Source organism: Dermacentor variabilis, chromosome 4, assembly GCF_050947875.1.
Source record: "Dermacentor variabilis isolate Ectoservices chromosome 4, ASM5094787v1, whole genome shotgun sequence".
In the NCBI taxonomy this organism is placed as follows: domain Eukaryota; kingdom Metazoa; phylum Arthropoda; class Arachnida; order Ixodida; family Ixodidae; genus Dermacentor; species Dermacentor variabilis.
In genome coordinates, this window is record NC_134571.1 from 170,331,077 (window position 1) to 170,464,872 (window position 133,796).

Consider the following 133,796-nt stretch of genomic DNA (forward strand, 5'->3'; position numbering starts at 1 on the left):
TCCAGACAAAGAAGCATCACTGACGCTTGCAAACAGGAACACTACCGGCCAGCAGCGACAGCGCCTCGTTACCCCGCACAAACTAACTTTGTGGACATGCGGCCTCACCATGGCCAGTCTCGTGTACGCATCGGTTGACTTCGGACACCTCTATGGATCCTGCTACGGCTGCGCATATCTTGCAGCTACTTGCGTGCATCCTCTTGGACCTTTACCTCTACAGCGCTGGAAGCGTACTACAATGCGTGGTTAAGAGTTATAGAGGACCGGCTGCGTGCATAAATACCCAAGTCGTACTGGTTCCCAAGAGACGAGCGCATTTTATCTTTATCATTGCCACCACGACCAACGTGGCATTAGCTGCGAATGCGGCGGCACCAGGGCAGCTCAGTGGCGCTCCGCCTTGGTTGTGGGCTCGTGCGCGGCCGACGGTTGCGCCGGCTGCGGGGTGACGCTTTGCGCCGACTTGCTTGACTCCTGGCTGGAGCGGCGGTGCTTATTGCGCTTGCGCTTGCTGGTCGACGTATCGCTCGCGTCCTTGCTGACGTCACCCTTCGCTGGTGACCGGTGACTTTTGGACGTAACTTCAGCTCTGCAAGACACACCCATTGCGGAGACGCTCAATTGGCAAGGAGGGGAGACAAAAAGCAAGGCGAGTCGAGGCAGGGAGGTCGACAATGACGAGCGCGCACAGCGGAATAGGCACACGAGGACTACTTAACCGATCACTCAGACAGTTGCACTTGATCTGCACATTTGTACGAATATTTCACGCCATCGACGGGTGTACATATTGGTATCAGGAAATGATACGGAGTCTTGTTTCAGGAAATCGAAGGCGGAAGATAGACGCGGAGAAAGAGACGTACCACTGGACATCTTTGTTCGCGTCTATTTTGGCGCCTTTCATTGTCAGAAATATGACACCTGCAGCGACTAGCTGAAACCAAGATTCTACGGAGTTTAGCTAGTTTAAAGTTGTCACCAGAAAGAGGCCTCATTAAAAATGTCGTCCTGAGAGTAAGGGCACAACAAGTGTTCCAAAGTTTCTTCGATCCACAAGCATCGCACGTTGGCTCCTAGGAGAAAGTGGAGACTGTATGCAAGAGCATGAATAACTCCACAAGAATAGTTATCGATTACAAGAGAAACACGAAAGCTCAGGTGCACACAAACTGAATACTCATGAAATGATGGCGCAAACACACAGGGATGAGAAAGAAAAACACGAACGAGCGCCGCTCATTTTTTTTTTTCTTTCTCGTCAACGTGTGGTCGCGCCATTCTTTCTTGATTATGGAATACCAACACGTCCAGCATTCAGTACTTCTAAGGCACACTGAAGCAAGTCGTACGTCAAAGACAACCAAGCTATACTCAAGTGAGGCGCAAAGGAAAGTTGTGCAAAAGAACCATACGAGATATTGGCGGAAATCAAAAGAAATGAGAACGGGCTCATACTTTTTCAACCGCTTCTCAACTCCGGTGCAACTCCTCAGTCACCCCAAGCTTTTCTTTCCATACTTCGACGTACTACTGCCCCATAGGTGAGGTGCTCGCGAACAGGGTTTAAAATGCCACAGATACAGGTCCTCGCTTCCCCGATGTTCCACTGTTCTAAGGTCGAGCCGTGTCCACTATATCGAGCGAACAAACTGTGTGTGGGCAGAAAGCTCACAATGAAGGGCAATACAAAACCTGCAAGGTAAGCAGGTTGTCTGCGGCAACTGTCGCGTCCGCGATCGCAGCAAACTACAGTCCATTACGTCGCCTACCAAGGGAGGGACCGCTTACTTAGTGCAATCACCGCGCTTAAAATGACACTTGAAGGGAAACACTAAATCAAGTTTAGTCCCGATAAGCTATTTCAAAACTATATTTTCGTTATTTCGCGGAAATATGTTGATCATTCGGAGAGAAAGTTAAGGTTGAAGTACCGCTCCATTTTTTTTTCGTGTGGATAACCCAGCGCCGATGTGTCAGTGTGACGTCACAGATATTAAAGTTTATTTTTTATATCTGGCCGTCATGGCTCAGTAAAGGCTCCCAAAACTTGCCAATTGTAGTTTTTGCCTCATTTATAATACAATGAACTCCACTTTTGGCGATAGCAAATTAAGCCCGAGAAGGAACCGCCCACCTGTGAAGTCACGGCGCGAGCTTGTGCGTAAACTTCAAGGCGGCGTCGCCACCAGCCTTTCATCCTCGCGCTTTTTTCGGCTTACTGATCCTTTATTCGTGGTGAGGTTAGAGTAACCTTTCGGTTACGAAGTGTCTAAGACTACGTCGGGCCTTCGCGCTACCTTCCCATTACAGTCGTTAGAAAACATGCAAAGCTCCTTCTCACACAGGCTGACTTTCCCGTCATAAAATATGCTATGTGAAATCCTGCGCACGCAAGCGGGACAATCTATGTGTCCTAGCACCTTTCGACAGCAATCAGTACTATAGTGCGGTGCAAGGTTAAAACGAGAAAAAGTCATAAAGAAGTGGCTCTAGGTGTTAAATACGGTAAAGCATAAAACGCTGGAGCAATGCACGTAAACTGCACAATAACCGGTCTCTCAAAACGCCAAATTACCAACAGTATTGCGGCAAAGGCCCAACCAATTTTGAGCCTGTGGCTAATAAACAAAACTCGCAGTTTCGTCCGAAAGGCGAAGCACTGATTGCGACAGCAAATTGGACAGCTATGCAAAGTAAGGTTGGTAGTTTTATAAGCTGCATAGATTGCTGTAAACATTCCCTTAATAATTGTGCACATTGTGACGCGTGCATAGGCAAAAACGAACATATCTCTCTCGATGACCACAGACACTCGCTGTCCGAATGCTGGCGTGACGAATAGCGCGGCAGCAGCGGCGTGCGCGTGCGAATTCACCTTCGTACTTCATCTCTCTTCACTGTCAACTAAACACGCGAGAACACAGTGTACACAAATCCATCGCCTATCTCGGATCGCCTAGTCTTCGAACGCACCACAGACCAACTCTAAGGTAGGGCGCGGGCGATCACGCCCAGCCCCCCCCCCCTTTCTAGCACGCGCACATCTCCCAGCTCCTACCCCCTCCTTGCACTCATGAGAAGACGGGGCGAACCCTCCCTGCTTCTTCCCTATAGCGCGCGCCAGAAGCCGCCGCCGCATCGAGCCACTAGCCTTCGCGGCTGACCTTTTCAAGCTTTCTCTCGCATCTACAGCAAAGCGTGTCGCCGCAATCTACCCGAAGTTGGAATTTATACGGATTACGGCGACGCCGAGGCCACCGACGGAAATTTGCCTTGAGCGTCCTTATTTTTGCTATGGCAACACAATTCTAAAAACGGTTCGGCAAGTTGCAGCGGTAGCGTCGCTGGCTCCCATGTTGTGAACCGGGGTTCGAGTCCCTGTGGCGCCTACTTTGTTGTTTCGTGAATATTAAATAAAGGTCCCTTATTTTGAGGAGTTTCTCTAGCATGGCGAAAGTCTTTTTGTCACTTAGATCTCTTATTTGCAAATGACAGCGATCAGCACGTCCTCACTGCCGCTCGTAAGCCGAACTATTGCACCGCCTGGTCACGCGTATTAGTGCGTTTACTGCTCCGTTTCTGCACCACGTTATGCTGGTGTTCTAACGCGACACCGTGAAGGAGCTCGTGTGGAAGAAAAGCCGGTGTCGTCGGCGTCAGCAGCGTTTGCCGTGAGCGATAAATGCCGGAAGGCACTTCTAAATAAAAAAAAACATCTTGCAAGATGGGCTGGTGGGAATCGAACCAAGGTCTCCGTACTGTTAGACGGACACGCTACCACTCAGCCACGAGTTCGGTCGTTGAAAGCGGTACAAAATCGCCTCTAGTGAATGCGGTGTTGCCTTGGAAACTTGCCGCAGAAAGTTATACTGTGGTGCATATCGGTAATTATGACCATGTAAATTACAGACGTCGCAGTATCACGAGTAGCGAAGTACGTGTCCGCTACATTTCTTCTGCGCTCTGCGCACACGCAGGGCCATGTTGCGGTAAACACAGAAGACCCCCTCCTCGCATCGTACGGCGCTGCCCCGACACGTGGCGCGCCACTCGCCCCATGATCGCGTGCGCCTTTATGGCGCGTCGCGGCCCGGCTCTCCGAGCCGATCGCGACGTTTGGCTCGCATATATCGTTTGAGTAGGCGGTGCAAACGGAGTGCGATAACGCTATCGCGTTCCACTCTTGAAGGCGAAGCTAGTTAGTTGGTTAGTTAAATGGGGTTTAATGGCGCAAAAGCAGCTAAGGCTATGCTAGGCCAAACACGAGGTGTTTTAAAATCCAGTTTATAAAGGAAAAAGCTGTGTTAGTAATCTATATTTTATGTAAAAATCCAGTGTCGTCTAGAAATTTACGGACGTCACATAATGGGACTAGCGGATCATCACCTAAAATTAAAGCAGGGTGTAGAGGTATGTGTAGTTGATATAATTTGTGCAAAAGTGTTCGTCTGTGTGTTTCAGTCTGCGTACATATGAGTAATATTTGCATAACTGTTAGTGGCTGTTGACATTTCTCGCATGTTGGTGTGTCTTCTTTCGTAAGTAAGTAATTGCGTGTGAGATGTGTGTGCCCAATGCGTAGTCGGCATAAAACTACTTCGATGAACCGCTCCTGATGATGGCATGACTTCCACTCGCCAACTATGGGTTTTGTGAGATGTAGCTTGTAGTCGGCACAACGGTCCCATTCGCGCTGCCATTTTACCGTGAAGGCTTTTCTAATTGCGCGGATGCTATCATTATATGGGAGTGTTGTGTTTGTAATTTATTTGTGCGCTGCCATCAATGCATATCTATCAGCTGCTTCGTTACCCGGTATGCCAACATGGCTTGGGACCCAGCAGAAACGAATTAACCTCCCGTATTCGTTAAAAGCCACCATGCTTAAAATGTCTCCAATCAGGGATTCACACTCAGATTTCAGATGTATAGCCTTCAGTGTGCTTAAAGAATCTGTGTATATGAATGCATTTTTATGTTTATCAGCGATAATCTAACAACAACCCATATAGCGATAACTTCGGCCGTGAAAACAGAGGCATGTTGTAGCAATCGAATACTTTTTTTCCCAATTTTCCGTTACGACCCCCACACCCACGAGTTCTTTCGTTTTAGAGCCATCAGTGTAATATTGCCTGTTATTTTGATATTTGTACTGAAGAGCACGGAATTCTTGTATAATGTGTTCGCGTGGGGTGTCTTTCTTCTTTAAATGTGTTAGGGCCAAACAATGAAATCTTCCTTACTGAGCCTTCATTGCGGTGAGGCTACCTTATGTCACTCTGAAAGCTTCCTTACTGAGGGGCCCTCGGTGAAGGCTTCCTTGGTGCTTCCTCAGCATAAGGTTGCTCCAAAGCTACCTTCATGCGTCCTTACGCCGCTCATTGCCCTGAACGAGCGCTTCACCTGACTGCTTAAAGGGGCACTAAAGCGAAACAACAAATCAGTTTATACTAATAAAGCGTTGTTTGAGAACACTGCAGGCAGTCATTTCCAAACAATAGTTTGATTATTAGATGAGAAAATGAAGGTCCAAGTATCAGTATTTGAATTTCGCGCCGAAACGCCAGCGCCGGTACGTCAACGTGACGTCAGGGATTCCAAAGTATGTTGTCGCATTTGGGCCGCGTTGGCTGAATAAAGGTTCCTGAAACTTGCCATGTTTAATATTTGGTTCCTTTAGAACACAATGTAGCCAATCTGTACCCCTATATAGTTAGTAGGCCCTAGAAGATGCCATCAAAATCGAAGACGTCACAACCCCCAGTTGCGGGAACTTAAGTAGGCGTCGCCACCCGTATTTCGTTCTTGCGCTTTCTCTGGCTTACCAAACGTCTTATCGTTGTAAGAGTGGTGTTTTTGGCGTTGTAGAACGGTAATTTACTGATGCAGAAGAAATCATTTTTCACTTTAGTGTCCCTTTAACCACGTGACGTTTGCTTGCGCATGCGCGCTGTCGCCCACCTGCGGAGAAGCGCGAGCACAGTACGTCTTACCAGGCATATTCGTTTCAGTCACGCGTGCGGCATGGAAGCGTTGCTAGGCGTTGCTAGGCGTTGCGCGACGCCGGCGTGCCAGCGTTGCTGGAGCACATCAAGTTTTGCACTGTAATGCGCTACTTTTTAAAGTTTAGTAAACAAAACTAGAAGAAAGCGTCCACGCTTCTCTATATTAGCTCTTCAATTTAAAGATTTTGCGACGATACAACATTTTTTATTGAATAATGGTGTTCGCGTAAAGCTCTTAAGAGATAATCTCGAACCCAGGCATGCGGCAACCACTCCTTACTTGAGGACAAGTGAAGGGAGCTTTCAGAGTACGCTTACTTACTCCATCGGTCCTTCGCTCTAAGGTGGCCGCACGTAAGGTTAGGAAGCGCTCGAAGGAAAGGAACGTCTCATTGTTTGGGCCTTAATGTCCAGTCACACAACGGTTCAAAGTCGTACCACGGGGGCAAACGCTTTGGCTTTCTGGCAACCCGGAGCACTTCGCGAGGAATGTCGTAATCCCGGACATACTCCTCATATCGCAGGACAAGCGGCTTAATCATGTTCGGTTTATTTGTATAGTGTAGGCGTGAGTTGCATTTTGTGAGGATGTTGTAGCTATGTGTTGCGGTGATGACTGAATCCTGAGTATGTAAGAGACTGTGAGTAATGCTCTGCGCTGCTGTAATGAGGGTCCATTACACTCAACGTATAAACTTTGAATAGGCGACGTTCTGAAGGCACCACTGGCCAGTCGCAGTCCAAGGTTATGTACTGGATCAAGTCGTTGGATGTAGGACTGTCTGGCTGAGCCGTAAACAATGGCGCCGTAGTCTAAAAGGCTACGCACAGGAGACCGGTAAATACGTAAAAGAAACGTTCGGTCGGAACCCCAGTGCTTATGAGATAACACTTTGAGGATATTCAACGCTTCATCTGCCTTAACCTTTAGTGATTTAATGTGGGCAAGGAAGTTCAGTTTTTTGTCAAAGATTACTCCCAAGAATTTATATTCTTGTTTTACCTGCAGCGCAAAATCATTCAATTTTAAATCCGGGTCTAAGTACAACCCTCGTTTTTGCGAAAATAGCACTGTAGAAGTTTCCTGAGTAGAGAAGCGGAAGCAATTTTTCTCAGCCCACCCCATTAGTTTATTTATTGTTATCTGGAGCTGCCTTTCACATGTTGGTAAGTTTGAGGCTCGGCACGCTATTTGCAGGTCATCGACGTATATGGAGTGCATAACAGAGGTGGGAATGACTTTGTTGATAGAGTTCAATTTTACAATAAAGAGTGTTGTGCTAAGTACGCAACCCTGTGGCACGCCGTTTTCCTGGAAAAACGTGCGCGAGAGCGCAGTGCCTAAACGGATTTGGAATGTTCTGTTGGACAAAAAATCTGCGATACAGTTTAGCATTTTGCCAAGGATTCCTAACGCGGCGAAGTCACGTAAGATTCCAAACCTCCACGTGGTGTCATAGGCTTTTTCTAAATTGAAGAACACTGCCAGGCAGTGCTGTTTGTGTACGCATGCCTCACGTATTTCGTGTTCAAGTCGGACGAGGTGGTCTGTCGTTGAACACCCTTTTTTATAGCCGCACTGAAGAGAATCAATGGAGTTCCGTATATGAAGCGTGAAAGTTAATCTGGCATTTACGATACCTTCATATGTTTTCGCCAAACAACTTGTCAGGGCAATGGGTCGAAAGCTGCTTGGGGATGTGGGGGATTTACCTGGTTTTAGAAAAGGCACAACTATTGCGTTTTTCTAACTTTTTGGCGTGCTTCCGGATTCAAATATTTTGTTAAAAAATTTAAGGAGAACATCTACGGATGCTGGGGACAGGTGTGCAAGCATGGAATAATGGATCCGGTCAGGACCTACTGCAGTTTTCTTGCCAGTACAGAGAACCCTGTTAAGCTCTTGTAACGTAAATGGAGCGTTTTATTCGTCCCTTGACATACAAGTGGTTGGTAGTTTCTCTTTTTCTGCCGACAGTTTGTATTTTAAGAACATGTTCCTATATTTAGCCGAGCTCGAGACGTTAAAGAAATGTTCCCCAAGTATATTCGCTTGTTCTTGTAGTGTTGTCTGAGTGCCTGAAGGTGTGAGTATGAGTATCGTGTACGGTGAGTAGTCCCCCTTAAACTTCTGACCTGGTCTCACATCCTTTTGGATGTGACGGTGTTATTAATTGTAGATACATAAATCTGCCAAGACAATTTTTCCGCCTGTCTCCAAATAAATCGGGCTTTCGCTTTGGCTTGTTTGAAATTGCGAAAAATGTTTTGAGTTGGGTATCTGCGTAAAATTCCCCAGGCCTTGGTCTGCTGCTTTTTTGCTACGGTGCATTCACGTGTCCACCAAGGATTCAGGTTTTTCCGAACCACGCCAGAAGATTGCGGAATGGCCTTTTAAGCTGCAGAAATTATGCAATTGGTAAACTTTTCATTAATTTCCTCAATGCTTAGGTCTGTTAAAATAAGTTCCTCCACCCTGGCACTTTCCGTAAAAACAGCCCAGACGGCCATTTGTAACTTCCAGTGGCGTGGTTTGTGGGATATAATGGGTAGTGTTGATGTAAGGTGGATTAAAGTAGGTAAATGATCACTGCCATATGGATTCTCCAGTAAGTCCCATTTAAAATCGCTGAAGATATCTGGAGAGCAAAATGCTAAATCAATACAGCTAAAATAACGTGAGCTCGGTGAAAAATGAGTTGGCTCACCTGAATTTAAAAGACAGATATTATTCAAAATAAGATCTTCGATAAGTTGTTCTCTTGGTCATTCTTATCGCTACCCCAAAGAGTGCAGTGAGCATTAAGATCTCCAACTATACAAAAGGCTCCGGCAGCTGGACAATTAAATCTTCCAAATCTCGAGTTGTGAAATGGGTATGGGGAGGGATGTATAACGAGCAGATGGTGACAGTCTTAAAAGTTAAAACGGTGACAGCTACTGCCTCAAACGCAGCATTTAGTGAAACGTTCCGTGTAGGGATGCCGCCTTGAACGACAATAGCGACACCTCCTGATAGACGACTGGAGGGCTCGCGGTCGTTTATGATTGTAAAGCCTTTAAGAAAATGTGTATGCTTTGGTCCTAGGTTCGTTTCTTGAAGGCAGAATGTCACTGGTGATAACTTATTTATAATGTCTTTGATGTCACCTAGATTGTGAATTAGGCCTCTGCAATTCCAATGAATGATGAAAGCCATGTTATTGGGATTGGAAAAAAAGTTACTTGTGTGTGTGAGCTTACGAGTTGTAGGTGACATGTATTTAAAAGCTGATTACTCTTATGGAAGGCGGTAACCCCCCCGTTCAGGTTACCTTTCCTTTCCTCAGCGAAGGTATAATATGCTTATCCTTCTGTAAGCGCTCCAAGGAACGCGGGTCTTTTGGCGTCAATGACGCAGGGGTTTTCGGATCGACCTCCATCGCCTTTTCCGAGGCGCTGGACAATCGACAGCCAGGCGCTGAGACCCGCGTCTCGGGCCGTGGAGTACGGTTCAACTTCGGGCCCTGCGGCACTCTGGTCTGCTGGGCCCTCTTTGTTGCTGATGGAGAAGCACTGGCTGCAGCCACCAAGGGGGCGGTTGGGGTTTCTACAGGGGTACCGGACGTGGACCCTGTAGATTCCTGAGGCCGGTGTGACGCTGCCCCCTGCCGCGTCACACTGGCATAGCTTTTTTGAGGTAAGTGCCCTAGCCTTTTCCTCGCTTCGTAGAATGAAATCTTTTCCTTTACTGTGATTGCAATTATTTCTTTTTCTCTTTTCCAGCAAGGGCAGCTCCTCGAGTAAGCAGGATGATCGCCCTTGCAATTGACACATTGTGCAGGAGCAATGCAGTTGTCAGATGGATGGTCGTTGGCACTACACTTCGCGCATGTTTCCTTTCCTCTGCATGATTGAGATGCATGCCCGAACCTCTGGCACTTGAAACACCGCCTTGGGTTGGGTATGTACGGTCTGACGTTGATTTTCAGATATCCTGCGTCCAGTGAACTAGGGACAGTGCTACTACCAAATGGCAAGATCACATGTTTAGTCGGGATGTGTTGGTCATTTCGTCGTAGTGTTATTCTCTGAACATTAATTACGTTTTGCTCCTGAAATCCTTCGAGTAGCTCTTCGTCGCTGAGGTTCAAGAAGTCTTCTTCAGATATAACTTCCCTGCTAGTGTTGAGTGAGCGGTGTGGAGAGATTGTTACTTTGATGTCACCGATATTGGTGAGTTCGGCGAGCTTTTCTAGTTGACTTTTCTTGGTCAGTTCAAGGAGGAGGTCTCCGCTAGCCATCCTTGAGGCCTTGTAACCCGATCCAATTGTGTTTGCTAGGCATTTCGATACTGTGAATGGTGACAGTTCTCTAACGGTGGTGTTGCCTTCACTGTGAAAAACATGGTATTTCGGAAATGTCTCTTCGCTTGGTTTTAAAAAGAACTGGAAAGTTGATTCGGTGCGACCTCTTTTCAGAGGCCGATCTGAAAGTCGCGGGAACGCTTCTGCCATTGGATGGTTTCAAAATTCGGCGGCAGTGGTAGCCACCCACCACGGAGCCCAACAAGGGGACGCTACAGATTCCAAGAAACCTGCAGACGCCAACTATACAGCGCCACTATAACCTATTGTATATACCCAGGGTTGAATATATCACACACGGTTAGCCCTTGCCGCCAGGAAATACGGAAGTAATATGAAGTGAAGAGAAGACAGGAAAGATGGGAAAGTGGGAGAGAAAGCAGAAGATTGGAGAAGAGGACAGGAAAAGGCGACTGGCGATTTCCTCCAGGTGGGTCAGTCTGGAGGTGCCGTCTATGTGAAGCAGAGGCCAAAGAGGTGTGTTGCCTCCGCCGGGGGGCCTTAAAGGTACAGACACCCAGAATCGGCTCAACCTCCAGGATCCCCCTTTCCCCAGACACGGTTAAGCCGCGCACGGCTACACGCGGGAGGATCCAAACCTCGTGTGCTCGGGTACGTGGTGTCGCGACACACCAAAGGCGTGCTTACGCATACGCCCCTGCGGGGAAGGCGAAGCTTAAGCATACTCCAATTTCTTTGAATGTGCTCTGTAGCGCACGTAATAACGGCGCAATAAGATAAGTTAATCGCGTGACCTGACGGTGAGTGTGACTGTCCGGCACTGGTGAGGACGCATTGCTTCCTGTCACCTTGTCTTGCAAGATGCAAGTGGCGAGAAAGGCTTTCGCCAGGTCAAGCTATACTGGAGTAAAAAGAAACGGAAGAAAAAGAATATTTGTGAATTGATATCCGACCAAGCTACCCAGCGCAGTTTACTGCAACGCTATAACAGAACAGCCAGCCGTGCGAGGAAAAAAAGAGAACCAGGAAGCTCGCCCCACTCACCTTCGCGCATATCGTTTTGGTGGAAATGCCATCGTATAAGCTGCAGTTACCGCTTCGCGGCCACTGCAGGTTATGCTACTGCTGTGTTGTGTTGCTACTGTGTTCTTCAACGTCACCACCACGTGACATTATGCAGCGGCGACAGAAACAGACGTCAGTATACACTATACGGCGTCGTGCTCAGGCCATAGGCAGGGCGCAGCGGTTCCTGCCCAAAGCGAGCCACGCACAGTTAGGACTCCTGAAGAGCAGCGCGAACAGGATGAACGACGAAAGGAACAACAACGTCAATGTGCACGACGGCTTCGCGCTCAGGCTCGGCAGCACCCAGTAATAGGCTCCGTCTAATTGGTCTATAGGATCAAGTGACACCACACAGCTTCGCTGGCCAACCACCTTCGCTACATGAATTGGAGCCCATTTTGTTTAAAACCGAATTATGTTACACCGTATTGAACACAGTCATTGCATGTTTCGGTATAAAAGCGAGCCCTCAGCCACGTTTGCACTGAGTACCATCGAAGCGAGCTAGTGAATCTATATTCTTCTGCACGACTGCGCAGAACCCCATCTATAGAGCAGAATAAGTAGACGAAACAGCATAAAAGTGTGTTGAAACCGACGCAGTCGAAATTACTTCGAAACGTACGAGTAACTATGACGCCTCTAACGATTTGCTTGAAGCACATGTTTACATAATATTGCGTCGGAGCACACCGGCCGAATGGAATGCGTTTCTCTCTCTCTGCGAAAGCGCACATCTCCGTTCTGGAATCAGATGCGGCCCTAAAAGAGTAAGCGAACAACTGGCGCCGGCACAAAAATTTACAATGCCGCCTTTTCTTTTTCTTTTGCGAATGTCTTTTCGAGGAGACTAGTTTGAATGTAATCGAGAAAATCTGGGGCCGAATTCACACAAACCTTTCATATTCTAAGTGATCTCTGCCCTTGGTTGGCGCCCTTCGCTAATGGTACGTCCAGCATCAGGATTGGCCGACTTTTTTTCTTGGGAACAATTCTAGCCCAAGAGGTCTTTGTGAACACGGGCCCTGTTTTACTCGCCCAGACCGCACGTGAAGCATGCAACGGCACTGCCGTTCAGTGCCGAATTTTTTGGCCAAGCGCACGCGAAGTATCGATGCGACGTCATTCGCCAAACTTGGAAACGGGCAACTCCTCCGCGCTGACTGGCGCAAAGTAGCTGTATACATAGTCTAAGAATTCGAATTTCGGTTCTTTTTTTACCCGTCATTGTTACGCAGTGGCTATTGCGGTGGGATTACTATGCCCGAGGGCGCGCGAACGAATACCGGCCGAGGCAGCCGCATTTCGATGGGGGGTGAAATGCAAAAGCCAGTATACGGTGCATTGGACGCACGTTAAAGAAACCCAGAGGGTCAAAATCAATTTGGAGTCTCTTAATACGGCGTGCCTCATAATCAAATCATGGTTTTGGCGTGTAAAATACCAGTGTTTATTTCAATTTCTTCGGACAAAAGAAAGGTGAACGGGAACTTTTCTGGAATGTAGCGCGTTTCTATGTATAATCTCAGTTAAGCGCAAGTGTGTAGGCACCCAAGCGTTTCCTCGCCAAGAAACGCAAACCGACTCAGTGGTACAGCAGCTTTCAGCTTGCGGATTCAGCTTTGCAATATCACGAACTGGACTGCAGTGGTGTTCCCCAGACCCACCCTGACGTACTTGTTTATTAATTTTGCTACATCGCTGATTATGTGATTTATGTCATTAGTACGAATTCGGATACTTTTGAAATCGGGAGATTTTATCTTTAGTTGTTGCGAATAGTGCCCCTGTGCAGCTGTGCCTTTCTTTCCGACGCAGCTCTGATGAGCAGCGGTTTATTTCGGACATTATGTCCAAGATAAACCGATGTACGCCATCAACAACGTGGAGAATTGAGCTGCAACGGTGTCCCTGTAGATATCTGCCGAACAAGGCAACGAGGCGAATTGAGTCCTTGTATACGTGAGCCATATACAAGAACAATATGTCCACTATTCCAGAGCGCTGGGTTGCGGAGGGGCGCCTAGACTGATCGAGATGTTTTCGAATCGTTCGGATATCTGCGCCGGCATCAAGGTTGGTCGTAGTCGATCGTTTGTGTGTCCATACGTCCCGTCAGTGAGCGCACACTTCGATCTTGATACACGGAACCCACTAAGTGCACTCAGCATTCATGGTTCATGTATGCGCAAAAAATTTCGGTGATTACGATACTCCCTTCATTTTGCGATATATTGGCTGGCGCAGGCAATCAGTCTCGTGTACGTTTCAAACGGAGCGAAGTGTGGCACCACTGCCTCACTAATCCGGAGATCGCGAGAGCCAGCTCGTGGTGCCAGCGCGTGGGTGGGATTCACAGCAGCCGCCGCAGACAGACGTTCGCTCATGCAGCGCTTGGTTTCCATACAGACGGCGCGCGCTACTCTGGCGCCATATCGCACATAGCCATCGTCGCCGCACAGGCCGTCTTGCGCGACACTACGCTTTTATGCTCACGCTTTCGTTCCACCAAGGACAACAGTGGCTCTTCATCGCTGGGAAGTCGTGCCTTCAGTGTCAGCGGCGACAACTTCCAAGGTAGCGTGACACCAAGCCTCCCTCGCAGCAGCTCGGCATCGTCCCTTGCAGGAGCAGTGGTCCTCATGCCACATACCGCGGATTGACCTCAGCATATGACGCCGCGGACGAGCGTAGCCCTCCTCGCCCCACACCCTGCCCCCCTCCGAAGTGCAGATGAGGCTGCCCACGAGGCTGAGGCTGCCTGGGCCATCGGCAACTTAGCGCATGCGCAGGCCGTACCCCTCCGGTCCTCCTCCGGTTTCCGCCTCACTCATGGTTCCGCGGCACACTCCTCCTGCGCTACCGCATTTCGTGCATCTCCCACTGCAGTCCGCGTTCGCTTTCATTATTCGCGGGGCTCGTTCGCTCGGCCACAAAGACGCTCGCCGCAGGAACAGGCGTCTAAGAGCTGCGCTCTAAAACAAATGAAAAAAACAAGACTCTTCGCCGGCTCACTTACGAGTGCTGCGATATGCGACTGGGAATCTTCTCTACAGGTGACAGCTTGTATTCCGAGGTGCTATGAGGCGTGATCCCTGCGGCGTCATGAGGTGTAGTCGACGCTGACACACTACCGCCCGGAATCGCAGACGTCTCCGCCGTGATCGGCGTGAGCGCAGGCTCGGGGGCAGCGGGCGGTGGGCCGACAGCGGAAGGCGCCTTCAATTCCGCGCCCTCCACCAAGGGCACCTTGTCGACCGCCTTGGCGTCGGGCTCAAAGCAGCCGAACACGTCCCAGTCGAGGGGCGCGCGTCCACCGGCGAAGAGCCACGAGGTGATGCCGGACACCGCCACCAGGGTGAGGAAGCTGATGACCATGGAGAAGGTGCGGAACGGGAAGCGCTGCACGCCCTCCTCGTAGTCGTAAAATGGGTACTTGATGAAGGGTGGTATCTTGAGAATGGACTCGCCGCCGCCCGCGCGCAGGAAGCAGCCGACCACGTAGGCGGCGAAGGAGCCGTACGTGTTCACGTGCTCCTTGAGGTAGACCACGCACACGAGCTGCGGGAAGAGGATCACGTAGACCAGGTCCGAGGAGAGGTACCACAGGCCGTAGATGGAGTCGGCCGTGAGCGCCATGAAGGTGGCCAGCGCGCCCACCAGCACAATGGACACGCGCATCACGCCGATCACCTCCTTCTCCGTGGCCTGCGAAGCACGGAATGCCAATTGAACGGACACTGTAACGACAAGAATTGCATCACGCTGGAAGGGAATATTGTGATTCCAAAGAACACGTATACGTATACTGCAGAATAAATCGAAAAAGAAGGAAAAACATAGCGCTCCCCTAGTCATATAACCTGTTGCTTCCCATCATGGGACAACACGTACGTTACTCACTTATCCTCAGTTCAACACGTTCAGAATCAAGCAATACCTATAATTTTTAGCGGTTTTATGTCTCAGACTCCTTCGTTACATTTTACGCATAACATTTTAACAATGCAGAATCTGGAAAAATATAGTGGAATTTTTATGTTTAAGTGCGCGTCCGGAAAGCTTCCATTTCCTTTGCTACATCCTAGTTATTTCGTCATGTTCCATCGACGCTTCTTGTTACGTAAAATAAGCACTTATTACTTACGCCCACGACTAATTACGACAAGCTCGCTGCAAATATTTAACGTGTTCAATGTGGAATTCAGTGCCGGGTGGTATAAAAGAGGGTTCTGTTGATTCATTTGAAAGGAATTTGCGTTTACATGGAATAAATACAGTTAACTTTTCATTATCCTTTTTATTTGCAACGTTCTTCTGTATGTTTAGACTTGTAGAATGAATATCGTATTTTTCATAAATAGGATTGTTCGCAACGTTGTAGATACTGAAAGCTGGTCTACAGTGAATGATGTTACAGCTGCTCTACATGTTCTGAATAGCCTGATGCTGTTCATTGTGTAGTTATCTTAGAGGGCAGCTCCTTGGCGCCCATTCCCGCGGCGAGCGTCGGCGTTGTCCCTCGGCGTAACCGAGTGAAAGGGACAGAGAAAAATGAAAGCGAACGCTGAGCGCAGCGTGAGAAGCAAAGCGTAGTGCCGCGTAAGGCTTGCGACGACCACTACACGATGGCGCCAGAGGAGTGGGCCCTCATCTGTTCACCGATGACATGCGGCGTTCGCGTCGCACGATACTATATATGGAAACAACGCGCTGCATGAGCGGAGGCCTGTCTGCGACGGCTGCTGTGAACTGCGCCCACGCGTCACCCACACGCTGCTTGTCGTGATCACCCGGCGAGCGACGCAGTCGCGTGACGCTTCACTCCATTTTCAACGTGCCGCACGAGACAGATTGTCCGCGCCAGCCAATATATCGCAAAATGAAAACGCATATAGAGCTGCTTTTGTATTTCGCATTAAGGATTATAGGTGAAGCAGGGATGAATGTTTTTCTTAGACGTAAGCATTACCAAGGGGTCTCGCAAATTACATCTTTTCACTATGGGACCTCTTTCTGTATTTATGTCTTCTTTGAAATGAGTATTTTGAACTTACGAAAATAATAAATAAAACAATACTCGTATTCTCGGTTATCACGCAAAGACGGTGGCACCACGACCGAGTCGCTGCGTCACGTCAGACGTCGCGGTCTCCTCGCTGATATGGCTTCTTTATCCGGAAATATCGGCCAAGGTCAATCCTTTATCTTATAATAAGGAGCGATAATTTCTTTGGAAAGAATTCTCTCATTTCAAACGGTACGTACCGATTCCTGTAAGAAGTAAGTATAGTCTCCGCCTCTGCATATCGTAATCCGCTGCGTCATTATTACGTGATTATTGTGCCAATGCCCATTCATCTGAAATGCACGTTCTCTGCTCCAACTTTTCAGATTGAGCGAACCGTCGTGGCACCTGCACGTGTGTGCACACTGTGTCTTCTGTGATGATTACCCACCGCAGGAAATCCACAGTGCCCTGTGACGTTCTGCACTACTGGCTACAGAACGAAGCTCCACGCTAGCGCACCCCAGTTAGCCAAGAAGAAAAATAAAACAAACAAACAAAGGGACCGGACGGAGCACGCACGTTCTGCCTGATGCCGAGTTTGTAGATATTCCAGGCGAACATGGAGGCCGCGCTGAGAATGGACGAGTCCGAAGACGACATCACCGCCGCGGAGACGGCGCCCAGCCCCATGGCGGAGACGAAGCCGGGCGTCAGGTACTGCAGGACCAGCGGCAACGTCAGCGACGTCGCCTCGCCCGTCAGTGGAACGGCCTTCGTGTAGCCCGCTTTCGTAAAGTCTGCACGCAAGGGCACAGAAAAGAGTTGGCGGTGCGAATACGCGTAGGTGAAAGCGAGCCATGCATGGGGCAAGAACCGATCAGGAACGGAAAATACCGTTCTCTGCGGCGTATGCATAACGTCTCGAATTCCATCTGAGCATGGCAGGTTCATGTAACGTCGCAAAGGACGAAGTTGAAACGGCCACCGCGATAACCTCGCACAATGGGGCCTGTCATTTCTCCCACGCGCGGTACGTGCCGTTCGTTGTGATCGTCACGCGTTTCCTGTCACGTAGGGCACCGAGCGACATATCCTTACAGGCTATGTCCATCGGTTATGAATGCCCTCTCCATGCAAGCTTTCCTTGACAGCTGAAGCGTATTTGATACTGCACCGGGCGGGCTGGTTGATGAGACCCAATTCTGTAGTGCAGTGCACTTGGGGTCTTTTCTGCTCCGTGATTCTGGCAATTACAAGTCGCTGGCATTGGCCGCGCACTCTGCTTTCCCCTGCGTAGCACTGCAGCACTCACTGGCTGCCTTGGCGACGGCGCCGATGACGACGGGTGGGATGGCCATGAACAGGCAGCCGAACGCCGCCATGTACGACAGCAGCTCGGCACCCTCGGCCGTGCGGCTCGAGAGAACCCGCTGGAAGTAGACCTGCGCGCGCAGCTCGTTGAGTGTGTTACAGAGCGACAGGTAGTAAGGAGAGAGGCGGCGGGCCGCTTTTAGCAGGGAAACTTGGTTTAGTCGGTGAATTGTCACGTTGCACAAGCAGCGCTAGAGCAGGCGAGGACTTCACTCGACCGTTCCTTAGACATGCAGGACATTGCCAGATATAACAGGTTTTCGTACCTGTCCATGTCTCTAGCACAGCTTCTATGTGTCACTGAGTCCCCTTCTATTACCGCAGTATTTTTCGAGCACGCACTGCAAAGATAGGCGACTTTCCCGAACGCTACAGAAAAGCCATTAGCCTCAGGTTCGCAGGTCCATGCACCATTGGAAAACGTGCGGCGAATAGTACACGCAGCAACAATATTTTCCGCTGAATGCGAGAGGGTATTTGTGTTCCTGTTGTCGCAGGAGAGTAGTACGTGCACTAGCCTGGAACCGGCGTAAAGGAGGTGGCTGCACGAGCGGTGATAAGTCGGTTCGGGACACAGGGTCCACCAACCTGCCAGGGCACGCCGCCCATCATGAGGAGGAGCATGGAGTCCCAGTAGTTGCCGAAGTCCTTCCACTCGACGCTACCCACAAAGTCGTTCCTCGGGTACGAGATCGGGCCCACTGCCTGGTGGAACATGGCGAAGGGCACCGACAGCCACTGAGCGACGAAGGGCAAGGACGCGCCAGCAGCCATGTGCCATGTGACCAATATAGAAAAGCACAATTACACTACTGAAGACTGTGGTGTTGAAGTTACATAAACAGGGAAAAAGGGCGTCGGGAAGGCTGGCCAATGTTCCAGTAAGTGGACTTATCTTTGTCAAAGGTGCCTTGTCAGCCCTCCGAGCATGACAAGGCTACCTTCGACTAGTATAGGTGCACCTATCGAAACGTTAACCAGCTCCCTCCTTAAATTTAGGCTTCTGAAGGCACGTTAGTCAGAAAACAATTCCAGAACGCCGTGCCTTAAGGCATGGTCTAGGACCTTATCGTGGACCTTACGAGGTCCTAGATTATACAGATGCCTCTTACTGTCGTCACACACAGTATCATTTATGGAGAATGTTTAGCAGGAAAGACAACCAAAGGACAACATACCAGGCCGAAGAAGATGGCAAGGAGCTGGATTACGTCCGTGTAGGCGACCGAGTAGAGGCCGCCCGTGAAAGTGTAGAAAAGGGCAATGCACGCCGACGCGATCACCGACTCTGTGCGCTCAAAGTCCATGATGACCTCTACGGTGGCGCCTGCGCAGTGAATAATTGGAAGGCGATTCAACCACCCAGTTGGAAGTCCATCAAAGACAATGTCTTCCTGAGCAAGTTTGGGGGTAACAATGGGCACAGTCACTGCGCACGGCGCTTACAGCTTCAGCGCTCAGTTGGGAGAGTAGGAAGTGAGTAGGAGTGCCTAATTTTTTTTACTGTACTTAGTTTTATTCTAGATACCCATGGAAACGCCCCAATTTAGACTACACTACTTTCGGCACTGGCCCGCGTTTTCAGATTGCACTGTCTTCGGGATCGGTCAGCGAAAAATGCTAGAAACCCAGAAACCAGACACAGAAAAGTGGGGGTGACTCGCTAAGGAAGGCACTGTCTTCAACATCGTGAACGAGTGTGTCCGAATAAACGATGATCTGTTTTGCTTTGTGTGGAACATGTCGCAATAGTAGGCAGAAGCGCCAATGGCATAAGTGGACGGTAACGACAACCGCCAGGAGAAACGATAGAAACAGATGCCTCGACCTTAAACCGTCACGCCTTTAAGAGGGCTCAATCAAACACATTGTTGGACTAGTTGTGTGTATGTGTATATATATATATATATATATATATATATATATATATATATATATATATATATATATATATATATATATATAAATATATATATATAAATATATATATATATATATATATATATAGTCATATCATCAGAAGCCGACAAACACTGAGACCGAGGGCAACCTTACTTGTGCTTAAAGATTTCCCCCATGTTTTCCTCTGTGTCTGTGTTTCTTGGCTTCTGATGATATGACTAATAAAAGTCGGGCCCCTCGGTTAACCCTCTTGTCTTTATTCTCGTTTACATATATATACATATATATATATATATATATATATATATATATATATATATATATATATATATATATATATATATATATATATATATATATATATACACACACCAGAATTTCGGCGCAGCAACAGACCAGGGATGACAGAACTTACACGCGCAAGACGCAATATACTTGCAATACATTTATTTCCGTAAGAAAAAAAAAGAATATAAACAATGTGTTTACCTTGGGCGCAGGCTGTGAACCCGCGCTATCAGCGACTCGAACTCTAAAACGAAGTTGCGACGCAATAACACGCGAGTCGGCAGAGGCGTATTTCATCCAAAAAAAAAAGGGGGGGGGGGGTGCACATGCATAAGTGAACATTCTATTGTGATCCGCAGTAACGAATATATTTTTTTCAGATTTCGCTTTTGGCTATGCTGATGAGCATCTGCTCTATATAGCCTGTTTTCTCCTGGAAATACATTAGTTGAAAGTGTGCGCATGATTCATGTTGTTTCTGTCATGTCTGGTTTTCGCTACGCCACAATTCTGCTAAAAAATTAACGCAGTGCTTGTGTTCCTGCCGGTATACCTGTGAGGAGCACTGTGTTCTGAGTTTTGTCGTCCTCTCAATATATATACACGGTATACGTTTGTGCGCAATTCGCACAGCATACGCTGGTGAGGGCAGACTTTTACACGTTACAGAAAAGGTAACTGATCACAAGTGCTTCATTCAAAAATGTAATTGATTACTGTGACCAATTAGTGCCCGACGAAAATAATTACGGAAATAATCAAAATAAATAAATTTTCTTACGTTACTTCCGTTTGAACTTATTATTCGTTGAGAATCAGCTGTGATCATGAATAATCGATCAAATGTGCACGCTGGGTCGGTGCTCTAACGTGCGGACATCTTGCGCGCAAGGCTGTCATTACTCAGCAGCTGGGTCCTCGGTGAAGTGTAGGCGTTTCATGGTTTCATAGTTGCTGGTCTTTCAAGGAGACGCCCCCGGTTGGACCAATGAGAAGCTGTACAAATGGTCCGTGGGCGATTTCGTGGCATTAACGTCCCAAGTGGTAGTCGCTATCGAGACATGCCAGCTCCGGTTCGGTTCGGCGGACAACGCCTGGTTGAGCCTTAACACGAGAAAGATGCTGAGCTCCCGGACTGGCCCGTCTTAGCATGCTTAACCGCGAGGCTGCTGCGCGGCACAATCTCGGGCGTTGTGTGCTGCAGTTGCCACCAAATTCAGGTTCCTAAAGCTGCGTCATGTGTTAGAGCTTATCTCGTCAGTAAGGTAACTATTTACATGTAATTGGTCATTGAAAATATTAACTGAATTACAGTGAGCGTTACCAAGTAAAAAATGCAATTCTTTAATTGCAATATTATCAACAAATGTAACAGATTCCGATTAATTAATTACACATTATTACTTAAGTGCGAGTCTTCTGGTGGCCCACGAGAGGTCTGAGCATCCAGACCCTTATATAGGTGCCGCGTATTGCAAATATGGGGGCAGTGGATTGCACTGCGCTTCAACAGGAAGCGGGGGCTCCTGTTTAAATAAATAGAAAAAGAAATCTGTTTTCTCGACAACCACTGCAATATTTGACGAACAGGTAGGTGTTCATGGAAACCTTTCAAAATTGTAGACATTTCCCTCATAAGAACGCGATTCACGCAAAAGCTACGGTGTTGAATGCAATATTCTAGGGGCTGTACAAAGCTCAAAGGACATTAAAACAATAAATCAGTTTAGACGGAAAGAACGTTTTTGAAGACATTGTTGCCGTTAATTTCGAAATAATAGGTTGATTATTACAAGAAAATAATGAAGGTCGAAGTTTTTGAATTTCGGGCCGAATTCCGAAAGGCGGTAGGTCACTGTGTCGACACGAAAGTGTTTCTTTCATATTCAGGCCACTTTTGCTCAGCAGAGGTTTCCGAAACTCGCCATGTTCAATCTCTGGCTCCATGAGAACACAATGTAAAATTAACTATGCCCTAGACAAGATAGAAGACAGTGTCAAAATCCATGACATCACAGTGAACTGTTGCGGGAACTTCAAGGAGGCGTCAGCACCCGTGTTTTGTTATTGCACTTTTTCTGGCTCACCAAGCGTCTTATCGTGGTACGAGTGGTGATTTTGGCATTTTAGAAGGGTGATTTACTGAAATACAGAAGAAATCATTTTTCTCTTCAGTGTTCCTTTGCAGACCAATTCTCACGAGGTCTGGCCATCATGAGCAGGCACGAGCGGTGCATACAATGCGCGATTACAATCGTGCCTGCAAAGTATTACACCGCTACGCCTCACGAAAACGGCTGAAATTTCGAACCAAAAGTCGTGCTCGCTTCTCCTCGCGGGTGCCGCGCTCCCAGTCGACGTCATTCGCACAAGTGAACCTACGTAGTTGGCACTGCTGTGACGTCACTCACAGTGACGCGTGACTTTGAAAATTAGTAAATGCAACAGCAAGTATTTATTTGTCATGTTGCTTCAATAGACGAATTAAAGTTTAAGCAAATAATAAAACACACGAACCGAATGTCTGCGTGTTTATCTTGTTTTTGTTTTACTTCGTACCTTAGAAAAAGAGATGCACTTCTGTTTCGTCTGCTTGTTGTTCCCACGTCGTGCAGTCGCACGCACAGGGAACGAAAGTATGCCGTTTTCTACACGTTCCAGCGCACGGTCATGCTCTGTGATCCGCGAGCGTCTGCCTCAGTGTTTATGTAGCACTCACTTATGATACCGCCAGTCAGGTGCCAGCGGTACAATGACGCGGTGTCTCGCGGCAAATATCCGTGAACCGGGCCAGCCTCTCCAAATGTGCACACACTGACGGATCCAGTTCACAGCAGCGGCCAGATGACAACGCAGGTGTATCGCGCACAGCTTGGAAGCTCTTGCACGGAGCGGAACGAAACAAGCGCAAACGCAACAGCTCGTGGGCACGGGCGAAGGACTGTAACCGGAAGCCCTCCGCGCAGCAAAAACACGAGAAAGAAAAAGAAGGCGGGGCTCAGTGACGAGTAGGTGACGCGGTCCTCCGTCTCCGGTACGGGAGAACGCGGGGAAGGAATTTTGCTTGCGGAGGATAGACGGGGAAGTGGAGAGAGCGTCCATTTTGACAGTGAAGCTCGCCTCCTGAAATCATGGGTTCGCGACACTTCAAATATTTCTATCGCTGCTAATAATGAACTAATTTGAAAAAAATATTGTGGTAGAACGCTCGTTAGAGGGAGCGTAGCAATTTTCAGTGTAGAAACAAAATTTACTATTGGCCATAAAGGGAGTACTGACCCAAAAAGCTTTGTATTCTACTTTTTTTTTCCTTTTTTTTAATTATCGTTTCACTCCATAACTGCGGTACGAAGTCTCGATTTCTCGACAGCAGCACAAATGATAAATTACACCACATTTTGCACGATCCGTTCCAAACGCGCCTAAAGCGCAGCGTAGGTGCGGACGTGGAAAAGGAGACTCATCAGAGGATTTCCTCTGCGGCGATCGCCTTTGCGTGACGTAGGGCACAACCAGCTAAGGATCTCACCAGATTTTCTTCAACCAGCCAATCAGTTCCCGCCTGACGGCGACACAGTCGACGACGAGGTACTATCGCCGAAAGTGATCATCGCTTCGAAAGCAGAAGTGGCGGGGTGAGGTTCTTGAAGGCCGTACAATGACCGCTTAGTCGAAAGCGGCAAAATTTGGAAACAAAGGTGGGGGGGGGGGGGGCGGGGAGGCACTATCTCCCCTCCTGCCCCGTCGTTTGCTGAATCGACTCAGCTTTTGGCAGCTTGGCCATACTGGCAGTAATATGTGGTGCAACGAGACAAGTTTCGGTGACGTGACAGGTAACCTTTACCCGTCCCAGGCCATGCTGCTTTTGGCGTCCGTTTTGAACTCGTCGCAGATAAAAAAATTATTTGTCGCACCCTCAGGGAACTGAGGTTTCCTAGTGCCATCACTGGATCGACGGCTATCCAAAGGAGCAATAAAGGCTCGAAAAACATTTTCAGCCAGCACACCTCCAAAGGGATCCTGAACCAAACCTCGGCCTTGGTGAGAAAACACAGTGCGTGGATAGCATACACTGGTCTAAACATCGCAGCCAAATTTCGCAGTCGTGCGCGGCGCGTGGAGCTCGCAAACGGACCGCGAAGTCACCTTTCTCTCAAATGTTCTCATGTGAACATAGGCCTGCTCTTTTCTGGACGCTTTCTTTCGTGATATAGTGCACTCCCATATGCGACTGCTATTGGCCCATAGCTGACATCATAGAGTTTCTCGCTATAACACCAGAGGGAAATCAGGCGCTACCGTCTACGGGAGGTTCCTAAGGGGCGCTGTGCCGTCATGAGAATGATGGTATATCTGTCTGCGAGGCTTGTGTTGGCTGGTATTGTAAGAGGCTTCATCTAAAATGTAGATATGGCTACACAAATAGCGCTTTCTTAAAGTAGGATCCTTATAAAATGTTTCCATTCACGCATATTACATCTTGCACTGAAGTTTACTCACCTACAATGTATAACCAAGCGAAGAAAAGCAAGAACAGACGACAAACTGTTCCAAAGCGAGCGCGAATCTTGTCTGTCCTCCAACTTTAGCGGCTCGCGGATACTTTTTACGTTTCATATAATTATACATGCAATAACAAGTTCTCATAATTAAACAAAACATGTTTTTGTGTAATAATAAGGCTAAAACAGCTTTTTACCTGCTGATTTAGTAGAAAATGCATCATTGTAACAGAGGGAACGGTGCTTGCCAGGCACGTCTTCGAGGTGTCCTGGCTCTCTGAGGACGATGCCAAGCCGAAGTCACAATATACCGGCATTCCCATCCATACCACAGAGCAGCAGTGCCAGATTTTCCGATAGGTAGTATAGTGAAAAACTCTATGGCTGACATCAATCAAGAAGAGTATTTGGATCAACGCACTTCTTCATACTGTTATCGTATATATTTATTGACGCACTTTAATAAACAGGCTGAAGTAAGTGAAAATCTGTTACTTTCGAATTTCTATAATAATTACGTACTTCCGGAAGAAGCCGACTACAGTCTGCTCACGATAGGCCGTGGCCGCCCGCATAGGAAATAAAGCTTTGGCCACCCTGCTTATATCGATGTCGTAGTCATCGGGTCTCGCTAATTTCGACTATTTTTGAACAACCATCTAGCCTCGAACTACGCGAAACTTAAGGTCAGACCAGAAGCATGCTTGACAGTGCGCGCTCATTCCTTGCTGCGCCTGGTTAGACGCCTTTGCAGACTTTACTGCGTATAGAACTATTGATAGCGCTTCACGATGCGCAAGTTGGATGTGGCAACTATCCATCGGTCAATCCGAACGCCGCTTTCCTTTTCTCACGCGAAGACCGCGCTGCAAGCCGGACAGTGACGTACTCGTGTCCCTGCGCCTACATGACGTCGCTCGCGGTGACACGTGACTTCGAGAATTATTCAAGGCAACATCTGTTACTTCTGTGATGTGGTGCTTGAATTGACGAACTGAAGTTTAGAGAAGTAATAAAATACGCTAACGGAATGTCTGCCTGTTTTTTTTTTTTGTTTTTTCTTTATTTCGCACCAAAGCACTACTTCCGCTTCGTCTGCTTGTTCCTACGGTCGTGCAGTCACGTGCGCAGGCACCGAAACTATGCCATTTTCGACCGTGTTCGAGCGCGTGATCAAGCTGTGCGATTCACTTGTTCTGCTTCACTATTCGTGTAGCACTGAATTATACCGCTAGTCATGTGGCCTCATGCATAGCGCGCAAAATCGTGCGCTGCGCGAAACGAGACAATCAGAACAGCTCACGCGCAACGCCGTCAGCGTTGCGCCGCGAAACAAAAAGAGAAAGTAAGAAAGAAAGAAAGAAAACAAGGCTAGCAGAAAAAAAATCAACCTTCGCTTTCGCCTTCATCCTCTTTAGCGTACGCTAAATTGACTCTTTTTTTCTTTATTCCAGGCCCTAAATCAAGACTTTGCTTCCTAGAGTCATTAGAATTTACCTTTCTTCTATCAAGTGGAACAAATCTCATTCAGATTGGCCCGGGCGTTGTCTCATAAAAGCATTTCTACATATTACATGTATCTGAACAAGTGGCTTCGGAGTCTGCCTCGATCGATCTGAAGTGCTTCGAACGTAGCTTCCGTTTGTTCCGTCCATTCGTTGTTAGTATATTTAGTGAGATTTATAGTGTGTTCCAATTATGACCAGCATCGGAGACAGTCTACGTAGGCAGCTAAGGTGACAGCCGAGAAAGCTTTGAGGCCATTTACTCAAACGAGTTTCTAGCCGTCTGGAAGACGCACGGAAGACGCTTCTGCGACGTGAGGTTACCTCGCGGCGACAAGAACAAGTTGAGAAAGGCACCCATTATTTCTGTATCTTAAGTATTTGCGCCTGCAAACCAATAAAAAACGCGATGTAGCTTACATTAAAGGGACACTAAAGGTTACTATGAACTCAAGTTACAGTGATAAAGCAATGCTGTAGAACGTCTAAGGCGTCAATATAATTGCGAACAGAGCTTTAGTAACCGAGAAATTGAGGTAAATGCACGACACGATTTGAGACCTTCCAACGACATTTCGGTAGTAGCCCGATGACGAAGGCGCTCCTCATCATAATTTATGTCACTAGTACTCAACTACTAGTATTAAAAAGATCATTTCATTAGGTTATATAGTCGGGAAAACATGCTACTTGTCTACTTCTGTTCAATTCTAAGAAAAAATAACATTTTGACGTTACCCTTCAGTAGTATGGGCGGTCGAAAGGTTTCGTTTTCGCTCGACTCGGCACGCTCGACTCTGCGCTGCGCGCGCTTTGGAGTTTCAGTTGTTTCGTTATCGCGTCGTGCCTCGCAGGTTCTGCTGGCTCGCGAAACTTGCATTTGTAACAAGAAGCGAGAACGCCACGTCCGTGTGATGTCGCGGGATGCGCGAACGGTCCGCGGAACTTGGCCAAGGGCAGTTGCAGCGGCGAATCCAACGTTGCTTATCACTGTGTGCCAACGAGTGAACCTCTCCGATCGAAGTGGTTAAGTGCCGTACCTCTGCCACAGCGCGTTGGCAATGAGCCGAAAAATCGCAAAGTGTGCTCGCTGCACTTTCGTCCAGAGAATTACGAGTTCAACGCCGACTTACTGAAGTCGTGTGGAGTGCCTTTCAAAGCAATGCTTTCCCGCGGCGCCTTTCCGTCGGTCTTGCCTGCATTCTCCGAAGCGCAAGAACAACTGCAGGTCGAAGACGGGGCGGTGAGGGCGGCATTTGGTTTTCACAAAGCAAAAGCTACAAATGTGCGAATATGCACAGCCATGACATGCAGTTGCCGTCGTAGTAGTACGCAACGACGCCGGCAGCGCGAGCCCTCCGCAGTAGGTCACGTTCATCATTGCTTAAATCGCTGAAGTCAAACCCAGCATCCCGGGCCAATGTGTCGTCGTCAGAGTCGTCCATTGCAACGAGCGTCAAAGTTGGCGTCATAAAATAAAGAACCAGCTTATCGTCGCGAGCTTTCCCGTCCGCTAGCCACCATAGTTCCGTTTTCGCACTGCTGTGGGCTCCGTCTTGGCTCTGTTTCTGGCCGTGCGTTTGCGTTGTGCGCAGAAAAGCCGTAGCGCCGTCTGCGGGCGCCGTTTTGTTACCGACGGAGCTACGTCACTATGAGAGCATGACGTCAGCACTCCTCGATCGGAGGGCGGGGGACTTGAACTACGCTAGAAGTACGCGGACGCTTCAGAACGCATTTTCACTTCAAATAAGTCTCTTCTTTGCATGAAACAAGCGTTTCAAGGTTTCCGGGATGGTATTTAAACAGTCCACGTTGACTTAATATTAACTTTTAATGCCCCTTTAAGGGCGTAGGATGTAGCGTGCCTACGTTTTCTTGTGCACGGACAACTTTCCTGTCGGCTTCCCAAGCGTCCAGCTCAGCCGCCATATTGTTTCGACAGGAAATTAGCCTGCCTCATTTTTGACTTCGATACTGTTTTCGCGAAGCTGTCTACTTTGACGTCTTCCCGAATAAAACCCCTGCATCTACGCACCACCGCCGCTTTTCTAAGTAGCGACAGCCTTTGTTGTGCGACGCCTTTTCCCCTCACACCAAATCCGGTTCCGGTATTTCCGGTTTCAAAATTTCCGGTTCCGGCGTTCCCGCTTCCTGGAGTTGCGCTGCGGGAATTTCCGCTTTGACTGCTGTTAGCGTTTTGCGCCGCGTTTTCCTCTCACACCAAATCCAGTATCGGCATTTCCGTTTTTAAAATTTCCGGTTCCGGCGTTTCCGGTTCCTTGAGTTGCGCTGCGGGAATTTTCGCTTTGACTGCTAGTTGACGATGGTGAGATGCCCGCGGCTGCTTAGCAGCGCTGTGGCAATCACCATAAGAAGAATGCAAAGGGGACAAGCTGTTGTATTTCGCTGAAGTAGTAGTTCGCGGTCGCTGTTTTCCAAATGCACGAAAAACGGCAGTGGTCTCCAAGCGCCCAGGCACTACATTCCACTGTACGTTGTCGCTCGTACCACAACCCGTCGCAGGTTGACGCGAAGCAGCGAACACGAGCAGATCGCTGGTTACAGTAGGCGGTGGTTCTTGGATGGAATCGCATTCACAGTTTCAACCGCAGCTCGTGCAATTGAAGCCTCTCAGCGGCTTGAAAGTAAACAACGCTAAAAAACAAAGTGTCACTTCCACTCGGAACAGGAAGCTGCAGCTACGTAAGTTCCGCTTGACGCCGGAAGCTAAGGGGGTGAGTGGGAGAGGAGCGTGGAGGAGGAGAGCAGGTTGGCGGCACTTAACCTGGTCCAGTGCTTTAAAACGTGCTTTAAATCCCAGTGCTTTAAAACGTGCTGCACTGCAGGCCTTAATTAAATCGTGTCACGGAACTCTTTTCAAACTGTAAAGCTAGCTTTTCTGCCTGGTTTGGCGGCAGCTTAAGATACGTACACAGTGAAGCTGTGTACGTAATTCAATTTTTGAACTCGTGACGCATTCACGGACAACTTTTAAGAGTTAAAATGAGTGGTAATCGTTATGTCGTCGAACATTACGGTGGCTTCAAGTTTCTAAAGAGCGCAGAAGCGAATTTTACAACGTGTACATTGAAACTGTTGTGTTCGTGGCGAACTCTACACACAATGTGATTTATAATATTCTGCTTGAAAAAGGCACTAGGAGCGGCTATTTAACGCTATTTTAGAGAGCAGCGGACTATACGCTCCGACATTTTTTAGGTTCGGGCACTCAACTTTTGGAGCCAAGTGACCGATCAAAGCCTTGTGACATCACTGTCACTGTGTTAGCAAAAATCATGAACTAGAGAAGCAGTTCGTCACAACACAACAGCTGCCTAACTAATTACAACGCCGCACAGCCACCCACCGCGTAGCAGACGGATGGATGGATGGATGGAAGGTAGGAGTGTCCCCTTTGAAACGGGGCGATGGCAGTTGCCACCATGCTCAGATTTTTATTTTGCCTTTTATTTTTATCTGTGTTGTATGTTATTGAATTTCTCGATTTTCTTTAAATACGTCTTCCTACCGTTTTAACCTTATGTCACTCTCTGCTTTTGAGCCACCAATCCTCCTATCGCCTTTTGCTAATTTCCACCGCATATTTATTTACATGACTATCATTATCTCTGAACCCTAGGGCCTCAGGAAGGGTGACTCTGGCCGCATCGACATCGGGATTGATACCATCACATTTTAGTATGAGGTGTTCCATTGTTTCTACATATTTACCACACACAGTACATGTGTCTTCTTCTTCGTTAAATTTCTTTTTATAGCTCCGCGTTCTAAGACATCCTGATCTAGCTTCAAAGAATAGGGCACTGCCTCTTGAGTTATCATAAAACGCTTCCTTCCTGATCTGCTGTTTCCAGTATCGATATAGTTCCACACTATGCTTCTTTTCCATTGAATTTATCCAATTTTTACCTTCCGCATTTTTAACCTGTCGTTTAATGCTCTGTCTTTCTTCGTCCTTGCGTCTAGCATACTTACTGGTTAGCTTCCTAGCTCTTTTCCGCCATTGTGAGTCAACGCTCTTTCTGTATAGGTATTTAAACACCTTAGCTGCCCACCTGTTATCGTCCAATTTCCACAGACGTTTTTCGTATAGGATTTTACTCTGAGCTTCCCGTGCTTCGAACGATGCCCAGCCCCTATCTCCCTGTACTGCTTCGTTTGTGGTTTTCCCATGGGCACCTAGTGCTAACCTTCCCACAGCTCTCTGATTTACTTCTAGTCTCGACTGAACCTCTGCCCTTAAACACAGGACCGCATTCCCGAAAGTAAGCCACGGCACCATTACTCCCTTCCAAATGCCTCTCAGTACCTCATACCTGTTGTGCCCCCCCAATGCCTTATGTTTCATTATCCCGGCATCTCTTCGCCCTTTTGCTAATGAGAGACTGTTCGTGCTTTTCCGTGTACATCTGCCCTTTGTTTATCCATACCCCGAGATATTTGTATTCGGCCACTCGGGGTATTTCATGGCCTTGTATTGTAAGCTCCTGATCAGTTGTATCGTTGAAAAACATCCCCACCAGACTTAGCTGCACTAAAACTGAAACCTAAACTGTCTCCTTCGTCCCCACAGTAATTAACCAGAGTTTGCAAATCTTCCTGGCTATCTGCTAACAGCACAATATCGTCCGCATACATTAAACCCGGTAGTCGTTGCTCAACAACCTTTTCGCCTAATCTGTACGACAGATTATACCCTAGATTGCTTCGTTGTAACCTTCTTTCCATGCTTATCATATAAAGCATGAACAGCAGCGGTGATAGAGGACAACCTTGCCTTAATCCTTTGTGAACCTCGACAGTTGTCGTACTCTTAATTCCTTCCCATGTTATTTCAACATTATTTTCTCGATATTGTTCCTGTAGAAAATCAATTACCTCATTACCGATACCTTCAGCTTTTAATATGTTCCACAGGAGTTCCCTGTTCACATTGTCGTATGCACCACTTATGTCCAGGAAGGCTAAATACAGAGGTCTATTTTCCGCCTTAGCTATTTCTATGCACTGGGTAAGCACGAACAGGCTATGATCTAAGCGCCTACCACTTCTGAACCCGTTCTGAAGTTCTCCGAGTATTCTATTACTTTCTACCCATGACTGCATTTTTAATTTCACCGCCTGCAGCGCCAGCCTATATATAACTGATGTTATCGTAATTGGTCGGAAGGATTTTATGTTCTTATCACCTTTCCCTTTATAAATCAAATTCATTTTACTCTGTTTCCAGCTGCGCGGAATTTGCTTATTTGTTATGACGGCCTCCAATGCTTTTATCAGCGTTTCCTTGCGAACAGGTTATAAAAGCGCCACCTACGGCCGTCGTTTAGACGAAAGTGGGCGCAAGCTGCTCCCATAGAAACCGGATATCTGTGCAGGTCGCGAGTTCCAGTAGGTCGTGATTGGAATACAGCCTAAATTTCCCATGCCAGTACCAAATATATTTCTCTTACAATGATGGCAAACCGAGCAAGTTGTAACTAGTCTACGCAAGCATCTACAAAGAGCGCCGTAACATCACCGACCGGCGCCATCTTACCGAGGGCGGCGAGGATGGCGGCCGACCAGAACACTTCGCCGCAAAGGGCCGGCAGGAAGAGCAAGCAGCCCATGCGGGCGCCGAAGTGCTGCTGGAAAGGGTCCAGCATTGTCTTGTAGCCGGCCTTCCTCATCTTGACTGCGAACAGGTATCCGCCTGCGCAGAGCATAAGGAGCACCTGAAACGTAACGCGCTTCTAGCGCCATGTTGGTGCTTGTTCTTGCATATGTGTTTCTCGGGAAAGCTGTCGTGTTCGAATTTTGAACCCTATAATATGTGCACCGATTCTGCGCAGTAAGCAAATCGAGGCTCTAGATTTCTTTCGCCGTAACTGATCTTTGAGGCATAAAAATCCATACATTAAATCATATTTACAATGTACTGTGTCACGGTAAATACTCAAGGAAGTGAGGAGCCACCACGTGACCTCCGCCAAGCTTCTTGTTCGAGTGCCACAAAAAGTTCAGGGCCGCGGTGACAGGCCTTTCCCTGCTTCTTTGTATCTCCTTGTTGAAGTCGGTAGTGTTGCATAGAAAAGTATTTTTTATTATTAAAATATGCGACAAGTGCACATCAGATCGTGCGCGTGCGTGTCAAGTGTTTCTTTATGTGTGTATATGCGCTCGAGATTATGTTGGCTGCGTCTGCCTCTGTACATATGCGATTTTGTGTGAATACCTACAGTAGTGAACAAAAAGATATTTTGCATTTGATATTTTACGAACAACGTACTTGTGTCAATATTCATGCGCCAAGCTTCAAACAGACGTGACGAGGAGGTCACCGATGGCACCCTACTGTAAACCGAACTACCCGATCAGTTCAACTCACCGATGAGCAGGCTGAGGGCGTATCCGAAGGGAGCCTGGCACCAGGCGAGCCCGCTGATGTAGATCACTTCGGCGGTACCATTGATATAACCGCCTCCAACCCAGGTCGCTGAAGAGACGAGAAAGGCTCAACTGTCATAACCCATTGTATGCCAACACTGCAGGTGTAGGCTCACATTATACCGCATACCACTTTAGAAGCTTATCACCCCGGCACCTCTTTCTCGCGATACGGAAACACGCCATTGAAATTTCAGTTCCACCCGAAGGGCGATGCATTGACAGCGATGCCAAGGGTTGTGCCTTAACGGCTCGGACACTACGCACCACGTGACGCGGGTGCTACGTGTTAGCAAGACGTAGCACGCACGACAACTGCTGCTGGGCAGAATGGAACACCACCCTAACGTTAGCCTGACTTTTACTGTCTGTTCTGCTCGGACCAGTGCATGCACACAGCAGCATGCTCCGCAGGAATGCTGTAGTGCACTTATATAGCTGCGCGTGCAGACAACGTTTATGCTGGCAGTGGAAGGCAAAACGATCTACCCTGGCTTGAACAGCTTGAACCACTTGAGCCGCTTGAACAGAGCATTGATGGTGCGTCCACTTTGACAAAAATGACAAAGTTGACGCACCATCAATGCTCAGCTCTCGAAACCCCTCTAACCCTCTCCCCGCAAGCTTCGAATGAGCCGACCATAGCGGGACAGCAGGTAGTGGCGCGACGGAAGGAATGCGCCTCGAGCGTCCATTTCTATCGCCAGTGAGCCACTTCAGCGGTGAATATAGGTTGCGCCCCGCGGAACGCGAGCCTAAATGAGCAAATCTTGTCGCTTCCCATATAAACTGTGTGCAACCAACTTAGACTGTCGCACTTGCGGGCGCTGTGGTCATCTAGATTGGCCAGCGCCTGTTCTGAGAAATTGCACTAGCCTATAAGAACCATTTACCTTGTGAATACGCGTCCTGGTAGTAGACAGTGATCACTACGTCTAAGCACAGTAACAATTTATCGGCTCGTTCCATCGAGTAGCATTCGCAGCACCGCCGTATCCGGCAGTGCCAGCCACAGTACAATACTTATCACCACATTCCAATGAGAGTCCTTGTTTATAGTATATATGAGTGGTTGAAGAACGGAAGACACTTTAATGGGATTTTGTGGCCAGCTCTGAAAACTAACACGCCAGCTGAGAGCACCAATTAAGGTTACCAGCAAAGCGCCAAGAGAAGGAAAGTCACTGCGCCTTAGCAATTAAGTTAACTATGCATATGCTGTGTCAGGTAAAGCATTTCTAAAAAAATTGTGAAGCAATTGCAGAAGTGCAAAGAGCTGTGGAAGTTATACTAATGCTCCCTGGAATCAGAGTGGCAGGTAAGTTGTTCCTCACACTTCTGGCCTTCAGTGTATACATGGAATTCTAACGGGAGTTCATCTGTCACTTCTTATGTAGATTTGACACAATATTTAATGTCATCAGGTTTAATTTCACGGTACCGGGCGCTCTGAAATTGCCCCTGTGAAGAACTGACCTCGCAGCCGTCTCATTGCGATTTGGAACATTATGGTATCGTATGTCTCTTCAACCATATCAAACAATCGCAATGTTGCTATAGACGACATGGTTCCTTTTACGCGAGGAAGAAACGGTAAGACGTATGAGCAAAACTACCATCGCTAATCCGAGCACCCAGGCCAGGACTGATTTCTTAACACCGTCGCCAGGTGTGCCATATCCCTTTTCCGTTCTTAACGTTAGGAGTGCAATATTATAATGGTCCGAAAAATAGGCCGTTTTAGTCGTGCGATTGGTCAGAATGGGGCTTTTGCTGACCAGACATGCGAGGGCAAGCGAACGGTTCATTCTCCGAACCGTAAGAAGATTGCGCCCCTGGGGTATGTGTCTGCCTAGTGGACATGTCATTTTTTTTCGCTGCTGAAGTGCTGATTGACTGGAGGTGCCTGTCTCCTGACGTATACGAGTGGCATACGAGCCAATCAGAATTTCAGCGCTCGCACAGGTCACGTCATCGAAGTTCTAGCACGGTTTCGCTATAGAGAAGCACTTTGTTGGGAAGTGTTTTCAGAAACACACACTTCTTGGCGCCACCTTAAAGTAGTACTTGCCGCGTACCTCCAACAATTATCGTAATTATAGACTTGGGGCTCCTGCGCGTGTGCCGCAGGCGCCAGCAGACGGAGACACTGAAATCGACGCACGATCAAAATTTACTGGGATCTCAGCGGCGCTTACCGGTCATAGTAAAGACGCCGATGAACAGCCCGATGTTTCGGCCGGCGAGCATGATGTTGGATTGTTCGCCCATGCTCATTGATAAAGTGCTTCGACGCGGTGCATCGTTCTTGCGGCCGGCCCAGATGCCCACCACCAGGATGATGAGGTAGAAGAATACGATGGCCACCAGGCCCGGTATGTTGATCGCCATCTCGCTTAGGTTTCACGTGGACGGACAGTCTCTCGGGGACAGGCAGGGGCACCGGCGGAGGAGCGGCTGAGTGCGTGACCTGCGAGCTCGACGGTCAAAAATAATTATGGCGGACGCTGCGCTCTGCTCCTCGCCGTCGTCTTCGTCCTCTAGCGTGCTTTAGCGCAGAGCTCGTGCCTCGTGTGACGCCTTGTTCTCTTTGTCCTTGAGTCAGTTTCAAGCGCAGCGCATTCCCAGGAGCCATGGAAAGCAAAAAAATAATTTTCTCGCTAAATTCTTAAAACGCTACGTTGCGGTACCTTTTTCTTTTGATATTATGAAACGTTTCCATCAGTGTTTCTTCTTTTTAGACTTGAGTAATTATACTTCTAAGCCTGCTCGATTCTTCGTCACTCCCAATACTGAGTGTAAGCATTATACGAGGCCGAAACGGGAAGTTTTTGCCCTTATTTTTTTAGCCATATTACGATTGTAAATGCGAAGTCAACATATATCCATTCCCAGCGGTGGACCTTTCTTTGGCCGGGCACGCCTTATCTGCCGGTAGTGCCGCGGCACGGCGCTGCTGTCAGTTGTTGAAGTGCGGAAATGCGGTTTTGTTTGAAATCAGGGGTACAATCAGGACTCCATGTGAACCAGAGGTCAGTGGGTCGCCTCGCATTGGGCGCTCACGCGAAGACTACAAATGAAGTTGTGCAGGGTGATATGGCCTGGACTACTTTTGAAGTGAGGGAAGCTCGCAGTAAGATTGAGTATGAAGAACGACGGAGGAATATGGAAGAAAGTAAATGGGCTGGGAGAGTATTGAGGTATCTGTACAGGAAAAACATTGGTTCACAGTGGAGGAAAAGAACTAGAAAACTTACCAGCAAATATGCCGCCTCTAGGGTGGGCAACACAGCAACAAAGAACGTCAAGCGGAAAGTCAGAGAGGCCGAAATAATCTCATGGGTGGCGGCAATGGAAAAGGAACCTGCCATGAGTAACTACTTAAGAGGAAAAAACAAAATCAGGAAAGAAACAATTTATGATAACTCTAAGGGAAGCTCATTGATTTTTGAAGCGAGATCGGGATGCCTTAGAACACGCCCCTATAAAGCGAGATATAAGAAGGAAGAAGAAGCGTGTGCTTGCTGCAGTAAAGCTAGTCTGTGTTTAGGTCTTCCTAAATTTGTTGCACATTCTATTCTTTATCTAGAATCCCGTGTCCCGCCCCTTTCGTGCAGGTTCCGGCTTTTGACGGTGCAGACGTTCTTAAGGATTTACGAATCACCACTGCGTCATCCCCAGATAATCTTTATTTCACAACCTGCGTTGTTTTTCGGTGTCATCTGGCTGCGGCTACATAATCCGCAAATTATATTCGTGCAAAAATTACTTGACTGTTTGGGCGTGCGCATATGCGATGTTCTTCCTATTACCGACAGAGCTGTTGCCACGGATATTCAATTTGATGACATCTTTCCTAATAATGCAAAATTACTTCCACACCGTATTCTAGACGGTATATTACAAGATCACCTGAAAAACCTTCAAACAAACGTTGTAATTGCTACAGATGCTTCACAATGTGAAGAAAAGTCAGGTGTAGGAATATTTTCCCCGATTCTCGATTGGACATTTTCTCTTCGGCTGCCAGATTTCATACCGATTTTTTTAGCCGAATTCATGGCCGTGGTGCTGGCATTACGCAAATTAGGACCATCAATTACGTCAGCCGTGATAGTCACTGATTCTTTATCATTGTGCTCATCCCTTACTGCTTCTAGTGATTCTCGCGTAATGAGGACATTTCAATCATTGGTACCTGGTTACTTGAGAAGCGTGCGTTTGATTTGGGTGCCTGGCCATAAAGGACTAATCATTAATGAAATTGCAGACTCTCTAGCCAAGGCATCAATAAGTGGCCCGGTTCTTCCTTGCTGCCCTTTGACTGCTTATGTTACTGCAACCAGATTTCGCAGGAGTATCATTATACACTCAGTATCAGGCTCCGCAATTACTAACTCTGTGGATTACGGACATCTCCTGCACCCTTGGAACAGAGATTTTTGCCGAACACGGAAAATTGAAGTGTCCATCACAAAGCTGCGCTGCCGTATACCTGCATTGAACTTCTACCTCCACAGGTCTGGTCTGGTCCCCTCACCATTATGCTCATTCTGTGGCGAAGCGGAGACAATCGACCATTTCTTGTTGTCTTGCAGACGTTTTTCTATTATAAGAAAACGACTACTCGAAATCCCGCTTCGCTCTATTGGTCTAACTTTATCAGTGCCTGTGATCCTATCTTTTGGAGCCTCCATTGTTGGGTTCAGCAACAGAAATGTTTGCTTGGCGATCCAAAATTACCTAATTGAAACCAAGCGATTTCCATGTTAGATTGATCGTTCTCCCTACCAACCATAGCTTTCTTTTATTTCTTATCTTTTATTAACTATTATTGTTAACATTATTATTATCTTATACCCGGTTTTCATCTGATTATTTCCTTTTTCTCCAAACACAAAACGTTTACTTTTAAACTCGCACGCCCAAATTGTTAACGCCCTTGTTATCATTATTATTTAGGCACCTAATTAAACCGCCCGATTCTTGGCCAATCCCCCACTGTGGGTATGTGCCACGGCCACTCAGGACAACAACAACAACAACAATAGGGAAACGACGGAGCATGTTTTATTAGAATGTGAAGACGTCTTCCCAGAGGTCGGTTTAGGCACCACTGGCCTCCTTGAAGCCCTTGCGTTCAGCAGGAGCAGTGTTAAAGCCAACATGTCCGCAATAGGCATTAGTAAGAGGCGATTGGAGGATTGGCGGAAGTAGGGAAACGACAAAAGACGGAGACGTACAAAAGCACAGTTCACAATAGGGGTCAGAAAATTTGGGCGTGGTGGTTCATAGTTTTCTTTTTTTTTCATTGTGTAACCTAGGTAGGACATTAGGGAGTATAATACTGTGGTTGCAGGTAAAATCGGCGATGTGTCTCAAAACGGCATCAACGCGAGAGATGCAACCTGTTGCGATATATAGACATTTCTGGCAGCGATGTGTTTAAGATTAAGGTTGGACGTTTTTGCATCATGTTGCATTCGAAGGTGTTTTTTCTACATGCCTCCATGTAAAAAAAATATTTCTGCATGTGTACTGCATCATGCTGTTCCTTTGCGACATTTATGAGAAATCGAATGCAATTGACATCGATAGCTGCACTGAATTGTAAAACAGTTTTGACGTGTAGATTAAAAAAGAACGCTTTTATTTTCCCCTGGAAATATTTGGCAACCGAGCAGTGCCTGCGTTTCTACTAATCCACACTTCGTTCATTTAACCTGGTAATGACGAGTTAACAAATTCAACAAATTTGTTTTCTACGCGGCGTCATAATATATTTCAGCTGAAAAAACGTTTCAACCACTGCCAAAACAAAAGTTATTTCCGTTATTTTTTCAGAAAGAAAGGACGTTAAAAGAAACTTTAAAAGAAAAGTTACAAAAAAGGGTGATTAATATTCAGAAAAAGTGATTTCACTTATTCTACAGTCGGGAATGCTCGTTATAACATAAGCTGATTGGTTGACAGCTTAAAGCCTGAAACTAGCAGCATTTGGTTATAAAAGAAGCCTGTTTCTTGTTTTTTTTTAAAATAAGGTATATTATATGAATACAATCTCACTCAGAACAACAGCAAGCAAGGTTAACATATCTAAAGAGCCACGTGCGTTAATTGGTGCTGGCTTAGCAATTCTAGCCAAATTCACCGACTCTTTGCTCAATGGAAAAAACTATCGCATAAAAACTGAAACATAGCAAAAAAGAAAACAAGTGCCACTACGAAGGAAAAAACCAGCGAGGTTCTGCATGCATAATCGTGGAGGACGAAACATAAACCCTGAACATGCACGCCTTTAGATATGTGCTCAATGTTTTTTTATATGTCGGCTGAAGAGCAAAAGAATTACTAAAGGTTTTGTACTTTTCTCACTTTCAATACCTCTGTGTTCGGTCTTCTCAGCCCTTAGTATGAAAATCCCAGAACTTCAACCTGTTTTGCAAAGAAGGATGTAGCGAAACGGCTATTTAAATTTGTGGTTTCGGTTTCTGTACGCTGCCGGTGCGGCCAACGCAAGAAGTCACAGTTTCGCCTGGAAGGCGAAGCATCGATTGCAATAGCAAATTAGTGGACAGCTATGCGAAGTAAGGATGGTAGTTTTATCGGTCGTACAAACATGTAAACATATAGGCGCACTAGATAAATTAACAGGCATGTTGTCACGCGCGCATAAGCCAACGTGAACACGTCTCATTCGATGACAGCTGAAACTCGCTGTCAGAACGCTGGAGTGAGGAATCGCGGCAGCAGCCGCGAGCTAATTTACCTTCGTACAGTCGCCCGTATCAACGCGAAGAATGCCGCGAAAACACGGCGCAGCATGGACTCTGACCGCGTCGCAGATGGTTTTTTAGAAAGCCTTTCAAAAGACAGCGCTCAGGGAGGGCGCGCGCGGTAGCCCGGGAAGCCCGGACCATGTGCCAGTTACTCTTGTGACTCCACTAAAGCATTCAACTGACAATCAATGTTGCCGTGACGCATGGCACTACTTGTGCCATGCGTCACGGCACATACCAACACGTTGCCTATAAAAGCGAGCACCAGTTTCTCACATTCTTCTCTCGTGGTTGCTTTAGCATTTTGAGACACCCTGTTGCACTGCATCGCTTTCGGGATAGGCCTTATTAGTAATGAAACAGGTTCTAATGCTTCTTTGCCGTAGTAAGAAGATCACTCGTGTCATTTGCAACATAATGATGTCGTTGCCGCCTTCTTGCTCCTGTTGTGATGCACAAGCTTGCGTCACACACAAATGCTTGACGCACACACGCGCAGATAATTGTAGGCTGTACAGGGGACACAGTCGCATGGGGTACGACTTGAAGCATCTTGTGCATGGTGCTTTGGGTGCATCGACACTAGGGTACAACAATGACGTAAGCAAATGCGCAAGTATTATTTATTCATGCATTACAAAGCTTACATGCTTAACTTACAATACAGATAGTAGGGGTCCTATGGTCTAATCTTGCAATCGTGCTCACTCCCTATGCTTAGCGGGCCCGCTATGGTCAAAGGTTGTGGGAGCAAATTGGCATCCATCCGTCTTGCTGTTCCCAGTCTGATCACGTAATTTCTAGATCCTACATGTCGAACGTGGTGACACCATAGCCGAGAAACATTCGCATTTCAGCAGAAAATTGCACACTTGTAATCCTCATAATTCCTGATGAGAACAGGTTTCAGTTTGATGGACGACATATATATGCTATACTATGGTTGAGCGAGCACTAGCTCTTAAACACGAGCACTCCCACTAGGATCAACAAATTTACTGCTGGGCTTTGCGTCTCTGAATGCCGAGCGAGAAAGTAAATTTAACTCCGATTGCATCATGAGTGGCATGACAACGGTGCCTTCTGTGCATGCGACCCATGCATGATCGAGCAATGGCTTCTTTCCTCTACCCCAAAATACCAAGGTAAGGCGCGCATGTAGTTCGGTTGCAAATAGATAAGCGATGATATCATGACATGTTTTCATTACATGTAGTATTAAACAAGCTACACCCTATATGCTGAACGAAGTGAAAGACGTTTGAGGTGACAATTATGCAGACTCCACGCACTGTGCAAATCGATGTTACGCAAAGCATTTTCCAGGTAGCTTGTTATGTAGCATTGTTTGAGGTTCTGCAAAACGTTACAAGGTTGACTAACGTGTTCGTACAAGACGAGTAATATGTGCGTGTGCGTGAATACCGCAGCAAGACGACAGTATGACGACCTTGGCATGACAAACGAACTTCTTGTTCTCTGAAAAAGAAACACCAGACAGAAATAAGTTTATCTTTCGAAGTGGACTGTGAACCTCTGACTTATTCAACCTTCTTGATCCACGCCCGAGCATATAAGCAACGTGTAAGCCATACACAGCTGGTCCATCATCCACACTTTGGCGGAGTGCACATAAGCTGCCTGTGCCAGCAATGTCTTGGACCATGCTCCATTGGTTGCACGCTTCGCATAACCATATTGACTTCGGTGAATCAGAGCGACACAGAGAGACGGTGCAGTGCATTCCCTTGAATAGCTAAAATATGAGATCACACCACAGTATGCTGTGAAGAACAAGCATCAGTGAATTCTTAGGCAAAAAAGTACAACTATAGCCTAACTACATCAGTGAGCCAATGCTATTTTCCACTTGAATGCTCATGAGAAAGAAAGAGCTGATTGAATAAGGCTAGGTGTACGCCTATACCCGGACGTTTATATTAGGAAGCTTGAAAAAATAGGCTGCCCAAACTTAGGCACCGTCCACCCGCACCTCCCCAACCTCAACGAGGTTACCCACTCCCTAGCCCGAGGCGTAGTAAACCGCGCGGGAGAAGGGGAGGCTGCCCCCACCGGTAGGGATCGCCTGACACGCTACAATGATCTTGTGAAGCCCTTCTACTTAGAGCGTAGAACGTTCCCCGGCCCACACAACAAACTATCCCGAGCGCAGGCTACAACTTTCCGCCTGCTACAAACCAATACTTACCCTTCGTTACAACTTTATAACAAGATCTACCCCGACATTTACCCCGATCCCACGTGCCGTACCTGCAAGACACAGCCAGCCACACTTCCACACATGCTTTGGGACTGTACACACCAATACCCCGACACTAACCCCACGACCCTCTCGTCGAGATGGCACGCTGCCCTGCGTGGCCCCAACCTTGACGACCAACTCTGGGCGACCCAGCAGGCCTGCGAGGCGGCGAAGAGGCAACACCTCGACGTCCCCACGTGGGAGGCCTAGGCCCAGCCACCATCTCTTGCTGGTTTCAATAAAGTTTATTCAGTCAGTCAACTTAGGCGACCTTATTGGCAGGATGGGCTAAAGATGCAGAAACAGTGCAGAGTTACTTGACCCAAGCAGAATTCAGACCATGCTTCATTGGGTGCACGCTTGGCATAACCATATTGACTTCGGAGAATCGGAGTGATACAGAGATGGTGCCGTGCAATCCCTTGAAAAGCTAAAATATGAGATCACACCAGTAGTGCGCTGTGAAGAACTAGAATCAGTGAATTCTTAGGCAGAATGAGTACTAGTTTTTCAACTAGTTTAAATAAAAAAAATAAAGTACAGCTGAAAGTTCAGCGTCCGTCCGTGTCTAACGCCTTTTCCTCGTGTGCGCGTCCTTTGTGTTTCGCTGGTACGCCCTTTTTCAAGTACAACTAGTTATGGCCTAACTACATCAGTGAGCCAATGTTATTTTCCAATTGAAGGCGCATGAGCAAAAAAAGAGTTGAACCTATACCCGGACGTTTACATTTAGCAAGCTTTAAAAAAAATAGGCTGCCCAAACTTAGGCGACCTTAATGGCAGGGTGGGCTAAAGACACAGAAAGAGTTCAGAATTACTTGACCCAAGCAGAATTCAGATTATGACCATCACAGCTTCGCTGACGCTACACTAAAGAGCTTTGGTTTAGGTGATCCAAGTGGCTTCTGTTTAACCACGGAAGGGGTGTATATAACAAAGAAGCTGAACAGTGATCCAGTTGTGCTATACTCGAGGACAACTTTTCCTGGCTATGAAGCGAAAGCTACGGGGGCGGAGCTTCTGCACATGGCTGTATTCGCACACAATGTAGTACGAGCACGCTCGGCACTGGCTTCGGTAACATTGCACAAGCACTTTAGTGAAAGCAAATACAATGAAATTGGATTGAATCAATGTTTATTCACATCTAATATGTACCAAGTTCTGAACAGCGAGCATTGCAGCCTGCGTCGGAGCTCCGAAGGGGCTGTATGGCGTCGGTTAGGAATTCAATGTGCAACCGATGCTGGCGTCGGAAGAGTCAGCTCGCTCACTCATTTGTACATGCCGATGCCTGCGATTTACAGCGCAGACGCTGGAAAAACTTTTTGTGTGTTTCAGCACTCTTTTGTTGCTAAAGTTGGTCAATAGCCTGTCAGGGGAGTGTTCGTTGCTCAATTAAGCGACGAACACTCACCGGGAAACACAATATCATTTTGCATTTTATTATTGTGCAAAACGTGAGACGGTCTCAGGTGTGTGAAAACTTGAAAGAGCCAACTAAAAATACAATATATTCCAAAAGCTGACTGGTGAATGTTACGTATTGTTTAAAATTAGGTGCGGTAAAAAACGAAAAAAGTATAGTTTTCTATTTCCCACATAAAAAAATGAAAACAAAACTGAGGGACTCCTTCCAGCATGGGTGAAAGAGGCGCGCTTAGTTTCCGTAGCCTTCGCTTCATAGCCAAGAAAACTTGTTGGCGAGTATAGCACAGCTTGTGCCTGGCGTGACGCATGTATGGAGTTCTTCACTCCGCGGTCGGCACCAGCAGCAGGCAGCGCTTAAAGGCGGTGCTCACAACTTTGGTCCACGTGGCACTCTCGCCATGCACCGAAACTTCAAGTGCGAAACTCGAGATTGAGCCCGATGCCAGTGCATATACAGCAATCGCACATTTGCATGCCAGTGCATATAGCAAATGTGCGATTGCTGTAGGCGAAGCCCGATTAACAGACAATGGCGGCACCGTTGCCAAATAATCCTGTCCTTTTATTCGTCACTACCATCCCCTGAAAAAAGTCAACTCGCTTTGTTCACCGCATAGGCCGTTTGGGATCCAGCGTTTTCCGTCTGTTTTATTTCTTCAGTTAACTATTTTTGCTGCTTGAAATTGGGGCGTGTCACTCAATCGGTAAACAAACTAGCCTCCATTACAATTTTAAACCCATTACAAGGTGTCAGCCACTGTATATCGATTGAGGCGCTAGCTGGATAGAGGCGTTTCTCGCACAGGCAGAGGAAAGGGACTTGAAGATTTCTGATCACTATTAACGATGTCCGATGCCTTGATAAAACATTTAGTCAGTCCTCAGCTTTCCTGCGCACCACACGGCTCACGACTTCGGCAGTTACGATGCTGCTCTCCGAGTTATAGCAGAGCGCAGCAACGCAAGCAGATATCACATATACATTGTTGTGGCGGCTGACGAGACAGCATAGTTTAAGAGATTTCCATGAGCAAGAGGAACCCTAGACACGCCACAATAATGTCCGTATCTTTCCGCCATATACATCTGCAGTTAAAGGCACCGCTCGTACTTAATTCACCATCATCATCATCATCATCATCATCATAATCATCATCATCAGCCTGGTAATGCCCACTGCAGGGAAAGGCCTCTCCCACACTTCTCCAACTACCCCAGTCATGAACTAATTGTGGCCATGTCGTCCCTGCAAACTTCTTAATCTCATCCGCCCACCTAACCTTCTGCCGCACCCTGCTACGTTCCCATCCCTTGGAATCCAGTCCGTAACCTTTAATGACCACCGGTTATCTTCCCTCCTCATTACATGTCCTGACCATGCCCATCTCTTTTTCTAGATTCCAACTAAGAAGTCATTAACTCGAGTTTGTTCCCTCACACAATCTGCTCTTTTCTTATCCCTTAACGTTACACCTATCATTTTTCTTTCAATAGCTCATTGCGTCGTCCTCAACTTAAGTGGAACCCTTTTCGTAAGCCTCCAGGTTCCTACCCCGTACGTGAGTAAGACACACGGTAAGACCCAGCTGTTATACACTTTTCTCTTCAGGGATAATGGCAACCTGCTGTTCATAACCTGAGAATGCCTGCCAAACGCACCCGAACCCATTCTTATTCTTCTGATTATTTGCATCTCATGATCCGTACCCGCGGTCACTACCTCCTGCCTTAAGTAGATGTATTCCCTTACCACTTCCAGTCCCTCGCTACCTATCGTAAACTGTTGTTCTCTTCCGAGACTGCTAAATATTACTTTAGTTTTCTGCAGATTGATTTTGAGTCCCACTTTTCTACTTTGCCTCTCCGGGTCAGTGAGCATGCATTGCAATTGGTCCCCTGAGTTACTAAGCAAGGCAATATCATCAGCGAATCGCAAGTTACTATGGTATTGTCCATTAACTCTTATCCCCAATTCTTCCCAATCCAGGTCTCTGAATACCTCCTGTAAACACGCTGTGAATAGCATTGGAGAGATCGTATCTGCCTGCCTGACGCCTTTCTTTATTGGAATTTTGTTGCTTTCTTTATGGAGGACTACGGTGGCTGTGGAGCCGCTATAGATATCTTTCAGTATTTTTACATACGGCTCGTCTACACCCTGATTCCGTGATGCCTCCATGACCGCTGAGGTTTTGACAGAATCAAACGCTTTCTCGTATTCAATTAAAGCTATATATAAGGGTTGGTTATAGTCCGCACATTTGTCTATCATCTGATTGATAGTGTGAATATGGTCTATTGCTGAGTAGCCTTTACGGAATCCTGCCTGGTCCTTTGCTTGGCAGAAGTCTAAGGTGTTCCTGATTCTATTTGCGATTACATAAGTAAATATATTGTAGACAATGGACAGTAAGCTGATCGGTCTATAATTTTTCAAGTCCTTGGCATCCTCTTTCTTATGGATTAGGATTATGTGAGCGTTCTTTCAAGATTCCGGTACGCTCAAGGTCACGAGGCATTGCGTATAAACGGTGGCAAGTTTTTCTAGAACAATCTGCCCACCATCCTTCAGTAAACCTGCTGTTGCCTAATCCTCCCCAGCTGCCTTCCCCCTTTGCATAGCTCCCAAGGCCTTCTTTACTTCTTCCGGCGTTACTTGCGGGATTTCAAATTCCTCTACACTATTCTCTCTTCCAGTATTGTCGTGGGTGCCACTGGTACTGTATAAATCTCTATAGAACTCCTCAGCCACTTTAACTATCTCATCCATATTAGTAGTGATATTGCCGGCTTTGTCTCATAACGAATACATCTGATTCTTGCCTACTCCTAGTTTCCTGTTCCCTGCTTTTAGGCTTCCTCCATTCCTGAGGGTATGTTCAGTTCTATTCATATTATGCTTCCTTATGTTTGTGTCTTACGCTCGTATTAACTTGGAAAGTTCTGCCACTTTTTTCTAGCTGTAGGGTTAGAGGCTTTCATACATTGGCGTTTTTTGATCAGATCTTTCGTCTCCTGCGATAGCTTACTGGTATCCTGTCTAACCGAGTTACCATCGAATTCTATTCCACACTCCTTAATGATGCCCATAAAATCATCGTTTTTTGCTTCAACACTAAGGTCCTCTTACTGAGTTGAACCTTCAATTTGTACATCTTATTAAGTATCACAACAAGACCTGCCACCCTCTCGTAAATACTATAGAATTTCTGTATGTTAGCAGCTATATTCTTATTAATCAGTAATCAGACTCCTATTTCTCGTCGCTCCGCTAAACCCCGGTACCACAAGACGTGCCTACTTTTTCGCACTTTATATGCTTCTTTTGACCTCCTAACTTCACTGAGCCCTATTATATCCCATTTACTGCCCTCTAATTCCACTAATAGCACTGCTAGACTCGCCTCACTAGATAACGCTCTAACGTTAAACGTTTCAAGGTTCAGATTCCAATGGCGGCCTGAAAATAAAAGAATCTAAGACGTTTCGGCTCCCATACAGGGGCCTTGTTCACAAGATTCACAAGATGATTTTTGAACAAGGCCCCCGTATGAGAGCCGAAACGCCTTGGTTTCTTTTCTTCAATGTATTTGGCCGGCGTCCGTTTTACCTTGACTATGAGCAATCCTGAACAGACGAGTTTTCATCGAACTCTTGATTTCAACAAAAAATCAACTACGCATCAGTGACTTTGCTGTCAAAAAAGCAATTAAATTAAGAGCTAGTTGTTATGCGATTATACATCTAGACGTCTAACAAAAGAAGACAAAGGATATAAAACTAACAATAATTAAAGCGTGTTGTAGACGTCTTGAAACTTCTGTTTGTATTGGTGCTGCAAGTGTTATATATTATGTTGAAAGTATTTTAGCAAAGTCCCTGAATAAATAACTCTGGTTTTAGTAAAACGAGGCACTAATTGGAAGGTAGATCAATTAGACCGGCTTGGGTGTTCACTCTCAGTGTCTGTAGGTATACATTTAGGGACAACTTCTTTATATTCCTTTTACACGGTTTTCCATCGGGCATATCTTTCTATAATTGCTCGATCAACAGGTGCTCTCCAGGTATGTTAAAATTGATGCTCACACATTTGAAACTCCTATGGGGATTTCTCGCATGGGGTCCACATTCTGTAAACTGAAAAAAATCAATGAAGAATTTAAAATTACTAATCCATTCTGCAGCTCGCTAAATATTATTGTTCTGAACTATGATGGTTCTGAACTATGATTGGCCGTGAATTACTGCGCCGACAACTGCAGACCTTGCTTGGCTGCTACTCGCCGGATGATGTCTTCTACTGTGGTGAGACCTGACTGTTTTACAAGCGTCTGCGAGAGAAGACGCTTGCTGTTTCCAGAGATCTTCCCCATGGTGGGAAGAATAGCAATGAAAGGGTTACCGTTCTGTTAGGTGCGAGCATATCCGGAACTGAAAAGCTTTTGGTCATAGGAAATTCCAGAAACACAAGATGCTTGAAATGCATTAGAAGTGTGCCTGTGTGGTATGAAGCAAGCACTAATGCTTGGATTTCACAACAGTTGCTCGAAGGCTACGTGCGGAGGCTGGATAAAAGGTTTGAGGCACAAAAGTGCAAGGTGCTGCTTTTTGTTGACAACTGCAGTTCCCATGGCCAAATGAATAACTTGAAGCCAACTTAAATCAAATTTTTGCCACCGAACACCATGAGTATCCTCCAGCTTATGATCAGGACATCATCAAGAACCTGAAAGTGTTTTACTGATCACACCTGCTACGCCACATGGTGCTGTGCATCAACAGTGGCAAAAGTCAGTGTGGATTTGTCGTGTCGATACCGGGAAGGAACTGATGGCAGGCGCAATCCACCGCTGTTTCCGCCATGCAGGAGCCTTGGAAACTATGCCAGACGTGAGCGGAGATGAGATGGTTGAAGATCCGCGAAGCGGTATGCCGATTCGAGACAGTGAACTTCGGAAACGTTGCTGATGTAGACAATGCCAAAGTGTCCTGTGCCAAACTTACTGACGAAGTAATTGTTAATCAAGTACTCGCGCCCTTGGGAGATGACTCTGACTCTGAGGAGAGCATAACATGCGCTGTAGGGCCATCGAATGGGGACCTGCTTTCGTTGTGCTTCAGTGAGGACATGGCGCTTGCCCAAATTCAAGCAAATTTGTTTCTATGTAAGCAGAATACCGTTCAACAATGCATCGAACAATGCATGTTCTTTTTTGGCCTCAAGTGCTCTAACAAGTAAATAAATAAGTGTTTTCTTGCCGAATTTGTTTTTTCAGACATTCGATGGTTCGTAATGTTTTGCGATCTTTATAAGGTGTGAATTATTAGTCGGCGACTGTACACAGACTGTACGAAATGCTCAACTCATACAAAACACTACCGCACTTACCACGATAAAAACAAGCACACTTGTAAATGCAAACTGAAACTTTTTGGTCAAAAAGACATCAAAGTCGTATTAAAACTTTCTTTAAGGTGCAACAATGATCACAAAGGCACGAAGACAACCGCCTTCGGCACAATGCCTGACGATACAAAGGTTTATCGTGCCTCACCTGTGTGCCTTACATTTCATGCTTAAAAGGATCACCTGGCAGTCCAGTGATCATTCAGTGATTTAAAGAGACAATAAAGAATGAGACTACATCAGTTTAGACTGGTAATGCATTCTTTGAAGATTGTATTAACAATTTATTTGGTAGAAAACTGCTAATAACCACAGAAGAAAATGACGACAAACTTCCCCTTCTCAAATGTTGCGCCCAAAGCCCAACGTCTGAATTTCAGTGTGACTTTACAGTAGACAATTCTTAAACAAAACATTTCAAAACCTGCTGGTTCAAGTTCAAGTGCTTCTGCAAAACAACATAATCCTTATCGATTAGCAGTTAACTAGTCTCATATAGATGCTGAAAGAATATATGACACAGTAAAAACTGGGGCTGGAATACCTAGGTTAGGCATTTGTGTCTTTCAGATATTTCACCACTGAGGTCAGATATTTGCACCATTTCTGGCTCACGAAGCATCCTTTTTGCCACTTTTTGCCACCTGAATGGGTAGCGCATCACGTTGCTGTTCCGAGGGAACAGGGTTCCATACCAACCAACGGACCATGTTGTGCCACTGAGTATATGGCAATGTGCCGTAGATACGTACCGCTCTTCTACGAATCTCTTTCACGCCGAGTAGAGGCAATGGGTATGTGCCTCTCGGTCAATGCTGGTCTTCTTTGATGCCAACTTGGGTCTATCTGCATATCTCATTAGGTGCGTGCCTCTCTTCAATTAGTGTGTTTGACGCACTAATTGCCCTACTGGGAATGTGCCTCTCTACAATGACGAAAAAGATCCCTTATATTTATCCGATGCTGAGCGGAATCAACTCCTCCACAAAATGGTTCCTCAAGGACAGCAACCCGACGCATCAGCAGTCTGCGCTAGAAATGCATCCGGTATGCGCCGCTTTCAATGAACGCCTTTCACACCACTGCTACAGCGAGCTGCACCATGATTGCATTGGGCGTGTACCGCTTTTCAATGAACTTCTCGCCAACTTGGGTCTCTAAGTAGGCGCCACAGTGTGTGGGGCAAGTGAGGGAGCAATTCTCATAGTTCGCCGGCACCAGCGTGCCACGCCTCACGTCTCGGAGGCCAGGTGCAGACATCTCGGCAGTACCAGCAGATGGCGCAGCGAGTCCAGAAACCTAGGCCATAAGCTTAGCACAGACACGTTGGGAATTATGATCCTCACTGAAGATCGAGACGAGTAATTACGTTGTGTCCATTCAATAACAAACCATACCCATCGTCAAGCAATATAAATGCCTCGGCGTATACGTAAACGTTGGAAAGACTTACTCAAGCACACACCAAGATAATCTGAAATTCAAGTGGAAGCGGAATGCAGCAATAATGAAACATAGAGCACTTTGGGGCCACTATATTCATCAGGTGGTGCGTGGAATCTGGAAAGGAGTAATGGTGACAGCGCTAGCGTTCGCAAATGTCTTCGGGTGACTAAAATCAGATATCTCTTCAGTCTCGGAAGTTAACCACAGATCGGTGGGCCGGTTGGCTTTGGGAGCCTACGGTTATACCACAAATGAGCCAGCGCAGGGTGGCATGGGTTGGCCACCACCAATAATAATGTTCACCGTTATTACACACGTCATTCTACCGGAGACGAGTGCATTTTCCGAACGTTACGCAGTCGCGCATCAGTGCAAATGTAGCGCATCAGCGCAGCCTGTGCAAATGTAGCGTGCATGAAGGATTCGCTCTACGAGAAACACGAATTGCGTACGGCTTCATTGCGACACGTGGCTTCGAATTCGCAGGATGAATAGGAAATGGCTGCAAGAAGTGCTCTATGATCAGCGTGGCGAAGTAGCCGGCGACGATGATGAAACCTTTATTTGTCGTCAGGTACACCATGCCCTTAGCCCAGTGCGTTTTCTTTCTGCACAGCTCCAGCGCTCGCTGAACGTGTACCGATATGTGCTGCTGATCTTCCAGAGATATCGTTTGGCACAGCGACGCTGGGAGAAATACCACTTTCTCACCAGTAGCGATATTTGTTTCAAAATGCGTTTAAACTGTATACGAATTTCCGCCGCCATAAGCGGCAACCCGGTGTATATATAGTGTATATATACGCTTCTCCGCGTCACAGGATTCCACGTTGCGGCTGGTAAGTTTCTGGCTGCGCGATGACCGCTGTTTAAAGTTCTGAAACACGGCATAGATTCTTCCGATATATTTAACCCTTTTAAGGAGACGGCATATCTCCATGTCAGGTGTATGATCAGAATAAATGGCTAAGCAGATTGCTCCAATCTGTGTGAAGCGAAGCCTTAGTGAGGCGAAGAATTGAACGCTCCAGAACTAATGGCGATTCGTATATTTGCGTTTGCATTTATGTAAACGTGTGATCTCGTAAATGTTTATCTTCACCCAAGACAGCGGTTCCAACATTAGGCTCGTGCAATTTCAAGCTTTACGCACCACACAGCTCACAAGCAATCCGGAAACGTACGCACCAAATCATGCGGTTGCGCAGTGCGAGACGTCTACCCAACAATGCCACGAAGACGAAGGCGATGCGCAATGCTCCTCGAGGAAATAACGGTGAGGACGGGTGTATGCACTGAGGAGTACCTCACTTATATCGCTAACATTTAAGGACTTTGTACCCCTTGTGTCACAGTGGGACCTACCCATTGTGAATGATGTTGGCCAAGATGGAGTGGACACACACAAAATAATATCAATCAGAGAATCCGTTAATTATGATTCCTTATTCCTTCAAGAAATCGGCGTGCTTTCACAGATGTCTGCGAGTCGACATTATAAGTTCAGGCTCTACGTGGAATTGGTTTTTCATTACGCTTAAGAGAGGTGCGCTAAATGGCACTTGGCGGTCAGGATGCAGACGCTCTACAAGCCCTTTCGCCGACTTGCATTCGGCGCACACGTAACCTTCGTACACATGTGTACCTGCCAACTTGTGAACTATCAGAATTGCAAAAGCACTTACCGTCATGGCAAAAGAAAGGGATAGAGAGCAGGGTGGGGGGGGGGGGGGGGGGGGCGGGGAGGGGAAAAAAGAAGCAGGCAGATTTGTTTATGTTTTCCATGAGCACACACCTTTTGTGTGATGCCCGTACGCTCTTTATTAACGATTATTTACGTTTAAACGGAGACATAAGGAGGAGCAAGGTAGGCACAGCAAAGGCAGAAGCATATGATGCATGCATTTAGATAATAGTGACTTTTTCAGCGACTCTTCTTTTGCCGATTTAACACGCGTCAGGTCAACTTGACCGAAGGAAATAGCCATCTCTTTAGCGTTTGCATTGCCACAAAAAGTTTGAGCAGGTAGCATCGAAATTTATTTCTCATACGCATTTTTATTTCGAACAGAATTCTTGGAATACTGAGTCTAGGACGGCAGAAGACTAGATGGAGCAATGAAATTAGAAAATTCGCGGGCGCTAATTCGAATCGGTTGGCGCCGGACAGGGATAATCGTCCTTCGTCCTGGAGTGGACATAAATACAGGCTGATCCCGGAGTGTGCTCAGTCTAATAACGTGCGCCGATACCTAAAGCTGTACAGTCTAATAATCTGGGCAGTTTGCTTGAGAATGCGCCACTTGGCTCACTGTATGTATGCCACTTGTTATGCGCGGACTTCACGACGGCGCCGCCAGAAAACAGAGCGTGTCCAGAGGGAAGCTAGAGAGAGGAACCCGGCTGAAGTACGCGCCTCATGCATGATGCCTTTAGAGTGTTCGCATGCTTGGACAGTCGTCGTTGCAGTTGTTGACCCGAGTGGTGTTGTGGCACACACCCACAGTGGGGGACTGCAGCCATGGATTGGATGGCTAAATTAATATTCATCGTCGATAGTTCTGCCCAATCCCTTTTCTCAACCTCGTTCGCCTCATCTTTCAACATGTTTAAGAAATATTTGCCCGCAGGATATATTTTTTCCTAAAAGTTCACGCAACATTCGTAGCCCGAATTCGTAAGAGCGAGAGAGTCCTGGCGCGCGTCCGTGCGCCAGCTCGTTGGCGTTGGGAAATTCGGGGTGCACATGGGCCCCCATGTGGGCTGGAAACCATTTGACGATGTGATGACCCGCGGCTCCCTCGCTGCCGAGGACAGCCGCCGCTTCCCAGGATATCGAGCCCGAGGCGAATGCTGTTGCCGCCGATCGCGAATCCGTGTAGACGTAAGGACGTTCGGGGTCCCTCATTCCCATGGCTATTGCCACCTGTTCGGCCACTTCGGACGTTACCCCCTTGACCGATGGTGCGTTAATTATCGTACCATACCAGCATATCGAGACGGCCACGTACCGGTCGCTGCGCCCGTACTGGGCCGCGTCTACAAATGCCGCCAGTCCCGGGCAGTTGGCAGTCAATTTCAGCAGTGCTCGGGCCCTCGCCTTTCGGCGCCCCTCGTTGAATTGCGGGTGGACGTTTCTCGGAAGCGGTTCTACCTTGAAAGTGCCCCTGACCGCTGCGCTGAGCGCAATCTTGCGTGCGTTGCACTCTGCCTCGGCATTTATCGCTGCTTCTTCTAGGATGCGCCTGCCGGCCCTGGTGGTCGACAGCCGCACGACCTGAGCCTTGGTCTGCGCTTCGATGATTTATGATAGTGAATTGTGGACCCCTAACCGATCGAGTCGCTCCGTGCTTGTAGTGATCGGAAGACCTAGCACCCTTTTGATGCTCTTGCGCATCAGTGTCTCTATCTTGGCCGCGTCTCTCGGTCCATTTTAGCGCCGAGGCTACGTAATTTACGTGACTGATGACGAAGGCGTGGTAAAGTCTGATGAGATTGCTCTCGCTGAGCCCTCCCCTGCGGTTCATCACCCTGAGGATCAGCCGGAGCATGTTCTCCGTTTTAGACGTGAGTTTCATGACAGTTTGCGTGTTACCGCCTTTAGCCTCAATTAGCAGCCCCAGGATTCTTATAGCGTCTTATAGAGTAAAAGAGAGAGAAAACATTTATTTGGACCATCGAGGTCGTTGCTCTTGAGGTCGAGAGTAAAATATTTTTATGAATAATATTTGAATGGCGAGAGCAGTGTGGGAGCAACCTTCAGTCCAGGGTCCCTAAGATGATTCCGGCGATGTTTCGAGCCCGTTGTATCACAGCTCGGAGGACCTCGGGAGGTCCGTTGCGGAGGGCATTGTCCCACAGCTCTTTGTTGCGCAGGGGGTAAAGGAGAGTTGGCAAGGGAGGAAAGAGGTTTGCAGTGCACTCAATCGTGACGTTGAAGATTGTGGGCGAGCTGCCACAGCCAGGGCAACGATCTGCATAACGCTGTGGGTAGAATTTATTGAGAGAGACAAGATTTGGAAAAGTTGCGGTTTGTAACTGGCGTAATGCCACTGCTTCCTCCCGCGAGAAGGACGGCGGTGGCGCGGCGTGGGTGCGACGAATGCGTGTATAATGACGGAGTATGTCTTTGTAACGGAGCATGGGATCCCCCCACTCATAACTAGTCGCCTCACCACGCCGAGTCGCCCGGAGGGAAATTTCTCGGGCAACCGCATGTGCGCGTTCGTTACCCGGCAGCGAGGTATGACCAGGGGTCCAGAGTAAGTGGATGCGGGGAGGTGTGGTTGTTGTATTTTGCGGGATCTGTTTGAGAATTTGGTGCGCCGCTCTCGGGATGCCATGTCCTGATAGCAACGCCCGGCATGCCTTTTGCGAGTCCGTCGATATATACACTTCCTGAGGAACACGGATGGCGTATCGAATTGCAAGAGCAACACCGAGAATTTCTCCGTCAGCGACATTTGTTCCGCACATTGCAGCAGAGTCTCTCAGGGATTCGGTACCATCCAAAACTACCGAGGTATAGCCCTCTTGAGTGGGTGATGTGTCCGTGTATAAAGGATGTGTATCCAGGATGTTTGCAAGCGTGCGGCCAATGTATCGTACACGGATTTGCACCGCCCTTTGTCATGCTCGGGGTGCATATTACGTGGCAATGAATGAATACTTAGTGCTTGGCATATCGCTGACGACAAGGTCGTTGGATGGGTTTCAGACTCAAGGGGTGGGACAGAGTATCCTTGCCGTGTGAGAAGATGGCGGCCAGTAGGAGTGAGTAGGAGGCGCTGGCGATGCCTGACCCAATGTGCCTCTAGCAGCTCACCTAGTGTGTTATGTGAACCTAAGTTAAGGAGACGGCGTGTGGAAGTATAGTTCGGGAGGCCATGGGCCAGCTTCGTCGCGTTGCGAATCATTGCGTCTATGCGAAGTTGTTGCGCTTGGGTCAACCGCTGAAATAGGAGATGGTATGTACGGCGGCTGATCACGCATGCCTCCACCAAGCGCAGCAGGTCCTCTTCTCGAAGACCCGAGCGCCTGTTGGAGACCCTCCGGATCATGGCCAGAAGTTGCTCAATCTGTCTGGATAGAAGGGAAACAGTGTAGTTTCACCTGCCATCCGCTTGGACGTGTAGGCCGAGGATACGAGCACGATTAACCTGTGGTATCGGTGTGCCATACACGCGCACAGTGATAGGGGGAGTAGAGGAACGGCTCCAGGGGCGAATTATTATGAGCTCCGACTTTTCCGGAGCACATCTTAAGCCGCATTTTCTCGCGTACTCGGAAAGTGTATCGACTGCTTGCTGCAGGCGGTCCTGGATGGCTCCGTCGGAACCTCGTGTCGACCAGATAGTAATGTCGTCCGAATAAATAGCGTGGGCGACATCAGGGATCTGGTCGAGTAGCCGGGGGAGCCCTGCGAGCGCGATATTGAATAGAGTAGGGGAAAGAACTGAGCCCTGGGGTTCCCCACGCCCTACAAGACAAATCGTACCAGATCGATGTGGTCCCATTCATACGGTGGCTGTGGGATCTCGAAGAAATGCGCGGATATAGTTGTACATACGAATTCCACAGTGTGCATGTGCAACATTGCGAAGGATGAGGTCCTGTTCAACATTATCGAATGCCCCTTTTAGGTCTAAGATGATGAGTGCTCTCGTTTGGGCGGACGACGGAGGTCCTATGACTTCCTCCCGCAATTGTAAAAGCCCATCTTTGGCAGACAGATGAGCCTGATATCCGAATTGAGAGTTAGAAAAGAATGATTTTTCTTCGAGGAAGGGCTGCAGATGCCGCCAAAGTACATGCCCAATGAGCTTACCAATGCAGGATGTTAGCGATATGGGTCGTAAGTTTTCAACCTTAACAGGCTTGCCCGGTTTGGGGATCAGTGTGACGTCGGCGTGTCGCCATGCTTGGGCAAACATGCCCTTGCGCCAGCAATCATTGAAGATATGGGTGAGGTGGTTAATATCCGCGTCACTGAGGTTACGAAGAGTGGCAAAACGGATGTGGTCGGCTCCCGGTGCCGTGTTGCGGCGTAGGTCTTGTAGGACCACCCGCACCTCGTCAGATGTGATGTCTGCATCGAGCAATTCGTTCGCCTCACCTACATAAGGGTAGTCAGGGTACTGCGGCGGCGGGCCTGTGGGTATGAAATGCTTCTCTAGCTCTCTGAGGAGTGCCGAGACATCGTCCCTGTACTCGTGCGTTAGGATGTGCAGCTGTCGAAATGTTTTTCCCTTTGTTGTGGTGGGATCTGTGAGTGAGCGAAGAATCGACCACATTTTTGCTGTGCTCATTGTGCCTGAGAGGCGATCGCGAAATCCTCGCCAGTTATTCCTCGTAAGGATCTCTGCATACTCCCGAGATTCCCGTGTAATTTGATCTATGCGTTTCCTAATTTTGCGGTTGAGGCGTTGTCGTTTCCATCGTCGTGTCAACCCTATAGGGGCGTTCCAAAGATGACGGTAATGCGGGTCCATGTCTGGTGTCTCGGTTGTGGTGCGCACTGTGCTCGTGGTGGCCTCTACATCTTGTGCAAAAGAGTCAAGCCAGCGTTCGTACCCTTTGCGCTCAGGTGGGTCCTGGCGACGTTCCCTGAATTTCGCCCAATCCGTTATACGCACATTTCCCTCGGGCCTGCGCGCACCCCGTAATGACAAGGTGGTCGCCACAATGTAGTGGTCACTACCAAGGTGCTCCTCTAAAGGCCCGTGCGCAACGACTGGGCCAGTATTGCGCACGAAGGTAAGGTCAGGGCAGGTGTCACGAGATACGCTGTTGCCCATCCGAGTGGGGTGCTCTGGGTCGGTAAGCAGTGTGTATCTCATGTTACAGATGGCATTCCATAAGCGGGTCCCTTTAGCCTGCGATTTAACGTAACCCCATGCACTATGCGGAGCGGCAAAGTCGCCGGCCGCCACACAAACCCGTCCAAACTTCCAAAATTCTCTTAGTAGGTGCTGAAAACAGTGCGTTCGCGAACGGGGGAAACTGTATGCATTGAGTATAAACAGACTCTCACTGCGTTTACCTTGCGCAATCATTTCCAATATTTGGTGAGGGATGTCAATGTTATTGGTATGTCGAGTGGGTGGTGTCCTCATTCCAGGGCTCCACTGGCCATGGTGGCTCGACGTACTTGCTGGACGAGAGCTTCTTGTCCCGCCAGGGTATCGGCCGGTCAGCTGTACCTCCCACCGCTCTAATGACGTGCTAGGCGTCTTTAAGTGTTGAGCTTTGCCCCCGCACCCCCATGAGACCGAATTCGAAAACTTTACGACAAATTCGGGATAATTGACATATATATATACACATATATATTTAAAGCAGATTGGATGGCTGGGCTAGTTGCTTTACTTGCATCTTGTAACTGTAAACGCGCTCAAACACGAGAACGAAGATTGCATAGGTGTATGTATATGTTTCCCAATGATATCCGCCAAGGTAAAAACCAAACCAGCCGCAGCTACCCAAAGCCTGGGTGGGTATCCAGTGAAAGCTTCGCTTGAAAAAACGAATCAGAACACCTATTTCTTGTAACCGAAGCTGAGAGCTATATTCTATTCATAGCTGGTGCTTAAGCATGGTGTGCACCCATCATACGCTTTCTAAAGGTTGAATTCATCCAATGTTACAAATGCAGCGGCAGCTGGAAACGCCGATAATGCAGCTTATTCGCTTTCAACTTGTTAGCGTTTGAAGTTAAGCTGATAGCACGTGGTGAATACGTTTTGTACTTAGCTACAGACTAGTTTTCTAGCGTCGCAGTGCCACAGTGAATACAACACCACCTATAGTTTCCATCTTTCCCAATGCCGTAACACTAAACAGCAATTCGTCTGCAGCAGCATATGTATTTATCTAAACTTGCACGAGGCGCAGGGTTGCTAACAAAAGCCCTTCTTTTGAGTACTGGACGTGTGACGTTGCAATCACAACATGCCTCTTAGAGTCACCAATTAAAACGTTATATAGTGAAGAAGAAGAAAATTAAAAAGAATGGTCCGGCAGTTCTTGCTGTTGTGGCCTCAGGTGGCGCCAATGCTATGATGATTGGTCGCTTAATCCGATACCGCAGTCGGACGCCGGCTTTCATGAAACCAAAGGCCATTTAAATTAACCTACGTGTTTATTTGGCTCATTTGTGCAAGCTTGCAAATTAAATGGTTCGTGACAGTGCGCGCCTCACAGCGGTACGAGGCAGCGCGCGTGCGCAATACGGATTGAGGCAGATATGCGACAGTGCAGACGACACGCTGCGTTCCCTGGCAATGTGTTGTCGGACGCAACTTGTGGCAGCAAGATGGCGTCGAGAAGAACGAAGAGCCGTGTGAAAGGGAGAGAATAAGCCTTTATTCCAGTGAAAAATGGCGTAAGCGATTCCAAGAATCATTTATCTGATTCGCTAATGAAAATGTGTATGAGACGGAAAGGCGAATGTCTTCTATCGCAAGGATGTGGGAACCTGAAATGCAGGTGGATACCGTTTTTCGCGAACGTCTGAAGCCTAAGAACAACCGAATATTGGCAATTATGTGCGACAGTGGAATATCACCTGTCGCACAGGCCTAGAAAATTAAGAATATTATCGTTGTATGTACTTGAAACATGAATTGATAACTTCTAAAACAAAGTGAGTCGGGGCACGTTAGCAGGCAACACAGCCTAATTTCATCACTCGTCTTGTTCCACTTACAGGTCGTTAGTTCATGAGCCATTGCGCCTTTCTGTGCTACGGTAGCACCGTAAAATTGTGCAAATGAACATTCTAGCAGCCGCGCCTCCTTCCGTGCATATCCGTCGTTCTCAGCCCATGTGCTAAAGTGTTCACACCCGATAACTACGCTCCGAAAAGGTAAGCAGCGAATTTCTGTCCGTCCCGCCTCGTCAACCCAGAACCATTAGCATATTCTGCGTGTCCAGACAAAGAAGCATCACTGACGCTTGCAAACAGGAACACTACCGGCCAGCAGCGACAGCGCCTCGTTACCCCGCACAAACTAACTTTGTGGACATGCGGCCTCACCATGGGTCGTCTCGTGTACGCATCGGCTGCCTTCGGACACCTCTATGGAACCTGCTACGGCTGCGCATATCTTGCAGCTACTTGCGTGCATCCTCTTGGACCTTTACCTCTACAGCGCTGGAAGCGTACTACAATGCGTGGTTAAGAGTAAGAGAGGATCGGCTGCGTGCATAAATACCCAAGTCGAACTGGTTCCCAAGAGACGAGCACATTTTATCTTTATCATTGCCACCACGATCAACGTGGCATTAGCTGCGAATGCGGCGGCACCAGGGCACCTCAGAGGCGCTCCGCCTTGGTTGTGGGCTCGTGCGCGGCCGACGGTTGCGCCTGCTGCGGGGTGACGCTTTGCGCCGACTTGCTTGACTCCTGGCTGGAGCGGCGGTGCTTCTTGCGCTTGCGCTTGCTGGTCGACGTATCGCTCGCGTCCTTGCTGACGTCACCCTTCGCTGGTGACCGGTGACTTTTGGACGTAATTTCAGCTCTGCAAGACACACCCATTGCGGAGACGCTCAATTGGCAAGGAGGGGAGACAAAAAGCAAGGCGAGTCGAGGCAGGGAGGTCGACAATGACGAGCGCGCACAGCGGAATAGGCACACGAGGACTACTTAACCGATCACTCAGGCAGTTGCACTTGATCTGCACATTTGTACGAATATTTCACGCCATCGCCGGTTGTACATATTGGTATCAGGAAATGATACGGAGTCTTGTTTCAGGAAATCGAAGGCGCAAGATAGACGCGGAGAAAGAGACGTACCACTGGACATCTTTGTTCGCGTCTATTTTGGCGCCTTTCATTGTCTGAAATATGACACCTGCAGCGACTAGCTGAAACCAAGATTCTACGGAGTTTAGCTAGTTTAAAGTTGTCGCCAGAAAGAGGCCTCATTAAAAATGTCGTCCTGAGAGTAAGGGCACAACAAGTGTTCCATAGTTTCTTCGATCCACAAGCATCGCACGTTGGCTCCTAGGAGAAAGTGGAGACTGTATGCAAGAGCATGAATAACTCCACAAGAATAGTTATCGATTACAAGAGAAACACGAAAGCTCAGGTGCACACAAACTGAATACTCATGAAATGATGGCGCAAACAGACAGGGATGAGAAAGAAAAACACGAAAGAGCGCCGCTCATTTTTTTTTTCTTTCTCGTCAACGTGTGGTCGCGCCATTCTTTCTTGATTATGGAATACCAACACGTCCAGCATTCAGTACTTCTAAGGCACACTGAAGCAAGTCGTACGTCAAAGACAAAAGCTATACTCAAGTGAGCCGCAAAGGAAAGTTGTGCAAAAGAACCATACGAGATATTGGCGGAAATCAGAAGAAATGAGAACGGGCTCATACTTTTTCAACCGCTTCTCAAATCCGGTGCAACTCCTCAGTCACCCCAAGCTTTTCTTTCCATACTTCGACGTACTACTGCCCCATAGGTGAGGTGCTCGCGAACAGGGTTTAAAATGCCATTGATGCAGGTCCTCGCTTCCCCGATGTTCCACTGTTCTAAGGTCGAGCCGTGTCCGCTATATCGAGCGAACAAACTGTGTGTGGGCAGAAAGCTCACAATGAAGGGCAACACAAAACCTGCAAGGTAAGCAGGTTGTCTGCTGTCGCGTCCGCGATCGCAGCAAACCACAGTCCATTACGTCGCCTACAAAAGAAGGGACCGCTTACTTAGTGCAATCCCCGAGCTTAAAATGACACTTGAAGGGAAACACTAAATCAAGTTTAGTCCCGATAAGCTATTTCAAAACTATATTTTCGTTATTTCGCGGAAATATGTTGAACATTCGGAGAGAAAGTTAAGGTTGAAGTACCGCTCCATATTTTTTTCGTGTCGATAACCCAGCGCCGATGTGTCAGTGTGACGTCACAGATATTAAAGTATTTTTTATATCTGGCCGTCATGGCTCAGTAAAGGCTCCCAAAACTTGCCGATTGTAGTTTTTGCCTCATTTATAATACAATGAACTCCACTTTTGCCGATAACAAATTAAGCCCGAGAAGGAACCGCCGACCTGTGAAGTCACGGCGCGAGCTTGTGCGGAAACTTCAAGGCGGCGTCGCCACCAGCCTTTCATCCTCGCGTTTTTTTCGGCTTACTGATCCTTTATTCGTGGTGAGGTTAGGGTAACCTTTCGGTTACGAAGTGTCTAAGACTACGGGGGACCTTCGCGCTACCTTCACATTACAGTCGTTAGAAAACATGCAAAGCTCCTTCTCACACAGGCTGACTTTCCCGTCATAAAACAATCTATGTGAAATCCTGCGCACGCAAGCGCGAAAATCTACGTGTCCTTGCACCTTTCGACAGCAATCAGTACTATAGTGCGGTGCAAGGTTAAAACGAGAAAAAGTCATAAAGAAGTAGCTCTAGGTGTTAAATATGGTAAAGCATAAAAGGCTAGAGCAATGCACGTAAACTGCACAATAACCGGTCTCTCAAAACGCAAAATTACCAACAGTATTGCGGCAAAGGCCCAACCAATTTTGAGTCTGTGGTTAATAAACAAAACTCGCAGTTTCGTCCGAAAGGCGAAGCACTAATTGCGACAGCAAATTGGACAGCTATGCAAAGTAAGCTTGGTAGTTTTATAAGCTGCATAAATTGCTGTAAACATTCGCTTACTAATTGTGCACATTGTGACGGGTGCATAGGCAAAAACGAACATATCTCTCTCGATGACCACAGACACTCGCTGTCCGAATGCTGGCGTGACGAATAGCGCGGCAGCAGCGACGAGCGAATTCACCTTCGTACTTCATCTCTCTTCACTATGAACTAAACACGCGAGAACACAGTGTACACAAATCCATCGCCTATCTCGGACCGCCTAGTCTTCGAACTCACCACAGACTAACTCTAAGGTAGGGCGCGGGCGATCACGCCCAGCCCCCGCCCCTTTCTAGCACGCGCACATCTCCCAGCTCCTCCCCCCCCCCCTTGCACTCATGAGAAGACGGGGCGAACCCTCGCTGCTTCTTCCCTATAGCGCGCGCGAGAAGCCGCCGCCGCATCGAGCCACTAGCCTTCGCGGCTCACTTTCTCAAGCTTTCCCTCGCATCTACGGCGAAGCGTGTCGCCGCAATCTACCCGCAGTTGGACTTTATACGGATTACGGCGACGCCGTCGCCATCGACGGCAACTTGCCTTGAGCGTCCTTATAATTGCTATGGAAACACAATTCTAAAAACGGTTCGGCAAGTTGCAGCGGTAGCGTCGCTGGCTCCCATGTTGTGAACCGGGGTTCGAGTCCTTGTGGCGCCTACTTTGTTGTTTCGTGAATATTAAATAAAGGTCCCTTATTTTGCGGAGTTTCTCTAGCATGGCGAGTCTTTTTGCCACTTAGATCTCTTATTTGCAAATGACAGCAATCAGCACGTCCTCACTGCCGCTCGTAAGCCGAACTATTGCACCGCCTGGTCACGCGTATTAGTGCGTTTACTGCTCCGTTTCTGCACTACGTTATGCTGGTGTTCTAATTCGACAGCGTGAAGGAGCTAGTGTCGAAGAAAAGCCGGTGTCGTCGGCGTCAGCAGCGTTGGCCGTGAGCGATAAATGCCGGAAGGCACTTCATAAATAAAAATAAACATCTTGCAAGATGGGCTGGTGGGAATCGAACCAAGGTCTCCGGAGTGTTATACGGACACGCTACCACTCAGCCACGAGTTCTGTCGTTGAAAGCGGTACAAAATCGCCTCTAGTGAATGCGGTGTTGCCTTAGAAACGTGCCGCAGAAAGTTATACTGTGGTGTATATCGGTAATTATGACCATGTAAATTACAGACGTCGCAGTTTCACGAGTAGCGAAGTACGTGTCCGCTACATTTCTTCTGCGCTCTGCGCACACGCAGAGCCATGTTGCGGTAAACACAAAAGACCCCCTCCTCGCATCGTACGGCGCTGCCCCGACACATGGCGCGCCACTCGCCCCAAGATCGCGTCGGCCTTCAAGGCGCGTCGCGGCCCGGCTCTCCGAGCCGATCGCGACGTTTGGCTCGCATATATCGTTTGACTAGGCGGTGCGAACGGAGTGCGATAACGCTATCACGTTCCACTCTTGAAAGCGAAGCTAGTTAGTTGGTTAGTTAAATGGGGTTTAATGGCGCAAAAGCAGCTAAGGCTATGCTAGGCCAAACACGAGGTGTTTTAAAATCCAGTTTATAAAGGAAAAAGCTGTGTTAGTAATCTATATTTTATGTAAAAATCCAGTGTCGTCTAGAAATTTACGGACGTCACATAATGGGACTAGCGGTCATCACCTAAAATTAAAGCAGGGTGTAGAGGTATGTGTAGTTGATATAATTTGTGCAAAAGTGTTCGTCTGTGTGTTTCAGTCTGCGTACATATGAGTAATATGTGCATAACTGTTAGTGGCTGTTGACATTTCTCGCATGTTGGTGTGTCTTCTTTCGTAAGTAAGTGTGTGTGAGATGTGGGTGCCCAATGCGTAGTCGGCATAAAACTACTTCGATGAACCGCTCCTGATGATAGCATGACTTCCACTCGCCAACTATGGGTTTTGTGAAATGTAGCTTGTTGTCGGCACAACGGTCCCATTCGCGCTGCCATTTTACCGTGAAGGCTTTTCTAATTGCGCGAATGCTATCATTATATGGGAGTGTTGTGTTTGTAATTTATTTGTGCGCTGCCATCAATGCATATCTATCAGCTGCTTCGTTACCCGGCATGCCAACATGGCTTGGGACCCAGCAGAAACGAATTGACCTGCCGTATTCGTTAAAAGCCACCATGCTTAAAATGTCTCCAATCAGGGGTTCACACTCAGATTTCAGATGTATAGCCTTCAGTGTGCTTAAAGAATCTGTGTATATGACTGCATTTTTGTGTTTATCAGCGATAATCTTTTTAACAACAACCCATATAGCGATAACTTACTTCGGCCGTGAAAACAGAGGCATGTTGTAGCAATCGAATACTTTTTCCCCAATTTTCCGTTACGACCCCCACACCCACGAGTTCTTTCGTTTTAGAGCGATCAGTGTAATATTGCCTGTTATTTCGATATTTGTACTGAAGAGCACGGAATTCTTGTATAATGTGTTCGCGCGTGGGGTGTCTTTCTTCTTTAAATGTGTTAGGGCCAAACAATGAAATCTTCCTTACTGAGCCTTCATTGCGGTGAGGCTACCTTATGTCACTCTGAAAGCTTCCTTACTGAGGGGCCCTCGGTGAAGGCTTCCTTGGTGCTTCCTCAGCATAAGGTAGCTCCAAAGCTACCTTCATGCGTCCTTACGCCGCTCTTTGCCCTGAACGAGCGCTTCACCTCACTGCTTAAAGGGACACTAAACCGAAACAATAAATCAGTTTAGACTAATAAAGCGTTGTTTGAGAACACTGCAGGCAGTCATTTCAAAACAACAGTTTGATTATTAGATGAGAAAATGAAGGTGCAAGTATCAGTATTTGAATTTCGCGCCGAAACGCCAGCGCCGGTACGTCAACGTGACGTCAGGGATTCCAAAGTATGTTGTCGCATTTGGGCCGCGTTGGCTGAATAAAGGTTCCTGAAACTTGCCATGTTTAATATTTGGTTCCTTTAGAACACAATGTAGCCAATCTCTACCCCTATATAGTTAGTAGGCCCTAGAAGATGCCATCAAAATCCAAGACGTCACAACTCCCAGTTGCGGGAACTTAAGTAGGCGTCGCCACCCGTATTTCGTTCTTGCGCTTTCTCTGGCTTAACAAACGTCTTATCGTTGTACGAGTGGAGTTTTTGGCGCTGTAGAACGGTAATTTACTGATGCAGAAGAAATCATTTTTCATTTTAGTGTCCCTCTAACCACGTGACGTTTGCTTGCGCATGCGCGCTGTCGCCCACCTGCGGAGAAGCGCGGACGCAGTACGTCTTACCAGCTATATTCGTTTCAGTCACGCGTGCGGCATGGAAGCGTTGCTGGGCGTTGCGCGACGCCGGCGTGCCAGCGTTGCTGGAGCACATCAAGTTTTGTACTGTAATGCGCTACTTTTTAAAGTTTAGTAAACAAAATTAGAAGAAAGCGTCCACTCTTCTCTATATTAGCTCTTCAATTTAAAGATTTTGCGACGATACAACCTTTTTTATTGAATAATGGTGTTCGCGTAAAGCTCTTAAAAGATAATCTCGAACCCAGGCATGCGGCAACCGCTCCTTACGTGAGGACGAGTGAAGGGAGCTTTCAGAGACGCTTGCTTCCTCCATCGGTCCTTCGCTCTAAGGTGGCCTCACGTAAGGTTAGGAAGCGCTCGAAGGAAAGGAACGTCTCATTGTTTGGGCCTTAATGTCCAGTCACACAACGGTTCAAAGTCGTGCCACGGGGGCAAACTCGTTGGCTTTCTGGCAACCCGGAGCACTTCGCGAGGAATGTCGTAATCCCGGACATACTCCTCATATCGCAGGTCAAGCGACTTAATCATGTTCGGTTTATTTGTATAGTGTAAGCGTGAGTTGCATTGTGTGAGGATGTTGTAGCTATGTGTTGCGGTGATGACTGAATCCTCAGTATGTAAGAGACTGTGAGTAATGCTCTGCGCTGCTGTAATGAGGGTCCATTACACTCAACCTATAAACTTTGAATAGGTGACGTTCTGAAGGCACCACTGGCCAGTCGCAGTCCAAGGTTATGTACTGGATCAAGTCATTGGATGTAGGACTGTCTGGCTGAGCCGTAAACAATGGCGCCGTAGTCTAAAAGGCTACGAACAGGAGACCGGTAAATACGTAAAAGAAACGTTCGGTCGGAACCCCAGTGCTTATGAAGTAACACTTTGAGGATATTCAATGCTTTATTTGCCTTAATCTTTAGTGCTTTAATGTGGGCAAGGAAGTTCAGTTTTTTCTCAAAGATTACTCCCAAGAATTTATATTCTTGTTTTACCTGCAGCGCAACATCATTCAATTTTAAATCCGGGTCTAAGTACAACCCTCGTTTTTGCGAAAATAGCACTGTAGAAGTTTCCTGAGTAGCGAAACGGAAGCCATTTTTCTCAGCCCACCCCATTAGTTTATTTATTGTTATCTGGAGCTGCCTTTCACATGTTGGTAAGTTTGAGGCGCGGCACGCTATTTGCAGGTCATCGACGTATATGGAGTGCATAACAGAGGTGGGAATGACTTTGTTGATAGAGTTCAATTTTACAATAAAGAGTGTTGTGCTAAGTACGCAACCCTGTGGCACGCCGTTTTCCTGGAAAAACGTGCGCGAGAGCGCAGTGCCTAAACGGATTTGGAATGTTCTGTTGGACAAAAAATCTGCGATACAGTTTAGCATTTTGCCAAGGATTCCTAACGCGGCGAAGTCACGTAAGATTCCAAACCTCCACGTGGTGTCATAGGCTTTTTCTAAATTGAAGAACACTGCCAGGCAGTGCTGTTTGTGTACGCATGCCTCACGTATTTCGTGTTCAAGTCGGACGAGGTGGTCTGTCGTTGAACACCCTTTTGTATAGCCGCACTGAAGAGAATCAATGGAGTTCCGTATATGAAGCGTGAAAGTTAATCTGGCATTTACGATACCTTCATATGTTTTCGCCAAACAACTTGTCAGGGCGATGGGTCGAAAGCTGCTTGGGGATGTGGGGGATTTACCTGGTTTTAGAAAAGGCACAACTATTGCGTTTTTCTAACTTTTTGGCGTGCTTCCGGATTCAAATATTTTGTTAAAAAATTTAACGAGAACATCTACGGATGCTGGGGACAGGTGTGCAAGCATGGAATAATGGATCCGGTCAGGACCTACTGCAGTTTTCTTGCCAGTACAGAGAACCCTGTTAAGCTCTTGTAACGTAAATGGAGCGTTTTATTCGTCCCTTGACATACAAGTGGTTGGTAGTTTCTCTTTTTCTTCCGACACTTTGTACTTTAAGAACCTGTTCGTATAATTAGCCGAGCTAGAGACGTTATAGAAATGTTCCCCAAGTATATTCGCTTGTTCTTGCAGTGTTGTCCGAGTGCCTGAAGGTGTGAGTATGGGTATCGTGTACGGTGAGTAGTCCCCCTTAAACTTCTCACCTGGTCTCACATCCTTTTGGATGTGACGGTGTTATTAATTCTAGATACATATCTCTGCCAAGACAATTTTTCCGCCTGTCTCCAAATAAATCGGGCTTTCGCTTTGGCTTCTTTGAAATTGCGAAAAATGTTTTGAGTTGGGTATCTGCGTAATATTCCCCAGGCCTTGTTCTGCTGCTTTTTTGCTACGGTGCATTCACGTGTCCACCAAGGATTCAGGTTTTTCCGAACCACGCCAGAAGATTGCGGAATGGCCTTTTAAGCTGCAGAAATTATGCAATTGGTAAACTTTTCATTAATTTCCTCAATGCTTAGGTCTGTTAAAATAAGTTCCTCCACCCTGGCACTTTCCGTAAAAACAGCCCAGACGGCCATTTGTAACTTCCAGTGGCGTGGTTTGTGGGATATAATGGGTAGTGTTGATGTAAGGTGGATTAAAGCAGGTAAATGATCACTGCCATATGGATTCTCCAGTAAGTCCCATTTAAAATCGCTGAAGATATCTGGAGAGCAAAATGCTAAATCAATACAGCTAAAATTACGTGAGCTCGGTGAAAAATGAGTTGGCTCACCTGAATTTAAAAGACAGATATTATTCAAAATAAAATCTTCGATAAGTTGTCCTCTTGGTCATTCTTATCGCTACCCCAAAGAGTACAGTGAGCATTAAGATCTCCAACTAAAACAAAAGGCTCCGGCAGCTGGACAATTAAATCTTCCAAATCTCGAGTTGTGAAATGGGTATGGGGAGGGATATATAACGAGCAGATGGTGACAGTCTTAAAAGTTAAAACGGTGACAGCTACTGCCTCAAACGCAGTATTTAGTGAAACGTTCCGTGTAGGGATGCCGCCTTGAACGACAATAGCGACACCTCCTGATAGACGACTGGAGTGCTCGCGGTCGTTTATGATTGTAAAGCCTTTAAGAAAATGTGTATGCTTTGGTCCTAGGTTCGTTTCTTGAAGGCAGAATGTCACTGGTGATAACTTATTTATAATGTCTTTGATGTCACCTAGATTGTGAATTAGGCCTCTGCAATTCCAATGAATGATGAAAGCCATGTTATTGGGATTGGAAAAAAAGTTACTTGTGTGTGTGAGCTTACGAGTTGTAGGTGACATGTATTTAAAAGCTGATTACTCTTATGAAAGGCGGTAACCCCCCCGTTCAGGTTACCTTTCCTTTCCTCAGCGAAGGTATAATATGCTTATCCTTCTGTAAGCGCTCCAAGGAACGCGGGTCTTTTGGCGTCAATGACGCAGGGGTTTTCGGATCGACCTCCATCGCCTTTTCCGAGGCGCTGGACAATCGACAGCCAGGCGCTGAGACCCGCGTCTCGGGCCGTGGAGTACGGTTCAACTTCGGGCCCTGCGGCACTGTGGTCTGCTGGGCCCTCTTCGTTGCTGATGGAGCATCACTGGCTGCAGCCACAAAGGGGGCGGTTGGGGTATCTACAGGGGTACCGGACGTGGACCCTGTAGATTCCTGAGGCCGGTGCGACGCTGCCCCCTGCCGCGTCACACTGGCATAGCTTTTTTGAGGTAAGTGCCCTAGCCTTTTCCTCGCTTCGTAGAATGAAATCTTTTCCTTTACTGTGATTGCAATTATTTCTTTTTCTCTTTTCCAGCAAGGGCAGCTCCTCGAGTAAGCAGGATGATCGCCCTTGCAATTGACACATTGTGCGGGAGCAATGTAGTTGTCAGATGGATGGTCGTTGGCACTACACTTCGCGCATGTTTCCTTTCCTCTGCATGATTGAGATGCATGCCCGAACCTCTGGCACTTGAAACACCGCCTTGGGTTGGGTATGTACGGTCTGACGTTGATTTTCAAATATCCTGCGTCCAGTGAACTAGGGACAGTGCTACTACCAAATGTCAAGATCACATGTTTAGTCGGGATGTGTTGGTCATTTCGTCGTAGTGTTATTCTCTGAACATTAATTACGTTTTGCTCCTGAAATCCCTCGAGTAGCTCTTTGTCGCTGAGGTTCAAGAAGTCTTCTTCAGATATAACTCCCCTGCTAGTGTTGAGTGAGCGGTGTGGAGAGATTGTTACTTTGATGTCACCGATATTGGTGAGTTCGGCGAGCTTTTCTAGTTGACTTTTCTTGGTCAGTTCAAGGAGGAGGTCTCCGCTAGCCATCTTTGAGGCCTTGTAACCCGATCCAATTGTGTTTGCTAGGCATTTCGGTACTGTCAATGGTGACAGTTCTCTAACGGTGGTGTTGCCTTCACTGCGAAAAACATGGTATTTCGGAAATGTGTCTTCGCTTGGTTTTAAAAAGAACTGGAAAGTTGCTTCGGTGCGACCTCTTTTCAGAGGCCGATCTGAAAGTCGCCGGAACGCTTCTGCCATTGGATGGTTTCAAAATTCGGCGGCGGTGGTAGCCACCCACCACGGAGCCCAACAAGGGGACGCTACAGATTCCAAGAAACCTGCAGACGCCAACTATACAGCGCCACTATAACCTAATGTATATACCCAAGGTTGAATATATCACACACGGTTAGCCCTTGCCGCCAGGAAATACGGAAGTAATATGAAGTGAAGAGAAGACAGGAAAGATGGGAAAGTGGGAGAGAAAGCACAAGATTGGAGAAGAGGACAGGAAAAGGCGACTGGCGATTTCCTCCAGGAGGGTCAGTCTGGAGGTGCCGTCTATGTGAAGCAGAGGCCAAAGAGGTGTGTTGCCTCCGCCGGGGGGCCTTAAAGGTACAGACACCCAGAATCGGCTCAACCTCCAGGATCCCCCTTTCCCCAGACACGGTTAAGCCGCCCACGGCTACACGCGGGAGGGTCCAACCCTCGTGTGCTCGGGTACGTGGTGTCGCGACACACCAAAGGCGTGCTTACGCATACGCCCCTGCGGGGAAGGCGAAGCTTAAGCATACTCCAATTTCTTTGAATGTGCTCTGTAGCGCACGTAATAACGGCGCAATAAGATAACTTAATCGCGTGACCTGACGGTGAGTGTGACTGTCCGGCAGTGGTGAGGACGCATTGCTTCCTGTCACCTTGTCTTGCAAGATGCAAGTGGCGAGAAAGGCTTTCGCCAGGTCAAGCTATACTGGAGTAAAAAGAAACGGAAGAAAAAGAATATTTGTGAATTGATATCCGACCAAGCTACCCAGCGCAGTTTACTGCAACGCTATAACAGAACAGCCAGCCGTGCGAGGAAAAAAAGAGAACCAGAAAGCTCGCCCCACTCGCCTTCGCGCATATCGTTTCCCGGTGGAAATGCCATCGTATAAGCTGCAGTTACCGCTTCGCGGCCACTGCAGGTTATGCTACTGCTGTGTTGTGTTGCTACTGTGTTCTTCAACGTCACCACCACGTGACATTATGAAGCGGCGACAGAAACAGACGTCAGTATGCACTATACGGCGTCGTGCTCAGGCCATAGGCAGGGCGCAGCGGTTCCTGCCCAAAGCGAGCCACGCACAGTTAGGACTCCTGAAGAGCAGCGCGAACAGGATGAACGACGAAAGTTACAACAACGTCAATGTGCACGACGGCTTCGCGCTCAGGCTCGGCAGCACCCAGTAATAGGCTCCGTCTAATTGGTATATAGGATCAAGTGACACCACACAGCTTCGCTGGCCAACCACCTTCGCTACATGAATTGGAGCCCATTTTGTTTAAAACCAAATTATGTTACACCGTATTGAACACAAACATTCATTGCATGTTTCGGTATAAAAGCGAGCCCTCAGCCACGTTTACACTGAGTACCATCGAAGCGAGCTAGTGAATCTATATTCTTCTGCACGACTGCGCAGAACCCCATCTATAGAGCAGAATAAGTAGACGAAACAGCATAAAAGTGTGTTGAAACCGACGCAGTCGAAATTACTTCGAAACGTACGAGTAACTATGACGCCTCTAACGATTTGCTTGAAGCACATGTTTACATAATATTGCGTCGGAGCACACCGGCCGAATGGAATGCGTTTCTCTCTCTCTGCGAAAGCGCACATCTCCGTTCTGGAATCAGATGCGGCCCTAAAAGAGTAAGCGAACAACTGGCGCCGGCACAAAAATTTACAATGCCGCCTTTTTTTTTTCTTTTGCGAATGTCTTTTCGAGGAGACTAGTTTGAATGTAATCGAGAAAATCTGGGGCCGAATTCACACAAACCTTTCATATTCTAAATGATCTCTGCCCTTGGTTGGCGCCCTTCGCTAATGGTACGTCCAGCATCAGGATTGGCCGACTTTTTTTTCTTGGGAACAATTCTAGCCCAAGAGGTCTTTGTGAACACGGGCCCTGTTTTACTCGCCCAGACCGCACGTGAAGCATGCAACGGCACTGCCGTTCAGTGCCGAATTTTTTGGCCAAGCGCACGCGAAGTATCGATGCGACGTCATTCACCAAACTTGGAAACGGGCAACTCCTCCGCGCTGACTGGCGCAAAGTAGCTGTATACATAGTCTAAGAATTCGAATTTCGGTTCTTTTTTTACCCGTCATTGTTACGCAGTGGCTATTGCGGTGGGATTAGTATGCCCGAGGGCGCGCGAACGAATACCGGCCGAGGCAGCCGCATTTCGATGGGGGGTGAAATGCAAAAGCCAGTATACGGTGCATTGGACGCACGTTAAAGAAACTCAGAGGGTCAAAATCAATTTGGAGTCTCTTAATACGGCGTGCCTCATAATCAAATCATGGTTTTGGCGTGTAAAATACCAGTGTTTATTTCAATTTCTTCGGACAAAAGAAAGGTGAACGGGAACTTTTCTGGAATGTAGCGCGTTTCTATGTATAATCTCAGTTAAGCGCAAGTGTGTAGGCACCCAAGCGTTTCCTCGCCAAGAAACGCAAACCGACTCAGTGGTACAGCAGCTTTCAGCTTGCGGATTCAGCTTTGCAATATCACGAACTGGACTGCAGTGGTGTTCCCCAGACCCACCCTGACGTACTTGTTTATTAATTTTGCTACATCGCTGATTATGTGATTTATGTCATTTGTACGAATTCGGATACTTTTGAAATCGGGAGATTTTATCTTCAGGTGTTGCGAATAGTGCCCCTGTGCAGCTGTGCCTCTCTTTCCGACGCAGCTCTGATGAGCAGCGGTTTATTTCGGACATTATGTCCAAGATAAACCGAAGTACGCCATCAACAACGTGGAGAATTGAGCTGCAACGGTGTTCCTGTAGATATCTGCCGAACAAGGCAACGAGGCGAATTGAGTCCTTGTATACGTGAGCCATATACAAGAACAATATGACCACTATTCCAGAGCGCTGGGTTGCGGAGGGGAGCCTAGACTGATCGAGATGTTTTCGAATCGTTCGGATATCTGCGCCGGCATCAAGGTTGGTCGTAGTCGATCGTTTGTGTGTCCATACGTCCCGTCAGTGAGCGCACACTTCGATCTTGATACACGGAACCCACTAAGTGCACTCAGCATTCATGGTTCATGTATGCGCAAAAAAAAATCGATGATTACGATACTCCCATCATTTTGCGATATATTGGCTGGCGCAGGCAATCAGTCTCGTGTGGCACGTTTCAAACGGAGCGAAGTGTGGCACCACTGCCTCACTAATCCGGAGATCGCGAGAGCCAGCTCGTGGTGCCAGCGCGGGGGTGGGATTCACAGCAGCCGCCGCAGACAGACGTTCGCTCATCCAGCGCTTGGTTTCCATACAGACGGCGCGCGCTACTCTGGCGCCATATCGCACATAGCCATCGTCGCCGCACAGGCCGTCTTGCGCGACACTACGCTTTTATGCTCACGCTTTCGTTCCACCAAGGACAACAGTGGCTCTTCATCGCTGGGAAGTCGTGCCTTCAGTGTCAGCGGCGACAACTTCCAAGGTAGCGTGACACCAAGCCTCCCTCGCAGCCGCTCGGCATCGTCCCTTGCAGGAGCAGTGGTCCTCATGCCACATACCGCGGACTGACCTCAGCATATGACGCCGCGGACGAGCGTAGCCCTCCTCGCCCCACACCCTTCCCCCTCCGAAGCGCAGATGAGGCTGCCCACGAGGCTGAGGCTGCCTGGGCCATCGGCAACTTAGCGCATGCGCAGGCCGTACCCCTCCGGTCCTCCTCCGGTTTCCGCCTCACTCATGGTTCCGCGGCACACTCCTCCTGCGCTACCGCATTTCGTGCGTCTCCCACTGCAGTCCGCGTTCGCTTTCATTATTCGCGGAGCTCGTTCGCTCGGCCAAAAAGACGCTCGCCGCAGGAACAGGCGTCTAAGAGTTGCGCTCTAAAACAAAGGAAAAAAACAAGACTCTTCGCCGGCTCACTTACGAGTGCTGCGATATGCGACTGGGAATCTTCTCGACAGGTGACAGCTTGTATTCCGAGGTGCTATGAGGCGTGATCCCTGCGGCGTCATGAGGTGTAGTCGACGCTGACACACTACCGCCCGGAATCGCAGACGTCTCCGCCGTGATCGGCGTGAGCGCAGGCTCGGGGGCAGCGGGCGGTGGGCCGACAGCGGAAGGCGCCTTCGATTCCGCGCCCTCAACCAAGGGCGCCTTGTCGAGCACCTTGGCGTCGGGCTGAAAGCAGCCGAACACGTCCCAGTCGAGGGGCGCGCGTCCACCGGCGAAGAGCCACGAGGTGATGCCGGACACCGCCACCAGGGTGAGGAAGCTGATGACCATGGAGAAGGTGCGGAACGGGAAGCGCTGCACGCCCTCCTCGTAGTCGTAAAATGGGTACTTGATGAAGGGTGGTATCTTGAGAATGGACTCGCCGCCGCCCGCGCGCAGGAAGCAGCCGACCACGTAGGCGGCGAAGGAGCCGTACGTGTTGACGTGCTCCTTGAGGTAGACCACGCACACGAGCTGCGGGAAGAGGATCACGTAGACCAGGTCCGAGGAGAGGTACCACAGGCCGTAGATGGAGTCGGCCGTGAGCGCCATGAAGGTGGCCAGCGCGCCCACCAGCACAATGGACACGCGCATCACGCCGATCACCTCCTTCTCCGTGGCCTGCGAAGCACGGAATGCCAATTGAACGGACACTGTAACGACAAGAATTGCATCACGCTGAAAGGGAATATTGTGATTCCAAAGAACACGTATACTTATACTGCAGAATAAATCGAAAAAGAAGGAAAAACATAGCGCTTCCCTCGTCATATAACCTGTTGCTTCCCATCATGGGACAACACGTACGTTACTCACTTATCCTCAGTTCAACACGTTCAGAATCAAGCAATACCTATAATTTTTAGCGGTTTTATGTCTCAGACTCCTTCGTTACATTTTACGCATAACATTTTAACAATGCAGAATCTGGAAAAATATAGTGGAATTTTTATGTTTAAGTGCGCGTCCGGAAAGCTTCCATTTCCTTTGCTACATCCTAGTTATTTCGTCATGTTCCATCGACGCTTCTTGTTACGTAAAATAAGCACTTATTACTTACGCCCACGACTAATTACGACAAGCTCGCTGCAAATATTTAACGTGTTCAATGTGGAATTCAGTGCCGGGTGGTATAAACGAGGGTTCTGTTGATTCATTTGAAAGGAATTTGCGTTTACATGGAATAAATACAGTTAACTTTTCATTATCCTTCTTATTTGCAACGTTCTTCTGTATGTTTAGACTTGTAGAATGAATATCGTATTTTTCATAAATAGGATTGTTCGCAACGTTGTAGATACTGAAAGCTGGTCTACAGTGAATGATGTTACAGCTGCTCTACATGTTCTGAATAGCCTGATGCTGTTCATTGTATAGTTATTTTAGAGGGCAGCTCCTTGGCGCCCATTCCCGCGGCGAGCGTCGGCGTTGTCCCTCGGCGTAACCGAGTGAAAGGGACAGAGAAAAATGAAAGCGAACGCTGAGCGCAGCGTGAGAAGCAAAGCGTAGTGCCGCGTTAGGCTTGCGACGACCACTACACGATGGCGCCAGAGGAGTGGGCCCTCATCTGTTCACCGATGACATGCGGCGTTCGCGTCGCACGATACTATATATGGAAACAACGCGCTGCATTAGCGGAGGCCTGTCTGTGACGGCTGCTGTGAACTGCGCGCACGCGTCACCCACACGCTGCTTGTCGTGATCACCCGGCGAGCGACGCAGTCGCGTGACGCTTCACTCCATTTTCAACGTGCCGCACGAGACAGATTGTCCGCGCCAGCCAATATATCGCAAAATGAAAACGCATATAGAGCTGCTTTTGTATTTCGCATTAAGGATTATAGGTGAAGCAGGGATGAATGTTTTTCTTTGACGTATGCATTACCAAGGGGTCTCGCAAATTACATCTTTTCACTATGGGACCTCTTTCTGTATTTATGTCTTCTTTGAAATGAGTATTTTGAACTTACGAAAATAATAAATAAAACAATACTCGTATTCTCGGTTATCACGCAAAGACGGTGGCACCACGACCGAGTCTCTGCGTCACGTCAGACGTCGCGGTCTCCACGCTGATATGGCTTCTTTATCCGGAAATATCGGCCAAGGTCAATCCTTTATCTTATAATAAGGAGCGATAATTTCTTTGGAAAGAATTCTCTCATTTCAAACGGTACGTACCGATTCCTGTAAGAAGTAAGTATAGTCTCCGCCTCTGCATATCGTAATCCGCTGCGTCATTATTACGTGATTATTGTGCCAATGCCTATTCATCTGAAATGCACATTCTCTGCTCCAACTTTTCAGATTGAGCGAACCGTCGTGGCACCTGCACGTGTGTGCACACTGTGTCTTCTGTGATGATTACCCACCGCAGGAAATCCACAGTGCCCTGTGACGTTCTGCACTACTGGCTACAGAACGAAGCTCCACGCTAGCGCACCCCAGTTACCCAAGAAGAAAAATAAAACAAACAAACAAAGGGACCGGACGGAGCACGCACGTTCTGCCTGATGCCGAGTTTGTAGATATTCCAGGCGAACATGGAGGCCGCGCTGAGAATGGACGAGTCCGAAGACGACATCACCGCCGCGGAGACGGCGCCCAGCCCCATGGCGGAGACGAAGCCGGGCGTCAGGTACTGCAGGACCAGCGGCAACGTCAGCGACGTCGCCTCGCCCGTCAGTGGAACGGCCTTCGTGTAGCCCGCTTTCGTAAAGTCTGCACGCAAGGGCACAGAAAAGAGTTGGCGGTGCGAATACGCGTAGGTGAAAGCGAGCCATGCATGGGGCAAGAACCGATCAGGAACGGAAAATACCGTTCTCTGCGGCGTATGCATAACGTCTCGAATTCCATCTGAGCATGGCAGGTTCATGTAACGTCGCAAAGGACGAAGTTGAAACGGCCGCCGCGATAACCCCGCACAATGGGGCCTGCTATTTCTCCCACGCGCGGTACGTGCCGTTCGTTGTGATCGTCACGCGTTTCCTGTCACGTCGGGCACTGAGCGGCATATCCTTACAGGCTATGCCCATCGGTTATGAATGCCCTCTCCATGCAAGCTTTCCTTGACAGCTGAAGCGTATTTGATACTGCACCGGGCGGGCTGGTTGATGAGACCCAATTCTGTAGTGCAGTGCACTTGGGGTCTTTTCTGCTCCGTGATTCTGGCAATTACAAGTCGCTGGCACTGGCCGCGCACTCTGCTTTCCCCTGCGTAGCACTGCAGCACTCACTGGCTGCCTTGGCGACGGCGCCGATGACGACGGGTGGGATGGCCATGAACAGGCAGCCGAACGCCGCCATGTACGACAGCAGCTCGGCACCCTCGGCCGTGCGGCTAGAGAGAACCCGCTGGAAGTAGACCTGCGCGCGCAGCGCGTTGAGTGTGTTACAGAGCGACAGGTAGTAAGGAGAGAGGCGGCGGGCCGCTTTTAGCAGGGAAACTTGGTTTAGTCGGTGAATTGTCACGTTGCACAAGCAGCGCTAGAGCAGGCGAGGACTTCACTCGACCGTTCCTAATACATGCAGGACATTGCGAGATATAACAGGTTTTCGTACCTGTCCATGTCTTTAGCACAGCTTCTATGTGTCACTGAGTCCCCTTCTATTACCGCAGTATTTTTCGAGCGCGCACTGCAAAGATAGGCGACTTTCCCGAACGCTACAGAAAAGCCATTAGCCTCAGGTTCGCAGGTCCATGCACCATTGGAAAACGTGCGGCGAATAGTACACGCAGCAACAATATTTTCCGCTGAATGCGAGAGGGTATTTGTGTTCCTATTGTCGCAGGAGAGTAGTGCACTAGCCTGGAACCGGCGTAAAGGAGGTGGCCACACGAGCGGTGATAAGTCGGTTCGGGACACAGGGTCCACCAACCTGCCAGGGCACGCCGCCCATCATGAGGAGGAGCATGGAGTCCCAGTAGTTGCCGAAGTCCTGCCACTCGACGCTACCCACAAAGTCGTTCCTCGGGTACGAGATCGGGCCCACTGCCTCGTGGAACATGGCGAAGGGCACCGACAGCCACTGAGCGACGAAGGGCAAGGACGCGCCATCAGCCATGTGCCATGTGACCAATATAGAAAAGCACAATTACACTACTGAAGACTGTGGTGCTGAAGTTACATAAACAGGGAAAAAGCGCCTCGGGAAGGCTGGCCAATGTTCCAGTAAGTGGACTTATCTTTGTCAAAGGTGCCTTGTCAGCCCTCCGAGCATGACAAGGCCACCTTCGACTAGTATAGGTCCACCTATCGAAACGTTAACCAGCTCCCTCCTTAAATTTAGGCTTCTGAAGGCACGTTAGTGAGAAAACAATTCCAGAACGCCCTGCCTTAAGGCATGATATAGGACCTCATCTAGGACCTTACGAGGTCCTAGATTATACAGATGCCTCTTACTGTCGTCACACACAGTATCATTTATGGAGAATGTTTAGCAGGAAAGACAACCAAAGGACAACATACCAGGCCGAAGAAGATGGCAAGGAGCTGGATGACGTCCGTGTAGGCGACCGAGTAGAGGCCGCCCGTGAAAGTGTAGAAAAGGGCAATGCACGCCGACGCGATCACCGACTCTGTGCGCTCAAAGTCCATGATGACCTCTACGGTGGCGCCTACGCAGTGAATAATTGGAATGCGATTCAACCACCCAGTTGGAAGTCCATCAAAGACAATGTCTTCCTGAGCAAGTTTGGGGGTAATAATGGGCACAGTCACTGCGCACGGCGCTTACAGCTTCAGCGCTCAGTTGGGAGAGTAGGAAGTGAGTAGGAGTGCCTAATTTTTTTTACTGTACTTAGTTTTATTCTAGATACCCATGGAAACGCCCCAATTTAGACTACACTACTTTCGGCACTGGCCCGCGTTTTCAGATTACACTGTCTTCGGGATCGGTCAGCGAAAAATGCTAGAAACCCAGAAACCAGACACAGAAAAGTGGAGGTGACTCGCTAAGGAAGGCACTGTCTTCAAAATCATGAACCAGTGTGTCCGAATAAACGATGATATGTTTTGCTTTGTGTGGAACATGTCGCAATAGTAGGCAGAAGCGCCAATGGCATAAGCGGACGGTAACGACAACCGCCAGGAGAAACGATAGAAACAGATGCCTCGACCTTAAACCGTCACGCCTTTAAGAGGGCTCAATCAAACACATTGTTGGACTAGTTGCGTGTATGTATATTTATATATATATATATATATATATATATATATATATATATATATATATATATATATATATATATATATATATATATATATATATATATATATATATGTCATATCATAAGAAGCCAACAAACACTGAGACCGAGGGCAACCTTACTTGCGCGTAAAGATTTCCCCTATGTTTTCCTCTGTGTCAGTGTTTCTTGGCTTCTGATGATATGACTAATAAAAGTCGGGCCCCTCGGTTAACCCTCTTTTCTTTATTCTCGTTTACATATATATATATATATATATATATATATATATATATATATATATATATATATATATATATATACACACACTAGAATTGCGGCGCAGCAACAGACTAGGGACGACAGAACTTACACGCGCAAGACGCAATATACTTGCAATACATTTATTTCCGAAAGACAAAAAAAAAGAATATAAACAATGTGTTTACCTTGGGCGCAGGCTGTGAACCCGCGCTATCAGCGACTCGAACTCTTAAAACGAAGTTGCGACGCAATAACACGCGAGTCGGCAGAGGCATATTTCATCCAAAAAAAAAGGGGGGGGGGGTGCACATGCATAAGTGAACATTCTATTGTGATCCGCACTAACGAATATATTTTTTTCAGATTTCGCTTTTGGCTATGCTTATGCGCATCTGCTCTATATAGCCTGTTTTCTCCTGGAAATACATTAGTTGAAAGTGTGCGCATGATTCATGTTGTTTCTGTCATGCCTGGTTTTCGCTACGCCACAATTCTGCTAAAAAATTAACGCAGTCCTTGTGTTCCTGCCGGTATACCTGTGAGGAGCACTGTGTTCTGAGTTTTGTCGTCCTCTCAATGTATATATACGGTATACGTTTGTGCGCAATTCGCACAGCATACGCTGGTGTGGGCAGACTTTTACACGTTACAGAAAAGGTAACTGATCACAAGTGCTTCATTCAAAAATGTAATTGATTAATGTGACCAATTAGTGCCCGACGAAAATAATTACGGAAATAATCAAAATAAATCAATTTTCTTACGTTACGTCCGTTTGAACTTATTATTCGTTGAGAATCAGCTGTGATCATGAATAATCGATCAAATGTGCACGCTGGGTCGGTGCTCTAACGTGCGGACATCTTGCGCGCAAGGCTGTCATTACTCAGCAGGTGGGTCCTCTTTAAAGTGTAGGCGTTTCATGGTTTCATAGTTGCTGGTCTTACAAGGAGACGCCCCCGGTTGGACCAATGAGAAGCTGTACAAATGGTCCGTGGGCGATTTCGTGGCATTAACGTCCCGAGTGGTAGTCGCTATCGAGACATGCCAGCTCCGGTTCGGTTCGGCGGACAACGCCTGGTTGAGCGTTAACACGAGAAAGATGCTGAGCTCCCGGACTTGCCCGTCTTAGCATGCGCAACCGCGAGGCTGCTGCGCGGCACAATCTCCGGCGTTGTGTGCTGCAGTTGCCACCAAATTCAGGTTCCTAAAGCTGCGTCACGTGTTACAGGTTATCTCGTCAGTAAAGTAACTGTTTACATGTAATTGGTCATTGAAAATATTAGCTGAATTACAGTGAGCGTTACCAAGTAAAAAATGCAATTCTTTAATTGCAATATTATCAACAAATGTAACAGATTCCGATTAATTAATTACACATTATTACTTAAGTGCGAGTCTTCTGGTGGCCCACGAGAGGTCTGAGCATCCAGACCCTTATATAGGTGCCGCGTATTGCAAATATGGGGGCAGTGGATTGCACTGCGCTTCAACAGGAAGCGGGGGCTCCTGTTTAAATAAATAGAAAAAGAAATCTGTTTTCTCGACAACCACTGCAATATTTGACGAACAGGTAGGTGTTCATGGAAACCTTTCAAAATTGTAGACATTTCCCTCATAAGAACGCGATTCACGCAAAAGCTACGGTGTTGAATGCAATATTCTAGGGGCTGTACAAAGCTCAAAGGACATTAAAACAATAAATCAGTTTAGACGGAAAGAACGTTTTTGAAGACATTGTTGCCGTTAATTTCGAAATAATAGGTTGATTATTACAAGAAAATAATGAAGGTCGAAGTTTTTGAATTTCGGGCCGAATTCCGAAAGTCGGTACGTCACTGTGTCGACACGAAAGTGTTTTTTTCATATTCAGGCCACTTTGGCTCAGCAGAGGTTTCCGAAACTCGCCATGTTCAATCTCTGGCTCCATGAGAACACAATGTAAAATTACCTATGCCCTAGACAAGCTAGAAAACGGTGTCAAAATCCATGATATCACAGTGAACTGTTGCGAGAACTTCAAGGGGGCGTCAGCACCCGTGTTTTGTTATTGCAGTTTTTCTGGCTCACCAAGCGTCTTATCGTGGTACGAGTGGTGATTTTGGCATTGTAGAAGGGTGATTTACTGAAATACAGAATAAATAATTTTTCTCTTCCGTTTTCCTTTGAAGAACAATTCTCACCAGTTCTGGCCATTATGAGCTGGCAAGAGCGGTGCATACAATGCGCGATTACAATCGTGCCTGCAAAGTATTACACCGCTACGCCTCACGAGAACGGCTGAAATTTCGAACCAAAAGTCGTGCTCGCTTCTCCTCGCGGGTGCCGCGCTCCCAGTCGACGTCATTCGCACAAGTGAACCTACGTAGTTAGCACTGCTGTGACGTCACTCACAGTGACGCGTGAATTTGAGAATTAGTAAATGCAACAGCAAGTATTTATTTGACCTGTTGCTTCAATAGACGATTAAAGTTTAAGCAAATAATAAAACACACGAACCGAATGTCTGCGTGTTTATCTTGTTTTTGTTTTACTTCGTACCTTAGAAAAAGAGATGCACTTCTGTTTCGTCTGCTTGTTGTTCCCACGTCGTGCAGTCGCACGCACGGGGAACGAAAGTATGCCGTTTTCTACAAGTGCCAGCGCACGGTCATGCTCTGTGATCCGCGAGCGTCTGCCTCAGTGTTTATGTGGCACTGACTTATGATGCCGTGCCAGCGGTACCATGACGCGGCGTCTCGCGGTAAAGATCCGTGAGCCGGGCCAGCCTCGCCAAATGTGCGCACACTGACGGATCCAGTTCACAGCAGCGGCCAGATGACAACGCAGGTGTATCGCGCACAGCTTGGAAGCTCTTGCACGGAGCGGAACGAAACAAGCGCAAACGCAACAGCTCGTGGGCACGGGCGAAGGTCTGTAACCGGAAGCCCGCCGCGCAGCAATAACGTCAGAAAGAAAAAGAAGGCGGGGCTCAGTGACGCGTAGCTGACGCGATCCTCCGTCTACGGTACGGGAGAACGCGGGGAAGGAATTTTGAGTGCGGAGGCTAGACTAGACGGGGCAAGTGGAGAGAGCGTCCATTTTGACAGTGAAGCTCGCCTCCTGAAATCATGGGTTCGCGACACTTCAAATATTTCTATCGCTGCTATTAATGAACGAATTTGAAAAATTATTGCGGTAGAAAGCTCGTTAGAAGGAGCGTAGCAATTTTCAGCGTAGAAACAAAATTTACTATTGGCCATAAAGGGAGTACTGACCCAAAAAGCTTTGTACTCTGCTTTTTTTTTCCTTTTTTTATTTATCGTTTCACTCCATAACTGCGGTACGAAGTCCCGATTTCTCGACAGGAGCACAAATGATTAATTACACCCCTTTTTGTACGATCCGTTCCAAACGCGGGTAAAGCGCAGCGTGGGTGCGGACGTGAAAAAGGAGACTCATCAGAGGATTTCCTCGGCGGCGATCGCCTTTGCGTGACGTAGGGAAAAACAAGCTAAGGAGCTCAGCAGATTTTGCTCAACCAGCCAATCAGCTCCCACCTGACGGCGACACAGTCGCCGACGAGGTGTTATCGCCGAAAGCGATCATCGATTCGAAAGCAGAAGTGGCGGGGTGAGGTTCTTGAAGGCCGTACAATGACCGCTTAGCCGAAAGCGGCAAAATTTGGAAACAAAGGTGGGGGGGGGGGAGCACTATCTCCCCTCCTGCCTCGTCGATTGCTGAATCGACTCAGCTTTTGCCAGCTTGGCCAAAGTGGCAGTAATATGTGGTGCAACGAGACAAGTTTCGGTGACGTGACAGGTCACCTTTACCCGTCCCAGACCATGCTGCTTTTGGCGTCCGTTTTGAACTCGTTGCAGATAAAGAAACTATTCGTCGCACTCTCAGGGAACTGAGGTTTCCTAGTGCCATCACTGGATCGACGGCTATCCAAAGGAGCAATAAAGGCTCGAAAAACATTTTCAGCCAGCACACCTCCAAAGGGATCCTGAACCAACCCTCGGCCTTGGTGAGAAAACACAGTGCGTGGATAGCATACACTGGTCTAAACATCTCAGCCAAATTCCGCAGTCGTGCGCGGCGCGTGGAGCTCGCAAACGGAGCGCGAAGTCATCTTTCTCTCAAATGTTCTCTTATGAACATAACACATTGAACAAAACATATTGTTGCGCCGGTCCTCTCGTTTGTGTTCTTCTTGAGTCCTGGTCTTCTGCGCATTGACTATACTACTTCAAGCATGAACCAACTTGCCCAAGCAAGTGTTTTACTTATGAACATAAGCGTGCTCCTCATTCTTTTCTCGACGCTTTATTTCGTGATATAGCGCACTCCCATAGGCGACTGCTATTGGCCCATAGCTGACCTAGAGTTTCTCGCTATAACACTAGAGGGAAATCAGGCGCTACCGTCTATGGGAGGTTCCTAAGGGGCGCTGTGCCGTCATGAGAATGATGGTATATGTGTCTGCGAGGCTTGTGTTGGCTGGTGTTGTAAGAGGCTTCGTCTAAAATGTAGATATGGCCACACAAATAGCGCTTTCTTAAAGTAAGATCCTTATAAAATGTTTCCATTCACGCATATTACATCTAGCACTGAAGTTTACTCACCTACAATGTATAACCAAGCGAAGAAAAGCAAGAACAGACGACAAACTGTTCCGAAGCGAGCGCGAATCTTGTCGTCTGTCCTCCAACTTTAGCGGCTCGCGGATACTTTTTACGTTTCATATAGTTATACATGCAATAACAAGTTCTCATAGTTAAACAAAACATGTTTTGTGTAATAATAAGGCTAAAACAGCTTTTTACATTCTGATTTAGTAAAAGATGAATCATTGTAACAGAGGGAACGGTGCTTGCCAGGCGCGTCTTCGAGGTGTCCTGGCTCTCTGAGGACGATGCCAAGCCGAAGTCACAATATACCGGCATTCCCATCCATACCACAGAGCAGCAGCGCCAGATTTTCCGATAGGTAGTATAGTGAAAAACTCTATGGCTGACATCAATCAAGAAGAGTATTTGGATCAACGCACTTCTGCATACTGTTATCGTATATATTTATTGACGCACTTTTATAAGCAGGCTGAAGTAAGTGAAAATCTGTTACTTTCGAATTTCTATAATAATTGCGTACTTCCGGAAGAAGCCGACTACAGTCTGCTCACGATCGGCCGTGGCCGCCCCCATAGGAAATAAAGCTTTGGCCACCCTGCTTATATCGATGTCGTAATCATCGGGTCTCGCTAATTTCGACTATTTTTGAACAACCATCTAGCCTCGAACTACGCGAAACTTAAGGTCAGACCAGAAGCATGCTTGACAGTGCGCGCTCATTCCTTGCTGCGCCTGGTTAGACGCCTTTGCAGACTTTACTGCGTATAGAACTATTGATAGCGCTTCACGATGCGCAAGTTGAATGTGGCAACTATCCATCGGTCAATCCGAACGCCGCTTTCCTTTTCTCACGCGGCGACCGCGCTGCAAGCCGGACAGTGACGTACTCGTGTCCCTGCGCCTACATGACGTCGCTCGCGGTGACACGTGACTTCGAGAATTATTCAAGGCAACATCTGTTACTTCTGTGATGTGGTGCTTGAATTGACGAACTGAAGTTTAGAGAAGTAATAAAATACGCTAACGGGATGTCTGCCTGTTTTGTTTTGTTTTTTTTATTTCGCACCAAAGCACTACTTCCGCTTCGTCTGCTTGTTCCTACGGTCGTGCAGTCACGTGCGCAGGCACCGAAACTATGCCATTTTCTACCGTGTTCGAGCGCGTGATCAAGCTGTGCGATTCACTTGTTCTGCTTCACTATTCGTGTAGCACTGAATTATACCGCTAGTCATGTGGCCTCGTGCATAGCGCGCAAAATCGTGCGCTGCGCGAAACGAGACAATCAGAACAGCTCACGCGCAACGCCGTCAGCGTTGCGCCGCGAAACAAAAAGAGAAAGTAAGAAAGAAAGAAAGAAAACAAGGCTAGCAGAAAAAAAATCAACCTTCGCTTTCGCCTTCATCCTCTTTAGCGTACGCTAAATTGACTCTTTTTTTCTTTATTCCAGGCCCTAAATCAAGACTTTGCTTCCTAGAGTCATTAGAATTTACCTTTCTTCTATCAAGTGGAACAAATCTCATTCAGATTGGCCCGGGCGTTGTCTCATAAAAGCATTTCTACATATTACATGTATCTGAACAAGTGGCTTCGGAGTCTGCCTCGATCGATCTGAAGTGCTTCGAACGTAGCTTCCGTTTGTTCCGTCCATTCGTTGTTAGTATATTTAGTGAGATTTATACTGTGTTCCAATTATGACCAGCATCGGAGACAGTCTACGTAGGCAGTTAAGGTGACAGCCGAGAAAGCTTTGAGGCCATTTACTCAAACGAGTTTCTAGCCGTCTGGAAGACGCACGGAAGACGCTTCTGCGACGCGACGTTACCTCGCGGCGACAAGAACAAGTTGAGAAAAGCACCCATTATTTCTGTATCTTAAGTATTTGCGCCTGCAAAACAATGAAAAACGCGATGTAGCTTACATTAAAGGGACACTAAAGGTTACTATGAACTCAAGTTAAAGCGATAAAGCAATGCTGTAGAACGTCTAAGGCGTCAATATAATCGCGAACAGAGCTTTGGTAACCGAGAAATTGAGGTAAATGCACGACACGATTTGAGACCTTCCAACGACAATTCGGTAGTAGCCCGATGACGAAGGCGCTCCTCATCATAATTTATGTCACTAGTACTCAACTACTCGTATTAAAAAGATCATTTCATTAGGTTATAAGTCGGGAAAAGATGCTACTTGTCTACTTCTGTTCAATTCCAAGAAAAAATAACATTTTGACGTTACCCTTCAGTAGTCATCATCATCATCATCAGCCTAGTTACGCCCACTGCAGGGCAAAGGCCTCTCCCATACTTCTCCAACTACCCCGGTCATGTACTAATTGTGGCCATGTTGTCCCTGCAAACGTCTTAATGTGATCCGCCCACCTAACTTTCTGCCACCCCCTGCTACGCATCCCTTCCCTTGGAATCCAGTCCGTAACCCTTAGTGACAATCGGTTATCTTCCCTCCTCATTACATGTCCGGCCCATGACCATTTCTCTTTCTTGATTTCAACTAAGATGTCGTTTACCCGCGTTTGTTGCCTCACCCAATCCGCTCTTTTCTTATCCCTTAACGTCACACCCATCATTCTTCTTTCCATAGCTCGTTGCGTCGTCCTCAATTTCAGCAGAACCCTTTTTGTAAGCCTCCAGGTTTCTGCCCCATATGTGAGTACTGGTAACACACAGCTGTTATACACTTTCCATTTGAGGGATAGTGGCAACCTGCTGTTCATGATTTGAGAATGCCTGCCAAACGCACCCCAGCCCATTCTTATTCTTCTGGATATTTCAGTCTCATGATCCGGATCCGTGGTCACTACCTGCCCTAAGTAGATGTATTCCCTTACCACTTCCAGTGCTTCGCTACTTATCGTAAACTGCTGTTCTCTTCCGAGACTGTTAAACAATACTTTAGTTTTCTGCAGATTAATTTTCAGACCCACCCTTCTGCTTTGCCTCTCCAGGTCAGTGATCATGCATTGCAATTGGTCACCTGAGTTACTAAGCAAGGCAATATCATCAGTGAATCGCAAGTTGCTAAGGTATTCTCCATCAACTTTTATCCCCAATTCTTCCCACTCCAGGCCTCTGAATACCTCCTGTAAACATGCTGTGAACAGCATTGGAGATATCGTATCTCCCTGTCTGACGCCTTTCTTTATAGGGATTTTGTTGCTTTCTTTGTGGAGGACTACGGTGGCTGTGGAGCCGCTATAGATATCTTCCGGTATCTTTACATATGGCTCATCGACACCCTGATTCCGTAATGCCTCCATGACTGCTGAGGTTTCGACTGAATCAAACGCTTTCTCGTAATCAATGAAAGCTATATATAAGGGTTGGTTATATTCTGCACATTTCTCTATCACTTGATTGATAGTGTGAATATGGTCTATTGTCGAGTAGCCTTTACGGAATCCTGCCTGGTCCTTTGGTTGACAGAAGTCTAAGGTGTTCCTGATTCTATTTGCGATTACCTTAGTAAATACTTTGTAGGCAACGGACAGTAAGCTGATCGGTCTATAATTTTTCAAGTCTTTGGCGTCCCCTTTCTTATGGATTAGGATTATGTTAGCGTTCTTCCAAGATTCCGGTACGCTCGAGGTTATGAGGCATTGCGTATACAGGGTGGCCAGTTTCTCTAGAACAATCTGACCACCATCCTTCAACAAATCTGCTGTTACCTGATCATGCCCAGCTGCCTTCCCCCTTTGCATAGCTCCTAAGGCTTTCTTTACTTCTTCTGGCGTTACCTGTGGGATTTCGAATTCCTCTAGGCTATTCTCTCTTCCACTATCGTCGTGGGTGCCACTGGTACTGTATAAATCTCTATAGAACTCCTCAGCCACTTGAACTATCTCATCCATATTAGTAACGATATTGCCGGCTTTGTCTCTTAACGCACGCATCTGATTCTTGCCTATTCCTAGGTTCTTCTCCACTGTTTTTAGGCTTCCTCCGTTCCTGAGAGCCTGTTCAATTCTATCCATATTATAGTTCCTGATGTCCGCTGTCTTACGCTTGTTGATTAACTTAGAAAGTTCTGCCAGTTCTATTCTAGCTGTAGGGTTAGAGGCTTTCATACATTGGCGTTTCTTGATCAGATCTTTCGTCTCCTGCGATAGCTTACTGGTTTCCCGTCTAACGGCGTTACCACCGACTTCTATTGCGCACTCCTTAATGATGCCCATGAGATAGTCGTTCATTGCTTCGACACTAAGGTCCTCTTCCTGAGTTAAAGCCGAATACCTGTTCTGTAGCTTGATCCGGAATTCCTCTAGTTTCCCTCTTACCGCTAACTTATTGATTGGCTTCTTGTGTACCAGTTTCTTCCTTTCCCTCCTCAAGTCTAGGCTAATTCGAGTTCTTACCATCCTATGGTCACTGCAGCGTACCTTGCCGAGCACGTCTACATCTTGTATGATGCCAGGGTTCGCGCAGAGTATGAAGTCGACTTCATTTCTAGTCTCACCATTCGGGCTCCTCCACGTCCACTTTCGGCTAACCCGCTTGCGGAAAAAGGTGTTCATTATCCGCATATTATTCTCTTCTGCAAACTCTACTAATAATTCTCCTCTGCTATTCCTAGAGCCTATGCCATATTCCCCCACTGACTTGTCTCCAGCCTGCTTCTTGCCTACCCTGGCATTGAAGTCGCCCATCAGTATAGTGTATTTTGTTTTGACTTTACCCATCGCCGATTCCACATCTTCATAAAAGCTTTCGACTTCCTGGTCATCATGACTGCATGTAGGGGCATAGACTTGTACCACCTTCAATTTGTACCTCTTATTAAGTTTCACAACAAGACCTGCCACCCTCTCGTTAATGCTATAGAATTCCTGTATGTTACCAGCTATTTCCTTATTAATCAGGAATCTGACTCCTAGTTCTCGCCTCTCCGCTAAGCCCCGGTAACACAGTACATGCCCGCTTTTTAGCACTGTATATGCTTCTTTTGTCCTCCTAACCTCACTGAGCCCTATTATATCCCATTTACTACCCTCTAATTCCTCCAATAACACTGCTAGACTCGCCTCACTAGATAGCGTTCTAACGTTAAACGTTGCCAGGTTCAGATTCCAATGGCGGCCTGTCCGGAGCCAGGTATTCTTAGCACCCTCTGCAGCGTCACAGATCTGACCGCCGCCATGGCCAGTTGCTTCGCGGCTGCTGGGGACTGAGGGCCGGGGTTTGATTTTTGTATTCATATAGGAGGTTGTGGCCAAGTACTGCACCAGGGTGGCCAATCCTGCTCTGGTGAGAGAGTGCGTTACCGGTTCTGGTCACCGGGATCAGGCCGCACTCCAGGCCTGTTTGTGCAATTTTCTCAACACACGGTTTTTTTTTGTATTTTCCGGTGGAGAATTGCGCTGCACCGGGATTTGAATCACGGTCCTCTTGCACTGGAGACGGATACTCTACCGTCCCCGCAGGAGTTAAATTAAAAATTGAATTATGGGGTTTTCCGTGACAAAACCACTTTCTGATTATGCACGCCGTAGTGGAGGACTCCGAAAATTTCGACCACCTGGGGTTCTTTAACGTGCACCTAATTCTAAGTACAAGGGCGTTTTCGCATTTCGCCCCCATCGAAATGCGGCCGCCGTGGCCGGGGACCGATCCCGCGACCTCGTGCTCAGCAGTCTAACACCATAACCACTGAGCAACCACGGCGGGTCCCGCAGGAGTTGTACGCCTCATTTAACCTACAGTGGTGCCCTATTTGATCAGTCAAAGTGGACCAATCTGAGCTCGGTTATACCGCATGGATGGCACTCGGCTAGAGAACCTGGTATTTATGACCTGCACATGTGTGGCCACACATAATTGAGGATATATAATTTTTTTAGGAGGGTTTCTGTACAGTGATAAAATGAAGGAAAATACATTAAATGAAAGAAAAAAAAGGGGGGGAAAGGAACATAACATGTGGTTTGAACTCGTGATCCTTCAATGTTGCCCGGAAAGGTAGCCCAGTCGGTTGGTTCGTCAAGCCAACGGTTACTTTCAAGCGCCATAGCTCCTGCTCCGAGCCTCATACTTATGTGGAAAGGGACTGATGATGTCCAGGTATAATTTCTTGGAAAAATGGCCGCCAGAGGAGCAGCGTGAACTCGAGCGGCTTTAGAGACTAGGAAAACTGCCTTAAAATATTTAGACTTGAGGGGAAGCTTCGTTAACAAACTATAACACGGCAATCAGCACTCGAATACGACGAGAGAAATTATTGAGACGTGGAAAATTCCCTTGAAATAAATCTGGTTTGCGAGACAAATGCTTGTATGTATTGAATCTCTTAATAGATGAGGGGGGAAATATGCGCTCACCGAGAGGGCATCGTCAGCACGAGACCACCACCAGGCACCTTACTGAGATGTAGAGAGCTTCGCGGCCGGAACGAAGTCTCCCCTCTCCGCCGGCCAAGAGTGGAAAACGCGCTTTCCGATCGCTCAAGGTTGCGCGGACATTGTATGGCTCTAGCGTCTAGGAAAAAGCTTAAACAGGTGCGAGGGCGGCACGCATAGCGTGGGAAGCTAGCCGCCGGAATAGCTATCTCAAGTACTGCTGCTGGCGAGGGCGAAATACCTTCTTGTAATTATAATAATCCTAATAGGACTTCTTTCAAAGAAAAAAAAAGAAAAAAAAAGGAAACGGCTCAGAAGGCTATAGTACGAGAGCTATGACTGATACTTTTCTATATATATGTATTCATCTCATCTATGGGATCGCATGCGCGCTGTTGCTTTGGCTCTGCGTGTAGTAGTTAAGAGAGCCAGTTTAAGGGCGGAGAAGAGGGAAGGAAAGGAAAGTCTCTGAAGCAAACTTGCAGCGCCGTGGTATTAAAGTGCAACCGTGGTAGAGAAACGGAAAGGCGATATAAGCATGCGTGGCCATGATACGCACACGACAAACTGCCTTAAAATATTTAGACTTGAGGGTAGTATGGGTGGTCGAAAGGTTTCGTTTTCGCTCGACTCTGCACGCTCGACTCTGCGCCGCGCGCGCTTTGGAGTTTCAGTTGTTTCGTTATCGCGTCGTGCTGCGCTGGTTCTGCTGGCTCGCGAAACTTGCATTTGGAACAAGAAGCGAGAATGCCACGTCCATGTGATGTCGTGGGATGCGCGAACGGTCCGCGGAACTTGGCCAAGGGCAGTTGCAGCGGCGAATCCAACGTTGCTTATCACTGTGTGCCAGCGAGTGAACCTCTCCGATCGAAGTGGTTAAGTGCCGTACCTCTGCCAATGCGCGTTGGCAAAGAGCCGAAAAATCGCAAAGTGTGCCCGCTGCACTTTCGTCCAGAGGATTACGAGTTCAACGCCGACTTACTGAAGTCGTGTGGAGTGCCTTTCAAAGCAATGCTTTCCCGCAGCGCTGTTCCGTCGGTCTTGCCTGCATTCTCCGAAGCGCAAGAACAACTGCAGGTCGAAGACGGGGCGGTGAGGTCGGCATTTGGTTTTCACAAAGCAAAAGCTACAAATGTGCGAATATGTACAGCCATGACATGCAGTTGCCGTCGTAGCAGTACGCAACGACGCCGGCAGCGCGAGCCCTCCGCAGTAGGTCACGTTCATCATTGCTTAAATCGCTGAAGTCAAACCCAGCATCCCGAGCCAATGTGTCGTCGTCAGAGTCGTCCATTGCAACGAGCGTCAAAGTTGGCGTCATAAAATAAAGAACCAGCTTATCGTCGCGAGCTTTCCCGTCCGATAGCCACCATAGTTCCGTTTTCGCACTGCTGTGGGCTCCGTCTTGGCTCTGTTTCTGGCCGTGCGTTTGCGTTTTGCGCAGAAAAGCCGTAGCGCCGTCTGCGGGCGCCGTTTTGTCACCGACGGAGCTACGTCACTATGAGACCATGACGTCAGCACTCCTCGATAGCAGGGCGGGGGATTTCAACTACGCTAGAAGTACGCGGACGCTTCAGAACGCATTTTCACTTCAAATAAGTCTCTTCTTTGCATGAAACAAGCCTTTCAAGGTTTCCGGGATGGTATTTAAACAGTCCACGTTCACTTAATATTAACGTTTAATGCCCCTTTAAGGGCTTAGGATGTAACGTGCCTACGTTTTCTTGTGCACGGACAACTTTCCTGTCGGCTTTCCAAGCGTCCTGCTCAGCCGCCATATTGTTTCGACAGGAAATTAGCCTGCCTCATTTTTGACTTCGATACTGTTTTCGCGAAGCTGTCTACTTTGACGTCTTCCCGAATAAAACCCCTGCATCTACGCACCACCGCCGCTTTCTTAAGTAGGGACAGCCTTTGTTGTGCGACGCCTTTTCCCCTCACACCAAATCCGGTTCCGGTATTTCTGGTTTCAAAATTTCCGGTTCCGGCGTTCCCGCTTCCTGGAGTTGCGCTGCAGGAATTTCCGCTTTGACTGCTGTTAGCGTTTTGCGCCGCGTTTTCCTCTCACACCAAATCCAGTTCCGGCATTTCCGTTTTTAAAATTTCCGGTTCCGGCGTTTCCGGTTCCTTGAGTTGCGCTGCGGGAATTTTCGCTTTGACTGCTAGTTGACGATGGTGAGATGCCCGCGGGTGCTTAGCAGCGCTGTGGCAATCACCATAGGAAGAATGCAAAGGGGACAAGCTGTTGTATTCCGTTGAAGTAGCAGTTCGCGGTCGCTGTTTTCCAAATGCACGAAAAACGGCACTGGACTCCAAGCGCCCAGGCACTACATTTCACTGTACGTTCTCGCTCGTACCACAACCCGTCGCAAGTTGATGCGAAGCAGCGAACACGAGCAGATCGCTGGTTACAGTAGGCAGTGGTTCTTGGATGGAATCGCATTCACAGTTTCAACCGCAGCTCGTGCAATTGAAGCCTCTCAGCGGCGTGAAAGTAAACAACGCTAAAAAACAAAGTGTCACTTCCACTCGGAACAGGAAGCTGCAGCTACGTAAGTTCCGCTTGACGCCGGAAGCAAAGCGGGTGAGTGGGAGAGGAGCGTGGAGGAGGAGAGCAGGTTGGCGGTACTTAACCTGGTCGGCGGAAACGTGTATGGAGGGGCTTTATGGGGAACCAGCTCTCGACAGATGGCGCCCCAAAAATAACGGGATAGCGCCGTCTGTAGTGACGGAAATGCATTTTTCAGTAACACACACTGTGCGAGCAATGCTGTCATATCCGCTGCCCGCCGCGGCGACGTAAGTGTTGTGGGCCTCACCGCGAGCACGTTTTTGTCGCTTGTTTCTGTTGTTTTGTCGTGGTGCGTTGCAACATTTTCACAAGTTTCAAAAACTGCGACGCCACCTCCGCGGCTGCAGCATGGCACCCGTAGTGCTGCGCTACGGTTTTAGAAAAGTGGCCGGGATCGACGAATATTTCCGTGCTAGTGCGCTTGAGAAGGGCCGAAAGTTGTGCGCTGCGAAGTACGCTTACGACGTCGAGGAGACCCTGGAACGCTTTGATGGCGATTCACAAGTGGCGGCGAAATGCCACTCGCAAGTGCGTCAAGCTACGTACGACGTCAACATTCAGGTAAGCGCGCATATTCGTTAAGCTTTTTCTTATTTCACCATGACCGCGAAGATTGGTGTCTTGCGTAGTTTGACCAGCGTTTACGGACTTCATATCCTTATTAATTTTAAGTTTTATGCGGCGTAGCGAAGCCTCACAAACTAAACAATTTCGAGCGCTGCTTATCTCGTGTATGCCTAGCGCAAATTTCGCTACGCCCGTGCGCGGTAAGAATCACGTTTTCAGTTGTTTGACTAAAAAATCATATTTTTGCGTCGGCAGCTGTCATCGCAGCGGCGAATACTGGGTGCGCAGTGCACGTGCAAGGCCGGCCTTGGTGGCGGTTGCAAACATGTAGCTGCCGTCGTCCTGTTAGTCAACGAGGCCGACGCGCCGTCTTCGACTGATCGCCCTCAAGGGTGGGGTCGGCCGACCTCTAAGCCGGACACTTCTCGAAGGGAGTCCATCGAAGAGCTTTTTGGAGGTACACTGTACACTTTGTTTTGCAAAGATGTGGCGTGGAGAACTACTGGTTCTCAGTACAGCGGAAATTGAAAGCCTTTTGGAAACACAATTTCATTTTCGTATTTATATGCCTGTTTGACAAGTCGACATTAACGTGGTCAAAGTGGTGTCTAGCTGGTTTTGGGCATGCTGATGTTAAGCATATGTGGAAGGAAGCTATGTGCATGTGGAAGCTTGTGTATGTGTGTGGGTATGCAGGAAGGGGGGGGGGGGGTCAGCAGCACTAAGCTGCTGGTCCTGTCGCTTGCGTAGGGACGCCCCTGCATTGACGATGCAACAGTGCCATATCTAATTAGCATGCATTTTCTGAGCATGGAGTCGGTATGTGTGTATGCCTAGCACAAGTTTGGCTATGTCTGTACTCAATCACAATCATGTTTTATATTGTTGCACTAAATACTGATCATACTTTTGCATCTGCAGCTGTCGTCACTGCAATTTCTTTGCTTTTAGTTTATTAAACATGTAGTTAACAGCTGTTATCTCTTGCAGAGTACAAGCCCCTGTATATTGGTGGCAAGTGCCCAAAAGAACAACCACCATCCTATGTTCTGCACCATTTCCCCGACATAAGCTGTGTAATGAATTCAGCTTTGATAAGTGAGGAGCAAGGGCGAAATGAACGAGACGTGCAAGACGTCTTAGAAGACCTTATTTCAAAGGCAGCACTCCATGCTGACGTATTGTCTGTAGAAGAGGTGTTGATCTGGGAATGTAGTCTACCTCACTATACAGCAGGACAGTGTGCCTCACTCACTGCAATTGAGCAGCAATTTATTGCCACAAAAGTGGCATGTACAGGCTCCCAGGCAACCATGACAGCTGCTGAAACTATAATGCAGGGAAAATGCCCCCGGTTTGTAACAAAGCACTGCACATTTCTGAAATTTCGCATGTTTTCCTTTTCTTACCTTTTCTGCTGCATGAGAACATGTAGTACACTATACTCTTTCTTGGTGCATGCATGGGTGCACGCTTTCAGAATGTGCTCTACGTTTTATTACTGGCCATGAAATTTAACTGATCCTTTTTGTGTTGCAGTTGGCACAAAGAAAGGTCGGTAAGGATATCCAGCTCCATTGCACACCGCATCCTGACTAGGCAAAAGGCCTTCGAGTCCCTGGCTGAGCAGCTGCAGAACTCCAAAACACCACTTGTTCCGGCGCTGATGTATGGTAGGCACCCAATTTTTTTTTATAAATGACTTGATGGACTTAAGACATGTAATAGAAATTAATAAATTTTGGTTTAAAGCAGCAGCCCTGAGCCAGTGACGGCACTAAGCACTGTAATCCACTGTAATATACCACTTTACATCACTTAGGAACACCTCAATCATGCAACTGAACAAATGTTTACATATGCACTGCTAAAGATTGGTCTTTGCTTGAATACTACTGCAACGTGGATCAGGTTATCAGTGACAGTAAAATTTGTGGCTCTGTGTTCCGTTAAGTGCATGAGTGAGGAACAGTTCCTCTAGAAATGCACATTCTAACAAGGGAACATACAGCAAGGATTATGACAGCCGTAGATTCTTGTGCAGGCATTTGAACTTGAATGCCATGTGCCTACATACACCCTGTGAGCCTGTAAGCATCTAGGCAACCAACATATTGGTGTCTGTTGTATTCACACAGGAAGACGTAGGCTTCAAGAAATTGTTTTATTTTCCGTGCTGCATACTGGCAGCATGAAAGCAACAATTGATGATAGTGCAGTACACAAACAACAATATATATACACCAAGATACAGTCATACATGGAACATCATGGTGACATTCGTTAGCCAGGTCATTGTCCTGAATACCAGCTAAGGAGGCATGCAATGTCACATTTCTCTGCTGGTGGGGCCGATTTGCCAGTGCACCACTAGGCATGTGGCTGCTGTAGTGAATTAAAAGAAATGTTCATTACTCGGTGTGCTAAGGAAAAGAAGCATCTAGAGGTTGAAGTGGCAGCAATGCTTGGGTTGGGGCTTGGATGTCCGTGTTAGCATGCCATCGTTTTACTGACAGAAAAATAAAGTCTTGAGAAGCAGATATGGCCCTTTGGGCATGCGCGATACACAGTTTTTGCTAATTATTTTTCTTGTATATCTGACGCTGGCTTTGCATGTAGTGTTTGATTACCATGTTCGCAAGAGTGATTATGGCTGGCCTTGTGCGTGCACTGTACTCCACTGGGTTTTCATCAAATTTTGAGTTGTAAGCCAATGCTTGTGTATCATGTAGTATTCCTTCAGTCCTGTCTGTATAATTGTATTTCACCTGGAATGAAAAGTAGCTGTGGTATACTGGTAGGGCACTTGTTTCAGAGTTTTGCTAGTGTGTAGATGTGCTTAGTAGACGACAAAAGAAAGAATGAGATGCGCACAGCTGGTGTGTTACGCGTGTCTCGTCATCTCTTCTGTAATGTCTGGTAAGCACATGAACATGCACGATTGCAATTCTCAACTCGCCCAACTAGCTGTGTTGACCTGCTTGGCAGTCATGAGGTTCTTTGTTCGAGCCAACGAAAAGTCATGAACCTTTTCTTCCTTTTCACTTCTGACACTTCCAAGTTTGATGTTACCAGGGGCCATGATGTAAAAGGGATACACTCATAACTGCTTAGCACACTAAAGATGTTCAACACTGCTACTGACAAGTGATTTATGGAAGGATTTCAGAGCAAAATCCATGATATCATTAATGAGCATGAGGCTCTCTTAAGTATTTCTACATTGAACTCGTGCGATGGAAGCTTGTGCACATAGCATCTGCATTTTTTTCTACTTTTCTGAAGGTACTGCTATGGAACCAACAGCAAGGGCAACATTCGAGAAAAAAATTGGTGCCAAAGTGACCCAGGTTTGTAACTACGTTCATCATCATTGTCACCAACCTACTTTATGTCCACAGCAGGCCGAAAGCCTCTCCCTGCGATCTCCAATTACCTCTGTCCCGCGCCAACAGATTCCAACTAGCACTCGCAAATTTCCAAATTTCGTCGCACCACCTAGTCTTCTGCCATCCTCTACTGCGCTTCCCTTCTCTTGGGACCTATTCTGTCACCCTAATGGTCCAACGGTTATCTAATCTGCGCATTACATGACCTGCCCAGCACCATTTTTTTCTCTTAATGTCTATTAGAATATTGTCTATACCTATTTCCACTCTGATCTAAACCAATCTCTTTCTGTCTCTTAAAGTTATGCCTAGCATTCTTCATTGCATCGCTCTTTGCGCGGTGCTTAACTTGTTCTCAAGCTTCTTTGTCGGTCTCTATGTCTCTGCCCCATATGTCAGCACCGGTAAAATGTGCTGATTGTATACTTTTCTTTTCAGTGATAACAGTAAGCTCCCAGTCAGGAGCTCATGATGTCTGCTGTATGCGATCCAACCCATTTTTATTCTGTGAATTTCCTTCTCATGGTTAGGGTTCCCTGTGATTAGTTGACCTAGGTAAACATACTCCTTCACAGAGTGTAGAGGCTGACTGGCGAACCTGAACTCTTGTTCCCTTGCTCGGCTGCGTATCTACAATTGCTCCTAGGTATAGCGGGGCGTGGTACTTGCGCAGATGACGGATGTTTGCACGCATGTGCGAGTAAGAGCGGTTGCAAGAGAGGAAATGTGGGGACTTTTGCTCCTTGAAAATGCGACTCTGCCTAGGCACTACGGAGGAGTTTCTTAGCATGTGTTCTATGTTTGTCCCTAGGCATGCCGGCAGAAGTTGCGGGGTGTGGTAGTGCTGAACTTAGCGTCGCAAATTGGTGGCTGGACGTAATTACATTTATTCAATCATCTTTTGTACCAATTGAAACAACGTGCCATTATTTCACATTATTGGCTGCACCTCCAGGACACCAAAGCGGCAACGAGGACATCAAAGCTGGAACCCAGACTGGTCTGTGGGTTGGGGCTCGCCGAGTTATCCATGGGCCACCCTGCTTCCAGCTTTGATCCCCCCGCTACCCCTTGGGTGCCCTGGAGACCTGCGCCGCCTGCTTTATTGTAACCTCAGGTGCTCTTCTGAGGCCTCCGTTTGCCAGTTACATGTGCCCTCCTGGAGCAGTGCTTGTAAAAAATGCAATCTATCGTCCCGACGAACAAACACCATGACTTATACAACACCAGTCAGAACCTTTCCCCTTCAGACACAGCGATCACCAAATGGGGCGTCCGTGTCCACTGCCTCACCGTGCCAGCAGCCAGCGGCGGAGCGTAAACAAACTGGACCGCACTTCTTAATGCCGGCATGTCTAGGGGACAAACGCCTACAACACACGCTAAGAAACCTCCTCCGTAGTGCCTAGGCAGACTCACATATTCAAGGAGCAAAGGCCCCCAGATTTTCTCTCGCACCTGCTCATACTCGCGCCTGCGCAGAAACGTCCAGCACCACTGCAACTACTAGCACGAGCAACTACTAACGCTGTCCAGCTATTCATCATTATCTTTGTCTTCTATGTATTAACCTTAAACCCCACTCACACACTCTCTTTTACGGTCCTTCCAGTTTTCTGGGACCCTTGCAGTCGATAGACACTTCATATTGAGAGCCGCCATTTTTCCAAGCATTATGTCTCCTCCATCTTTGATTAAATAGACTGTTATTTCATCTTCTCCTGCCGATTTTCCCCATTTCATGCCTTGCAAGGCCCTTCTGACCTCATCTCTAGATATAGGAGGAGTTTCTGTATACTGTTCAGTATTGTTTCGAATAGAGTACTCCTGGGTCTTCTGGGTACTGTACAGGTCAGTATAGAATTCTTACGCTGCTTTTATTATACCTTCAAGATTGCTGATGATATTACCCTGCTTATCTTTCAGTGCATACATCTTGGTCTGTGCTAATGCCAAGTTTCTTTCTCACCGATTTCAGGCTGCGTCCATTTTTTACGGCTTCTTCAGTCTTTCTCACGTTATAATTTCAAATATCACTTATTTTCGTTTTGTTGATCAGTTTTGACAGTTCCATGAATTCTATCTGATCTCTTGAGTTGGACACTTTCATTCTTTGTCGTTTCCTTATTCGGTCCTTTGTTACTTGGGAGAACTTGCCTATTGGTTGCCTTGGTGCCTTGCCTCCCACTTCAATTCCTGCCTCTGACGCCAGCTTCGTTACGGTTTCATTCATTGCCTCTATGTCATCATCATCATCTCTGTTCTAAGGCAGCATATTTGTTTGCGAGTACCAGCCTAAATTTGTCTGCTTTTACCCTTCCTGCCTCTAAGTTGACCTGTTTTTTCTTGAGCGATTGTACTCTTTTTCTGTTCAAACTGAGGTGAATCTTAGCCCTCACTAACCTATGATTATTGCACTTTACCCTCCCTATCACATCTACCTTCTGCAGTATGCTGGGATCGGCAGAAAGTATTAAATCAATTTCATTTCTTGTTTCACCATTAGGGCTTTTCCAGGTCCACTTTCTGTTGCTACGTTTCCTGAAAAAGGTGTTCATCATTCTCAGCTTATTGCTTTCGGCGAAGTCTACCAGCATCTCTCCTCTAGCGTTTCTAGAATCGACGCTGTACTTGCCAATTGCCTGCTCACCTGCCTGCTTTTCCCCCACTTTTGCATTGAAGTCACCCATTACTACTGTATACCGATTCTGCACTTTTCTCATCGCTAGTTCAACATCTTCATAAAACTGATCTACTTCCTCATCGTCGTGGCTGGATGCTGGAGTGTAGGCTTGTGCTGCCTTTAATCTATACCTCTACTGCTACTACTGCTACCCTCTTCATTAAAACTTCTTTCTGGGTGAGTTGGTGCATACGTGACATAAAAATTGTAACAGCGCCAATGCATGCATCCGCTAAGTAACAAGCGCTTGTGTCTCGTCCATTGTGGATGCATGTGTTGGCACTGTTACAATTTTTATGTCAAGTGTGCTACCCTCTCGTTAATTCTGTAGAATTCGTCAGTGTTGCCCGCTATGTCCTTGTGGATTAGGAATCCTACCCCGTATTGCTTCTTATCAGGGAGACCTTTATAGCAGAGGACATGGCCGGTATTTAGAATGTATAAGCCTCAACAGTTCTTCTAATTTTGCTAAGGCCGATAATATCCCAAACAATGTCCGACAGTTCCTCAAAGAGTTTTGCTAAGCTAGCCTCACTCGACAGAGTTCGGCTGTTAAAGGTTGACAGGGTCAGTTTCCATTGGCGGCCTGTTCGGACCCAGAGATTCTTAGCACCCTCTGCTGCGTTACAGGTCTGACCGCCGCCTTGGTCAGGTGCTCCGCAGCTGTTGGGGACTGAGGGCTATTAATTGTAGATATCATCAGGGAGGTTGTGGCCGAATACTGCACCAGGGAGGCCAATTGCTGTTCTGGTGGTAACTACGTTGTCACATAATGCATTTTAATATTGTACAACTAACTAATCTATCAGTTTACTAATACAGACATCAAGTTGTTTTTTGTAGTGCTTTTATAGGAACTGCTAAGCGAGTTCATAATGGATAAGGGCAAGTTTAAATTTCATCCACAAGTGCACGTTACTCAGCACAGCTGAAAGAATATACACTGCAAGAGTGGGTCATTAGTAGAGCTTGGCAGTGTTGCCCTTGTCTTTCTATCCCCCTCTCCACTATGCATTACTGGAATAAAAGTAAAACCGATTATTTTTCCCCTGAGCACATTTATAGATCAGCGTAATGCATTTTCATCGAAGTGCTTGTACACTGAGGCTGGCTCACACATACTGAAACTGTCACAGCCACTGCTGCACACACGGTGATTGCTACTGATATTTGAAAGCATGACTGTTGGACAAAACATATCGAATATGGTGTTCGTGCATGTTGTACATATTATTTGCTAACTTTACAAAATATGCTTTGCAGGTTGGCGTTGTGATTCACCCCTGTCAGCCATGGCTTTGTGCAAGTCCCGATGGGCTTTTCCAAACAACCAGTGGTGTCGTTTTGCTTGAAATCAAGTGCCCCTACAGTCGTAAAGATGACATAATCATAGATCATGCTCTGTGTGAAAGCTACGTTAGCTATGTGACATATCATGATGGAATGCTTCAGTTGCCTCGCAGCCACCCATATTATTCACAGGTTCAGGTTGCCATGTATGTCACTAACACTACAGAATGTTTCTTTTTTGTTTATACAAGCAAGCAAGATATTACTATAGTTGTTGACAGAGATGAAGACTTTCTTGCTCGAAACATTCCTCGGTTGGAGGCGTTTTATTATTCATACTACATTAAGCAGCTCATGCGTTAGACCAGATTCCTGCTTGCAGGAAGTAAGTTTGCTCTTAAAGGTACATACAGCCGCTCAGCACATGAAATCAGATAACCCTGCTTATGGAATGATTCCCTATCATAGTGGCTAAAACAAGCCATGTTTTTCTCATTAAATTTGGAAATTTAGTTTTTAATCTATCACTAAAAGTCGCGAAAGATGACCTTTCGCGCACCACGTGGCACACACATGAAGCTGCATAAGAGCTCTGCCACGTGACCTTCTACTAGTGCACGCGGTTACTGGTCTTTTTATTAGTACTGAAATGCAGTATATTTTCTATAACACGTTTTTCCTGACTTACAGTGTGCAGATTTACAGATTACAGTGTGCAGAGTTGGCCCACTTGTGGCATAGTTGATGTCATATTGTATCTCATAGGGGGGACCACAGAACTTGGGTTACTTGCATGCAAATTCGCCTGTGTACAAAAGCATCCATGTGTACCATTATGCATGCCTTTTTTACCTTGTAATACTCACAGATTAAAGCGCCTGTGATTTTAAGGCAGGTAAAGCACAAATAAAAAACAGACAGCGGAAAGAATGAGAAAATACATTGTGATTGCCATACATGCCTTACCAAAACATGTTACTGTCTCGATCTTCCACTGTACCAGCTAGCTTGGATACAGACCCTAGGTCTGTGTAATATAAAGGCTGATTTGTAAATTATGCTGCACTTATTAACAGCTCAATTACCTACAGTATGTTAGTATCAAGGTTTCACCTCCAGTGAGTGACAAAGTGTTTTTCGATTTCTGTGCCAATTTAAAATTATAATTGCTACTTAAAACATGTACAGCATCCTTGTTTCTATCAATATAAATCATGGTCTTTTCCTTTGCACCATTTCATGACACATTCTTTGCACTTGTTGGCCCTTTAAGGAAGTTGCTAGTGCGTTAAACACTGTTGAGCTACCTGATGGCAAAAGCTGGTTTTAGTCTGAAATCTTCCTCTGAAATTGCCTGGCTTTCAGGAACTTGCTAGTGAACAGCAATGCTTTATTACCACCAATTTCTTTGCTTATTGTCGCTTTATAACTGCAACATGAAAGACTGCATCAAAAAGATCCCGAACGTCTGCCATGGCTTTTACATGTCCATTCTGTCACTGAAGGAGTTGCAGTGATTCTTTCAGTTGTATCTGTAAGCTTGCACTGTATTTCCTTATTGAGAGCCTCTGCTGTTGCACAGTTAAGGCTTGTTCACAGTTGCAGTGTTTAAGCCATTTTTGATGCCTGTAGTGAATGTAGCCTTGAGGCCCATCCATTCAAGGCATCTATATCAGACCAGAGGTCTGATCACCGTCGACCTGATCACGTCTCCTTTGATTTTAATTGATGTCTCCCATTTTTTTTGTGTGTGTGTATGGTGGTTGAGAGCCACACCATAGCTTCTTAGATATGTTTGCAAATTTGTTCAGCCTAGTGCTGTCCCCTTGCTTTACAATTTCTCATCCAAGTTTATAATTTCAGAGTCGCAGATAAAGCTGCTAGCTTTCCTGGTGACCTGGACTACTGTTAGCTGGCTAAAATATCACTGCTACGAGCAGTTTCTTCAGTGTCATACTGCACTTAATGTTCTAAAAATAAAGCATAGTAATTTGTTTCTGTATGGTGCTTGCCTGCAGAACAGCAGTATTGTGTTTGCAAGCTAGGCACATAAGTATACACATGTTTACATGAATGGATTGGTCCGCTTTTTATTATTGCCAAAAATGATGAAAAACATACATGACCGGAATATTTTTCAAAATCTCTGTGGGGAAGTTGGCCTTTAAATATTACAATTTTGTAAAAGGTGGTAGCAGTGCTTATGCCAAAAATATGTTTGATACTCTGTGCTTGTGTATCACAGTGAAAATAAAGCACCTTACTTTGTGTTGCTTTGAATTATTGGACTTTGCAGATTTGCCAAAATGCAGCACATATGAAAAATCTCACTCATGGCAGGAATCAAACTGACAGGAATACGGTGCTCCAAAATTCCATGAGTTTTTATGCGCTGTATCACTCTCTCTACATGCACGCGCACTTGAGCAACATTGTATGTTTCTTGCAGTTCTGCAGGTGAGAAAGGCTGGTTGCCAGTTGAGAATGGTGGCATAATCAGTACGGCACTTTTACCTGCTACACCTGCTAGTATTCCAGGGAAACCCTTATCAGCAAGAATAACATCACGCTGACCAATTATTTCAAGGAATCCTGATTCCAGCACGATTTGTGTGTCTGAGCAACGCCCACCATAGGATTTGGACTTGAATACAATGAGGCCAGAGGGGGCAATCGCAACTAAAAATTTCAATGTAAAGCCACTTTTGTACGTGGAGTAGAGGACATGTTGTTGCCTCACCTCTGATGGTGTTTCTGTGCGCACCTCAGTGCAATCGACAATAAGTGTGCAGTCAGGATAGTTGACCTTAAAACACTCTGGACGTGTATCCCGTATCACTTGCATATGTGGCTTATATATCCACTTTCTTGTAGCACCCACAAGCGTGCCCAGAACTGCATGAAACGTTCGTGCCGCTGTTGTTTCATGAATGCCAAAAATTACTGCAATTGCACTAAAAGGCACTCCGTGCTTCATTTTGAATAGAAATATTAAAAGTTTGTTCGGAAGGCTGACATCAGTACCCTTATCTCTCGTGTGAGGCAGGAGACTTAACAGGAGGGAGAAAACATTGTCAGAAACGCCACAGAGGTCTCTCAGTGCACCGGGTGTTAAGGAAACTGTGTCGAATCCCCCAAAAAAGCAAACCCTAGAGTCTGGTCCTGCGGCACGGTGCAATAGGCATGGCAAATTTCCTGCTGGTGTTGTGAAGCATGCTGTGGCTGATTCTTCTTTCTGGCACACCTTTTGCACTGTAAGGTCTAATGCCTCAATGTGCTCCTCTTCAAGATTGTATTCAACCTGAAAGTCGCAAATGAGAGAGAATATGAATCAAGCTCCAGCAAACGGTGAACGTACCAGCTCCAGGCTACTGTGTCCATTTGGCGGTTCAAGGCATGACTGCTGCTGATACAAGCCTCCAGCCAAACTGTGAATGTCATTGTCCTGTATAAATGGAAAAAGTCAATTAACTGCTGCTGATTGGAGCCTCCAACCAAACTGTGAGTGTCCTTGTCCTGTGTAAACGGAAAAAGTAAATTTTTCTATGATTTCTGAACCAAAATGCAACATTTTTTCCACTTGCCCTCCTTTCACTTTGTTGTGATGGCTCCTGGCAATTCGTAGGTGATTTCGCACGTGCTCGAGCTCGCTCTGCCCATCTGGTAAGAAAAAAAAAACATAGAATCGGTGCACTTGTATGTACGGTTTTTAACGACATCCCCCACTGCATCGACGCGACATTAACGTGATAGGTTGATGAAGAAGACGTTTAAGATTAGTCGAAAGGCGACTCTTGGACTTTGAAAGCTAACAAACACCTCGTCAGCCGCTACAGTCTTTGTATCGTTGAAACCAATAAACTATAAAATGGAGTTTGGTGTCGCGATAGCCCGGAAATAAAACCGTCGGCTGCGTACAATTAAGCGACTGGGGTATGCGAACGTACCAAGCAGCAGTGGTGTATTGAGATGTCGAAGCGTACATGGAGGTTTTTACTATAAATCAACAGTTTGCATCGTTTCTACTGCAATGCAGAAATAGCCCAAGAAATAATGAAGGCGGCCGCGATCGTTCGTGGCCAGGGCGACATCCGATCGTCCGCGTTATCAACGGTGGATGACGAGTGGCATAAAACGAACAGTTTGGCCTTTGTGATTGTCAAACACCTGCACACTGGCACAGTAGCCGAACACAGCGCAAATTTCCAACCGCCTGACGGGCCCTTACGCGCGCGTCGTGCAAGTTCCGCTCCTCTCGGCAACAAGTTGACGGAGCGGCTTTCTCGAGGCGCGATCGCTCGATGCCTAATTTAACACAACCCACAACGATGACACGTAGTTTTGCTTTAAAAAACCTCACCGGTGGTAACGCTCTGTTGGTGCCGAAGGGTCGCATGGAACCGTGCAGCGGTATGCTGAAGGAAAAATTGTTGGCACGTAAGCGGGATGGTGCATGCAATTACTCTTTGCATTGCCGAAGAAGTGCCGGCTGCATATTCTGGTGTTCGCATTCGGCTGCCATGGCTTGCCGTCAGGCCTGTCGAACAAATTAAGCATATAAGTTCAAGCGTAGTCCCACCTGTTTAAGTGTCACGCTTTAAAATTCAGCACACTCGCCCAGCACGTCGAACAGCTTGTATCCAACGTTGCCGCCGCTCTAACTCGTACGGCTTTGAAGGGAATGTGTAAAAAGACACGCTGCTATCATAGCCTTCTTGGTTGTGGCACTTAAAAACACAGCAATACCGCCGGCCTCGAAGTTTCTTTTTCCGCGTTTCACCTATGGTTTCACTTTCATGCACCGCGGTGTCGTTGACGTTTGCTGCCATTTCTATTTGTTTGTATTACTGAAAACTTCCGGCCGCGTCCAAAAGGGCGGCGCTGCATGTTTGTCGAAACTCCAGCGCTGGTTCCCCATTCCGAAAAGTGGAAGGAGACTTAAGATGGCCGCTGTCCACTTAGCCGTCTACTTAGCCGTCTTCAGCGAGTATTGGAATCACTAAAGCCCCTCCATATACGTTTCCGCCGACCAGGTTAAGTACCGCCAACCTGCCCTCCTCCTCCACGCTCCTCGCCCACTCACCCCCTTACGTACGATGGAATGTAGTGCCTGGACGCTTGGAGACCACTGCCGTTTTTCGAGCATTTGGAAAACAGCGACCGCGAACTACTACTTCAGCGGAATACAACACCTTGTCCCCTTTGCATTCTTCTTATGGTGACTGCCACAGCTCTGCTAAGCAAGCGCGGGCGTCTCACCATCGTCAACTAGCAGTCAAAGCGAAAATTCCCGCAGCGCAACTCAAGGAAGCGGAAACGCCGGAACCGGAAATTTTAAAGACGGAAATGCTGGAAATGGATTTGGTGTGAGAGGAAAACGCGGCGCAAAACGCTAACAGCAGTCAAAGAGGAAATTCCCGCAGCGCAACTCCAGGAAGCGGAAACACCGGAACCGGAAATTTTGAAACCGGAAATACCGGAACCGGATTTGGTGTGAGGGGAAAAGGCGTCGCACAACAAAGGTTGTCGCTACTTAGGAAAGCGGCGGCGGTGCGTAGATGCAGGGGTTTTAGGAATCACGACCTACTGAACTCCAGACCTGCACAGATCTCCCTCCTCGAGCACGCATGACTAGTTCGCCCCTTTTGCCGCTAGGGAAAGAACGTCGTGGCGCTAGTTATAACCTGTTCGCTGTCGTCTGCTTCTGCGATCTTTCAGCGCTTGTCTTGCCATTTCGGCAGGCACAAAGCGCTCGTATTGGCGGTAAATGAATAAATTCACAAATGTACAAAAGAAGACATATTTGCGAATGCTTTGCGTTTGAATAGTGAAACTAGAAGAGGAGGAGCGGTGCAAGTGTGAACAACGAGCATAGGTGGCCGCTGCAATGCTAGATCGACGGCATAAATTTCCATTTCCTAGCCTCCTCAAGAGACTGGAAAAATTGTTTAAAAAGATTCATAGGATAATCTAGCTTTCTTTAGTTGATTACTGACAGCCTAATGTAGTAAATGACATTAGGATTTACTGCTGTGTGCCGTAGTTAAAGGCAGATGACCTGGTAAAAGTATAGTAAAAGTATTCACGGAGTAAGTCCTCCGCCCGATATGTGCAATAGGCTGACCGATTCTGTTTCAAGGGAAGGTGAGGATATCTTGTTTCTAATATCGTTGGATGTCTAGCTCAGTAGAAAGCTTGCAAAAAATTAAGCGATACCAGTGCTTTAAAACGTGCTGCACTGCAGGCCTTAATTAAATCGTGTCACGGAACTCTTTTCAAACTGTAAAGCTAGCTTTTCTGCCTGGTATGGCGGCAGCTTAAGATACGTACACAGTGAAGCTGTCTACGTAATTCAATTTTTGAACTCGTGACGCATTTACGGACAACTTTTAAAAGTTAAATGAGTGGTAATCGTTCTGTCGTCGAACATTACGGTGGCTTCAAGTTTCTAAAGAGCGCTGAAGCGAATTTTACAACGTGTACAATGAAACTGTTGTGTTCGTGGCGAACTCTACACACAATGTGATTTATAATATTCTGCTTGAAGAAGGCACTAGGAGCGGCTATTTAACGCTATTTTAGAGAGCAGCGGACTATACGCTCCGACATTTTTTAGGTTCGGGCACTCAACCTTTGGAGCCAAGTGACCGATCAAAGCCTTGTGACATCACTGTCACTGTGTTAGCAAAAATCATTAACTAGAGAAGCAGTTCGTCACAACACAACAGCTGCCTAACTAATTACAACGCCGCACAGCCACCCACTGCGTAGCAGACGGATGGATGGATGGATGGAAGGTAGGAGTGTCCCCTTTGAAACGGGGCGATGGCAGTTGCCACCATGCTCAGATTTTTATTTTGCCTTTTATTTTTATCTGTGTTGTATGTTATTGAATTTCTCGATTTTCTTTAAATACGTCTTCCTACCCTTTTAACCTTATGTCACTCTCTGCTTTTGAGCCACCAATCCTCCTATCGCCTTTTGCTAATTTCCACCGCATATTTATTTACATGACTATCATTATCTCTGAACCCTAGGGCCTCAGGAAGGGTGACTCTGGCCGCATCGACATCGGGATTGATACCATCACATTTTAGTATGAGGTGTTCCATTGTTTCTACATATTTACCACACACAGTACATGTGTCTTCTTCTTCGTTAAATTTCTTTTTATAGCTCCGCGTTCTAAGACATCCTGATCTAGCTTCAAAGAATAGGGCACTGCCTCTTGAGTTATCATAAAACGCTTCCTTCCTGATCTGCTGTTTCCAGTATCGATATAGTTCCACACTATGCTTCTTTTCCATTGAATTTATCCAATTTTTACCTTCCGCATTTTTAACCTGTCGTTTAATGCTCTGTCTTTCTTCGTCCTCGTGTCTGGCATACTTACTGATTAGCTTCCTAGTTCTTTTCCGCCATTGTGAGTCAACGCTCTTTCTGTATAGGTATTTAAACACCTTAGCTGCCCACCTGTTATCGTCCAATTTCCACAGACGTTTTTCGTATAGGATTTTACTCTGAGCTTCCCGTGCTTCGAACGATGCCCAGCGCCTATCTCCCCGTACTGCTTCGTTTGTGGTTTTCCCATGGGCACCTAGTGCTAACCTTCCCACAGCTCTCTGATTTACTTCGAGTCTCGACTGAACCTCTGCCCTTAAACACAGGACGGCATTCCCGAAAGTAAGCCACGGCACCATTACTCCGTTCCGAATGCCTCTCAGTACCTCATACCTGTTGTACCCCCACAATGCCTTATGTTTCATTATCCCGGCATCTCTTCGCCCTTTTGGTATGAGAGACTGTTCGTGCTCCTCCGTGTACATCTGCCCTTTGTTTATCCATACCCCGAGATATTTGTATTCGGCCACTCGGGGTATTTCATGGCCTTGTATTGTAAGCTCCTGATCAGTTGTATCGTTGAAAAGCATCCCACCGGACTTAGCTGCACTAAAACTGAAACCTAAACTGTCTCCTTCGTCCCCACAGTAATTAACCAGAGTTTGCAAATCTTCCTGGCTATCTGCTAACAGCACAATATCGTCCGCATACATTAAACCCGGTAGTCGTTGCTCAACAACCTTTTCGCCTAATCTGTACGACAGATTATACCCTAGATTGCTTCGTTGTAACCTTCTTTCCATGCTTATCATATAAAGCATGGACAGCAGCGGTGATAGAGGACAACCTTGCCTTAATCCTTTGTGAACCTCGACAGTTGTCGTACTCTTAATTCCTTCCCATGTTATTTCAACATTATTTTCTCGATATAGTTCCTGTAGAAAATCAATTACCTCATTACCGATACCTTCAGCTTTTAATATGTTCCACAGGAGTTCCCTGTTCACATTGTCGTATGCACCACTTATGTCCAGGAAGGCTAAATACAGAGCTCTATTTTCCGCCTTAGCTATTTCTATGCACTGGGTAAGCACGAACAGGCTATCATCTAAGCGCCTACCACTTCAGAACGGGTAGAACGGAACTTTCTACCCATAACTGCATTTTTAATTTCACCGCCTGCATCGCCAGCCTATATATAACTGATGTTATCGTAATTGGTCGGAAGGATTTTATGTTCTTATCACCTTTCCCTTTATAAATCAAATTCATTTTACTCTGTTTCCAGCTGCGCGGAATTTGCTTATTTGTTATGACTGCCTCCAATGCTTTTATCAGCGTTTCCTTGCGAACAGGTTATAAAAGCGCCACCTACGGCCGTCGTTTGGACGAAAGTGGGCGCAAGCTGCTCCCATAGAAACCGGATATCTGTGCAGGTCGCGAGTTCCAGTAGGTCGTGATTGGAATACAGCCTAAATTTCCCATGCCAGTACCAAATATATTTCCCTTACAATGATGGCAAACCGAGCAAGTTGTAACTAGTCTACGCAAGCATCTACAAAGAGCGCCGTGACATCACCGACCGGCGCCATCTTACCGAGGGCGGCGAGGATGGCGGCCGACCAGAACACTTCGCCGCAAAGTGCCGGCAGGAAGAGCAAGCAGCCCATGCGGGCGCCGAAGTGCTGCTGGAAAGGGTCCAGCATTGTCTTGTAGCCGGCCTTCCTCATCTTGACCGCGAACAGGTATCCGCCTGCGCAGAGCATAAGGAGCACCTGAAACGTAACGCGCTTCAAGCGACATGTTGGTGCTTGTTCTTGCATATGTGTTTCTCGGGAAAGCTGTCGTGTTCAAATTTTGAACCCTATAATATATGCACCGATTCTGCGCAGTAAGCAAATCGAGGCTCTAGGTTTCTTTCGCCGTAACTGATCTTTGAGGCATTAGAATCCATACATTTAATCATATTTACAATGTACTGTGTCACGGTAAACACTCAAGGAAGTGGGGAGACACCACGTGACCTCCGCCAAGCTTCTTGTTCGAGTGCCACAAAAAGTTCAGGGCCGCGGTGACAGGCCTTTCCCTGCTTCTTTGTATCTCCTTGTTGAAGTCGGTAGTGTTGCATGGAAAAGTATTTGTTATTATTAAAATATGCGACAAGTGCACTTCACATCGTGCGCGTGCGTGTTAAGTGTTTCTTTATGTGTGTATATGCGCTCGTGATTATATTGTGTGCGTCTGCATTTGTACACATGTGATCTTATGTGAATACCTACAGTAGTGAACAAAAATACATTTTGCATTTGATATTTTGCGAACAACGTACTTGTGTCACTATTCATTCGCCAAGCTTCAAACTGACGTGACGATGAGGTCCCCGATTGCGCCCTACTGCAAACCGAACTACCCGATCAGCTTAACTCACCGATGAGCAGGCTGAGTGCGTATCCGAAGGGAGCCTGGCACCAGGCGAGCCCGCTGATGTAGATCACTTCGGCGGTACCATTGATATAACCGCCTCCAACCCAGGTCGCTGAAGAGACGAGAAAGGCTCAACTGTCATAACCCATTGTATGCCAACACTGCAGGTGTAGGATCACATTATACCGCATACCACTTTAGAAGCTTATCACCCCGGCACCTCTTTCTCGCGATACGGAAACACGCCATTGAAATTTCAGTTCCACCCGAAGGGCGATGCATTGACAGCGATGCCAAGGGTTGTGCTTTAACGGCTCGGACACTACGCACCACGTGACGCGGGTGCTACGTGTTAGCAAGACATAGCACGCACGACAACTGCTGCTGGGCAGAATGGAACACCACCCTAACGTTAGCCTGACTTTTACTGTCTGTTCTGCTCGGACCAGTGCATGCACACAGCAGCATGCTCCGCAGGAATGCTGTAGTGCACTTATATAGCTGCGCGTGCAGACAACGTTTATGCTGGCAGTGGAAGGCAAAACGATCTACCCTGGCTTGAACAGCTTGAACCACTTGAGCCGCTTGAACAGAGCATTGATGGTGCGTCCACTTTGTCGTTCTTGCAGCCAAACGCACTCGAGTGCGTTTCGCTGCAGAAATGACAAAGTTGACGCATCATCAATGCTCAGCTCTCGAAACCCCTCTAACACTCTCCCCGCAAGCTTCGAATGAGCCGACCATAGCGGGACAGCAGGTGGTGGCGCGACGGAAGGAATGCGCCTCGAGCGTCCATTTCTATCGCCAGTGAGCCACTTCAGCGGTGAATATAGGTTGCGCCCCGCGGAACGCGAGCCTAAATGAGCAAATCTTGTCGCTTCCCATATATGAACTGTGTGCAACCAAATTAGACTGTCGCACTTGCGGGCGCTGTGGTCATCTAGATTGGCCAGCGCCTGTTCTGAGAAATTGCACTAGCCTATAAGAACCATTTACCTTGTGAATAATAGTAGACAGTGATCACTACGTCTAAGCACAGTAACAATTTATCGGCTCGTTCCATCGAGTAGCATTCGCAGCACCGCCGTATCCGGCAGTGCCAGCCACAGTACAATACTTATCACCACATTCCAATGACAGTCCTTGTTTATAGTATATATGAGTGGTTGAAGAACGGAAGACACTTTAATGGGATTTTGTGGCCAGCTCTGAAAACTAACACGCCAGCTGAGAGCACCAATTAAGGTTACCAGCAAAGCGCCAAGAGAAGGAAAGTCACTGCGCCTTAGCAATTAAGTTAACTATGCATATGCTGTGTCAGGTAAAGCATTTCTAAAAAAATTGCGAAGCAATTGCAGAAGTGCCAAGAGCTGTGGAAGTTATACTAATGCTCCCTGGAATCAGAGTGGCAGGTAAATTGTTCCTCACACTTCTGCCCTTCAGTGCATACATGGAATTCTAACGGGAGTTCATCTGTCAATTCTTATGTAGATTTGACACAATATTTAATGTCATCAGGTTTAATTTCATGGTACCGGGCGCTCTGAAATTGCCCCTGTGAAGAAATGACCTCGCAGCCGTCTCATTGCGATTTGGAACATTATGGTATCGTATGTCTCTTCAACCATATCAAACAATCGCAATGTTGCTATAGACGACATGGTTCCTTTTACGCGAGGAAGAAAAGGTAAGACGTATGAGCAAAACTACCATCGCTAATCCGAGCACCCAGGCAAGCACTGATTTCTTAACACCGCCGCCAGGTGTGCCATATCTGCTCTTTCGTTCTTAACGTTAGGGGTGCAATATTATAATGGTGCGGAAAGCGGGCCGTTTTAGTCCTGCGATTGGTCAGAATGGGGCTTTTGCTGACCAGACATGCGAGGGCAAGCGAACGGTTCATTCTCCGAACCGTAAGAAGATTGCGCCCCTGGGGTATGTCTCTGCCTAGTGGACACGTCCTTTTTTTTTTGCTGCTGAAGTGCTGATTGGCTGGGGGTGCCTGTCTCCTTCTGACGCATACGAGTGGCATACGAGCCAATCAGAATTTCAGCGCTCGCACAGGTCACATCATCGAAGTTCTAGCACGGTTTCGCTATAGAGAAGCACTTTGTTGGGAAGTTTTTTTAGAAACACACACTTCTTGGCGCCACCTTAAAGTAGTACATGCCGCGTACCTCCAACAATTATCGTAATTATAGACTTGGGGCTCCTGCGCGTGTGCCGCAGGCGCCAGTAGACGGAGACACTGAAATCGACGCACGATCAAAATTTACTGCCATCTCAGCGGCGCTTACCGGTCATAGTAAAGACGCCGATGAACAGACCGATGTTTCTGCCGGCGAGCATGATGTTGGATTGTTCGCCCATGCTCATTGATAACGTGCTTCGACGCGGCGCATCGTTCTTGCGGCCGGCCCAGATTCCCACCACCAGGATGATGAGGTAGAAGAATACGATGGCCACCAGGCCCGGTATGTTGATCGCCATCTCGCTTCGGTTTCGCGGGGACGGACAGTCTCTCGGGGACAGGCAGGGGCGCCGGCGGAGGAGCGGTTGAGTGTGTGACCTGCGAGCTCGACGGTCAAAAATAATTATGGCGGACGCTGCGCTCTGCTCCTCGCCGTCGTCTTCGTCCTCTAGCGTGCGCAGAGCTCGTGCCTCGTGCGACGCCTTGTCCTCTTTGCCCTTGAGTCAGTTTCAAGCGCAGCGCATTCCCAGGAGCCATGGAAAGCAAAAAATAATTTTCTCGCTAAATTCTTAAAACGCTACGTTGCGGTACCTATTTCTTTTGATATTATGAAAGGTTTCAATCAGTGTTTCTTCTTTTTAGACATGAGTAATTATACTTCTAAGCCTGCTCGATTCTTCGTCACTCCCAATACTGAGTGTAAGCATTTACGAGGCCGAAACGGGAAGTTTTTGCCCTTATTTTTTTAGCCATATTACGATTGTAAATGCGAAGTCAACATATATCCATTCCAAGCGGTGGACCTTTCTTGGACCGGGCACGCCTTATCTGCCGGTAGTGCCGCGGCACGGCGCTGCTGTCAGTTGTTGAAATGCGGAAATGCGGTTTTGTTTGAAATCAGGGGTACAATCAGGACTCCATGTGAACCAAAGGTCAGTGGGTCGCCTCGCATTGGGCGCTCAAGCGAAGACTACAAATGAAGTTGTGCAGGGTGATATGGCCTGGACTACTTTTGAAGTGAGGGAAGCTCGCAGTAAAATTGAGTATGAAGAAGGACGGAGGAATATGGAAGACAGTAAATGGGTTCCGAGAGTGTTGAGGTATCTGTACAGGAAAAACATTGGTTCACAGTGGAGGAAAAGAACTAGAAAGCTTACCAGCAAGTATACGGCCTGTAGGGTGGGCAACACAGCAACAAAGAACGTCAAGCGGAAAGTCAGAGAAGCCGAAATAATCTCATGGGTGGCGGCAATGGAAAGGAAACCTGCCTGCCATGAGTAACTACTTAAGAGGAAAAAACAAAATCAGGAAAGAAACAATTTATGATAACTCAAAGGGAAGCTCATTGATTTTTGATGCGAGATCGGGATGCCTTAGAACACGCACCTATAAAGGGTGATATAAGATGGAAGAAGAAGCGTGTGCTTGCTGCAGTAAAGCTAGGGAAACGACGGAGCATGTTTTATTAGAATGTCAAGACGTCTTCCCAGCGGTCGGTTTAGGCACCACTGGCCTCCTTGAAGCCCTTGGGTTCAGCAGGAGCAGTGTTAAAGCCAACATGTCCGCAATAGGCATTAGAAAGAGGCGATTGGAGGATTGGCGGAAGTGGGGAAACGACAAAAGACGGAGACGTACAAAAGCACAGTTCGCAATAGGGGTCAGAAAATTTGGGCGTGGTGGTTCATAGTTTTTTTTTTCATTGTGTATCCTAGGTAGGACATTAGGGAGTATAATACTGTGGTTGCAGGTAAAATCGGCGATGTGTCTCAAAACGGCAACAACGCGAGAGATGCAACCTGTTGCGAGATATAGACATTTCTGGCCTCGATGTGTTTAAGATTAAGGTTGGACGTTTCTGCATCATGTTGCATTCGAAGGTGTTTTTTCTACATGCCTCCATGTAAAAAAATATTTCTGCATGTCTGCTGCATCATGCTGTTCCTTTGCAACATTTATGAGAAATCGAATGCAATTGACATCGACAGCTGCACTGAACTGTAAAACAGTTTTGACGTGTAGTTTAAAAAAGAACGCATTTATTTTCCCCTGGAAATATTTGGCAACCGAGCAGTGCCTGCGTTTCTACTAATCCGCACTTCGTTCATTTAACCTGGTAATGACGAGTTCACAAATTGAGCAAATTTGTTTTCTACGTGGCGTCATAATATATTTCAGCTGAAGAAATGTTTCTACCACTGCCAAAACAAAACTTATTTCCGTTATTTTTTCAGAAAGAAAGGGCGTTAAAAGAAAATTTAAAAGAAAAGTTACAAAAAAAGGGTGATTAATATTCAGAAAAAGTGATTTCACTTATTGTACAGTCGGGAATGCTCGTTATAACATAAGCTGATTGGTTGACAGCTTAAAGCCTGAAACTAGCAGCATGTGGTTATAAAAGACGTCTGTTTCTTGTTTTTTTAAAATAAGGCATATTATATGAATACAATCTCATTCAGAACAACAGCAAGCAAGGTTAACATATCTAAAGAGCCACGTGCGTTAATTGGTGCTGGCTTAGCAATTCTAGCCAAATTCACCGACTCTTTGCTCAATGGAAAGAACAATCGCATAAAAACTGAAACATAGCAAAAAAGAAAACAAGTGCCACTACGAAGGAAAAAACCAGCAAGGTTCTGCATGCATAATCGTGGAGGACGAAATATAAACCCTGAACATGCACGCCTTTAGATATGTGCTCAATGTTTTTTTATATGTCGGCTGAAAAGCAAAAGATTTACTAAAGGTTTTGTACTTTTCTCACTTTCAATACCTCTGTGTTCGGTCCTCTCAGCCCTTAGTATGAAAAGCCCCGAACTTCAACCTGTTTAGCAAAGAAGGATGTAGCGAAACGGCTATTTAAATTTGTGGTTTCGGTTTCTATACGCTGCCGGTGCGGCCAACGCAAGAAGTCACAGTTTCGCCTGGAAGGCGAAGCATCGATTGCAATAGCAAATTAGTGGACAGCTATACGAAGTAAGGATGGTAGTTTTATCGGTCGTACAAACATGTAAACATATAGGCGCACTAGATAAATTAACAAGCATGTTGTCACGCGCGCATAAGCCAACGTGAACACGTCTCATTCGATGACAGCGGAAACTCGCTGTCAAAACGCTGGAGTGAGGAAACGCGGCAGCAGCCGCGAGCGAATTTACCTTCGTACAGTCGCTCGCATCAACGCAAAGTATGCCGCGAAAACACGGCGCAGCACGGACCCTGACCGCGTCGCAGATGGTTTTTTAGAAAGCCTTTCAAAAAACAGCGGCCTGGGAGGGCGCGCGCGGTAGCCCGGGAAGCCCGGAGGTAGCCCGCGCGGTAGCCCGGACCATGTGCCAGTTACTCTTGTGACTCCACTAAAGCATTCAACTGACAATCAACGTTGCCGTGATGCATGGCACTACTTGTGCCATGCTTGTGCAATGTGCCATAAAAGCGAGCACCAGTTTCTCACATTCTTCTCTCGTGGTTGCTTTAGCATTTTGAGACACCCTGTTGCACTGCATCGCTTTCGGGATAGGCCTTATTAGTAATGAAACAGGTTCTAATGCTTCTTTGCCGTAGTAAGGAAGATTACTCGTGTCATTTGCAACATAATGATGTCGTTGCCGCCTTCTTGCTCCTGTTGTGATGCAGAAGCTTGGGTCACACACAAATGCTTGACGCACACACGCGCAGATAATTGTAGGTGTACAGGGGACGCAATCGCATGGGGTACGACGTGAAGCATCTTGTGCATGGTGCTTTGGGTGCATCGACACTAGGGTACAACAATGACGTAAGCAAATGCGCAAGTATTATTTATTCATGCATTACAAAGCTTACATGCTTAACTTACAATACAGATAGTTGGGGTCCTATGGTCTAATCTTGCAATCGTGCTCACTCCCTATGCTTAGCGGGCCCGCTATGGTCAAAGGTTGTGGGAGCAAATTGGCATCCATCCGTCTTGCTGTTCCCAGTCTGATCACGTAATTTCTAGATCCTACATGTCGAATGTGGTGACACCATATCCGAGAAACATTCGCATTTCAGCAGAAAATTGCACACTTGTAAGCCTCATAATACCTGATGAGAACAGGTTTGAGTTTGATGGACGACATATATATGCTATACTATGGTTGAGCGAGCACTAGCTCTTAAACACGAGCACTCCCACTAGGATCGACAAATTTACTGCTGGGCTTTGTGTCTCTGAATGCCGAGCGAGAAAGTAAATTTAACTCCGATTGCATCATGAGTGGCATGACAACGGTGCCTTCTGTGCATGCGACCCATGCATGATCGAGCAATGGCTTCTTTCCTCTACCCCAAAATACCAAGGTAAGGCGCGCATGTAGTTCGGTTGCAAATAGATAAGCGATGATATCATGACATGTTTTCATTACATGTAGTATTAAACAAGCTACACCCTATATGCTGAACGAAGTGAAACACGTTTGAGGTGAAAACTCCACGCACTGTGCAAATCGATGTTACGCAAAGCATTTTCTAGGTAGCTTGTTATGTAGCATTGTTTGAGGTTCTGCAAAACGTTACAAGGTTGACTAACGTGTTCGTACAAGACGAGTAATATGTGCATGTGCGTGAATACCGCAGCAAGACGACAGTATGACGACCTTGGCATGACAAACGAACTTCTTGTTCTCTGAAAAAGAAACACCAGACAGAAATAAGTTCATCTTTCGAAGTGGACTGTGAACCGCTGACTTATTCAACCTTCTTGATGCACGCCCGAGCGTATAAGCAACGTGTAAGCCATACACAGCTGGTCCATCATCCGCACTTTGGCGGAGTGCACTAAAGCTGCCTGTGCCAGCAATGTCTTGGACCATGCTCCATTGGTTGCACGGCTCGCATAACCATATTGACTTCGGTGAATCAGAGCGACACAGAGAGACGGTGCAGTGCATTCCCTTGAATAGCTAAAATATGAGATCACACCACAGTATGCTGTGAAGAACAAGCATCAGTGAATTCTTAGGCAAAAAAGTACAACTATAGCCTAACTACATCAGTGAGCCAATGTTATTTTCCACTTGAATGCTCATGAGAAAGAAAGAGCTGATTGAATAAGGCTAGGTGTACACCTATACCCGGACGTTTATATTAGGAAGCTTGAAAAAATAGGCTGCCCAAACTTAGGCACCGTCCACCCGCACCTCCCCAACCTCAACGAGGTTACCCACTCCCTAGCCCGAGGCCTAGTAAACCGCGCGGGAGAAGGGGAGGCTGCCCCCACCGGTAGGGATCGCCTGACACGCTACAATGATCTTGTGAAGCCCTTCTACTTAGAGCGTAGAACGTTCCCCGGCCCACACAACAAACTATCCCGAGCGCAGGCTACAACTTTCCGCCTGCTACAAACCAATACTTACCCCTCGTTACAACTTTATAACAAGATCTACCCCGACATTTACCCCAATCCCACGTGCCGTACCTGCAAGACACAGCCAGCCACACTTCCACACATGCTTTGGGACTGTACACACCAATACCCCGACACTAACCCCACGACCCTCTCGTCGAGATGGCACGCTGCCCTGCGTAGCCCCAACCTTGACGACCAACTCTGGGCGACCCAGCAGGCCTGCGAGGCGGCGAAGAGGCAACACCTCGACGTCCCCACGTGGGAGGCCTAGGCCCAGCCACCATCTCTTGCTGGTTTCAATAAAGTTTATTCAGTCAGTCAACTTAGGCGACCTTATTGGCAGGATGGGCTAAAGATGCAGAAACAGTGCAGAGTTACTTGACCCAAGCAGAATTCAGACCATGCTTCATTGGGTGCACGCTTGGCATAACCATATTGACTTCGGAGAATCAGAGCGATACACAGATGGTGCCGTGCAATCCCTTGAAAAGCTAAAATATGAGATCACACCAGTAGTGCGCTGTGAAGAACTAGAATCAGTGAATTCTTAGGCAGAAAGAGTACTAGTTTTTCAACTAGTTTAAATAAAAAAATAAAGTACAGCTGAAAGTTCAGCGTCCGTCCGTGTCTAACGCCTTTTCCTCGTGTGCGCGTCCTTTGTGTTTCGCTGGTATGCCCTTTTTCAAGTACAACTAGTTATGGCCTAACTACATCAGTGAGCCAATGTTATTTTCCAATTGAAGGCGCATGAGCAAAAAAAGAGTTGAACCTATACCCGGACGTTTACATTTAGCAAGCTTTAAAAAAAATAGGCTGCCCAAACTTAGGCGACGTTAATGGCAAGGTGGGCTAAAGACACAGAAAGAGTTCAGAATTACTTGACCCAAGCAGAATTCAGATTATGACCATCACAGCGTCGCTGACGCTACACTAAAGAGCTTTGGTTTAGGTGATCCAAGTGGCTTCTGTTTAACCACGGAAGGGGTGTATATAACAAAGAAGCTGAACAGTGATCCAGTTGAGCTATACTCGTGGACAACTTTTCTTGGCTATGAAGCGAAAGCTACGGGGGCGGAGCTTCTGCACATGGCTGTATTCGCACACAATGTAGTACGAGCACGCTCGGCACTGGCTTCGGTAACATTGCACAAGCACTTTAGTGAAAGCAAATACAATGAAATTGGATTGAATCAATGTTTATTCACATCTAATATGTACCAAGTTATGAACAGCGAGCATTGCAGCCTGCGTCGGAGCTCCGAAGGGGCTGTATGGCGTCGGTTAGGAAAACAATGTGCAACCGATGCTGGCGTCCGTAAGAGTCAGCTCGCTCACTCATTTGTACATGCCGATGGCTGCGATTTACAGCGCAGACGCTGGGAAAACTTTTTATGTGTTTCAGCACTCTTTTGTTGCTAAAGTTGGTCAATAGCCTGTCAGGGGAGTGTTCGTTGCTTAATTAAGCGACGAACACTCACCGGGAAACACAATATCATTTTGCATTTTATTATTTTGCAAAACGTGAGACGGTCTCAGGTGTGCAAAAACTTGAAAGAGCAAACAAAAAATACAATAAATTCCAAAAGCTGACTGGTGAATGTTACGTATTGTTTAAAATTAGGTGCGGTAAAAAATAAAAAAGAAGTATAGTTTTCTATTTCCCACATAAGCAAATGAAAACAAAACTGTGCGACTCCTTCCAGCATGGGTGAAAGAGGCGCGCTTAGTTTCCGTAGCCTTCGCTTCATAGCCAAGAAAACTTGTTGGCGAGTATAGCACAGCTTGTGCCTGGCGTGACGCATGTATGGAGTTCTTCACTCCGCGGTGCGGCAACAGCAGCAGGCAGCGCTTATAGGCAGTGCTCACAACTCTGGCCCACGCGGCACTCTCGCCATGCACCGAAACTTCAAGTGCGAAACTCGAGATTGAGCCCGATTGGGCGCCGCGAGGGGAAGTGCAGCATGCCAGTGCACGTAGCAAATGTGCGATTGCTGTAGGCGAAGCCCGACTAACAGACAATGGCGGCACCGTTGATAATAATCGTGTCCTTTTATTCGTCACTACCATCCCCTGAGAAAAGTCAACTCGCTTTGTTCACCGCATAGGCCGTTAGGGATCCAGCGTCTTCCGTCTGTTTTATTTCTTCAGTTAAGTATTTTTGCTGCTTGAAATTGGGGCGTGTCACTCAATCGGTAAACAAACTAGCCTCCATTACAATTTTAAACCCATTACAAGGTGTCAGCCACTGTATGTCGATCGAGGTGCTAGCTGGGTAGAGGCGTTTCTCGCACAGGCAGAAGAAAGGGACTTGAAGATTTCTGATCACTATTAACGATGTCCAATGCCTTGATAAAACATTTCGTCAGTCCTCAGCTTTCCTGCGCACCACACAGGCTCACGACTTCGGCAGTTACGATGCTGCTCTCCGAGTTATAGCAGAGCGCAGCAACGCAAGCAGATGTCACATATACATTGTTGTGGCGGCTGAAGAGACGGCATAGTTTAAGGGATTTCCATGAGCAAGAGGAACCCTAGACACGCCACAATAATGTCCGTATCTTTCCGGCATATACATCTGCAGTTAAAGGCACCGCTCGTACTTAATTCACCATCATCATCCTCATCATCATCATCATCAGCCTGGTAATGCCCACTGCAGGGAAACGCCTCTCCCATACTTCTCCAACTGCCCCAGTCATGAACTAATTGTGGCCATGTCGTCCCTGCAAACTTCTTAATCTCATCCGCCCACCTAACCTTGGAATCCAGTCCGTAACCTTTAATGACCACCGGTTACCTTCCCTCCTCATTACATGTCCTGACCATGCCCATTTCTTTTTCTAGATTCCAACTAAGATGTCATTAACTCGAGTTTGTTCCCTCACACAATCTGCTCTTTTCTTATCCCTTAACGTTACACCTATCATTTTTCTTTCCATAGCTCATTGCGTCGTCCTCAACTTAAGTGGAACCCTTTTCGTAATTCTCCAGGTTCCTACCCCGTACGTGAGTAAGACACATGGTAAGACCCAGCCGTTATACACTTTTCTCTTCAGGGATAATGGCAACCTGCTGTTCATGACCTGAGAATGCCTACCAAACGCACCCGAACCCATTCTTATTCTTCTGATTATTTGCATCTCATGATCCGTACCCGCGGTCACTACCTCCTGCCTTAAGCAGATGTATTCCCTTACCACTTCCAGTCCCTCGCTACCTATCGTAAACTGTTGTTCTCTTCCGAGACTGCTAAATATTACTTTAGTTTTCTGCAGATTGATTTTGAGTCCCACTTTTCTACTTTGCCTCTCCGGGTCAGTGAGCATGCATTGCAATTGGTCCCCTGAGTTACTAAGCAAGGCAATATCATCAGCGAATCGCAAGTTACTATGGTATTGTCCATTAACTCTTATCCCCAATTCTTCCCAATCCAGGTCTCTGAATACCTCCTGTAAACACGCTGTGAATAGCATTGGAGAGATTGTATCTCCCTGCCTGACGCCTTTCTTTATTGGGATTTTGTTGCTTTCTTTATGGAGGACTACGGTGGCTGTGGAGCCGCTATAGATATCTTTCAGTATTTTCACATACGGCTCGTCTACACCCTGATTCCGTGATGCCTCCATGACCGCTGAGGTTTTGACAGAATCAAACGCTTTCTCGTATTCAATTAAAGCTATATATAAGGGTTGGTTATATTCCGCACATTTGTCTATCATCTGATTGATAGTGTGAATATGGTCTATTGCTGAGTAGCCTTTACGGAATCCTGCCTGGTCCTTTGCTTGGCAGAAGTCTAAGGTGTTCCTGATTCTATTTGCGATTACATTAGTAAATATATTGTAGACAATGGACAGTAAGCTGATCGGTCTATAATTTTTCGAGTCCTTGGCATGCTCTTTCTTATGGATTAGGATTATGTGAGCGTTCTTCCAAGATTCCGGTACGCTCAAGGTCACGAGGCATTGCGTATAAACGGTGGCAAGTTTTTCTAGGACAATCTGCCCACCATTCTTCAGTAAACCTTCTGTTGCCTAATCCTCCCCAGCTGCCTTCCCCCTTTGCATAGCTCCCAGGGCCTTCTTTACTTCTTCCGGCGTTACTTGCGGGATTTCAAGTTCCTCTAGACTATTCTCTCTTCCAGTATTGTCGGGGGTGCCACTGGTACTGTATAAATCTCTATAGAACTCCTCAGCCACTTTAACTATCTCATCCATATTAGTAGTGATATTGCCGGCTTTGTCTCATAACGAATACATCTGATTCTTGCCTACTCCTAGTTTCCTCTTCCCTGCTTTTAGGCTTCCTCCATTCCTGAGGGTATGTTCAGTTCTATTCATATTATGCTTCCTTATGTTTGTGTCTTACGCTCGTTGATTAACTTGGAAAGTTCTGCCAGTTTTTTCTAGCTGTAGGGTTAGAGGCTTTCATACATTGGCGTTTTTTGATCAGATCTTTCGTCTCCTGCGATAGCTTACTGGTATTCTGTCTAACCGAGTTACCATCGAATTCTATTCCACACTCCTTAATGATGCCCATAATATCGTCGTTTATTGCTTCAACACTAAGGTCCTCTTACTGAGTTGAACCTTCAATTTGTACATCTTATTAAGTATCACAACAAGACCTGCCACCCTCTCGTAAATACTATAGAATTTCTGTATGTTAGCAGCTATATTCTTATTAATCAGTAATCCGACTCCTATTTCTCGTCGCTCCGCTAAACCCCGGTACCACAAGACGGGCCTACTTTTTCGCACTTTATATGCTTCTTTTGACCTTCTAACTTCACTGAGCCCTATTATATACCATTTACTGCCCTCTAATTCCACTAATAGCACTGCTAGGCTCGCCTCACTAGATAACGCTATAACGTTAAACGTTTCCAGGTTCAGACTCCAATGGCGGCCTGAAAATAAAAGAATCTAAGACGTTTCGGCTTCCACACAGGGGCCTTGTTCACAAGATTCACAAGATGATTTGTGAACAAGGCCCCCGTATGAGAGCCGAAACGCCTTGGTTTCTTTTCTTCAATGTATTTGGACGGCGTCCGTTTTACCGTTGACTATGAGCAATCCTGAACAGACGAGTTTTCATCGAACTCTTGATTTCAACAAAAAATCAACTACGCATCAGTGACTTTGCTGTCAAAAAAGCAATTAAATCAAGAGCTAGTTGTTATGCGATTATACATCTAGACGTCTAACAAAAGAAGACAAAGGATATAAAACTAACAATAATTAAAGCGTGTTGTAGACGTCTTGAAACTTCTGTTTGTATTGGTGCTGCAAGTGTTATATATTATGTTGCTTTCGTTGTGCTTCAGTGAGGACATGGCGCTTGCCCAAATTCAAGCAAATTTGTTTCTATGTAAGCAGACTACCGTTCAACAATGCATCGAACAATGCATGTTCTTTTTTGGCCTCAAGTGCTCTAACAAGTAAATAAATAAGTGTTTTCTTGCCGAATTTGTTTTTTCAGACATTCGATGGTTCGTAATGTTTTGCGATCTTTATAAGGTGTGAATTATTAGTCGGCGACTGTACACAGACTGTACGAAATGCTCAACTCATACACAACACTACCGCACTTACCACGATAAAAACAAGCACACTTGTAAATGCAAACTGAAACTTTTTGGTCAAAAAGACATCAAAGTCGTATTAAAACATTCTTTAAGGTGCAACAATGATCACAAAGGCACGAAGACAACCGCCTTCGGCACAATGCCTGACGATACAAAGGTTTATCGTGCCTCACCTGTGTGCCTTACATTTCATGCTTAAAAGGATCACCTGGCAGTCCAGTGATCATTCAGTGATTTAAAGAGACAATAAAGAATGTGACTAAATCAGTTTAGACTGGTAATGCATTCTTTGAAGATTGTATTAACAATTTATTTGGTAGAAAACTGCTAATAACCAGAGAAGAAAATGACGACAAACTTCCGCTTCTCAAATGTTGCGCCCAAAGCCCAACGTCTGAATTTCAGTGTGACATTACAGTAGACAATTCTTAAACGACACACTTCAAAACCTACTGGTTCAAGTTTTTGGTGCTTCTGCAAAACAACATAATCCTTATCGATTAGCAGTTAACTAGTCTCATTTAGATGCTGAAAGAATATATGACACAGTAAAAACTGGGGCTGGAATACCTAGGTTAGGTATTTGTGTCTTTCAGATATTTCACCACTGAGGTCAGATATTTGCGCCATTTCTGGCTCACGATGCATCCTTTTTGCCACTTTTTGCCACCTGAATGGGTAGCGCATCACGTTGCTGTTCCGAGGGAACAGGGTTCCATACCAACCAACGGACCATGTTGTGCCACTGAGTATATGGCAATGTGCCGTAGATACGTACCGCTCTTCTACGAACCTCTTTCACGCCGAGTAGAGGCAATGGGTATGTGCCTCTCGGTCAATGCTGGTCTTTTTTGATGCCAACTTGGGTCTACCTGCATATCTCATTAGGTGCGTGCCTCTCTTCAATTAGTGCGTTTGACGCACTAATTGCCCTACTGGGAATGTGCCTCTCTACAATGACGAAAAAGATCCCTTATATTTATCCGATACTGAGCGGAATCAACTCCTCGACAAAATGGTTCCTCAAGGACAGCCACCCGACGCATCAGCAGTCTGCGCCAGAAATGCATCCGGTATGCGCCGCTTTCAATGAACGCCTTTCACACCACTGCTACAGCGAGCTGCACCATGATTGCATTGGGCGTGTACCGCTTTTCAATGAACTTCTCGCCAACTTGGGTCTCTAAGTAGGCGCCACAGTGTGTGGGGCAAGTGAGGGAGCAATTCTCACAGTTCGCCGGCACCAGCGTGCCACGCCTCACGTCTCGGAGGCCAGGTGCTGACATCTCGGCAGTGCCAGCAGATGGCGCAGCGAGTCCAGAAACCTAGGCCATAAGCTTAGCACAGACACGTTGGGAATTATGATCCTTACTGAAGATCGAGACGTGTAATTACGCTGTGTCCATTCAATAACAAAGCATACCCATCGTCAAGCAACATAAATGCCTCGGCGTATACGTAAACGTTGGAAAGACTTACTCAAGCACACATCAAGATAATCTGAAATTCAAGGGGAAGCGGAATGCAGCAATAATGAAACATAGAGCACTTTGGGGCCACTATATTCATCAGGTGGTGCGTGGAATCTGGAAAGGAGTAATGGTGACAGCGCTAGCGTTCGCAAATGTCTTCGGGTGACTAAAATCAGATATCTTTTCAGTCTCGGAAGTTAACCACAGATCGGTGGGCCGGTTGGCTTTGGGAGCCTACGGTTATACCACAAATGAGGCAGCGCAGGGTGGCATGGGTTGGCCACCACCAATAATAATGTTCACCGTTATTACACACCTCATTCTACCGGAGACGAGTGCATTTTCCGAACGTTACGCAGTCGCGCATCAGTTCTCTCTGCCTGTGCAAATGTAGCGTGCATGAAGGATTCGCTCTACGAGAAACACGAATTGCGTACGGCTTCATTGCGACACGTGGCTTCGAATTCGCAGGAGGAATATCAAATGGCTGCAAGAAGTGCTCTATGATCAGCGTGGCGAAGTAGCCGGCGACGATGATGAAACCTTTATTTGTCGTCAGGTACACCATGCCCTTAGTCCAGTGCGTTTTCTTTCTGCACAGCTCCAGCGCTCGCTGAACGTGTACCGATATGTGCTGCTGATCTTCCAGAGATATCGTTTGGCACAGCCACGCTGGAAGAAATACCAGTTTCTCACCAGTAGCGATATTTGTTTCAAAATGCGTTTAAACTGTGGACGAATTTCGATCCCGCCATTAAGCGGCAACCTGGTGTATATATAGGGTATATATACGCTTGTCCGCGTCACAGGATTCCACGTTGCGGCTGGTAAGTTTCTGGCTGCGCGATGACCGCTGTTTAAAGTTCTGAAACACGGCATAGATTCTTCCGATATATTTAACCCTTTTAAGGAGACGGCATATCTCCATGTCAGGTGTATGATCAGAATAAATGGCTAAGCAGATTGCTCCAATCTGTGTGAAGCGAAACCTTAGTGAGGCGAAGAATTAAACGCTACAGAACTAATGGCGATTCGCATAGACCAGAACACGATAGCCTCGCACCCAGACTAACCGAACGCATACTTTCGCACCCGGGTTGCCCGGTCGACCGGCGCCATTTTGCACTGGGCTGCCAAAGTGTGTTCGCCGGCGACCGGCACACATGGCAAGCGTCAGCTCTAGGACTCCAAAGTGCGGAAATGTGCCCGTTCACACGGATCCAAAGTACAAGAAGTCATCTGGGCATCATTGCGTCGTGTTTGGATGCCAAATCAACCAGCGCAAAAGGAGCAGGTTGCTTAGCGCTGTTTGCGAAGAGCACAACACACGTAGGGAATCGTTCCGGTGCGCTGTTTTCAGCCTGCACCGATTTCCATCCGCAACGAAGAATGCCAAGCTGCGCCACCGGTGGATAGCTGCAGTGAATAGGAAGAACTACCAACCCAGTGAAAATGCACGAGTGAGTATTCGATCTCTGTATATTTTGGTGCCACGTTCAAGTTTGCGCCCTACGAACGTAGTATGTGTAACACGCAGGTTTGCTCCGAGCACTTTCTGGACAACAAGCATACAGAGCAGACTTCCGTGCCGGTGCTTCGCCTTGGCTATAACAAAAAGACAAGCCTTTTAGTGTTTTCAGTCATGCAGAGCTCCCGACGGTTAAGCGGAACAGTTGAGTTTGCGGTTAGCGATACTTGCAGCTGGTGCACGGCATGACCATTAAGCGTGAACGACAAGTTCTAGGCAATAGAATGTTGCCCTGCTGGTGAGCGTTATTGCTATGAAAGTAAACCGAAGTCTGCTCGTCACGTAGCATGCGTCCACAAAAACGTAAACGACGACTGCTCGTCGCCGAAAGTGTTCGTGCAGCGCGCCTGTGCTTGCGAGCCGGTGTTGCAGGTGTCATTCGTAACGAATTCATTTGAGCTTCCTGAGCTCTAAACTGCGTGCGGGCTGTTATGCGGGGTAAAACAACAAGAATTTTTCCGTTCATATAGCGAGGAAAATAAGGTGGTTAGTTATTGTTGTATTTTGTAACAAAATTTTGCTCGTTCTCGCCAGTTTTTTTTTTTAATGTTTTCTTTTCTAAGGGAGCGCCAGCAATCCGATATGGCCTCGCACAGGCGAAACAGGTCTGATACCAGGTAGCTGCAGTTGGTGGGGCTAATTTAATGCAGGTGTGGTTGTTGTTTTGTACAAAGGGGTCCCTGATGATGCAGCTTTAAGTAGGGATGGTAATTTTATGTTTGAAAGCGGTAGCTTCCGGCGTTCCGCAAGGGAGCATTTTGGGTCCGTTTCTTTTTGTTCTTTATGTCAATGATATTGTCCACATCGACAGCACTGCTAAGTACATAATTTACGCAGATGACACCAGCTTGTTTTTTTCGGGTACTTCAACTGCTGATCTCGCAAATCGAGCTAATAAAACCTTAAAAGAAATAAATACTTGGGCGGTTGATAATCACTTAAGAATTAACGTTAGCAAAACTGCAGCAGTCATGTTTCACCCACGTCACAAACACTTTGAACCTCCTCTAATTGAATTAAACAATACCAGAATAGAATTTGTGCAGTCTGTGAAAACTCTGGGCGTTTACTTTGCAGCAGATATGTCGTGGAATGATCATATTAATTACGTAGTTCAGAAACTTTCCAGAACAGTTGGTATCATGCGCCGCAATTGCTTTAATTTTCCTACATCAGTTAACTTGTTACTTTACCACTCTTTGTTCTCTTCCATAGCCAACTACGGATGTATGGTGTGGGCAACAACAACAGCTGGAAACATTAACAAACTCACTGTCTTACAAAAACGTATTATACGCATTGCATGTAAAGTGCCGTATTTCTTCCACACTGCAGGCCTTTTCCATCAACACAACATTATACAGATGAAGTCCATGTATAACTACAGACTGTTCTATAAATATAAACTCGCCATGATGAAAAATGATGACTCCTTGCTTAGACTTGCTGGGTTAGAGCAGAGCAGAACTGTGTATGATACCCGCACAGCAGAACCTTGGAATGTTAAGAAATGCCGCACAAACTATGGCAAACAAATGTTGCAGCATACCTTACCGACACTTCTGAACCATTTGTACTGCTACGAGAATATTGATTTATCAAATATTTCTCTGAAAGAATTGCCCCAAATGTTCGTGTAGTTTTGTACTGTACAAGTACAATGTACTGCGTACTGAACGTGCATGTCTCATTCTCTGTACCGAACGTACGTGTTCTTTTTTTGTTTTTTTTGTTTTTCTCCTCACGTTTTGTTTGTTGTTGTACTCCGCCGCCGTCAATGCTGCACTGTAAGAGGAAGCCAGGACCTCTCAAGCTGTCTATACAGCTTTTTCCCTGGCTGTCCTCGCAACACCAGTTGCGGAAATAAACCTTCAAACCTTCAAACCTTCAAACCCTGTCATGGTTTTTGCAGCAGCTGTACAACGCCTGCATCTGTCATGCTCACCCTGTTATACGGGCTTTGACTACACATGTAGTTGAGCATTATACCTACTGTAGTTACTCATGCAGGTGTGGTTGTTGTATTGTACAAAGGGGTCCCTGATGATGCAGCTTTAAGTAGGGATGGTAATTTTATGTGCCCTGTCATGGTTTTTGCAGCAGCTGTACAACGCCTGCATCTGTCATGCTCACCCTGTTATACGGGCTTTGCCTACACATGTAGTTGAGCATTATAACTACTGTAGTTCCTCATTTTCCATTGAGCTTCATATACTGCTTGTTCGAGTGCTGTAGGCTTGTGTTCTGAATGTTGTACTCTTAAGTGGTTGCACGATACAATTGGCCTGGTGTATTTTTCATTTTTAGAGGACTTTATATCTTCGCAACAGTGATGGCATGGGAAAAAACTACAGCCGTTCTTACTAAAACATATATTTTGTTTTCAATGTGCAGGTGGTGAAGGGCAGGCGTCTGCTAATCAGGCAGTCTATAAGCCCTGTCATACGACCTCGGCAGTTGGTTGCCAAACGCGGCCAACCCAGTAGTGACCATGACAAACAAGACCAAACTGAAAGTGCAGAGGACAATGTTCTGCGTGCTTTATTAATATATGGCACCAACACAGTGCTGTATATTTCTTCACAGATTACGTGCCAAAAATGCGGAGATATTACAGCTCACGCGTGTTCTAGCATATAGCGCGCGGTTTGTACAAACGTAATAGCGTACTTGCCCGATGTATTCGCTTCTGCAGCCTGCACAGCACTCAGTGTGGCCATTGCGGACTTGCATGAGGTCTTGAAGTTTGATTGGATCGAGACAGCGAAAATGACAGGTTAGAAAAAACGCGACACACGCCTTCCGCCCAGCTGAAAAGCTCAAGTTTCGCTTTTGCGCCGGCTCGCATCTCCCGGCGTGGCAGCCCAGACCTGCTACTTCGCGGCGCTTGGGATAGATGGCGCGACCAGCGCTCATCAATATGGCGGCGCGCTATGAATTCACGGTGTTCTGGTGTATATTTGCGTTTACATTTATGTAAACGTGTGATCTCGTGAATGTTTATATTCACCCAATACAGCGGTTCCAACATTAGCCTCGTGCAATTTCAATCTTTACGCACCACACAGCTCACAAGCAATCCGGAAACGTACGCACCAAATCATGCGGTTGCGCAGTGCGAGACGTCTACCCAACAATGCCACGAAGACGAAGGCGATGCGCGATGCTTCTCGAGGAAATAACGGTGAGGACGGGTGTAGGCACTGAGGAGTACCACACTTATATCGCTAACATTTAAGGACTCTGTACCTCTTGTGTCACAGTGGGACCTACCCATTGTGAAGGATATTGGCCAAGATTGTATGGACACTCACAAAATAAATCAGTCAGAGAAACCGTTCAGTATAATCCCTTATTCCTTCAAATAGTCGCTTTCAGAGATATCTGCGAGTCGACATTATACGTTCAGGCTTAATGTGGGAATTTATTTTTCATTACGCTTAAGAGAGGTGCGCTTAGAGGCACTCGGCGGTCAGCATGCAGACGCACTACAAGCCCTTTCGCCGACTTGCATTCGGCGCACACGTAACCTTCGTACACATGTGTACCTGCCAACTTGTGAACTATCAGAATTGGAAAAGCACTTACCGTCATGGCAAAAGAAAGGGATAGAGAGCAGGGCGGGGGGCGGGGAGGGGAAAAATGAGCAGGCAGATTTGTTTATGTTTTCCATGAGCACACACATTTTGTGTGATGCCCGTACGCTCTTTATTAACGATTATTTACGTTTAAACGGAGACATAAGGAGGAGCAAGGTAGGCACAGCAAAGGCAGAAGCATACGATGCATGCATTTAGATAATAGTGACTTTTTCAGGGACTCTTCTTTTGCCGATTTAACACGCGTCAGGTCAACTTGACCGAAGGAAATAGCCATCTCTTTAGCGTTTGCATTGCCACAAAAAGTTTGAGCAGGTAGCATCGAAATTTATTTCTTATACGGATTTTTATTTCGAACAGAATTCTTGGAATACTGAGTCTAGGACGGCAGAAGACTAGATGGAGCAATGAAATTAGAAAATTCGCGGGCGCTAATTCGAATCGGTTGGCGCCGGACAGGGATAATCGTCCTTCGTCCTGCAGTGGACATAAATACAGGCTGATCCCGGAGTATGCTCAGTCTAATAACGTGCGCCGATACCTAAAGCTGTACAGTCTAACAATCTGGGCAGTTTGCTTGGGAATGCGCCACTTGGGTCACTGTATGTATGCCACTTGTTATGGGCGGACTTCACGACGGCCCCGCGAGAAAACAGAGCGTGTCCAGAGGGAAGCTAGAGAGAGGAACCCGGCTGAAGTACGCGCCTCACGCATGATGCCTTTAGACTGTTCGCTCGCTTGGACAGTCGTCGTTGCAGTTGTTGACCCGAGTGGTGTTGTGGCACACACCCACAGTGGGGGACTGCAGCCATGGATTGGATGGCTAAATTAATATTTATCCTCGATAGTTCTGCCCAATCCCTTTTCTCAACCTTGTTCGCCTCATCTTTCAACATGTTTAAGAAATATTAACCCGCAGGATATATTTTTTCCTAAAAGTTCACGCAACATTCGTAGCCCGAATTCGTAAGAGAGAGAGTCCTGGCGCGCGTCCGTGCGCCAGCTCGTTGGCGTTGGGAAATTCGGGGTGCACATCGGCCCCCATGTGGGCTGGAAACCATTTGACGATGTGATGACCCGCGGCTCCCTCGCTGCCGAGGACAGCCGCCGCTTCCCGGGATATCGAGCCCGAGGCGAATGCTCTTGCCGCCGATCGCGAATCTGTGTAGACGTAAGGACCTTCGGGGTCCCTCATTCCCATGGCTATTGCCACCTGTTCGGCCACCTCGGACGTTACCCCCTTGACCGATGCTGCGTTAATTATCGCACCATCCCAGCATATCAAGACGGCCGCGTACCGGTCGCTGCGCCCGTACTGGGCCGCGTCTACAAATGCCGCCAGTCCCGGGCAGTTGGCAGTCAATTTCAGCAGTGCTCGGGCCCTCGCCTTTCGGCGCCCCTCGTTGAATTGCGGGTGGACGTTTCTCGGAAGCGGTTCTACCTTGAAAGTGCCCCTGACCGCCGCGCTGAGCGCAATCTTGCGTGCGTTGCACTCTACCTCGGCATTTATCGCTGCTTCTTCTAGGATGCGCCTGCCGGCCCTGGTGGTCGACAGCCGCACGACCTGTGCCTTGGTCTGCGCTTCGATGATTTATGATAGTGAATTGTGGACCCCTAACCGATCGAGTCGCTTCGTGCTTGTAGTGATCGGAAGACCTAGCACCCTTTTGATGCTCTTGCGCATCAGTGTCTCTATCTTGGCCGCGTCTCTCTTGGTCCATTTTAGCGCCGAGGCTACGTAATTTACGTGACTGATGAGGAAGGCGTGGTAAAGTCTGATGAGATTGCTCTCGCTGAGCCCTCCCCTGCGCTTCGTCACCCTGAGGATCAGCCGGAGCATGTTCTCCGTTTTAGACGTGAGTGTCATGACAGTTTGCGTGTTACCGCCTTTAGCCTCAATTAGCAGCCCCATGATTCTTATAGCGTCTTATAGAGTAAAAGAGAGAGAAAACATTTATTTGGACCATCGAGGTCGTTGCTCTTGAGGTCGAGAGTAAAACATTTTTATGAATAATATTTGAATGGCGAGAGCAGTTTGGGAGGAACCCTCAGTCCAGGGTCCCTAAGATGATTCCGGCGATGTTTCGAGCCCGTTGTATCACAGCTCGGAGGACCTCGGGAGGTCCGTTGCGGAGGGCATTGTCCCACAGCTCTTTGTTGCGCAGGGGGTAAAGGAGAGTTGGCAAGGGAGGAAAGAAGTTTGCAGTGCACTCAATCGTGACGTGGAAGATTGTGGGCGAGCTGCCACAGCCAGGGCAACGATCTGCATAACGCTGTGGGTAGAATTTATTGAGAGAGACAAGATTTGGAAAAGTTGCGGTTTGTAACTGGCGTAATGCCACTGCTTCCTCCCGCGAGAAGGACGGCGGTGGCGCGGCGTGGGTGCGACGAATGCGTGTATAATGACGGAGTATGTCTTTGTAACGGAGCATGGGATCCCCCCACTCATAACTAGTCGCCTCACCACGCCGAGTCGCCCGGAGGGAAATTTCTCAGGCAACCGCATGTGCGCGTTCGTTACCCGGCAGCGAGGTATGACCAGGGGTCCAGAGTAAGTGGATGCGGGGAGGTGTGGTTGTTGTATTTTGCGGGATCTGTTTGAGAATTTGGTGCGCCGCTCTCGGGATGCCATGTCCTGATAGAAACGCCCGACATGCCTTTTGCGAGTCCGTGGATATATACACTTCCTCAGGAACACGGATGGCGTATCAAATTGCAAGAGCAACACCGAGAGTTTCTCCGTCAGCGACATTTGTTCCGCACATTGCAGCAGAGTCTCTCAGGGATTCGGTACCATCCAAAACTACCGAGGTATAGCCCTCTTGAGTGGGTGATCTGTCCGTGTATAAAGTATGTGTATCCGGGATGTTTGCAAGCGTGCGGCCAATGTATCGTACACGGGCTTTGCATCGCCCTTTGTCATGCTCGGGGTGCATATTACGTGGCAATGAATGAATACTTAGTGCTTTGCATATCGCTGACGACAAGGTCGTTGGACGGGTTTCAGACTCAAGGGGTGGGACAGAGTATCCTAGCCGTGTGAGAAGATGGCGGCCAGTAGGAGTGAGTAGGAGGCGCTGGCGATGGCTGACCCAATGTGCCTCTAGCAGCTCACCTAGTGTGTAATGTGAACCTAAGTTAAGGAGACGGCGTGTGGAAGTATAGTTCGGGAGGCCGTGGGCCAGCTTCGTCGCGTTGCGAATCATTGCGTCTATGCGAAGTTGTTGCGCTTGGGTCAACCGCTGAAATAGGAGATGGTATGTACGGCGGCTGATCACGCATGCCTCCACCAAGCGCAGCAGGTCCTCTTCTCGAAGACCCGAGCGCCTGTTGGAGACCCTCCGGATCATGGCCAGAAGTTGCTCAATCTGTCTGGATAGAAGGGAAACAGTGTAGTTTCACCTGCCATCCGCTTGGACGTGTAGGCCGAGGATACGAGCACGATTAACCTGTGGTATCGGTGTGCCATACACGCGCACAGTGATAGGGGGAGTAGAGGAACGGCTCCAGGGGCGAATTATTATGAGCTCCGACTTTTCCGGAGCACATCTTAAGCCGCATTTTCTCGCGTACTCGGAAAGTGTATCGACTGCTTGCTGCAGGCGGTCCTGGATGGCTCCGTCGGAACCTCGTGTCGACCAGATAGTAATGTCGTCCGAATAAATAGCGTGGGCGACATCAGGGATCTGGACGAGTAGCCAGGGGAGCCCTGCGAGCGCGATACTGAATAGAGTAGGGGAAAGAACTGAGCCCTGGGGTGTCCCACGCCCTACAAGACAAATCGTACCGGATCGATGCGGTCCCATTCATACGGTGGCTGTGCGATCTCGAAGAAATGCGCGGATATAGTTGTACATACGAATTCCACAGTGTGCATGTGCAACATTGCGAAGGATGAGGTCCTGTTCAACATTATCGAATGCCCCTTTTAGGTCTAAGGCGATGAGTGCTCTCGTTTGGGCGGACGACGGAGGTCCTATGGCTTCCTCCCGCAATTGTAAAAGCACATCTTTGGCAGACAGATGAGCCTGATATCCGAATTGAGAGTTAGAAAAGAATGATTTTTCTTCGAGGAAGGGCTGCAGACGCCGCAAGAATACATGCCCAATGAGCTTACCAATGCAGGATGTTAGCGATATGGGTAGTAAGTTTTCAACCTGAACAGGCTTGCCCGGTTTGGGGATCAGTGTGACGTCGGCGTGTCGCCATGCTTGGGGAAACATGCCCTTGCGCCA

General features: G+C 47.2%; 4 protein-coding genes and 1 long non-coding RNA gene across 5 annotated transcripts; 1 reads left to right on the plus strand and 4 right to left on the minus strand.

The window, feature by feature from the left end:
- Positions 1 to 300: 300 nt before the first annotated feature.
- On the minus strand, positions 301 to 14,620 carry LOC142578065 (uncharacterized). Its single transcript, XR_012827151.1, has 2 exons — positions 14,409 to 14,620; positions 301 to 592 (listed from the first exon to the last, which is right to left on the minus strand). It is a non-coding gene; the product is annotated as an uncharacterized LOC142578065 (long non-coding RNA).
- Positions 14,621 to 14,626: 6 nt separating this feature from the next.
- LOC142578418 (high-affinity choline transporter 1-like) lies at positions 14,627 to 34,887 on the minus strand (the record flags this gene model as incomplete). The annotated part of the gene is made up of 8 exons (XM_075687806.1): positions 34,617 to 34,887; positions 32,360 to 32,467; positions 31,529 to 31,684; positions 18,950 to 19,098; positions 18,360 to 18,509; positions 17,713 to 17,842; positions 16,980 to 17,197; positions 14,627 to 15,097 (listed from the first exon to the last, which is right to left on the minus strand). Coding segments are annotated over exons 1-8 (1,575 nt in total), but the record flags the coding sequence as incomplete, so codon positions are not given.
- Positions 34,888 to 58,097: 23,210 nt separating this feature from the next.
- LOC142579939 (high-affinity choline transporter 1-like) lies at positions 58,098 to 112,368 on the minus strand. The gene is made up of 9 exons (XM_075690618.1): positions 112,114 to 112,368; positions 109,821 to 109,928; positions 108,990 to 109,145; positions 77,609 to 77,757; positions 77,019 to 77,168; positions 76,376 to 76,505; positions 75,643 to 75,860; positions 73,072 to 73,760; positions 58,098 to 59,268 (listed from the first exon to the last, which is right to left on the minus strand). The coding sequence occupies exons 1-9, from the start codon at positions 112,304 to 112,306 to the stop codon at positions 59,064 to 59,066; spliced, it is 1,998 nt and encodes a 665-aa protein (XP_075546733.1). The 5' UTR covers positions 112,307 to 112,368; the 3' UTR covers positions 58,098 to 59,063.
- On the plus strand, positions 92,418 to 100,677 carry LOC142579938 (uncharacterized). Its single transcript, XM_075690617.1, has 5 exons — positions 92,418 to 92,683; positions 92,945 to 93,146; positions 94,229 to 94,362; positions 95,975 to 96,039; positions 100,025 to 100,677. The coding sequence occupies exons 1-3, from the start codon at positions 92,471 to 92,473 to the stop codon at positions 94,249 to 94,251; spliced, it is 438 nt and encodes a 145-aa protein (XP_075546732.1). The 5' UTR covers positions 92,418 to 92,470; the 3' UTR covers positions 94,252 to 94,362; positions 95,975 to 96,039; positions 100,025 to 100,677.
- Positions 102,307 to 104,447, minus strand: LOC142577667 (uncharacterized). Its single transcript, XM_075687137.1, has 3 exons — positions 104,412 to 104,447; positions 103,410 to 103,496; positions 102,307 to 103,352 (listed from the first exon to the last, which is right to left on the minus strand). The coding sequence occupies exons 1-3, from the start codon at positions 104,445 to 104,447 to the stop codon at positions 102,312 to 102,314; spliced, it is 1,164 nt and encodes a 387-aa protein (XP_075543252.1). The 3' UTR covers positions 102,307 to 102,311.
- Positions 112,369 to 133,796: the final 21,428 nt, after the last annotated feature.

What these genes read in the sequence shown, in the direction of transcription:
- LOC142579938 (XM_075690617.1), top strand. Translation starts at nt 92,471, where the DNA reads ATGGCACCCGTAGTGCTGCGCTACGGTTTTAGAAAAGTGGCCGGGATC. An exon ending in CGTACGACGTCAACATTCAG is followed by an intron (nt 92,684 to 92,944) that starts GTAAGCGCGCAT and finishes TTGCGTCGGCAG; the next exon opens with CTGTCATCGCAGCGGCGAAT. An exon ending in CATCGAAGAGCTTTTTGGAG is followed by an intron (nt 93,147 to 94,228) that starts GTACACTGTACA and finishes TTTGTGTTGCAG; the next exon opens with TTGGCACAAAGAAAGGTCGG.
- LOC142577667 (XM_075687137.1), bottom strand. Translation starts at nt 104,447, where the DNA reads ATGCGACCCTTCGGCACCAACAGAGCGTTACCACCG. An exon ending in CCAACAGAGCGTTACCACCG is followed by an intron (nt 103,497 to 104,411) that starts GTGAGGTTTTTT and finishes CCATTTATACAG; the next exon opens with GACAATGACATTCACAGTTT. An exon ending in GACACAGTAGCCTGGAGCTG is followed by an intron (nt 103,353 to 103,409) that starts GTACGTTCACCG and finishes TGCGACTTTCAG; the next exon opens with GTTGAATACAATCTTGAAGA.
- LOC142579939 (XM_075690618.1), bottom strand. Translation starts at nt 112,306, where the DNA reads ATGGCGATCAACATACCGGGCCTGGTGGCCATCGTATTCTTCTACCTC. An exon ending in CGCCATCCTCGCCGCCCTCG is followed by an intron (nt 77,758 to 108,989) that starts GTAAGATGGCGC and finishes TTCACTGCGTAG; the next exon opens with GCGCCACCGTAGAGGTCATC. An exon ending in TTGCCATCTTCTTCGGCCTG is followed by an intron (nt 77,169 to 77,608) that starts GTATGTTGTCCT and finishes TTCGTCGCTCAG; the next exon opens with TGGCTGTCGGTGCCCTTCGC.